Genomic DNA, 144,179 nt, shown 5'->3' with positions numbered 1-144,179 from the left:
AGAGATTTTTCTGAATATTTCTGCAGCTGAACAAGGACGGGATCAGCCTTACTCAAGCATTTCCTTTCTGTCTGCCTTTTGCTTGCAACTTGCAGTAATGATATAGTGAATTCGGTAGCAGAATACACTCCAGAAAACAGTATTTTCTGGTGGCTCACAGATGCAGACAGAAAATCCTTCCATTTCTCTTCCTAGGAAACATTTCCGCTGGCTGTAAGACACAAAGTCAGGTATGTGAAATTGCAACAAAAAAAGAAAAGCAATGTTTTGTAAAATTGTGCTTCTAAACATAGGGGTTATCTCACTTTTAAACTTGTATGATTTTCATATGTGGTGATGTGGTTACTATACAAGGATTTTAAATTATTTTTTCTAAAATGTTCTCGTATGCTTGTAGATGAAAGTTGTGAAGCATGAATCCTAAAGAATCCCCAAAAATGGAAGACAAAAAGAACACAATGCTTATTTTTTCGGAGTTCAGTCTTTTGGGTTTGGTTTATTTAAGTTTTACGACTTTGAGTAGTTGCGATTTGTCATTATTTGGACTTTTAATAATGGCAGACACTTTCCTGACAAGATCTTGCTGACACAAATTGGCTCCTTTTGTGATGAGGTTTCCTCTTCCATCCCGCTGTTTTTCATAGTCTCTGGGACTTCTGGCTCATGGCTCCCACCAGGCTTTTTAAAAATCACTGTTGAAAGCGAGCAAGTACTGACAGAGGGAGTGGGAGCTTGAATTTGAATATGGAAACAAAAATTGGATGGGTGACATCAGCTACTTTGGACCACTTTATAATACAAACTGTGTGATGCAGAAAATTCTTCAGTAATCACGAAATCAATCAGATGGGGTAGGGAGAGAAAGGGGAGTCGTTTTCACCAGATAATTTAGATTTGCTTGAGCATGTGGTTCTTTACAGCCATCAGCACTGATTGAAAGTCTAAAGCAAAGCAATAAGAGAAAACCTGTGATTTATGATAAAAAGATATAAATCCTTCTTCTGTTTCTAGCAGATGAAATGTGAGCATCTGTGTTTTCAGCAACCTTCTGTCTCGTTTCCTCATCTTTTCCTCCGAACAAAGTACTGACTGACACTGGGGATATGATGTTCTTCCTGTCTAGGAATCTCTCTGGCTGACTACTATGAATTCAGAGTATCTGTAGATAGGACCCTCAGAGGCTTCATCTTGCCAGGGCTAGATGAAATAGATTTTTAAATGCTAAAATAATGCTGAGAAAAGGTATGTGTCTCTGCAGCCATCGTTCAAGCAAACCCTGGTTCAGTTCACATGCTGTTTCCTTTATATTTATGTTCAAAAGGGATGAAAAGATCATTAAAGATTCCAAGAACTAAGTCCTGGAGATTCAGCACTGAGCACACAGCATTTGGAGTTTCCTCCAGATGTTTCAGTGAAAACCAGATATCTGATTTGCAGTCTATCACTGATCGTCAAGTTTATGAGGATACATACTTTCACAGCCTTATTTTAAAGTTCAGTGTATTGAATTACCCTCCAAAGAAGTCAGATGCCAGAATTCTTGCCTAAAGGGAACAGATACAGAAGGTGGGAGAATTGTGGATCCATTCTTCTGCATCTTCTGGAGGTCAGTCTGCCTTACAGGTGCACTTTGAAGGTACTTTGCAAAATGTAGAGCATTATCTTTATAATTCTGGATGGTTTTGGGGTGCATAGATATGCCTTTTGAGCAGCACTTGGAAAAGGCGAGTACATTATTTTTGCTCCTGTTTAAAACAACAGCTCAGGCAGCAATATTTAAGAATCTTAGTCCTTTAATCCTCCTTGAACACTACTGCACTGCTGCTTTACGCACAGTAGGTTCTGGGGCTTGTGTGGGTGTGGAAATGAAGAGTGGCAAAGAAAGTGTTCTGAATTGTAGCTATTAGAGAGTACTAAGCAATTGCCCTTGGTAAGAAGTGAAAGTAGCAAATAATAGCATATTCATTTTGTTATTGAAAACGGATCGTCTAAGCATATATCTGTAAATCCCAATTAAATTCAATCTTGATGCTCACAGCAGATAAATATAATGAAGGTTCTAAGAGATCTGCTTTCATACATATGAATAAAATCATTATTATGCAGCATATCTAAGTAGTTGACACCATCAAGAAGTCTACCCTTGAATAACAGGAAAGGAAGAAAATGTCCTTTCTTTTGTAGTCAGAAAGAAAGTATTGACTGTGTATGTGTCATATTTTGGACATCACTAGCTATAAGATATTTTTCTTTATAAACGTGACAGCTCTACTAAGCATGGTACAAAAATTCTCTACTCTTGTGCGAATACAGCTAAGCTTATCTCTTAGAGAATGTGCTGAATGTCATCTCTTTTAATGAAAACATTGTCTGCACCATTGGTCCCTGGTGCAACTATGACACTCATGTTCACCGTGCTTTGAAATTATGGAGCATGTTTATCCACCCACTGTATGTTCTTTTATACAGTTTTGTAGTGGAAGCTTTGTCTCTGATACTTAAATGACAAGATGTTGCAGTCGTATTTCATATTGTGAGGAAACATCACCAGTGCTTCTACAAGTGAAAAAGTGCTAGAGGTGTAGTGATGTGAATTAAAGTAGTTTAGGCAACTACAAATGTGAGCAACCACTGTTAATTAAATTAAATTGACTTGCGGTTCATTACTGGCAATGTAGGATAAAATTAGTAAACTTCCCCTTGTGTGTATCTCTCTAAGATTGCAGTGCAATAAAGTGAACTAGACTTAAGAGGCAAGGGTCCTGCCAGGATTACTTAAAGGATGGGATGAAGAAGTAAAAATATTTGCTTATTAATATACTTTAGACTGTTGAGAAATTAGATTTTTTACACCTAATGTTCTCCATCTTAAATCTGACATGAGCAATAGTATCTGGCAAATAATTCTAAGGTTCCAGTTCAGGAAACACATTTTGATTAGAGACTCAAAATTGCGTGAAGGCATAAACCTATCTTCTTTTTGTCTTGTGATTCTCATTATGAATCCAGTATCTTTCCAATATCAACTCTTATTTGCATTTCTTTTCCTCCCCCCATTTTGTTCCTCAGAGAAGATAATTTGAAAACAGTAGCTTGTTAAATTACCAGAATTATTTTACCTGAAAATATCTGATGATAATGTCATCAAAACTGCATGTCCCGAGTACGCTCTAGTTACAGGTAAACCCCCTGCTATTTCCTAGTGATATATAAATCAGTACTAGGTTTATAATGCTCATTCAGAGATATCTTGTAATAAATCTTCATATGTTCCAAATTCCTTATTCGTTTTGCTGGATATCTAGGTGGAGGAAACAGGAACAGATGACATACACGCTGATTGTGAACCTGTTACTGAAAAAATTACACTGCTCTTACGTTCCTTAAACGAGAGCAACTACAACACCTACCAAGTGCTCATAAACAGAAAGGGAGGGGTCGGGATAGGAGAGAAAGGGCAGAGGGGAGCAGATCAGATTCACTCTCCTCGTAGATTTGTCCATCTTCAAAGTTGTACAACTAATGAAGAATAATTATCACTTATTAATTGCTCATTATCTTAATGATTGCAACTCAATAGCACTGTGTATCACAAGGGTTTTCTTAGGCAAAAAGGAGAAAATTCTTTTGACTGCAGTGTCAGAGAAAACAGTTCTTATCAGCACCTGAGCATCAATCTCAAGGAGAAAAGTCTCTAAGACACGCATGTTGCTTGTGAGTGGAAAGGTGCAATAAGTTCCAGGGTATTTCTTGATGTCGTTAGCTGTACCTAGGACTAAACATTACACACATCTTCAGCAGCACCTCTGCAAAAACCTCTTTCAACAAAAACTGATCTTCATTTGTCTAATCTCTAAGAATTATCCCTTCTAATAAAGTGACCCTACACATTTTGCTCAAAACTAAAATGACAGATAAATCAAAGGGGAAATTTTTTTTTCTTCATTATGTAAAGACTTCCTATATGTTTCCCAATCGTTTACAATAACTAAGTAAACCCCAACTTTTAAACACAAATTGAGCCAGAAAATTAAAGACTGCTTTCATTAGTGCTCCTGTACAAGAGATCAATGGCTATTTAATATTGACATTTGACTGGACAGCAAGAAAAGAATCCCTGACTTTTGGCACTTCCATGTACTGCTCTTAAAAATTTAGCATGCATCGCCTTAAAGAGTTAAACGTGCCTGGAGCCCAAAATGGCAGTTATTCTCAAGGCAGGCAATTATTCTAAAGCCAGAGCCTTGTAAGTCACTGAGAAACCAGAGGAATGCAGCTTAATATTAGTCCCTAAATTAACAGAGCGAAATCTGCGTAGTCAAACTTGCTTTAAATGCTGCAGTTTCTTCCAGAGGCCTGCAATTATTGCCCAAACTCTAATTTTGCAAACACTTTCAAACTAGAGTAAAATCCCTCTTCTTATAAACCAAACTTTAAATTGTGCTTTCCCTTCCCGGTACGAATAGAAAGCTCCTACTGCAGAGTACAGAAACAACATTCAAATCTGAAGAAAACCACAGCTATGCTGTGATAAAGTACTGCTCATAAACATTTCTCTATAAAAAAGCATCTGCAATTTCAGACCACATTGAAGAATTTACCTCAAACTCGAAATTAGCCATTTCTGCTGAAGTCAAATAAAAGTGTTATTTGCCATCAAGGCACTCATTCACACAGTTGCAATCTACAATTTATCATTATCCAAAGGCACAGTCCCTGTAAATCCAGCATTGGAGGGATGGTACAGCAAACAGTTCGCAACCCAAGCATAGGAAATATTTAAGAAAGAGCACAGAAATGTATGCTGGTATTAAGTTATTAAGCACTATCTCTGTTTAAACACTGTCAGACGTGACTATAGGAAAAAAAGCTACAAACCTAACAGTCCTAGTTCAGCACAGGACCACACAGCAAGCACAGCCCTGCAATACACACACATCCACACAGTGCAAAATGATACAGTTAGTGTCACTGCACATCGGCTCAATTCCTTCGCTTGATTTAGAAACAACAACAACAACAAAAAATAATCATACAGCTCTGACACCGCTCCCGGACTGGAGGTTGTGTCTCTCCCAGCAAAAGCTGCAAGGCTTCGGCTCCTGATTAACCCAGGGAACCGGTGCCTGCTGCAATATCCAAGTCACTTACTGCATTGTTTTTTCAGCGGAGCGAAAGTGGCGGCTCTTCCCAAGCACACATGGCTCTCAGCCGGAGGGGTTCTCTATTCAGCACAATTCAGCTCCAAAGTCTCTGCATGTGGAGGGTAATTGCCTTTGCTCTGTACTGGGGTTTTCTGGCTGCAGTGACTGCTCACCCTATCCATTGCCTCTGGTGTATGCTAAGTAAGCAATCCCCTGGGTCTTCATAACGAAAGGATGAAGAGTCACAGCTCCCGAGAGCAGATAAGGTGTTCTGCTGAAAGCTTCTGTGCTTCCATGGCATTTTAAAGGCAAAGGGGCTGGGGATGCCTTCATCTTGCCTTACACTTCTTTATAGCACAAGTTGTATACTATAACTTGCAGTCGGATTCACAGCCAATTCACATTTTTAATGTTTCAGACAGGAGCTTGAGTTTACATTACAAATTCAAGCCAATGAATTTTTAAATGTCGAGCAACAAACTCTTTCAATTGAAATTAATCTTCTATTTTTCAGAAGTAGAAGTGAAGGGGAGGGGTTTCCTAGCTCTGAAACGGACTGTACCAGCCCTGCTTACATAAAGGGTACAGTCAAAAAGTAGCAGCCTAAAACTTCACGGATTAACATCCCAGATTTAACACACTCCCAGCACTGCTCTAGTCTTGAAGGAGGGACTGTCACCCTTGTCCATTTTCTGCAGAAGTGTCTGTCACTATGGTGGGGGGCTGGTCCTACAGCATGCTGATGGGGTAGAATTAATGAGCAGTGATAATTAAGAGGCAGAAAGAGCAAGAGCCACGTAAATAATTTCTGATTAGGAATCCTAATTTTTTCTCTACGGTGACATGTTTGACTCTGTGCCTTTGGGAAGCTGGGGGGGAATTGCACTTGCTCTCCCTGTAACCACCTCGAGTGGGGTGTATGGTCGAGCAGATTTGTGAAGCCAGACTGTCACCCACTCCAGCTGTGACCTTCAGAGGGACTCTCAAAGACCCGTTCTGGTGCTGTGCATTCCTGTCACCCAGGCCTCCTGTGACCTGCCAGTGCTAACTGTGCCTAATCACATGTGGTAAACTTGTGAAAACAAATACCTTGCAGACCTGCAGGTAAAAACGTGATGATTTCTCCACATAGGTGCCCCAATAGATAAAACAACAATAATTTAATTAAGACCTCTTGAGGTCAGGTGTTGTGTAAAGTGTTGATTCACTCATCCCCCCCAAGGCTTGTGGCCAGGGGAGATTTTGTTTGCCACTGACGGGAACATTAAGACGCTGTGAGAACAGCAGCAGCTTTGCGTTGGTGAGAGGAGGCTTTAACCCCCTTAGTAATGCCTTTGAGCACCCCCAGAGGCTGATTATCCTTTCTGATAGCATGAGGAGATCCCAGCCATGAAAAGAGTGTGGCTAATAAATTTTGTGGGAATATTAATTGGATCCTTTAGAAAAAGGGCAGTCAAGGACAGGGATCTAGAAAGAGCGTGTCACATTTTTCCTTTTGAAAGTGTTTTATTAGTTGGACTTCAGCTTTTTCTGGAATTTCTGTATCAATGCAGCTTTCTACAATATCCCTCAGCATCACTGGTACTGTACTTACTGTTTTCAGTGCTGTAATTTCTGCCTGTGAAAATGCCAAAGATGCTCAGTCTGCCTGGCTGACAGATGTTGCTGGAAAGGTGCTGGTTTGCACTTTCACAAAAATAACATCTTGGAGGAGAGGGGAAATCAGCACACAGTATATCAGTGTCAGTGGATTTCTGTGAAATGAGAAGACATTCTTGTAGTTGAAAAAACTGACCTTTTTTTCTCTCTCTCTTGGACTTACAGTTGTGTTTAGCACCACAAGGTAACAAATTTGTTGAGTCATAGAAAGTAAGAACCAACAAAGGTGCCTTGAATTTTAAGTTTGATGTATATAGTAATTGTGTATGAGGCACTCGTGTCTTAACTCTTAAAATGCAAAGACACAGTTCCTTTCTCAAGGAGTATCTAGTAAAAATCAGGCAAAATGATGCAGGTGTGTAGCAGCCAGGATTGGCAGGTGACAGCCTTGTTGTAAGAAGTGCAGGAAAATCCGGTCAGATTTAGGAGCTGCAGCATTGGGAGCAGAAATAATTAACTCACACTGAAGGATCTCAGCTTTTATAGGACCCTACAGAAAGGCACTCAAATTCTCCTCTTTATTCCTCTCTCACCCTTTTGGAGCATATCGATCCTTCCAATAAGTCCATTTACTTTCCTTGTTTGGGGGTTAAGCTATAATGGATTTCTTTGAAGTTTGAGTTGGACAAAAATAATTGAGTCAGCACAGTAATTAGGTGTGGACCTTTTTAACATTCCAGTAGACACCAGCCGTGGCCATGGGCAGATAAGTAATTATGTTAACAAGTATAATATGTTCTGGAGCTATGGTGAGGGCAGGGGGAAGGATTATAGATTTCAATGGATCATTTTCCTCTAGTTTTCTGGGCTCCTTGCCTCAGCTCAATAACAGAGCAGACTCTGCTATGCTAACCCATCGCTTTACTTTCTGCTAGTAACAGTATTTTAAACCCTGAAAACAAAAAGAGCCGAGCAACTGATTTACTGGGGAGAGGCACAAAGGATGACAGCATTGACTCAAAGCCTTTAGGAGACGTTTTAAATTTAAAAGCACAGTTGCGCCCCCACTCAAAAGAAAAAAAAACAAAACAAACAACCCAAACAAAAAACCACCCGAACTGTCTATGAAGTCATTTCAATAAAAAATAAATATGTTGTAAAATAACTATCACATTTAAGGAACAGACGCATAAATACCCTGAAAGTGTGGGGTTTTCAGTCTGCTGTTGTGTAGGGAGGTACCAGTGACTAAGAAGCAGTGTTGCACAAGATAATTTAACAGAAGAACTTTTCCAAGCCAGCTGGAGAGTATATTTGCAAACTGCAATAAAAGAGAATTGAATTTTAACCTTCCTGCTAGGGAAACATAAAGGTCTTATAATTGACTCTGGAGGTGTAATATTGAAGAGAGCCATATAGGGCAGAGTGCTTGTCCGTAAGAAAAGTAAACTAATTCACATATGAATTTATGTTTATTGTAAATTTATTTATTTGTTTGTCATAAATAAATAAAGATTTATATAATAGTAATATAGTTGTGTCAAGAACAGACTCTGAAAGAACTGGGAGCAGCCTTTATTGAATTACTTGGTGTTACAGTGCAGGACAGGTTTATTGTGGCTGCATTTAACAGCCCTAGCAGTAGCCTGGGATAACCCGTGGCAGCTGTTGCTCAGCCAGGTGAAGAGCATGGCCTGCACAGTGGGCATCTGAGCTGGAGACCAATGTTTTCAGGAAGATCACCTTGTCACTCCTATTTCAGATGGAGAATAGAAAAATGGGGAGGAAGAGTCCGGGCAAAGCCTCCTCAAGTCACTTGCAGAGAATTCAGAGAGCACAACTTCAGGTTACACAAAGTGAAGGATGTTCTGTGTCTCCTTCCAAAGAGTTAGGCAAAAGATCATCCTTTTTCCTTAGTAATTTAAATAAATTGCATAATTCATATTTGAAATAGTCTCTTGCTTCATTATCTTTCAGCTGGCTTTGGTCAGCTGCTCACCGTAACCCATAGAAATCAAGCACTGGAAAAAAGACTTGCTTAGTACACGTCATCTTATGATAGTAATTAGAGGAAAATCTGCCTGATATTGTGCTCTAGAAGAAAAGTGATTATAGAAGTTAGATATTTGCACATTGAGAGTTAGGACAATAATACTTGGTTTGATGTATGAGATTAGATTTGCATACAGACTGAAAGAAAGCACAGTTAAACTCTGCTTACTGTGTGAGATGGACACCTATTCATGGCTGTAGCACTGATTATCTGTATATTCCAGAGTAATTTAACCTAAATTGAGTGATTAACACCTTGATTTTTTAGCTTACAAACTAAACAGGAACACAATTTTTAAGAATCTGCATTAAATACACAACTTTACTTATTTCAGGTGAATTTTCCTGAATATGCTTACATAGGTAGACCCTGTAAAAGTGAATGTGCAGGAATACCCATCCCCTCTAGAGAGACATTCCCAAATCTTTCTTAAACTGATTTCATCCTATTCCATTTGAGATACTACAGCTGGTGGAGATGAGGAGCAAAAGGAACTGAGTATTTAGTCAACAAAGCATCTCATTTGAATTAGAGACACACTTTCTAATTTCAGGGGGCAATTAACTGGGGATCAGTATCTTAATTAGCTCATACTTTTGTCTTAAATTAGCAGATTGCATACTTTTCTATACTGTTACATCTTTTCTTCTTTTCTTACTCTTTTCTTGCTTGTTACTCCATGCTACAAATAAAATGTGGTTTTTAATCCACAACTTTTCATCCATAATGCCTTCCAGTTGAAGCCACTTTACTTTCCTCACCCTTCCTGTATGATTGTTCTTTATCAGGTCAAGAATGAGGGGAGATCCTGCTGTCATATGTGAAAATCCAGCTATGACCCCAGTAAAACTGAAAGTGGGAACATGGAACTTGAACTTGGCCTAACAGAATATTCAAGATCATTTTACAAAAATTGTAGTTCCTGTGCCCAAAAATGTATTAGGCCCTTAACAGGTGATGAAAAGGCAGGCCCAGACCTAAAAATTCTTCAGTTTGGCAAAGACATGTGCTGTGAGAGGATGTACTATGGAGCTGTGGGAAGCTATAGTTTTATATTTCAGCAGGAAGGAAAGAAGAGTAGAGTGTTACTGAGGAAAGCAGATGATGTGAACCAAAAGGTATGCAGACAGCCCCGATTGTCCATGAGATCAGAGAACGTCTTTTCTCCAAACACATCTTACATTTGGATCTTGCCACTGTTTTCTTGAGGGAACTGATGGATATTAAACTCTGAAGGTTCATGTGTTCATTTTGGAGGTGTTTTGACTAATCATAGGCCGAAGGATAGTTCAAGTGGTGCAGTTCTGATTTTGCCAAGATGAGGATGAGAACTTGAGGTGGTTGCGGCAAGAGACAGGAGAGCCCTGAACAGCAGCTGAGGCGAGTGCTGTGACATTTCAGAAGAGAGCAGTTTAGCTGCCTCTTGAATATGCTGAAGAAAACAGGAAAGTGAGACCTGGAGCTGTGAATGAACCACAGCCCCAGCTACCACATGCTGTGCCAGGACAGGGGCTGGGAGTTCGCAACCCCGATACAGGTCACGGGATCAAGCTAGAACAAACAACCAGTCTCTTACTGCTCTTCTGTGACAGTTACATATTGCGCAGCAGTGCGAGATAATAAAGTTCCTTTCCCATTTGAACAGAATTAATTTTACCTACCAAACTTCCTTTGGTATTGAAAATTCAAAGGAATAAAACAAATTATTTTTATGTAGCCCGTTCCCAAAAGCCACCAGAGATCAAAAATTGAATGAGCTCTTCCGAGAAATGTTTTTGTCTTTCTTCTGTATCTTTGGGAAAATGAATGATCTGATGAGCTCCTTGTCTGTGCATCTTTATTCTCCTCAGAGCTGAAGTCAAACACTCAAAAGGCTGGGTCAAAAGAAGTGCAATAGCAGAGAAAGCAATCTGGCTGCAAATGAAGCATTTAGGAAAATGGGTTTTTCATGCAGCCAGCTTCTACAAAGAGAAAGGTAAGTGCAGTCCCCATGCTGTCCCATCAGTGTTCCTCTGATTTAATCTAGAGAAGCTGGGGTTAGAGAAAAATCCAGGTCTGAGGGTCCATAATTCTCTCCGAGGCTGCCTGACATGGGTAACGGTGGTCTTGTGTAAGCAATGCTTCAAAGAATCTGCTATCCAATGTTAAAAAGTAACACCTGTACGTTATCTTCTCAGCTGAGCGTTTCTCTGGGTGAGAACTGGATTGCTTCCTGTCTTTACAGGTTTTGTATGAAGGGGCTGGGAGCACTGAGCAGAGAGCTAGTGAGCCCTCGTGAAAGCAGATAGATCTTGTTGCTTTGCAGAAACCGATGTGCTCAGTCTTTCAGCTGAACTGAGTCAAAATAACAGTGGTTCTGACTCTGGGAGCTTGGTGACCTGAGACTTGAAGTAACAGTGATGGGAATGATCTGTTCATTTCAGATGGCCTCTGAGGGCAGACCCTGACTATCAGAATTTGTTTCAACACATGAATTTCAGCGTATTAGCTAACGTCTAGTTGCATCAAGTGGTTAATTGTTGGGTGTAAATCTGCTTTTAATGCTTTGTATTAAGCAGCAGCTAAGAACTTGTGAATTAAGATGTGTAGGAAACAAAACTAAATCAAGAAATAATTATAGTAAGTTAGACCTTCTTAAGAGATGGAAACAATCTCCGATGAAAAATAGGTTATTACAGGAGGGATCATAAGACCTGTGGGTAATAGGGTCATACATTGCACCAGGCTCCCTTCAAATATTTGCCACTGCACATGGCATGGATCCCTTGGAACAGTATGCAGATTAAAAAAATGCATCATATGTGGAATGTGTAAGTCACAGAAGAGGAATAACAGCTATGAACAATCTCATTCCTCTGTGTATAATTTTCAGATTATGTTGTTGTTACTCAGTATCACAAGACATTTATGACTGGGAGAACCCAAATGAAAATATGGACTTGGAACAGAAAATGGTTCTTCATGCCAAATGGAAGTTTTTTTTTTTTTTCTAGAGAGCAAATCATGCCTTCCTGCCATGGATGCTTTGGGGTTTCTATGTAAGAAGCTGGCATCTTACTGTAGTTCAGAGAACTGCAGGAAAAATATCTTAAAAGAACATAAACTTTGCAGTGTGTCCCACTGCCAAAGGGAATCTATATGGGCATATTGGGTTGAAAAATGGTGTGAAGGCATTTCCAAAAAACCCTTAAAAGTGAGACTGTTGTCCTCTTTAGTTTAGCATGAAGCAAAGGAGAAAAAAATTATGTGCTAGGACATGGGTTAAGAAAAGGTTAGAAATCTCAGAGAGATGTTATGATTCTCTTCTGTACAAAGACAGCCTCATATTGCTTAAGCAGTGGTGAAAATATTAAATTAGTCATATAAATTGATGCATGTTGGAAAATGTTCTTCTGTCTCCATTCAGAATCACCTTCAAAAACGAACTGTGTTCGGTGGGAAAATGTCATGGCTTTTACACACCTGGTCTTTAGCACAAGGCAGAAGAAAGTCCCACCTGCACTCAGTTCCCTCCCGAGGTTTTGCTTTGTGCTTAGAAGCAAACCACTGTATAAATGATAACCAGCCCTCAGGCCCCCAGATTTCCTTTGCTGATGTAAAAAGCATACCTAGGATCCAAACAGGGAAATCATAAACCCCAAACTCACAGGTTGGTTTGCAATCCACTTCAGTGGAGCTGATGCTCCTCTGGAAGTGCAATTAAGCTGGGAACTGGCCTTTAATTAGTGAGCCGATAGGTGATGGCCTTTGGGTGGGACACATCTCTGTTTTGCTCTCACAGCCTTTTTCCTTCTGTAGAGCATTTTCTGACCATATGAAAGACAGCACTTACATGCTCTCTCTTTTTTTTTTTTTTTTTTTTTTCATTAGATAAAATAATTTTCCAGGCTTATCCTCTGTGATTTCTAAGGGGTGCTGTAAAACAGCATGCCAAGCCCAATTTAGACAAGAACTATTATCTCTGAGGTTTTTCTAGCTGATGTGCTTGGTAAGATGGTATTTAAATTGCACCTGTGGGCTTATTATCTAGCCACACCACAAACCTTGCTATGGTCCTGAGATGAAGCTTCATGAATAGGATTTTTATTTTGCTCTTGTACCTATTATATATTTGTCTGTTCTGTAAGTCAGTGCTTGATTTGGCACAAATGATCAGCTCTGATCAGAGCTGTAGATATAGAGGGGAGAGCAAAGATACCTCCATATCCTGATTTGCCTAGTACATGTAGCTCCTTATAAAACATTATAGCCTTAAAAATTAATAGGCAATGGAGGGAAAGCCTGCATCCAGATAATGAGTTTTCTGAGAGATACAGCTGCCGTGTTAGGATTTCATTCATTGCACTGTCATAGCAAAAGATGCAAGAAAAGTTTCAGTTACTAGTTCCAATAAAATCAGCTCAGCTTGGTGACAAAATAAATCAACCTCAGGCATCAGACATATGACGAACAACAGTTCCAGTTGAGACCTCTGTTTCCTTATGATGAAACTGTCAAACATTATTAAAAAATCATGAACACAATTTTTTCTGTAAACAAAGCACACTTCATTATAATATCTGCCATCCGATCCTCTATGCCCAGCATATATTAGCAATGAAAACTAAATGCCTTTCCTTGAAAATTTAAAATAACAGAATGTAATTTTTTTATACTCATAGAAGGACGTGGTTATATCACATGCACATTTATTCTACTGCAAGCATCTTTTAAAATCAGAATAAATCTCCATTTCTCAGCTGTTTAAGAAAAAAGCTCTACTCCAGTAAAGTTGAGCTCAATTATAACAGTTCATTACAGCAAACAAAAAGCTCAGTTCCCTAGAGAAGAATAACATTAAGAATGACGAGTTGTTTGTTGCTTTATGACCAAGTGTCTGTGAATGGTTCAGTGCTGAACTAATTTCTTTTAATTTTTGTTCATATTAGGATTATCTGTCCTTTACTAAAATAGTTTTTACATCTCTGCCACAAATTGAAAGACCAGAAAAAAATTCCCTCTAGACTTCAGCCTTGTATTCTAATATGGTTTTTAGGGTTTTTAGCTTTTTTTTTTTTTTTTAGTGACCTGCAACTTCTTCTCACATTTGAAAAAAATAAGCAAGGTTTGCTATTTTATATTTTAGTATAAAGAAAATGCAGACAAATATCTGAGTCCTATCTCGGTTGAGTGTGAGCCTGTTCGCACCAGTGAAACCATCCCAGTATGACTGATGGAAATCTTCATGGGAATCCCTTTGCAGACTTTCTCATTCATTAGTAAGCTATAAGGGATTCAGAGCTTGTTCTATCCTTTTCTGAGAAGCTTTACACATCGATAACAACAACTTTTACTTCTTTCTGCTACTCAAACCACACTGAGGAATTATTTTCATCATGTGCCAGGGAAAAGAGTATGAATTCTTCTCTATTGCGGGAGAGCTGAGCACGCACATGACCAATGTGATCAAGCAATGCCCGTTTATTACAACTAAGAAAGCCCTTTTATAATGTTCTCCTGCACACGTGAGTAACATGCAGTACAAGTCCTCAAGATTGGACAGTTAACTTAGCCCGTGCTTTAAACCTTCTTATGACTGGATAAAAAGTGCCCCATCAGCCTTGCCAGGCACCTGCCTTGTGTAACTTCCTCTTCCGTCCCAACCCCTTCCAGGGGTCGTTTGTCTCATCAAATTTCTCCCCCCTCATTCAGGGTCACATCCTTATCGCCTTCTTGCTCAGGCCGAGGCTCTTATCAGTCTTGTTCTCACGCAGGATTGCTCACATGGCCATTCTCTCACAGAAAGTCCTCTTGAATCCCAACACTCTTTGAGTTCCATTGTCTAGGAGACTCTGAAGACATGGGACAGACTTTTCCCCAAGGACATCCCAAAATCCGCTTCCACATCCTACCCAAGAATGGATGAACAGAGAGCCTTCAAAAGCTGGAAAAGACCTTTTCCCTACAATAGCATCAGTACACAAATATTGTCCTGAAGTTCCTTCCATGGGTTCTCATCTATATCCCTTTTGCATCAAGATAGTGCAGTTTATCAAATGCACAAGGCTTTCAGCTGCACCACTGCCCGGGGTTCGAGAGTCCAACTGCTGGACTTCTTGGGGGGCAGGTGGAGGGCAGGCCCTGGCAGCTGGCTGAGTGGGGGCCACACTTCACTCCTTCCTCTGCAGCCCCTGCCAGCCACACCGCACCACTGCGCTCCCCCCGCACACCGTCTCTCGCACGCACCCACTCACTCTTTAGTGGATTAACACTGACATTCTTCTCGGAAAGAATGTGCTCTTCAGAAACTCATGACTGTGATGTGTGGCTATTTATAAATACCATCATGTTGAATAGTTTGGTGTGGGTTTTTTTTTTTTTTTCATTGCAAAGGAACATTTCCTAATTCTGCAACGAAATACTACATTTATATAGCAGTCGGATGTTTTGTCTGGGTGGATTTTGCAGTGGCTCCAGCAGTTTCTGACAAACTACCACAAGGCTTCCACCTTGCTGCTGAATTAGAAGGAAACTGTTCAGCCTTGCACTAAGCGTGAGAAGAGCACTAGGTGTTATTAGTTTACTCCAGATGGTTGTAGGCTACTTCAGGAAGGCTTTCTCTCACTGCTCCTGTTGCAGTGTGTCACCTTGTTAGCAGTGACTGGGGACACAGGCATATTCAAGGTTTCAAAAGACCCAAAAGATTTTAACACAGTGTTGTGTGGATCTGAACAGGATAGAGTTAATGACAGCAGTTGTTGCAGCCCTATCTCCTCTTTTGTGCCCACTGCAGCTTTTTGTAGCATCATGGCAGAGTTGTTCACCATAGAACTTAGCTTGTCCATGTCAGCTGCTAAATCAGACATACAGACTGATCTAAGCTACGTTTCCCCAGAAAACTGGAAATGGATTTTCAAGTTATTTTTCCACTTCCAGGTATTTATGCTTGTCTCCTTAGGTTTTTAGTATATCTCATTTCAATTGTAAGTAGCAGAAGTGGGGAATTAGGCAAAGAAGTAGGATGCAATGTTTTCTGTTTTCAGCGCATTGCTCTACCCACAAATAGTATATTTTAAGAAGTCTTGAAAAATATTTTTTCCATTTTATGCTAGAAGTGTTCTCTTGTATTTGATTTCCCCCTACTTTTAAAGAGAAATCCAAAAAAATATGACACCTTTAGGCTATATTGGAAAAATATGCTTGGTTTAAAATGGTTTATAAAAAGAATCAGTATGAAAATATTGTAAGTTGGGGGGGGAGGAGGAAAGAAAAATAAGGAAATAGGAGTGTTGGAAAACTACAAAATGTTAAACAAAGGGAAAATTTCAGCAAGTGAGTTTACAAAGCATGAAGGCTCTGGTTGCTAGGATTTTTTGAAGGAAGATACCTACTTGTACAGTACCTCAGGTGATGACTTGCCTACACCCTCACTCCTCTACTCATGTGAATCGCAGGGAGCTCAGAAGACCTGCAAAGGAAAGCAAATTCAAGATTCAGAGACCCTGCAGCACAAAAGTCTTTTCCACCAATGATCTAACCTATAAATCTGGGAATTGTTAGTGTAATGTTCTAGATAGCTGATCTTAACTACTGTGGTTTGGAGAACCAGGGGAATTAAATATACTGCTTTCATGAAGAGTTTATATGCTTCAGCCTGTGGACGTGAAGATTATTTATAGAGTTAAATCCAAGAAATCTGTTTAGTCTGGGAGATGATGGAAGCCAATGGGCAACAAAACAGTGATCGAGACATGATACCTGGGGTAAACAGCATCAAGGGAGTTAAAATAACAACAACTCAGTAATCAGTTGGGAAAATGCTATTTTCCAGGCCCCGGGCAGTTACACAGCTGGCTTGCCAAGTTTGAGAGCCCAGAGATCAAAAAGAATATGAATCTTAAAAGGGCTTCGTTGGAACAAGAAAGGGAGTGGGTTGTAAGCAGATGCCTGGGGATGAGAGGAAGAGTCTGAAAAAGGAAGGGAATGCAGCCGAGCCCAAAGATGGAGATAACTGAACAGACTGGGAAAATGCAGGCTGAAACTCACTCCTGCACAGTGCTTAATTCAGCAGCAGGTGGAAGTAAATCCTAGTGCACCTGGGCATATGGTAACTAGAAATATCTGATTACCATAAGGATTTGCTCTGATATCCAGGCTTTTGATGGGGTTTGGTTTTCAGCGGACAAGGAAGAGGGCAAACACTAGGATTTTGGAGTTAAAATTCCCTTGTAGTTTGGAATTCAGCTTTTTTTTTTTTTTTTTTTTGTGTGTGTGATAGTATTTTCCCGAATTAGCTAGACCGTTCTTTCTAAACAGTGGAGAAATTTCTTATCAGCTTTACTTATAAAGATCTGTAAAGTGCTAATACCTTTGTTCATCCAGTAATGTTCATCAAGCTACTGCATGTTGGCTGAGTTGCAGTAATTGCTGGTGTTTCTGTCCATTATTGGCTTATGGAAAAAGAAAAGTCTTCAAGGTCTGCTTAAACTCTAAGTAAAAGGATATATTGCATAAAAATTGTCTGGAACGTAAGTCCCTTTAGGTTGAACTCACTGGAAAACAGACTGTATTTGAACATAATTGTGACGTATTTCCTTTTTCTTCTTTCCCTCCCTTTTTCCTCTTTTCCCTTCACTTTTTCCTCTTTTCCCTTCCCTTCCTCTTTTTCCTCTTTTTCCTTCTTTCTTTCCTTTAACACTGATCCTAAGCCATACAGGCTAAGACAAGCCATACTCAGCCCTTTGGTAAATTAATTGTGGTCTTCCACATGCGGCACTTCTCTGCAGTCAACATCACATTTGCTAACTCAACTCCCAGCAACTATATTCAGAAGCAAGAACATTTTCTACTGAAAACAAAAGCTCGTTGAGACAACAGCATGTAAGTACAAGCATTGTCTGTGTGGGATGAGAGTTTATGTTTGGAATGACTCCTTTATCTTTGAAGCCTTGAAAACCTTAATAAATATTTTGGAAGCCAATTGCCTGACTGGGGTTTGTTTGGGATTTTTTTGGAATCCCATCATGCCTGCCTCCCACCCCATCCCACATATTGTCTATCTGCTATGGCTCATCAGTTGAGCTGCAGGCTCCACGAAGCAAGGATTGCCATTATCTGCATGTCTCAATGAGTTGGCCACTACATGCTACAAAAATATTTGCTATAAAATAATAACAACATCTCATCCAAGTGGGATTCACTTAAGTATTGAATGATTGCTTTTCAATTTGGAATTTCTTGTTCAAATATTCAGGAAAATACTAAGTTTTCTGAGAGGAAATCCCTCTGCCATTAAAAAGCCATAGCCCACAGCAGAACAGAGATGATTCAATAGTGACTTCCATGTTGGAGTATGTGCAGTTGGAACACAAAGCCCTAAATGTGCTTCCAAGCTGTGGTGAACGTTCACCATTTTGGATTGAATCTTTGGCGTGTATTGGAATAAATATTGCATTTTTACGGGTGCTTAAAATTCTCCCAGTGGACCTTAACAATAATTCAGTTTGCTGAACAGTTGCTAACAGACCCTTATGGTGTAGCTGAGCCCATTCCCTCCCTCCTCAATAAAATGAATGTGTGCCAGTTGTGTTATAGGCACATATCTGCCCCAGTCTGTGTCAGTGTGGGCCCAGATGTCCAGGTCCACCCACAGATTAATGTTAGCATAGAGTATTGAGCAATGCAACACTTCATTTTTTTTCCCCATCTCTGTAGAGAACTAGCTTAATGTTTCCATTGAAGATAAAGCTATGCCACCTCATGTAGCAGAGGATTAGAAAGTCTATCAGAAATACTGTGCCACAGAGTTTTCAGAGTGACATATTATCCTTGTTCATCTGCTCTTCAAAATTAGCATCCACCTAAGCAACTCTCTGTATCTTGGCTAAGGGCCAACCACGTTTTCAGCCCACGGCAGGGAAAAGGAAGGCTCAGGACTGCTCCCAAGAAACTGCCATCACAAAGGAGGCATTGACAGCCTCGTGAAACCCATGGGAAGGCCACGTCTTAAATCATCACAGATTTACAGCTCCGATTCGTTACTCAATAGCATCCTCGCTGAAAGAAACATGTGGACTTGGAAAAATTGAGTCTTGAAGGGTGATTGAAAAAAAGGATGACATTAATGGTTCTGGCTCTGCACAGTACTCACAGAGAGCCTACTCTGACACCCTGCCAGGTATGTTCAGTGAGTGGGTAGGACTGGAAAGGCAGTTGTGACCATGGTATTTTAATACTCATATGCCCTGAACCAGCCATAATCCTCACTGACCTTTCCCCATGAAGGCTTCTGGGCCTGGCTAGAAAAACAAAAAAATTGTGTGGCATTCAGAGATGTTTGTGTAGGGGCTACAAACGTGGGAACAATGTCTTCTGCAGCACCAGCGGATGTCAGTCCAGGGGTGTGAGAACTAGGAGCAGCATGTCTGGTTTCAGGGAAGTTCATTGTGTTCCATCAATAGTGATTTTCAGGATTTCTGATGCATTTTTGCTTTGCCTCCATCTACGGCACTTGACCCTTTCCCATGAATTCTCTTGCTTTTTTTCTACTCTTACTCAGCATAACAGAACCGAGCATTGTGTTTGGTTTTCAGATGAAACAAATTGTTTGAATTCACCACCGACAAAACCTTTTTCCTTGGGAAAAAAATTATAAATAAATAATGAAACATTTTTAATGATCAAAAGCACTCAGCTTCTCTGACTGTTGGCATTTGGAGTCTTCCCACTGACACTGATGTCATTTGTAGCTGGATAAAGGACAGGAAGATATGCATAGGGTTTAAATATATATTCTTTTAAATCTGTGTCTTGTTGAAAAGTGACATAAAACATGGGAGACAGACATAAGGGCTAAAAAAATATCTGAATAGATAAATTAATGGTGATATGCTTAGATAGGTAGGACGGGTTATCAGGAACTTCATAACAGCTTGCTGGAGGTATTTAAGACTCTCAATCCACTTATAAATTTCATTTTCTATTTGACAACAAGAACAATATATTGTCTATTACCAGGAGACAGTACGTGAGTAGGATCAGGAGGGTCTACTTTTATGTTTCTTTCACAGTACCTCACCTTGATATGTACGAAACAAAAAAATCTTCGTTTTGATCTATAATTTTACTGCTGGATAGAGGGAAGGCTGTCCTAGCTCCAACAAAATTGTAAAATATATTTTTACACAGCTATCTAATACTACTCACACTCACAGAATATCAAGGTAAAAATGTATTTGCTCTGTCTTCTGACAGCCATTCTCAAAGAAGGTACTCCACAGAAAGAAATTATTTTCATCCACTTACACCATTTTGACAATCTGGTTCCCTGTTTTTTTTCCCAAATTGCTCTAATGTGAGCCATAGGATAGAAACACAGTGTGTCTGTTTCTGTCCATTTTATTCTTCCAGCAAGCATTCCAACTGTAATCTCATGTCATAAGTAAGTAAATAAAACCAACATATATTATTACTTCTTGCTATTCTGTGTCTGCTGTTCAACATTACTTCATAACCCACCAAGTTTATTAGGGGATTTTACAAAGGCATTTCTGGAAATTCTGGTCAGATGCAATTCCACTGGACTGAAAAATATTTTTTGACTTTGTGCTGTTCTGTGTCAAAGCCAAATTCATGTCTGAGTAGATATTATTTCTTATTTTTGCCAGATAAGACAGTGATACAGCAACACCACTGTGTCTGCATTCCTCATATTTAGGGATCATTGGTTTAGCAAGCTCTTACTAACACGCTGTTATTTGTCTCTAAAAAGCACATCAGAGATGACATAACCAATATGAGAATTTAGTTTTATGGATCCTAAACTCTTTTTCATTACAAATATGAATTAGTGATTAGTCAGAAATCTTTGCACTGGGACTGTATTTACCTTTACATCTTAGATCTTTTATTTACCTTGTATTCATCCTTTGCACGGGGGTGTATTTGCCTCAACATCTCATATTTTTTATTTCCATCCAAATGATGGTTTCCCTTGTATGAATTAGTTTTGAGCTCTTCTGTAGATTCAAAGTTAAAGTTCTTTATCTAGAGGGTAGTAAATAATGCTTTCTCCTCAGGGAAACTGGATTCATGGACCGAATCTACTGAAAATTTATTATTGCTAATAAATTAATCTATATCTTATTTCTGATCTTACATCAATCTTTTACTCATCAATGGAGCAGACTCAGAAAAAAGTTAATTACATTGTCCTAAGCACTGCGCCTACATTAACAGACATGCCATTCCTTTATTAATTTGCAGGTAAGATGGGCAGCTCGCCCCATTCCTCTCTGCTGCTTCCACCTCTACGATCTGGAGACTTTGTGAAACTAAGCGTTACTTGTATGAGTCAGACGTCCAGGCCCAAATGTCTTCCTAGCTCCAAGCAATGTCCTTAATGGAAATCAAGAATGCAAAACGTAAGTCTTGATAGAAAACCTCAATGCCACACAGACACCAGACAAATATACCATGTCTGTGTTAACAGTGTGGGAACAGAGATGCAAAATTACTGAAGTCAATAAGCAAGAGATCTTAAGAGTTAAGTAACATTGTGCTTTTTAAAAATGTTTTCTTCAGTTTTGGTGCTTTTTCTCTGTGGCTGCTATAGCACAAGTCTTGTACACTATCTAGAGTTGCTTTCTCGGTGATTTAAATATTATTCAGTACCTCAGTCTCATTTTACTGTTCATTAATACTCATTCCTCACACGGAGAAGGTCTTGCATCTGCACACGTCTTTAAACCACTCGCCCTAATGAGCACTTCCTCAGTATCCAAGAACTGCAGAATTTCATTTAATACTAACATGAGGTAGAGAAGATACTTTAAGAAATGCAATGTGAAATTCTCCTCATTGTAAACCTTTTTTTTAATGAAAGCAAGCTTGAATGGCATGGGTTTCCACATGGTGCATCGGTCCTATACCTTGCCTGTTCATCGCTTCCTCTTTTGGTTTAAATCTTTGCAAGTAATCGGGCATTGTGTTGACAGTAAGAAATTGTTGTCGTATTATTTGTGGGATATAATTTGGTTTTTCTCAGAACTCCCAGAGGTCCAAAGGAACTGATCCTGCAGAGCTACTCGTTCACATGAGTGAGGGACTTGGCACCTCGCGCTTCTGGCCGATAACTCTGTTTCCACCCTGGTGCTGTCCATGGGTGAGTGTGAACTTCAGGAGGGCCAAACCCCAATCCATAATGCTACAACTTGGCATGTCATCCTTACATTTTGTTTTTAACGAAAACATTTCATGGCCTGTGGTCCTGCAAGCACTTGCGTTAACCTGCTATAAAACTGGTCTGTGAAGTCTTCTTAGTTAGCCCCTTAAAATGGCAAATCCAAGAGATTTTCTGGGACCTGATTCTTCTACTTATGCAGCTAAACCTTGTGTTCAGAGTAATATCCTTGATTCCAATGGCTCAGCTCATAGATTAATATACAGTCTAACCTGCACAATGAAAGCAGAATCTGGGCATTCATTTACATCTGTATGACATTTGTAGAATTTAAATAACCTCCCATGACCCTTGTGTAAATGTTATTTTTCATATAATAACAGACAGAAATGATCTTGCCCATAAACCAGGTGAACTGTGTATAAAACCTTGATGTTAGGGAGTAGGATTTTGAAATGTAAGTCACATCCGGAAGGACTACAACATCCAGAAGGACTAAAACACCCAGAAGAAATTACTCTTGTGAGTAAAAAAGTTGATTCACTGAGTTCTATCTAGTTTTTAATTTATAACAAACTTGTCTAATATCAGTTCCTGTAGTTTGTGTTAAAATATTAAATAACATTTTATCAAATACATCCCCTGTGACATTAAAGGAAATGGAAAGCTTAGGCACACATTAATTGCCTTCCAAAATGTGACATATAGCTTAATAAACCTAATTTAAAGAATCTTAGAACAATGACATTTATGCTTTAATTAGAGCAGATGAACGCTGTGCTGCACACTTTTAGACAAACAATTTTTCTTGTGGGACTAGGCCTTTCTGACAAGGTGCACATTTCCCTGCAGTATGCCACATGTCAGTCTTGTTACACAGGGAAAAACGGCTTCCTGGAGATGGACAAAACAAAATACAAAACCAAATAAAAGAATAAAATCATGTGAGACCCAAGTAGACAGTATAAGCAGCTTTAAAGCAAGGCTGTCTCAAGAACAGATAGGACTTTCCCAGGAAAATGAAGTCATTTATTTCTCTTTAAGGAGAACGCATTAAAAGGACCAGAAATGTTCCAAAACCAACAATAACAGTTTAAGATGATAAATGTTATTTTAATGATCCCTATCTACTCTGGTATTCTAATCACAGCACATATGTTTAAAATAGAAAGCATCAAAATCTGCAAAGAAACAATTGAAATGATATAAAAAACCCCATCCAAAATCAGAGATAGATTAATAGACCTAATTTACTTTAAAGGTATTCACAAACTGTTATAAAAAACAGATTGGTCATAAGACTTAAAGTTGTTACCATATGCATCTCACAGATTCTGTGTTATGTTCCTTATGCTGGCAAACTGACTAATGATTTCAAGACTGTTCCTCAGACAAGAACATGACAATTTGTGTGTTGTGCATTAAAGCTCTTTGTGCTCTGCAGCAGAATGAAACATAAATTTTGCAGAAGAATTTAGATGTTCTTTCGCAATCTGGTCCAGTAAAAAGGAAATTGCATAGCAGCTTAATATATATTTAAAACTGAGACTCTTACTGAATGCAGATGAATGATGCAGTATGTATACTGCACTTGCATTCACTTTAATTTGACTTTTTTTTTTTTTTTTAAATGCTATGGCCACAATCTCAGTATTTTATTATCTTGCAGGTTTTTATATTGAGAACTTCTGCAGACCATTTGACTGCTGTCTTAGGTATGTCTGGGGTTTTTGCAGTTAGACAGAGTTTGGAGACATTTGGGACCATAGGATGAGCAGTGCAGCCAGGTGGACTTGTTGAAAATAACGTCAGTTGAATTGTTTACTCTGAAACCTAATGGCACTAATTAAAAATGTCAGTATTTTCAACAATCTAATAACATTAGCAATGCTAAGGGCAAGTAATTGGAAATATAGCCAAAATTTTAATTAAAAAGAGCTGAACATAAAATAAAATTGCAATTTCTTAGGGAATTCTAGCATCTCAAGTACTTTCTTAATCATCAGTTTAAATCCCTTAACTTTTAGAGGGGCTGATGTGGCAAAAATGCATTCATATCCAGAAAACTGTGATGACTTGCTTCATTTAACAGGACAGAAATATTTGATGCTGACTTTTGTAATTTATCCTATTTTGACTGTTATACTGAAGTATTATTAAAATACATTACAAAAGGCTGAGACAGATACATAAGGATGGTCGATAAAACTAAATGTGTTTCTCTCATTGAAATTAACCATTTCAATATGGCTGAAATAAAATTAGTAAGTAAATAATGCTTTCAGCTTTTTTTCAAAATATTTTTTTTTTTTTTAAAAAAAAGCACGTTCCTAAGGAACACTTTGATGAAACTTCAGATTCCGGAAAAAAATGTTGGATTCAAGAAATGTCAGCGACCTCTATCTTGGGGCTTGTAGGCAATTTAATGAATACAAAAGCTAACACTTTTCCCCACACGCCTCCCCTCATAATCAAGAAGGGCTAAAGATACATTTTTTAAAGGGAAATTAATTTTGGAAAAAAATAGAACTGTAGAACTGTAGGATGTTTGTGGCATCAGGCCAAGTATTTGATATTAGCTGTTAACTGGAACTCTTACTCCCTTTTGCGGGCATTTATGACTGAAAAGTGATAAACCCAGGGCAGTGCTATGCAGGGCTGTATGCTACAGAAGTCTCTTAAAATAATTCCTAGAAATGGTCACACTTTGCAAGCAAGAGGTGCATGTCTAACTTCCAGATCCTGGTAGAATAGAAACTTAAGTGTTCATTTACCTTAGACTTTAACAGCCCCAAATATTAACAGAAAGCCCAGGTGGGTAGAGAACATGTTCCCATGCTCCTCTGCACAAAAAAAGATGACGCTAATGAGCTATGCACTGGATGTCAGACAATCTGGGAGTAAAGCTCCAACCCCATGTGATCCCTTGGTGAGAGAAAGCCATGAATTTACTGAGTACTGTTTCTTCTGCCTGGCAGTGAAGATAGGAAAAACTAAGCAGTTTTACCACTGAGTTTTTCTCTTCTGTTTTAATCCTGAGACATGTCCTGCAGCATCACACTTAAGAATTTGAAAACACTGAATCACACCATTTAATTGTGGGTACTTAAGTCTTCATTTGACTGTGGCAGAGATTTGATTCTGAAGATGCAATGCAGAAAAGCAGAAAACTTCGAGTTAATCTGTACTTAAAATTATGAGGTAAATATAGTGTGAACCTCAAAAATCGTTGGTATTTTAAGAAATTTTCTTCCCTGTTACCACTATTCTCTCACAGCCCAGTGGAGTGGGCTTTGCATGTGTGGCTGTGTGCAGCCAAGTGATAGTTAGATGATTAGTAATTCAACATGACCTTGAATTCTATCACCCGCAAACTGGTAATCACACAGCTTATGTCTATTTTGCTATTGCTTTGAGCAGGAGAAGATGGAAGGATTCGCCGCCTTCGTGACTACTTTAGCAGCAGGGCTAATCTGATCCCATATGGTATTAATAGAAGTTCACTTTTTTAAAAAACAATTCGAATGATGTCTGAGAACAGCATTTGATATTAGTCATGATAGTATGAAAATATTGTGTCAATATTTTTTTTTTCCATGAAAAATATTGCAAGAAAAGATGTATTTTGCAGATGTTCGTCTTCAGGACACATTCCTACTATTCGGTCACCTGTGCTCCTGGCGTAAGGCAGTGAGAGGTACAACAAATACCCCAAACACATACCGAAGAATGTGTTCGTTGGGAATGAGAAGAGAATGTTCTTCATTGGGAAAATGCACTCAATCCGATTTTTAATGACCACCTTTCATTTCAGGATGAGATTCTCAAAGGCCTGGTTTCCTCAGGCCTTTTGAAGATCCTAAATGCAGTGAGGTAGCTGAGGGTAAATAGGGACATGCAGAACTTATCCAATCCTCATTCTGGTATTGGACACTGTCAAAACTGTGCACATTTCTCACGACCAGGCCTTGACCATTCAAGAGATGAATCTACCCATGTGCCTCTGTAACATTCAGCAGCTTTAAGGCAGCCTGGTCATGATTAGGTCTTACTGTTCTCTGTGGAAATCATCCGTTTCAGGCAACAAGAGCAGCAGAGGAAACATTAGACTGATGATGAGTATGACTAAAGGCAAATTTAGACAAGGATCAGCTGCATCCAGCACCATTCCAGGAAGCGCTGGAGGCATTACTTTCCTTGATCCCATATTATTACTTAGGCTCTGGCTAACCACATTTCACATAGCTCCCTCCCGTGCTTGCTCAGTGCTCTGGTCTGTCCCCATCAGGCAGTCACGGCCACAGATGCTGGCAATGGAATTGTAGGATGGGGGAAAACGCGTAGCCCTGTCCGGCCATTCAGCTGCGTAGCCTCAATATCCTCCCCACTGGGGTTTGGGAATTAGCATAACCTCTGTGCTCCTCTATAGCTCCAATGCACCAAGGGCATTTCTCGAAAATCCTGTTCTCTGATTTTGCCTTCCATCACCGTTCAATACTCTAATTGATAGATTGTAACTTTGAGGTGAAGCACAACGTGCTTAGAATGGGAAATCCCTGACAAAACCCATAAACACCACATTATGAAATGATGGCTCAGGCTCTGAAGAATCAGTCACTAATCACCATTCTTATTCTGGTCTCTCTGTCTTTATCTGTCCTTCTGCCTCACAACAATGGACAGGATAAAATACATCATGAAAGAGGCAGGATGAAAAACCAATGTCCTGCTTACATCCCACCAGCAAAGCTTTAAAGGTATTTCCTTTCCAAGTTTGTCGTGAGCATGCTGCCCTGGAGTGAATTCCGTGCACGCCCAGGGAAAACGTTGCTCTGGTGAGGCAGCAAGTGGCTCTTCCAGAAGAGTGAATTGGTCTGCTAGCCAAATAGGAAAAGCCAGAGTATCATCCCAGGCCTCATGGCAGTGTGTTTTGCAATACGGTGACTGAATTGTGAAACAGCTACCTACTTTTTCTTCTTTTTTCTTAGACAAAGATGAGTGGGAAAAGGAAGATGCTTGTTTTCCAGCTTCCAGTGCATTTGCCTAATATTGTTGAGGAGCCTTATCCTCAACAAAACTTTGTGAATGTGAAACACTCACCCATAGTGAATTCAGATGAGATGAACACAGTAAAATGCATTTCAATCTCTGAGTAGCCAGGATATTTTGTGACACATTTCCTTACTATTTCGTCCTGTTCAAAGCACACACCCTAGGCATTGCTATTCCACCGTCTTTTTTTAATAAGCATTCATCCCAGTGTGCCTTGCAGATTATTTGCACTGTACCACTATCTCCTACCCCAAAAGATGCAGCTACAAAGCAGGAATCTGTGTGTCAACTCTATCACTCCACTGTTTTTAAAATCCTGACACTTAGCCTCCTGTTTGAGGGGATCAATACATGATCCAGCCCAGCTGGATAGACATTAATTGATGTGACATTTTACAATTAATTCAGAACACCGGGCTAATGCTACAAGGGGTTATAATTATGCAGATGAAACCTCCTACTGCACAAATTCCCTTAGTCGCAGTTTGCTGGAAGCTGCAAGAGTACAGCAGAGGGAAGTATAACTCAGTATTTGCCTTGTCTTTACCCTCTTTTCTCAAGCGTTGCAGAGTTAGTGGACATTGTCAGAAACAAAACGCTTGGCCAGGTGGATCTTCAGTCTGATTAGTTGTTATATATTGGCAATTGTTTTTAACATAAGTATACTAATACAGTTTTATATGTTAGCAGATACAGTAAAAGAATTAGATTACATTTGAGCTGATCTGGATGGATGAGAAAGAAAAATTATCTGTGGCTATAGATCCAGCTATTAAAATATTCAAGATGGTTGTTCCTTCTTTGTTAATGCAAATGCAGGAACCATATGGTAAGGGATGCTCCATCACTTTTAAAGCACACTTTTGCTAATGTAGAAATGAATTACGCTGCATTCCATAACTCAGGGATTCGATTTTTGAGCATAATTAAGCATGTACTGGTCTTTGAGACACAGGTACACGTGTTCAGTTTGTCTATTTCAGAAATGAAACCAACTAGGAAGCTACCAAAAATACTTTGTGCAAGCTTCTAAATGAAAGGGTCTTCTGAGAATTTGCATAATATTTTACTTGTGAAATGTAAAACCTGTCATAAATCATAATTCAATTTAGAAGACAATTAAATGCATGTGTTTCTGTTCTCCTTTATGGTTCTTGGAAATTGTTATCTTGCATAGCTGGAGAAAGAGGGGCTAAAGAAAGCAGAGAAGGAGCATATTAGAATAGAAATATCAGACAGCTACTTCCTTCACATATTTGTTTTTTTTCCAGCTGTCCTGTGCTCAACTGAAATTGCACAGCATGCTTCAGATTCCTCATAATTTCTTATTTTCCTTAGGACACAGATTGCCTTCTATGTCTCATGGGACTCAGATGGTTTTGTTGCAATTAACTGTGAGAGATTTTCTGCCATTTTAGTCTTTTTGCAGCTTATGATCCTCGGTAAATCTCTCTGATGAGATAAAGAAAACTCTGTAAAGAGGATAGAATGTTGTTTATAAAACTTGCCAAAATACTTGTCATAAATTCTCATTTCAAACAAGGCAAAGTCCTTCACCAAGTTGGCAGCATTATTCTGATGTTCTTATACTGAAAAGTATACTTTTCAAATTGCATTTCCATAAATGTAAAAGTGTCTTGGTCCTACCGTTAGTTTTACTGTATGTCACGATGTATCAACCTTTTGTGGATTAGAGACATTCTAGAAATACTGTAAAACTAGAGATCATGAATCAAGAAAAGAAATACTTTTGTCAAGATGAATGGATGTTACATTACTTGTATGTTTACATTTTACTGCATGGACATAGAGCAGATGGGACAGCAGGAATTTGGGAAACTGGCAGTTTGGTCCCACCCTGAGGGAAAAAAAAAAGGTATTTTCCATCAGCTTTGGTTTTACTGCTCATTTTTATTAAACTGACTAATTTTTTTTTTTTACTCCAGCTTGTATTATAGGACTAGTGAGTTGGGGGGATGCCGCACAGTGGCAAAATTGTTAAAGAAAGCCTTCACCTCGCTGGAGCTAACGGTGATGTGCATGTTTGTTTCTGCAGAATTAGGCTCAGTCCCGTATTTCTGAAGGTGGAAAGGGATAAAGATGTTCAGGACTATCCACTGACTTGGAACTCCATTTCTATGGCTCCAACCCAACGGGTCTCACTCACTTCATGCTTTAAATCTTAATATCCTGATTAAAATATACCAGAGACACATCCCTTCAAATGAATTAGCTTTTATTTTATTTCAAAGTGAGAAACATGGCATTCGGGGAAAAAATGCTTGACTCACGTAATTCTGACTTCTGTGTCAGTTTGCTGATTCAGGTCCCAGTGCTATTTCTGGGATCTATCTTTTTGTTCATGTCTTGGGGTTTTGGTAAGTGGACCGGTATTGTTTATAGCTCTTTGTTTTTCACCCCGTTGCTTCCCAGAATGGTTTCAGGGATGTAATTAGGTATGCACTGTGAAAACTATATTCCTATATGCTGTGTGGTCAGTTCTGCCTGAGGTAACCACCAACAGCCTCTATCAGCTTAATGGTATCTCTTGTTGGCAGTGTTTCTGCCAGTGAGTGATGTTAGTATCAGGAAATAAAATAATGTCTGCTTAGTACACATTGTAAAGAAAACAAGTTATGGTTTAGTGTGTTTGTACCAGCTATTCCTCTCTTAGGTTTGATATTCCAGTTTCATTGTTTAAATTTTGTATGTTAATACATGGTTAAATTTATACAAACTTAGAAGCAGCTTGAAATGATAGAGCTGAAGTTAATAGATAAATAGCCATGTGTTTGGTTCCTAGTCCATACTTTTACTAGCATAGGAATACTTGTCTGATCTTGGTTACATTTCTTAGGTAAAAGGTTACATTTCTTAGGTAAGAGGAGTCCTGCCACAGACATTTCACCTAAAGGAGGGTTTCTCTAATACTCAATGTCATTTTCCCTAAAGGAAAACGACTGCAGAATTTAACAGCAATAACTATAGAGAACATCACAGAAATTACATTTCTATACCTCCAGGACTGAATAGAGATTAATATAACTTTCACATTCTTATCATGGTATTTTATTGCATTTTATAGGAAGAATACAATTTTCTCTTAAATTATATAGGATAGTTTAAAGAACAAGGTAGTAATTTCCTTAGCAAATGCTTTTAAGACCTTCCTATGATGGTTCACATTTTAAATTTCATCATTTTCTCTATAGCTTATTTAGGCAAGTATGGTCATCGACATGTGACGAAACAAATTAAAAAGGGCACGTAATGTTCCAGTTCCAAGTACTTGGGTGGATGGGCTTCCTTAATATACATATATCATACTCATTCCGAAGTATGAAACACTTTTGGATGAATTGGGTGCAATATATTAACTCAATTACAATGGAAATACAGATTAAAGAATGTAGCTAGGAGGTCTTATTAAAATATGAGACTTAAACGTCCCTGGTTTTGATTATATTGGATTAAAATGACTGAAACTTCACTTAGCTTCTTCATGTACCCAGAAAACAAAATTCTATTGGGGACCTATAGGTTCAAGGTTTCAGACCTCGGTTTTCAATTCTGTTAAAGTGGAATTGTTGTAAGTTGATAAGAAAAGCTGAAGACCTTTTTAATCCATTTTTGACACTGAACACATATTCTTATTGTCTTCAATTTATTACCATTTTTTTTGGTGTTTTTTGTTTCTGGACTTTACTGAGTCACACGGAGTAAACCATCTTGGAAAGACTTAAGTTTTTCAAAGCAAATAATACCACCCCCCCACCCCCCTTTCCTCTATTTGAAAGAAATAAAAATCTTTTAGAAATTATTAGTTCATGGCATGGGGTGAAAACACATAGCGGTACGAGTCCAGGTTTTCCAATTTGCAGGCCAGTGCTGAATTTTCAAAGGAGAGGCGTTAATGAAGAGCAGTTACAGTATTCTGCAGTGCTCAACTGATCTATTTCTAGCTCTAGCGCCAAGATGCAGAATACACACGTATGCCGAGCACTACTATCAGTGATAATAGCCCTCTAAATTGAAAACAATCATTGTAAAGACACCTAACAGGCATTCTCTGGTACATAATAACAAGGTTGAGATAAAAATCAGTTTTCTTAATTCGTTTACTTTCCTTTTGCTACACATCATGTCAACGCGTGTTTGTAATTACATTAATATGGTAAGTGAAGCACCCCCTGTTGTGCCACATGAACAGTAAAAATTTTGCATGTTGCTATCTTCCATATGCATTATATTTTGCACTTGGTGTTGATATAGCAAGAGCAAGGGTAGAGCTTCCATTCTGAGGAACCTCATTCCACAGGAATTAGGCTTTCAAGGTACACAGCTTGGCATGAACTCGGAGAAACAGGAATTGAGTAACTAGATTGATTCCATCCTTTACTGTGCATGTGTTCTTTGTATTGCAGTGAAAGCAAAACAGAGAGCATGCATTTCCACCATCACCAGAACATAATTTTAAGAGCAGTGATGGCTTCTCTCTTCAGTTACCAGCATTTTAGATTTCACCACAGATATGGAAAGGCTCAGGATCAGTTAGCAAGGAAGTAGTTTATTACAGATAAACAGAGAATAGTTCCATTCATTTATGAATTGTTTCAGGGATTCTGAAAGACTCGCTAATATTGCCTATTCAGATAGAGAAGGTGGGGATGAGAGAAAATCAATCTCATTTCTCAATCTATTTAAGCGAACAAAGAATTGCGTGTGGAACCAAATGGAGGAAGTCAACAAAGCTCACACCAAACAAAAAAGAAAAGCAGCTTTATTTGCATAATTATGTCTGAATCACAGTAGATTTGACAGAACATGTTCCATTCCAAGCCCTAAGGTCTTATTTAGGCGGAGCACAGTACCAAATATACTGGCTGTAATGTGCTCTTTCTGGGCTAATCTAATGTCTCACGGGATATTTCGCAAGGGGACAGCATCCACAGTTGAATAGTTTCATTGGTTTATATTCAGTCGTTGTATGGCTTATTCCATATGTCTGTCAAAAGCTCTGACAGCGCACTGTCAGATCTCTCTAGGTTTCTTTCTTCCAGGGTGGCTCCCTTATCTCTAAAATAGAAATGAAATAAGAAATATTAATGCTTTTCTGGTAAGAGAGAGATAAGGTTTAACCCATGAATACTTGTAAACATCTTCAGAGCACACTTCAGAAGTGCCTAATGCAATAAATGATGGTTTTATAGGGTATTTTACTAACATTATAGTATTAGGGGTTTGGCCCCTTAGCCTTTCTGCATGTGTGTAACTTGACATAATGGAGGCTCATGGAAAAGCTTTCACGAGCGGTAGTACTACCTGTGCAATTTGAACACAAAACTTCATAGAAACATAAAGGAATTGAGCTATGACCTGTTTTCCTGCAGCAGGACAAGCTACTCTGTATGCTGCTTTCCCCATTAAAGGTAAGAATCTAGAAATACTGTGACCAAGGTTCTCTCAAATCACAGCAACATTTTATCTGAATGGAAATAGGCTGTATTTACAAAATTGCTGATATTAACACAGTCTTCTAGTATTAGCAGGGTAAATGCCTTAAGATAAGAATTAAGATTGCCTGCTGAGCATCCAAAACTCCACAGCATCAGGAGGCACTAAAGCAGTAAGATGCTTAGGAAAACAGCTCAACATCTGATAGGCAAAAGCACAGTAAATCAAAGATAAAGTAAACTTTCTAGATAAGCGGGAGCATTTTGACGCTACTCTGATTAAACTCATCTGTGGGAAATGAGTAAACACAGCCTCCATGCTTTCTCCATCTTTTTGCCAATTTACATCTTAATGGCTAAACTGTTTCAGGTTACTTATTCAGCAAAGCAAGGGATTGATTTGCAAGTTTTCATTTTGAGTGCTTCCATTAAGTTCTGCAGGGCTGTTCAGGGCAACTGAGCACAGCCATGGGAGGCATTTAAAGATTAACAGGCCTTTGCAGCATTCCAGGGGTGTGAGAAAGCCATCAAAAAGTTTTTTGGTTTTTTTCAGTGCTACATAAATACCACACGTGACTGCTGCAGTTAATGCAGTGGTGGCTTTTCACAAATCTTCCAGTTTGTTAATTCTGTGATACCAGGGTTTTTTCCCTTTAAAGATTTGAGTTATGAGATTATGAGAAAAATGTCAGATTTAATTGAAAGTGTGTTTTTAGTCCTTGTGTTTGTAATGGAAAGCCTTAAAACGCGAGCTGAGCAAGTTACAAAGGATCGGTTGTTCAGCTGCACTCCGTAGCTTGTGAGCACAGTGTGAGGTAAGCCACGGTTTTCAGAGGCATATGGTACAATTCCTATACTCCACCCAGAGGAGAGCAGAATGACCCGTCTCTGAATTCCTGGTTATTTTTTTAAGGAACTCCAAGAGTTACTATATTTTCCGTGGTAATTCCAGGAAATTAGTATTATTAACAAAGGACTAAGATGTGCAGCACCAGCCGTGGGAAGCTCCGAGTCCTCCATTTACAGTCAGACACGAGCTTAGCGTATGTGTAGCGTTGCAGATGACACCACGGCTCCTCTTTTCCCCCCAGAAGCTCTAGAGCTCACCTCACGCTTCGCTGAGCTGAACGCCCGGCCCATGTCAGCGTGCGTGTTGGTCCCAGGGACCCACAGAAATGCCACTCCTGAACCCCAAAGCAGAGGAAGCAGCAGAAGTGTAGGGGCTCACGGGGCTCCATCCCACTTCCACCTCCCAGAGAACGTCCCCACCTCGGGGGAGAAGGGATGTCATCGTCTGGGGACAATGGGGACAGCGGTAACGTTGTCTAATGGCTCCCCTCCTGCACCCCCTCATCGGGCCTTCAGTTTCGGGTGGCACTAAGCTGCACCCCAACCCCACTCTCCCTGTTTCGGGGGCAGCAGGCGGTGCCCCAACCGCCCCTCCCGATTCAGGTGGCGGCGGGCAGCACCCAACTGCCCGCCCTCAGTTTGGGGGGCAGTGGGCAGCACCCCAACCTCCTGCCCTCAGTTTGGGGGGCAGTGGGCAGCAGCCCAAGTGCCTGCCCTCAGTCTGGGGGGCAGCGGGCAGCACCCCAACCTCCCGCCCTCAGTTTGGGGGGTGGTGGGCAGCACCCAACCTCCTGCCCTCAGTTTGGGGGGCGGCGGGCAGCACCCAACCTCCTGCCCTCAGTTTGGGGGGCGGCGGGCAGCACCCCAACCTCCCGCCCTCAGTTTGGGGGGCGGCGGGCAGCACCCAACCTCCTGCCCTCAGTTTGGGGGGCAGCGGGCAGCAGCCCAAGTGCCTGCCCTCAGTCTGGGGGGCAGCGGGCAGCACCCCAGCCTCCTGCCCTCAGTTTGGGGGGCGGCGGGCAGCACCCAACCTCCTGCCCTCAGTCTGGGGGGCAGCGGGCAGCACCCCAACCTCCCACCCTCAGTTTGGGGGGCGGCGGGCAGCACCCCAACCTCCCGCCCTCAGCCTGGGGGTTGGCGGGCAGCACCCAGCTCCCGCCCGCGGGCCTCCAGCAGAGGCCTCTCCCTCGGCGGAACCGGCGCCCTGGGAGGAGCCGCGCGCACCGGGGCCGCCGGTTCGAGCCCCCAGGGGGGCGGCTGGGTCGGGGCCGGGGCGGAGGGCGCGTTCGCCGCGGTCCTTGCGGGGCGAGGCGCGGGGGGGTCCCGCCCGGGCGCCGGCGGCCGCGGGCCCAGCGCACATGTGCGGCCGCCCGGCACATGCTCACTGAGCGCGGCGCATGAGCAGACGCGACGCGGGGGCCATCGGACATCTTGGGCCGCCCCGCACGGAGCGGGCAGCGGGGAGCGCCGCCGCCGCCGGGCCCCGGGGCGGGAGTAGCCCGCCGCCCCCGCGCCGCCCGGCCCGCCCGCCCTGGCGCCGGCCGCCTTCCCCTCCCCCGCCTCCCCCGGGCTGCTCAGAGCATCCCTCCTCCCCTCTTGCATTTGTCTTAATTCTTCTCAGAGACAAGATGGCAACGCCGGCGGCGGTAAACCCTCCCGGTGAGTAGCTGCTGCTGCCGTCGCCCCCTGCGCTGCAGGGAGTCCGTCTCGCCCCATGTGGCCCCGCCGCACAACACTCCCCGTGCCCCCGCCCCGCCGTAGGCACACACCCGGTCCCGCAGCCCTGAGGGCGGGCAGCCCCCGCCGCTCTCCCCTGCGCCCCCCGGGCTCGTCCCGCGGGCCGGCGGGGGTGACGCGGGCCGGAGGGGGCGCGGCGCCGGCGGCGGGGGGAGCCGGGCCGCCCCGGGCCAGGAGCCGTCCGCCCGCCCCGCGGCCAGCCGCAGAGCCGGGAGCCCGTGGCGGGTTTCTCCGGCCGCAGCCTCAGCCCTGCCGCCGCGGGGTGGAGGCGCCGCCGAAGTGAGCAGTTGTGCAGAAGCGCCCGCGGCCGTGCGGCTGCAGAGAGAGGGGACGCGCTCCCCGGGCGGGAAGGGCGGCGCTGGGGCGGCAGCAGGGTTCGGCCGCACCGCGCAGGCCGGTGTCTGCCCCCGGGAGTCGGTAGGAATGTTTGGTTTTCCTGCCGGTACACCGGCCAGTTTTATTGTCGTGAAGCAAAAACCGGCTTGCGAAGCGTGGCTTGGAACAAAACAGGGTGTTGCGAGTGACCCAGGGCACCTCAGCGTGTGGAGGGGCTTTGCCATGTGTTTATTTTCTTGCCAAAGGATGCAGTAAATATTTACAGCTCCTTACCTTTGTTAAGAGGAGAAACTTACAAAGATTTTCTCTGTAGTTTTTGTGAGGAAAGACGTTCCCTGAGGTTACATGTCCATGAGATGCAACATCTGTTTCGTTGGCTACGTGATAGAGTAAGATGGGTCTGGATGAAATGCCGTAGTACGTATTTTGGAGATGTACTTGGATCAACTTAGTGTTGGATCAACAAGTATCTGACACTAAAAATAAGTGGGACAACATATCTTGCAGTGGGCTCAATACTAGCGAAGAGTATTTCAATCAAAGGTGGATTCCAGTTTTAATATCTGGTCACATTTGGTAATTTTTTTCTAGAGTCGGGTTCAGTTTTGACAATTAAGGGCTTGCTTGAGTAAATGCCAAGTAACGTTTAAAGGTTTTTCTTAGATTAAATCCTGCTGTAGTTGGTTGTGTAGTTGTCATCCTGAAAGTAAATATTATGATATAAACAATTAATTTGGTTCAGTAAGTGTCAATAAAGTAAGCAGGAACAGATCTTTGCCAATCAGATTAAGTTTTTATGTTAGAATTCTACATATTAAATGAAAATCAATATTTAATGAAAGGTTATTCAATGAATATTATTTAGCTTCTGGGATACCACGTTGCGCATGATAACGGCGAGTTTCATTGCATGTGCACACAGCTAGAATCAGTGAGCTGTTTTGCAGACAAAGTGGGGTACAAACGGCCTTTTTTGACTTAGTTTTGGTTTGACGTTCTCCTACTGCTCCTCCAAGCTACGCACTGAAGGGACAGCCCTGACCACCTAAGAGGTCTGTGCTGAAACTGCTGAATTACAGCAGAGCCCCGTGGCCCTTTGGCACCAACCGTTTCAGCTTTTGGTTTCCACCTGCCTGCAGCTGAACCCACAAAAAGCTGTGGGTGCAGGAGGTATGGTATGCACACATCGCAGAGCAGCCTCAGGGTAGGGCTTCCAAGTTGTTCTCCCATGACCGCTCTGTGAATTTAGAGAGTGTCATGGGATTATTGAAGAAGCATTAAAAAAAAAAAAAAGGGAGAAATGAGAGCCAAGTTTGTTGGCTGTATGCATCGCTGTGCAACGATGTGACACGGTTAAAAGTTGATCGCGGTGGTCCTCAAACTCCTAAGCACAGATCGCAGGTCCACCGGAAGGATGAGGAAACGTGTTGGTTTGCTGAAGTGAACTAGTACCTACTTCTGCAAGGCTGAGGTTACAGAGCATCATTTCACTCCTTGTCTCGGCAGTTGGAACAGATCTGAGCCGAAAGACAAACTCACTGACTGTTAATGATCCTCCTACGTTTTCTGTGCGTGAGCGTTGCTGTCAGACAAATGTAGCTATGCATGGGTGAAGTCAAAATGAGGAGTTTTTGAGCTGTGAACAGGTGAGGAGAGGAGACCTTCCATCTGTAGTGTAGTACTGTGTTATCTCTACCACGGACAGCCGAAGGTAGAGCTGCATGGAATACCTTGATTTATGCTGTGGGGTTTTTGGAGTCCTAATCTATTGCTTTTGTTACTTTTTTTGGACTAACTGCAAAGCAGTGCAGAGAAACAATCAAAAGCTGTAGCGAGAGGATTCTAATACTGCTGTTTTCCCTTGGGGCCAGATCCTCAGCTGGAGTAATGTGAAAGGAGCCCTATTAGTATTGGTGAAGCTGTGCAACCTTACGCCAGTTGCCTTTCTGATCTGCAATGTTAGGGGAGCACAATAGAGAGATTAACTTGTTAAGTATCTTTAATGATGATTAGAAATTACAATATGATTAAATTTTTATTAAGCAATTGTCTGGGGTTCTAATAACAGTTGATAATTTAGGCAGGACATTAACTTGCAGCTACCACAATACAAATACAAGTGATTTTAGTCATATTCTAGATAGTGGAATGGGGATTAGCAGAGAAGGAAGAGCTGGGTGTTCTCTAATTCTGGATGTAAAGGTCTTTCAGCATGGGATCTCCTGGTACAGAACCATGCACTGCTTTGCAGCGTCATCTTCTCGTATCAGATGCAGATTTATCTATTTTTCCACTGTTCTGTTTTTAATGGAGAGTTTGAGTTGTGAAACTTCATGGGAGTGGGAGCAGTTTGCAACCTGTCCTGGTTAGGGGTCACTGGAATTGCAGTGTCAGGGACCGAACTGTGGTGGGGGTAAGGCCACCTCTGGGCTTCCTGGGCTGTGTTACATCTAAACCGATAGCTCTTTCTGGTGAGGGTGTTCGTCCATAGCTGCAACTGGACATCGCACTGACAGAAATGGGGGGCTCTGTGAGATAATCTTCTTTCTTCCTCATCCTGCATGCTCAGCCTTGGGAATGGGATCTGGTCAGAAGTACTTTTTTCGTTTGTCGTAATCTGGATGACTAACTGAAGTGTGAAACACAATACAGGTGTGTGGGAAGCTCATCTGCATTGGCACAAAGCTTCAGAGTTAATTTATTTCCTCCTGAAATAAGATTGGCATATTAAATGGGATTTAAGAACAAAAAAATTGTGGAGGTGTAACAAGCATTTCATAAATTACTGCTTGCAGCAAAGTAACTTAGTGCTATCTCTGTTTTAAATGTATATACTTCTGGAATGCAAACTCGTCCATAACTGTTGCTACTTTGGGGTCAAATTTTACTTGAGTGCAGTACATGATGTGGTGGTTCTTATGTTAGCCAAGTTGGGATGAAAACATAAAACCCTTAATGAATTCAACGTTTTCTTTTCCTGAGACATTACTTGGTTTTGGGTGATGAGTTCCCATCTGGCTTAGTCTGATGGGTTGTCCCAGAGCGGCAACTCTCTGCCTTGATCAGGTGATGTGAAATAACTGATTGTATCCTTTCAGCTCTTCCTGATGAATTATCCCTAGATGAAAGGGCCACCCTGCGTAGTATCTGTTCCATATTCTGAAAAGGAATTGGCTTTCTGAAGTTGTCAATCTTGCCATTTTCTTTAGTGTTCATACAGCTTTGAAATCGATGACTTAAAAAAAAAATTACTTCAGTGGTTTAGATTTCAAAATTTCTATTCAACTCAGAGCCCAAAAGTTGTTGTGTTTTATTGCTGCAGTAGTAACAGCTTTGCCCTTCATTAAGGTGTAAGACTATCCAGTCAACTCCAAAATCAATTTAACAGCATCCTGAGGAGTAAATGGAGTATTCTAGTGACGATGGTATTAATGGGCTCTGATGTTTCTGGGAGGCAAAAAAGTAGTCTTCTTTCTAAGATAATGTTAAAACAAAGGTCTCAAAAATGGAACACTCATTAGTTAATGGGAGTTTTAAATGGCAGATAATCTCCTCCTATTTTCATATCTTTCTTACTGCAGATTTGGTCCTTATTTCAGTCATACTGTGGTGTGAGATGACAGTGCCTCTTGAATTGTTCTGTGATAATATTTTGTCCTTCAGGACTGTGTACCAGACAGTAACTTGCATTGAAGAAATCACATTTTTGGATATTTCTAATATAGAGAGCATACAGAAGATTTCAGGATATCTCTTCTATCACAGAATATTTATTTAAAATTTGCATATGTAGCTTGTGGTTAGTTCCAAATATTTTTTCAAATAGAATAATGTTTCCCCATGCCTCTTAATAAAAATGCAAAACAAAACAGATAGTGCTGATTTCTGTAATACCAGATGGTATTGCTGATTTTTCTTTCCAGTAAGAAAAATTGCTATAGAGATTAGGTAGCAAAAGAAAAAAATAGCCTTTTCAAAACAGTCAAGGCAAAATAACACTGTTGATGTAGTGATTATTATTATTAAGAGGACAGAAATGGGACTGTCATTATGAAGATGTATTCAGAGATTATGCTTAAATGGCTTGTGAAGATCAGATATGTGTGTCGTTTAGGGTAATTTTTTGGGTCTTGCTGCTTCATAACTGACAAGTAAGAATGGAAAATGCATTAATTCAGTGCTGCCCGCAGAAAGTACAATGTTATTCAAATTTGCAATAGAAAAAGGAAAGAAGGTTCCTGAGTTTAAGACATGGGAATTTAGATCTCAGGTCTTGTAGATCTCTGGCAGATTTTCCAATTTATCTATAGCAAAGTGTCTTTGGGTGGCCAGCAGTATTTAGAGATAGATGAATCAGCTCTGGATGAGCTGTTCTGTCTAGCCAGCACTGTGGAGCTCAGAGGCGCTGCCTTGGCTGCAGAAGTGTGCAGATACCAACCCAACCATTCCTTTCTTGACTGTAAGAGTGTGCTCAATGCAGGTTATGTGGAAAGAAATTTGTAAAGATAGAGGTGCTCCTTCACCCATACTGTAAGATAATTTGTGCAAAAAAAATAGATTTGCTGGATGATCCGGGCAAAAAATTTGGAATTTCAGAAATCTTGCATGAGTGCTTGCTGTATAAACAATCGGTACAGTTTACTTCTTGCTAACAGTATTTCCTTTGTTCAGATGTAAAGCGTTTCCTGTCACCTCATCCGTATCAATCATTCTGTCAAATGAGGAAAAAAAAATTTGTAAGGCTGCATTTGTACGTTTTAGTTAGCTTCTGATTTTAATACAAATAAGATAGATGCACAGTGTTAGCAAACAAAAGCCTGCAAAAAATTAATCGTCTTCCATTGTTTAAAATAAAAATCCAAATTAATATTAGTTGATTGAATAAACCCACATGGACCAAATACCCACTTTTTGGCTACTTCAGAAGGAACTACTTTGTCAGAAAATGTTACAGGATTTCAGCAAAATCTGGCCTTTAAAGTGCATAAATTACATGGTTTGAAACTTCAGTACCAAACATAGAATGCCAGTTTTTTAACAAGAGCTGATTCAAACTTTAATTTGGGTAGTCAAAATTTCAAATGGATCTTGGTTTTATTGTTTACATGGATTAATGGCCGTAGTCATGAGATGGCTAATGAATTAGAAGCTGTTTTCAAGATAGATGTAATTTCCTTTTTTTGTACCCAAAGCACGCTAGTCTTCCTTGGGCAAAGCCATCTGCACAGGGAGAAAGAGAAATCCTTTGTTTTGGATACTCTACATATTGATGAATGTTTCTAAACTTTCTGCTTCCTCTCTTTTTATTTCCATTTTGCCTGTCTTTAGTATTTCTGTCCTACGGTTTCAGTCGTGCTTTCCACTTACACGCCTCTACCTTTCTGACCGTATTTTAGCTGTGGTGCTGTGCTGAGCTATGTATTGACTTCTCCGTTACCGTTGTTTAAATGTAAATGAATCCTGGCATTGTACCGGTGCTGCTCCCAAGTCTTTCAACAGCTTATAAATTCAGATTCCATTCTGTAGGTAGCATCTGAAGCCCTCCCCTTAGAGAAAAGTACTTTTTCTGTTTTAAGTAGCAACTGTGCTGCCTTCCACGTAACCCAGCAGGTACTGTAAGGTATAATCAGTTGGCTCAAATTAGGAGCCTGCATTAGCTTACATCTGTCCTAGATCTATATATGTTGCTGTTTTGTTCAAGGACAGCTCATAACATTCATTTTAAATGTTTAGATTTGGGCTGCTGCAGTTTTTCTCATCTAAATGTCAACCGTATGTGACAAATAGAGTAATATAAAATAATTATAATTTTTTCTCTAATCAAGCAAAAGGGGTGTTGAATTGTTTAATTACTGGCTTTGCCAGCATGCAGATGGGAAGGCTTTTCAGGTAAGTCGCTCATACAAAATGCCTGAAATGGATAGTAATTAACAACTGGCTCTTCATTGGTATGTTAATTACACTGCCATTTGTCCTGGTGCCTGTCCTTGTTTAAATGTTCAGTTACACTGAACTGAAGCGTTCACTTCCTGGCAAACACAGAATGTATCAGAACAGTTTGACTCTCAGATATATGCAAATATTTTATGGGAAGAGGCATGCCAGTAAATCACTGAGCTGCAAAGAACAAAAACACTGCATATTTGTATTCCTCAGAGGTAAAAGCGAAACCTGTTTCTGTGGAATATACAGGCTTGATTTTGAAAAATGGTCTCCAGTACTTTCCCAGTAATAATCCAGAACACAATTTCATGCAAGTAGATAATTTTAGGGACGTGTCGCTGCTGGCTCTCTCTGTTAGTCAAGGTAGGTGGACATCTGGGTGCTCTTAAATGTCCTTGCAATGCATGTATTTTTAAAACTTTGTTGCCTATTGTATCTGGATGAAAAAATCAAACCGAACTGGAAATGCTTTTAAAGCTCAGGATAAAACTGATTATTTTGAATGCAAGGAGAAAGTAACTCCTTATGGATAGATTACGTCGGTAGTCTCAGATCGTATTTAACTTGTGGTTTACTTATTTTGAGAATGCAGATTGTCTTCTGTTATTTGGATGGTGCTTTGCAGAGTGCATTCCCAGTCTCCGCATACTGCTGCAATAAGTAAGAACATACTGCATCTGTATTCACTTACTACGGTTTAACTGTAATGTCCTGAGGAGGGGCAGGCTGGTGAAGTTACGTGGCTGACCAGCATCTCAGTATGAGGCTAGTATTTTAACTTGCTAAGTTTATGTCACATGGAAAGTGGTTAATTTGCCCGACACACAGTGACCCTCAACACATGGCAGAAGTCAACCCCTGAAATTGCGTGCTGATTGTAACGGTAGCTGTGGGAAATGGATTACAGTCATAAAATTAGCTATGAAACGGCACTAGCTACTGTGTGTCATTGCCCTCTGAGTCATGTTTGATCTGTTTATTGACAAAAAAATTTATTGCTGTTGGTACAACAGAGCCAACATGGCCATGGATGAGCTGGATTTCCATTGTTTTGCATCCAACAGGCAAAGTGGCTAGCTCAATTTTGAGTCCGACTTTGAAGACTTAAAGTACTGTTACCTTGAAAACCTTGGTTTGAAATGCTGATTTCTTGTGTCCCCATGCACTGAGAGGCAGCTCATTTAACAGCAGTCTGTGGAGGCTGGCTGGCCCTGTGAGAGAATTTGGGAAAATAGAGGTTAGTCTGATGACTATTCCTGTGAGTCATGTTCATATCATAGTGTATGGGGACACCAATGGTTTCCTCAGATTTATTTTTTTTTTTAAAGCATCTTTAAGAGATTGCCTGCCCTTCTGTGTACAGTTCTGTCACCCTGACAATGCTCTGCACTTTCTGTAGTGAGTAGTGGTTTGACCAGTAGAAAACAAGGCTGTATAATGAAAACTTTATTTTTGTGAGATTTTTAGTAGCTTTAGGAATAAAGTGGCAAATTATTGGAGCTATGTAAAGGTTGCAGTGTTTCTGGGATAAACATTCCTCTGCTAAATCGTTTTGTTGAGGTTTTCACATAAACCAGACAATTTTTCTGGTTTATGTAAAAAAAAAAAAAAGTTTGACTGTGCAATTCGGTTTGTGGGAATAGCAATTGCATCTTAGCTGCATTGTATTTTTGCTTACCAGTGAAGGTTTGATTTTTCATTGTTGAAATTAAAATAAATGAATCATCGCTAAGAAAAACGCAGGAGAATTTTCAAACTCTTTTTGATGAGGATTGGAAAGTAAGAATTTCTGAATGCACTGGCAGTTTTAAAAGGTGGACTGAAGTCTTACTAATTATTCGTCAGCTTCTTTCCTGCAGGTATCTTATCAGAGCAGAGTTTCTGTGAAAATAACCGTGGGGGTGTTCAGACCTTGGCTGGCTGCGAGGCAGAGTTTGGGGGAAGAGGCACGGGGCCGCCCGGCCTTGGCCTTCCCATCCATGGTGCTGAAAGGGCGCGGGGCTCTGCTCTGGGTTTGAGGCTTTGAGCTCCATCTCTGAGCGATAACCAGTAGCGGTTGAGGTGTTGAGGACATGTTCTATTCTCCTGGCTCTCTTGTTGTGATGGTGATCTCCAGCAAAAAGGACAGCGGGCTGCTGGAATGAAGAATGTCTTAAATCAACGTAGCAGGCTTCCCCAAATGCCACATGTGCAGATTAAACAGTTCCTGCACAAGGCCTTAAAAAATGTGTAATGGCTCTGTAGATTCTCTACCAGCAGTTCTTTGCATTTGTGAGTTAAGGTTGGTCCAAACCATTTCTCTTTGTTACATGGGTGAGGCTGGATTGGATTCTCATTAAGAACAAAACCTGCTAGATCAGACTTGTGCTGCATGGAACCTCTATTCAAAAATACCCCATTACAGACATTTTAGAATAAAGTATAAAATTTTTATTCTGAATGCTTACAGAATAAGACAGCAATGGAGAATTTTCTTCCTTCGAATAAGACAGCAATGGAGAATTTTCTTCCTTCGAATAAGACAGCAATGGAGAATTTTCTTCCTTCGAATAAGACAGCAATGGAGAATTTTCTTCCTTCGAATAAGACAGCAATGGAGAATTTTCTTCCTTCGAATAAGACAGCAATGGAGAATTTTCTTCCTTCGAATAAGACAGCAATGGAGAATTTTCTTCCTTCGAATAAGACAGCAATGGAGAATTTTCTTCCTTCGAGTAAGACAGCAATGGAGAATTTTCTTCCTTCGAGTAAGACAGCAATGGAGAATTTTCTTCCTTCGAGTAAGACAGCAATGGAGAATTTTCTTCCTTCGAGTAAGACAGCAATAGAGAATTTTCTTCCTTCGAGTAAGACAGCAATAGAGAATTTTCTTCCTTCGAGTAAGACAGCAATAGAGAATTTTCTTCCTTCGAGTAAGACAGCAATAGAGAATTTTCTTCCTTCGAGTAAGACAGCAATAGAGAATTTTCTTCCTTCGAGTAAGACAGCAATAGAGAATTTTCTTCCTTCGAGTAAGACAGCAATAGAGAATTTTCTTCCTTCGAGTAAGACAGCAATAGAGAATTTTCTTCCTTCGAATAAGACAGCAATAGAGAATTTTCTTCCTTCGAATAAGACAGCAATAGAGAATTTTCTTCCTTCTTTGTTGTTGATAGGCATTGTGAGTACTTAGGTTTATGAGAGTCTTTGGGGCTCCTTGTAGTTTATTTAAGCTTGGGGTTTGGTTCTTGAATGATCACAGCTGTTGGTTTTGTTTCTTCTAAATTAAACCAAGTGTTTCTAGACTTGCTGTACTCTGTGATATCTTCCTGATACAACAAATGAACTTGTGCCTGTCTGAGATGTAGTAATCTTCTGGTTAAATATATCTTGATACTCCTTCACTCTTCAACCAGACTAACATAATATGTTTCCAAATCGTTTCCTTACTCAATCTTTTTTTTTAGTTGTGTCCTCCTTCTGCTTCTTAAGCCCTTTGATTCTGAACTGTTAATGAGACTGAGGCTTACAATGGTTTTCAACATTTTAGTAAAAGCTGCCAGTCTGAATAACTTTTGCTCTCCAAAGTTTTCCTTTTTGTTACTTGTGTTTCTCCCTCCAGGTTCTATGCGTGTTTTTAAAAAAGAGGCCATGTAAATATGTAAGTCATGTTTGAGATTAGGCAGCTGTAGAATGGTACTGTAAAACAAAATCTTAGTGCTGGGGTACAATAGCTGAATTAAAAGATGGGTGGTTTTACTTGTTGGCATTTTGGTTGAGTAGAATCAGTTGGATTGTGTGAGTGGGTGGAAAGAACATTAACATGAAGTTCATGCTGAATTATGTTTTGCTTGAGGAAAACTATTCATTAGTCTCATAGCTGGCACATGCCTTTTTATTCCTTCTCTAAAGTAGTATCTGACTACTTTGATGAAAAGGTTGATGTGACATTAAGGAATTGGTTCTGCCTCATCTACTGATGATGTGCAAAAGCCTTTCTGCCCTTGGCAGAACTGAATAAGACACAGGCAGCACGCCAGTCCTCACTTTGCTCTAGCAAGGGCATACATGTGGTAAATGTTTCGGGGCACGCAGAGTCATGGCTCCATCTCTTAGAGTGTTATGTCTGGAGGTTAATGTTGTATCTGACTTCAGCTCCAGAGCTCATTGTGGCTCCACCTAAAACCCTTACTGCTTTTTCAAGATGGTCTTAAGGACAAAATGTTCTTTCATCATTGCTAAATTTAAAATGACTGGTAATTATGAGTAAGAATTTCAGAAACCAATAAATTCTCACTGTGCAGGAAAATTCTTGGCTGTTACAAGCTGCCTACATTTTTCAGTTTTATCGCCGGCTGGCTATCTCATGTCTGAGAACTGACCAGGGAATGAAGACAGTCTTGTGGTCCAGGCACTGGACAGGGTTCACATTTACTACAGACTTTCTATTTAACCTCTCACAAGTAATATCCCTGTGCCACAGTTCAGTCATCTGATTTTTGTTTCCCTTTCTCTTACCTCCAGTTTGCATGTCCTGTTTGTGAGACTGTGTTTTCTGGGATGCTTTTTTTCATATGTGTCTTATAAAATGACATATTTGTAGGAGAGTGTGGAGTACCTATCCTGGAGCAAGCAGAGAATATTATTTTTTTTCATTGTGATATACTAATTGATAATGTTTTAATAACAGACTTTTATTGCAACCACATTTATGTTGGATTAGAAAAGATTTTTTTCTCCCATTGGGAAGAAGAGGAGATAAAAAAGCGGAACGTGTAGCTTCTTTCTTCTTGGAAACAGCAGATATTATTTATTCCAGGCACATGAATAACTGTTAATTTGTATTTTCTTTATACAGTAGGTATGATGTTGAGGTAATGTGCTTTTTAAGTGTCTTGGCAAAATATACACGAGCATAGATGGATAGCCATTTCAGTGCTGAACTACCAACAATCCACCTAGTTTTAAAGTCTTAATATAGGCTTTACAACTTATTTCTTGCGATCTACACTTATGGTTGCTTTTGTCACTTAATTTGCCTTTGAAAACACATTAGTTTGTTCTCAGCGAGTTATAGTTTGAAGTAAGATTGAGATCAAATATTCATTGCTTCATACACAAAAGAAATGATCAAAATTAAATGAAACAGAGTTTCACAGAGTGAAAATTATGAGATAGTTTTCAAGTGTTTGTGTGTTTGAGAGTTGAATTTTAAAAGTAGGAAAATGCAATATATGGGGGTATTTGGTTAGTGTGTTAACACAAACTGCTCTTTAAATCAAGTCAATGAGCTGTCATCGGATGTAAATACATTTTCAGAAATCAAATCGTGACTTTTTCTAATGTGGAAATGTAATGATAACATATTTGTAGTGATTTCCTGGTAAGTGCATTAGGCTGCCACCAGTTGTTTGCTTTGTGGCGTAGAGTCCCTGTAGTAGCTGGAACCTGATCGCAAAGTTTGGCATTCAGACTAATTTTATATGTCCTTTGTACTTATCTGTGCTGCTCTTCAGTCAGCAAATATCAAAGCAAAAAACTTAGTTTGGTCAATATTTACAGACAAATACTCAGCTTGTTTTTTGACAAACATCCAGCTTGTTTATAGTGAGGGTTTTTTTCAGTATCATTTTTCACTTCTGTATTTGATATATCCACAGAACTGTCTGTCTGTGTGCTTTTGGGTACAAGTGGCTTGTAATGGATGTCAAATCATGTTTAATATGAATATGGGGACATGGAAGAATAATGTTTTGTTGTTATATGCTTTAATTTGTTTAGTAGTTCACTGGTAGAACATCCAGTGAATTCTTGTCTTTTGTAATCCTGAAAAAGCAGTAAGAGCATGGCCATTATAGCTGAGCACTTGAAAGCCTAGCAGAGCTTACCTGGAAACATCATTTTCTCTCTTATTTTAAAACTGGTAATTTTAAAATGCAAAGTATGAGATTCAATATCATAAAAGCTGTTCGGGGAATAGCTGTGTGAAGAAGTTAAGCGGAAAAAAGTGTTCCAAAATTCATGACAAATTCTTGGGTGTGTAGTAAACCTAAAGTACCACTAAGGAGTCTTTTGTAGCAGAGCAAATCAGTATTTTGTATTTACTATATGCCTATGAAGGTTTCTATTATGCCATAATGTTGGGGTGTTTTATTTGGAGCATCTGTGGGAATGAAAAATTCTAGAAAGTAATGCAAAAAATGTAAATTGATGTAAACCTTTGAACTTCCAAGAGCCTGTGGGCTTTTTTTTTTTTTTTTGTTACTTGCAGACATGAAAGATATAACATGTGAAATGACATAAAAGGCAGAATGTTCTAAAAAATGTAATTGATGATCCTGGGGCAGTGAAAGGTAGAAAAATCACTAAGACCTTTATCTGTAACTATTTTTAGTTTGCAGAAAAATTCAGGTTTTGGGAAACTCATCTTCAAAGATGAGGGTGGCTGCTAATATGGGTTGGTATGTCAGAGCAGCTAAGACTTCAGATGTTCTGAAGGTTGTCCTCTGTGGGAGGTTAAACTGAACACATCCACATCTCTGATAGGTGCTAGCTGAATGTGGGAAGACTGGTATATACTCTTCAGGTGGCTTTTTAAGGTCCCGTTCAATTTGAATCTGGAATCTTCTTATCCACAGCCCTTTTCTGTGGTCTGAAGGCTAGACTATAGTGCTTCATAAACTGGGCCTGGAGTTTAGAAGAATAATGGTTTGGAGTAATAGCTTACACAAGCAGTCTATTCACTTGTACATCTTGTTTGAGTCTTACGAAGTTTTTAATCCTTGTTGCTGCTATGGAAAAGTGAGGCTAGCTGTTTTCTTCCATATACAGAGAAAAAAAAAATGAAAGAAATGTTAATCGGAAAATCTACTTTGACTTAATGGAAGTTTGGTAAGGAATAAATGAACAATATTTAACATGCAAGGCTCAGGCTGGGTTTTTGAAATGGAGTAAAATGTGGTATTTGCCCCCCCCCGCCCAGTTTTTAGACAGAGAACGTTGCATTAGAAATTGTGAGAAAAGGGAGAAGTACTAAACCACACCCTATTTTTAGAACATGTTTTATGATGCGCAGTGATAGTCTTTTTAGGGTGTTTCTCATAAATATTCTTATTCTTGGTAATAATGTGGGAACACCTGAAAGGCCAATTAATTATCGTAACATGAAATAAGCATCATTTGCTTGTTGATCAAGCAGAACCAAAGTCATTAGTGCTATCAATAAAATACTGTTTAATGAAAACAATAGCATTCTGATTACCCAACAGTGCCCAAGGACGCTGTAAATATACTGATAATTAAGTATTTGGTAATGCAAGTTGCTGTTCTGAATGAAATTTAGAATTAACATACCCTTCTGAGGCACACTCAAAAAAACCCCTTTGTCACAATAAAGGAATTTGAAGGACATGAGTAAGTAATTTTTAAGAAATAATTTCATTTAGAGTGGTCTAAATTTTACATCTTTGTAGTTGGACTGTGTTCCTGAGCTTTCTGCAGCTGAGGTGATGTCTCTGTATGTGTGGGTGCGTCACAAAGCCCTCAGGTCTTTGACCCCAGCTTGGTCAGTGGCTTGCAGTGTGGCTTGTGGGCCACCACCAGAGCAGTAGTGGTTGGTTTAGTCTGATGTAGTCTGACAGTCACCACTTCCTCAGAAATAGTATGTGCAGATCTTTCATGGTCTTCCTTACCAACCCCTCCATGACTTGACTCAATAAGATGACCACCAGAGATGATTTCTCCTGGTAATTAACCCATGCTCTGTCCTGGTCTGGCTCCTTGGATTTTCAAATTTTTAAATTTAGGATAAATTTTATAAATAATTGCACTGGTGAACTTAGACAATGCTTACTGTGCTTGTCCACCTCAGTGAAAATTAATTATAAGACTATTTATGTGAAACAATTGTAAGAGCGGAGCAGGAATGAATTTATTCACAAAACCAGCTCTGCTCATTATTTAAGACATATCTTGTCAAAGTTCTTCCAACTTGAACCGAAAGTTTTAGTCATAAATAGTGCCTTGCATGTTCATGAAATCTGATAGCTGCCTATTGTAGTTAACCGAAAATATGAACAGGAATCAAGTGATGGCTCTCAGATCACATAAAATGACTTCCATGTGAATTCTGTGCATTTCTGGGTAGAAGGGGAACGTCAAATAGTCGAGAGAAGGCTTTGGATTCCTAGGAAAGCTAGGCTACCCCTCATCTGCATTTGGTTAAGATCAGTTTTGGTCAATGTACGCAGATTTGTTAGCCCTTACCTTTATTTCATTGCATATTTGCAGCTATTCAGTACGTTCTGTGTAGTTGGTAGTTTAGAGCCCTGTCATCTTGTTATGCTGTAAACTCTGGAGAGCCACAGTATTGATCTCGGTGGGTTTTTCTTGTGTACACCATTGTAAGTATTTTAATAGCAGTTTCAAAACAATTTCTGCGAATTGACAGTTGAATTTGTACGTGAACAAAATAGATTTGTGATCAAGCATTGAGATTTGCTTTAAATCTAAACCAGCTTCTGTTGTTGGAAAAAAAAATTGCTGGATAGATAGTAAAAAGCCAGACTTCTTGATAAAAGATAATTAGAAATATTATTTTTAAATAAGTAATAGAAGATGAATGAATAAAAATGAAGGCTCAAGTGATGACATAGTAACAGCTCAGTAGTTTATCTGCACTCATTGCTATTATTTATTTATCATAAAACAATTGCATAGGAATTTATCAAAGGACATTAGCTTGTAAACATCTTTCCACAGTTATCTCGTAGAACAGGGAAATGAAACAAGATGAGGAGTTTGGGGAAGGACAGATAGCAGTGATGATATAAACCTAGTAGTTGGTGATCTAGAGCAAGGGCATACTATGGAAATGCTTGATTTGATCGTTAATGAAATGAATTAATAGTATTAGTTGACTAATTTCTTACCTTTGTAGAAGCAGCACACTTGAGAAATGTTGTGTCCCTTGCTCATGATCTAAAAATTGGCTGTCTTGTCCCAAAAGAAAGATTTTTTTCAAGCTCAGCATGCCTTTTCCAGCACTGGCCAAAAGCAGGTGCTTGAAAGAGTTTAAAATCAGAGCAAGCATGTATGGTGCTTCCCTTGGGTACCTTCCCACCCTCCGGCCATCTGTGACTCAGAGGCTTTTTGAGCGGGGCGTGACATTTCTATTTTGTAGCACTCAGTGTATTTCTTTTCCACAGTTTTGGACAGGCTCTACTAAAACCCATATAAACTTCTAACATCCACAGCTTCCCATTGCAGGGAATTTGGGACATCCAGAGATAGTTGTGACTGGTCAAGAAGGCTTGCCAAATGTAGTACGAGTGTGGGAAGATGAAAAAGGTGAAAAGGGGCAAGCTGTGGGACAAGTTGATGATAGCTGAAAGTTTCACATTGCCCTTGAAGAGTGGACAGGCTTGGGGTGGCTCCCAAGAGGGGACAAGCAATGCAATGGGAGAAGGAATCTAGGTTTAGCTGTTCTGTTTTATACATGTAGTCATGAGGATGGCCAGCAAGGGACATGATGTTGAGCAAGGCAGGAAAAGTGGAATGGTTGGATGGTTTTTCCTTCTGTGTAGGCAGAAGTCCAATCTCAGCAAGTCTTAGCAGTGCAGAGGCAGATGTGACAGAACTTGGCCATAGCTGGATCACAGTAAAGCTGATGGTGTGGTGTTGTGGGTTGTATTTTAACTTGCACTGGAACAAATTGAGAGTTACCCAGTTGGCTCTTTGCTTTTCTACTGAACAACAAATCTTACGAAGCCCTTTTAACAAATAATTAGTGATAAACTTTTGGGGCAGAGCCATGTGCAGGTGTTTTGCCTAATTCATTATTACTGTGCCTGACTTTAGTGTAGCTTTAGCTTGTCTTGCAGCTTCCACTTTACCTCCTGGTGTTTTTCTGGATGAAATATAGCAAGTGTTCTGTTTTAAAAAGGGGGAAAAAAAATGTCCTGTATGTGGATTTTTAATTGAACGCCAACCAAAACAAGCTAAATGAAACAGACTTGTTAAATGAAGAGTTAATGGACTGAGCATGATCTGTCTCTGAGAAACTTGGAGGAAAGTCATTACGCTTTATTATTTTTTCATCATGTTTGTTTGCCCAGGCTGGGTGTGTGCTTGTAGGGTTTTTGTGAGTTCATTAATGGGTTAGCTTTGGCCACTTCTGTATAACAGAACAGCCATATACATTATTTGCTAGTTCTGATGCTAAGTAAAATTTATGGAAAATAGCTTTGAATGTTACCTTCTGTTTCTTGCACACAACTTATAATTATGCAGTTATTTTTGGCAAATGCAAAATGTCAGAGGAGGAGGAAGGATCACCATTCATTTCAAATGGAAATGATGCATAGTTTGGGGAGCCTAATTTTTTGGCAGTTTATTTAGTACTTTTGCCACGTGTCACTAATATTAGATGAAATAATATCAATAAAGCCAGGGAAAATTAAGGCAGAAAACAATTAAGGGAAGAATTATCTTGTATCAGTGCGTGATCATGTATATAATAGCCTAAGAGCATGTGGAGTCACATTCAGACAGCATAAATGATCCTGCTGCTGTTGACTGCAGTTTCACTGTGACCCTTCATGTAAGCTAAGGACCTGCCTCTCTTCTTTTAATAAATCAATCCTGAAACAGCCTTTCAAAGCCAGATTTTCATCCTCTCTGCAACTGGCCTTTTACAGTAGCTGCCCTACTTCCCTGCCCGGTTTGCGTGTGTGCTTTCCCCACTTGTGACTATTTATACCTGAGACACTTGCCAAGTGTTGGAGACTCAGGTTGTGTTTTCAGTACAAGGCTAGTCCAGGTCCTTGGATGTGCTTCTAGCCCACTTTTTGGTTTACTTCCAGACTTTGGGTGTGAGAAGTGCTTTTCTTCTAATACGTCTGTTCATTGTAATCGTGGTGGAGACCTAGGCACTGTTCTGCTTGAGGTAAAGCTCCCACTTCGGCAGTGAAAATGATTTATCAAATTTTAGAGGCAGGCCAGGCACTCAGGTTCAGGTGACAGTCTTCAAGTTCATTCTGCAGGGCAGATACAAGCCCTGTTTGAATTCTGAGGGGGTTTATTATTTTCCAAGACTAGAGACGCACTTTGAGAACAAGAGCCATTAAGGCTTCTTTTTTTCATCTTTATTTTGAACTCCAGCAAGCTCTTTTTCTTGAGGGGAATGGTCATAGTTTTGCAGGACTTGTCAGCAGTTGGATGTATTGGCTTATTAGAGGAAGTACAAGAAACAGTTCATCTAAGCCAGAGGCTGAATAGATGGAGAAGGGATAACAAGGAATTATGAATGAGAAGTGGAAGAATAGCTAAGGAAAAATGCACGGGCATACGTGAGAAGGTGAATTGGTGCCATGCCACTTGTCAGGAAGATAGAAATGAAGAAGCAGCTACCCTTTCCCCTCTTCCCAACCTAACCTTATGTAGCAATGTGCATCTTCTGTCTGTGCCTCATGTTGAATTTTTAGTCTATAACAATCTGCAGTAGATGGATTGTGCTGAAGGCCATTCTGAGTTTATTCAGTGGTATGTGGGTTGTTGCTCATTCAGGCAGAGAAGGCATAGGCAGCGAGCAGGAATGCGCTCCACATCCTTTTCTTATGCCCTGATGTCTGTGGAAATTGTTGTTCCTCGACCACAGGGTAGATCTGGATGAATGGAATTACCAGACATGACTGGAATGAAGGTGATTAGCATAAAAATTGGAAATAAAAATAAGAACTATTGTCAAAGTAACGTTCAAAATCACTTAGGAGTACTGTGCAAAATCATTTTTGGTATTAGAAATTGTGAGATTGATGTTTCCACAGCTGGGTTTTTGGGTGTCATGCGTTCTGCATGCTTCAGAGGACCCTGATTTTCAGTGTCAGCTGCTCATCCTGCCGGGATCTGTCTTGCTTTGTCCCTCAAGCTGAGCACTTAGAGCAAGAATTCCCTTGAAGTAGACTAAAACTCTCTTTGTCAAGGTCTACTTCTAATTCTGTCTGCATCCCACCTTCTTCTGCACATCTCTGTGGTGGTGTTGAACTCCAGGGCACATAAAAAAGTATGGTTTGTACTGAGACTCCAGGGTTCCACAGACGGGTTGTGTGGACACAACAGTGAAGTGTGGGGGCACCATAGAGGATTTCACCTCTTTTTGGCTTCAAATCCTGCTCTCCCCAGTCAGCTGATGGCACATATGGTAGATATCTCTTAGATTTGTTACGTTGCATTGACTTTGGCATCTCCTCCAGTCACAGCAGAAAAGGCAATGAGCAAGTTAACTGGATTTGGCCTCTAGACCACCAGTTAGGCCACTCTCCTAAATGGTTGGTCACTGTCTCTGCTGACTAGCCAGTCCCCCCATTGATCAGCTTAATTGCATCATCTCCCCCTGCCCTTCATCTGTACTTAACATTCACCTGTGATGCAGATGGATGATAAAGCTCTGATTTTAATTTTAAAAAAGGGAACGTTTCGCTAGTAAGTACTCACCACATGTCCTAATTTTTCTTTAAGATTATGGGGGACACCCCACCCCCCCACCCCAAAGTACAGGGTATTGTGGTGGAGGGGAAATTTTTTACTGAAGTAGGATTTATATATTATTCATAAAAGCCCTTCCTATCTTAGTAGCTGTTTCCAGAACCTAAATGGTTAAAGTAGAAAATGTTAGTAATTTTGCTGCAAATAAATTGATCAGTATGCAAGACGGTTGTCACCGGCTGAATCATGGTCCACAGTTAAGGTAAACAGATCTGTGATGACATTTTCTGAGCAGAATACCAATGCTGCTACATTTCTTCCCAGAGGTTTCTGACACTTCTTATATGCGGATAAAATTTCTCTCCAAGAAGGTTTTGTTCACAGGAAAGAAATAGCATCTCTGTAAGTCTTCCTTAAAGGTGGGATTTATTATATTTTGTGATTTATTTGTTATCGTAATTCTGTTAAGAGCATGGAAAAGAATGTTTTTGCTTTTCTGCATATCCTGTCTGTACAGTAGATCTTTCTGATGTGAAGTCTATTTAAAGTATCTGGCAATGGAATGCAAGTAAAACAGTATGAACAGAGTTATCAGGAACAATGAAAATGTTTTATTTTTTGTATTCCCTGAGAGTGAGCTCTGTATTACAATCTCTGTAGTTAACATGTGAAAGCAATGACTGAATATACAGCTAGATTTTTAGCATAGGTGTTTCTATGAAATATTTTTGGCTACATGATGTCTTTATATTTTTATTGGCATATTCAAAAGTAAGAGACATGGTTTAGTTTATTCTTAAATGTCTATGTGCTAGGCAGAAAATCTCCTTTGCAATTGACTGCAATCAAAACCTTTTTGCTGAGACGCATCTAACTCCTGTGTGACTTCAGGGTATGGAAAAATACAGTTTCCAAAGAAGTTTTTGAAATCTGTTTTCTTAGAACATTTAAAATCTCTGTGTACAATGCTGTTCATCGGAGAGGGCATGTTCATAATTCTGTATTTAGCCTTAGATCCACATTTACTTGGAGGTGATTGACATCTCAGTCGTTCTATGGATTAGCGGTTGGAAAGCTGTCGCATTGGTATTGATAAAAGTAGAATCTCATTCGTTTAATCAGATGCTGGTATCTGACTTTAATCCTGTTTATTACAGTAGATACTGAAGGATCAAAGAGCCTTGTGGAGAGCATGCTCAGTGGTACATGACATGTAAAAGCAAACCTGGAACCGGTTGTTAAAGTTAATGTCAGGGATTCGAAGTCTGCTGAAGTCGGGAAAAACATTTCTTCAGTAGGCTTCAGATTTAAACCTGGACCTGTCTGTGTCTGGCGTGTGTAGGTGAGGGGATTAGAGCCCATGATGCCCGAGTGGCTGAAAATAGTGTGGTTAAATAGGACCTTTTGTAAAATGGATTTACAAAGTCTCGTCATGCACAGCGTCTGGTTGTATTTCAAAGCTTCCCATCAAGATGTATGGCTGTGGTTTCTGGAGAGGAGCAGAGCACGAAACGCCATCTCCAGAGCTGTGTGCTGCAGGCTGTGGGGGTACCTGGCCAAAGAGCCGCGCTGCTCTGGGGGTGGCTCAGCAAGTCACAGATTTTTGTCAGAGACAAGTTAGAGCTGCATTTTGTGTGGTGGATCTGGGGTGAGGCTCGAGATTTAGAGTTTGAGATTAAGACCTGTGGTTTAATAATTCTTTGCCTAAAAAGAGAAGTCCAGGTTCATCCTGGCGTGTTGCACTGTCCAGTAATGTTGCTGTGATTGTGGTTCATGTGCACCTTCAAGGTATCTTTGTGCAGCCTTTAGGGTTTTTTTCTCATGTTTTGCTTTGTGAACTGCACGGTAGCTATTACTTATATTGATCTCTCTAACAAAGTTAGAGATGAACGTGGAATTTATTGGAAATAAATCCCTGTGTTCTATCCCTATATTTTTAATGTACGTTTGCAGATTGTCTTTTATTTCAAAAAGATCCCTGAATCTTTTGGGGGCGACCTACACACGGTGTTGGAGGAAAGTGTAATATCCAAGCTTGGAGGGTTCAGCAGTGAAATTAATTCTGGACAGAAACGGAGGGACTAATTCTGCGGCTTTTACATTGAGCACTGAGATTGTCCTTGGATTAGTGTGGCTCCTCAGGGATCCCCAGGATGAACATTAGTGACAGGATCAGGCCTGCGTCCAGGCATGACAAGAGCTGTTAGGTGTCATATAACTGGGAGAATATCCGCTAAAGATTGTGACTGTTGTGCTGGGTTTTATTTTAATAGCATTTCTGTGTTCTTTGGCAGATCTCTAGGTAACTTTCTAACTTTGAAATGAAATACTGTGTGTATTTTTGCAGCAGCAAAGTGATTTCTGTTTGACACTAAGGAACTTCTAAATTAATTTTTTTCAGAACACTGCCTTGATGGTTATAGATGATTTTCATGAACATCCAGCCTGACCTTGCTTTACTTTCTGAACATTATACCCTTATGGTCATGTTTTAATTTTGAGTAAAGTAAGCAACACTTGTTTTATTTCTGTTGGCAGAAGGAAAGTCCACTCTCAGAAGGTCCAATCTCAGAAAGAGAACAGCTTGTTTCCTAATGTTCATTGCTGCTGAAACACTTCTGTGAACATCAGTGTTAACATGCGTCTGGACGTGGGTGTAGATGAGCCTGGAAATGTGATCTTTATGACTGTTGACCCAGCAATTCTTTTTTTAATTTTTTTTTTTTAAAATATATATAACTAATTTGACACCTGCTTCTGCAGTGCTGGGCTTTCATACTAGTTTATGCTACAACAGAATAGCTTCATTTACTTTCAGGGGGCTGCCCTAAATTTATGTTGATATAACTTCACACAATTGCAGGTTACCCTTCTGATTTTTTTTTTCTTTAGGTCTGTGTCCAATGCATGCTCCTTTTTTTTTTCTTTTATTTTTTTCTTTTTTTTTAAAGGGTAATAGGCTCCCTGGAGTACCTCTCTACCACAATATTTCTATCTGTGATTGCAGTTTATGGGTGTTTTTTTTCCACTGTCTCTCTTGTTTTCTTCCCTGAGAATGCACAGACAGGTAACTTCTCAGGTGCTTAGCCAGAGAAGCAGCTGATTGTTCCATCAGATTTTTCTTTTTTTTTTTTTTGGCTCTGCCTTCCCAGATTGACCCTCATTTTTTCAGATAACATGAGATAACTTCTCTGGCCAACCCTTTTTAAAATAAATGTAAAAATATCATCAAAGATCTGGTCCTTTTAGATGCTTACGGATTACTAGAAGTAATTTGTGAAACAACTCGGATCCATTCCATTGTCTCCCCAGATGATCTTGCAGCCTGCAAGCAGGGAGCTCTTAGTTTGTGAGTAGAGTTTTTACAGCCACAATCTAGTGCTTATATTTCTGCACAACCATCCAATTTCGGTAACAGCTTCCAACACCCAGTTGGCTGCAGCTGAGCAGTGGAGTCATTTTGTCAGCTCTGTCCCTGAAGTCCTCCTGTAGTGCTCTGGTGTCACTGGTTGTACACCGAGACCGTCTGTGAGATGCTTCACTGCTTCTCTAGCTGCCCTCGCTGAGGCAGGTCAGGTTCTGGGTGCTCCATGGTGATGTTGCCCTTGGAGTTGCTTTCTTTGCTGTATTTGCGATGTGGGACTTGAAAGAGATCCAACCCTCCTGGTTTCTCCATCTGCACAACTCTTAATTCTGTTGTGTCAGGAGGGAAATATTGGAAGGCTGGCTGCTTTTGTTAGCTGTGTATGTCCACCCTCGAGGGTTTTCTGAAAGCTGCAATAGGTCTCTTTGACATGGGAACCTGTGAAGTGGAAAGGTAAACTGATGTATGTGCAGGTCTGTCACACCTTCAGACTGTTGTATAATGGAAAGTCTTCTGATTTGAGGGGCCTGAAGTTTTCCTCCCTCTTAGTTGAGCTTTCCTATGGATCTGCTGATTTTTTTTTTCTTGTGCTTATAACTTGGAAATTTTTGAAAATATCCTTTTAGAGTGGTCAGCTCAGTGACCTTGGTTTTGTTCTTCCAGGACTGTGAAGACATATTTGAAGGCTCTTTTGTGTAAGAAGTTACATTATTCATTGCACTTGTTTTGATCTGCCATTCTAGAGATTCAAGATACCTACACAGTAATTTTTCAGTTTATACCCTGATAGACAGATGATCTATTTGTTGCAGAATTTTTTCTTTCAGGTGTTTTTGGACACTGATATAACTGAGCCTATGGTTTGGCCATTCCTCTAGCCTTTCTTTTTTTCTTATAAAAAATGCACAGTTTTTTGATTTCCTTACTACTTGAACCTTAGTAACTACCCTTGCCTCTCATGTCTTCATACATTAAAAGCTAAACATAAGAGCAGAAAAAAAACTCAGTCTGCCTAACCACAGCCACCTAAACTGGACATCTGATCAGGTCTGCCTGAGTTGTCAGTGGTGAGAGCAAGGCACCTACAGAAAGAGGTTTACTCAACCTATTTTCGATGTGCCTCTAAGTGTGGGATGCACAGTAGTGCAAGGATGGTGCTTTGTTTCCCTTCTAGTGATCTGTAAAGTTACCTTACATAATGAGCTTTGACTTTCAGACTTTTAAGAGTAGATGAATCCAACCCTTTGCCTATTACTATCTTTGTTTTAGATTGAGGAAAATGAGCTTACAAGAATTTCTCATCACAATTACAAATGCGGTATTGTTTTTACTCTTAAAATACAGCTCAGAGTTGATCTGAAATTGTTTCTCAATTACTACTTTAAAAAAATCTGATCCCCTTGATGATCTATACTGAAATGTGTGTCTGAGTGAGAGGGACACTTTGCAAGTAGATTTATTATGGTTTTTACCATCTGCTTTAATAAATGAGTGAGCAGAGCATTTCAGAATGACCTTCGGTTCTATCCATGAAATGTGAGCTTGGGTGTTCCAAGTGAATTATTGGCATTAGACTGCTAAGAGTACTTACTCTGGAAATAGTGATTTACCAGTTGTCTGGATGCCCATGCCTTTATTTGTATGGAGATATGCTAATGTTCATTAATGTAGTGTTTCCACCTAGCAGCAGCTTTAGACACAGTGGATCTTTCTGTGCTGTGGTGTTGCAAGCAGAGGTCTCATTGTTTGTCCTTGCACACTTCATTGAAAAATATTAGATGAGTACTTTGTTGCTTTTTAGTTGAAAAAGAGTTAATAAAGTAAATGTACTAGAAGAAATTCATGGAATCAGTGAATAGATAAAATGTTATTATTTGAAATGCATAATGTTGCATAATGTATTTATAAAAAGTGTGGCAGAGATGAAGTGCTCTCCAGACATAATGAAAGAACATGGATTCCTGTTTCCATAATTGAAGTTATTTTCTATTCACCTGTCGGGGGAAAAAATAGCTGGATTTTTTAACAGATTTGCTTTCCATCAGTAAATATACTTATCTGGAGCTCCAGATACTCCGCCAAGTTTTAAAAAAAAAAAAGTTGAAAGGAGGATGAATTTTCTTTCAAGATAATTAAATGTTGTGACTGTAGATTTTCATTTCAGAGTGAGTAAAGTATATCTGCATTAAAAAAGTTTTAATTGCTTACATAGTTTACAAGGGTTGCACAGAAGCAAAACATGCTTAACCCATGGGATAGAAGAAAAGGGTATAAATAAATTACATTCCACTTTTCTTTTTTGAAGTGTAAGGAACTGTTATTAACAGGTTGTAAAAGTACTTGCCATTAGCGGTCTGAAAAGTGTTGTGTAAGGTGTGCTCTTGCTTTTCCTCAGATCAAAGTTTTGAGGTTTGAAGCTCTCATTAACCTGTGGCTATACCCAGAGCACTGGCAGAGGAATGAGTATCAGCCTGGATTTCAGCCTTGGTTCTGCTCTGCAAGGCACCACACAAATACAGGAGGGCTTGGAGCTCTGCTGAGTTCAGAGTTCCTCTGAATGCCACCAGAATATAAATAATTAAAAAACAGGGTCACCTGATAATTCGTCCCTGCTCTAAACTCTTGACCTTACTGGAAAACCGAGAAGTTTTTGAAGTTTTATTTTTCTTGGTATGCTGGTACCACGATCCACAGGTCCCTTTGCCTTGGGAATTCAGCTTTGCTTTTCTCTATAGGGCAGTTCAACTATTGTGAAAGGTTGTTGGCCTTCATCTGACAGCCCCTGTGAGAAGTAAAATTAGAACCATTAGGTAAATTGAAATACAGAGGTGTTTCAGGTGTACAGGTATCACATACCTGTGATTCTCTTTGTCTCCCAAGGCACCTGTAATGGCTCTTCTAAGGGAGCTGTGAATCTGCTGGTCTTTGATAGGAGAGCTTTACTTTTCCTTAGAAATAAAAAGGAAAGCTTATTTTTTGAAATTTCTCGAATGTTGTCATCACAGTTTTCTGCTTGAAGGTAATGGATTAAAGAATTTTCCCCCTCCTGTCCCTTTCCCTACTTCTCCATTACAGAAATGGCATCAGATATTCCTGGCTCGGTGGCCTTGCCGGTGGCACCAATGGCAAGTGGACAAGTAAGAATGGCAGGATCCATGCCTTCCAGAGGAGGAAAGCGCCGCTCTGGGTAAGCCATTTCTTCTTTTTTTGTCTTAGGTCTGACACTGGAAATGACTGGTATTGAAAAACTGAAAATGTACCTGTATATGTGCGGGTTTATTATGTAACGTTTATGTAGGTAAAGGACATTTTGGTATTAGTCACTGATGGTTTGTTTTTCTCTTCGATGTATCTACTCTTCCTGCAAGATCAAACTTGCTGATAAGTGTATTGTTTGTTCTTTTGCATGCTTTAAAAGACTTTTAGGTTTGGCAAAGCATCCAGAAACGGAGTTTGGATCCTGTGGCTGTTGTACATGTAATGAATGCATATTGCCTGCATCTATTTAATCCCAAACGGATTTATCATGTGAATAAAGGCAGAGAGATGAGTTCTTACTTGCACATGCAGACTTATCCAACTTCATCTGAAGTTTGAACTTTGAATCTCTCATTTAGAAACCTTCTGTTAAAAATGTTTTCTTTATAATCCCAGGTACAGAAATAGCACAAGCAATCGTTCTTCAGAGATTGTGGTCTACGATATTCTAGGTCTCACTGGAAATGCAGCACAGTCTGCCTTTGGGAGAAAGAAGTCTCAATCAAGTTCAGCCCTTGCACTAGCTTGGGGGCTCTGCTAAAGATGTAAATTTGTTTTATCCAACTTCAGAAGTTCGTGTGGTATAGGGATAGTTTTTCCACATTAGATTGCTCGGTGGCAACTGATACTAATCCTCTATGTTAGAAGAAAACTGTAGCAAGAGCTGCAGAAGTGCAGAAAACTACTCTCCAGCATTGACAGAAAACTCCTGTTTTTATCAAAGGCTGATCACAAGTAATAGTCTTTAGGTGATGCTTCCTTAGAGATATCTGATCTGAGGTTGATTAGTCTTATATTTAGACCTAACTATGACAGGCTTAACAGGATTGATAGCGTAAAATCTTCACTGATGGACACTTAAGGAGAAGACACTATTCCTTGTGAGAGCTACTGTAGGATTGTTCACCAAGGTACAGTGCCAGTTTTAGGTGTCTGCTCAAGTAACGGTGTGGGAGTGTCAGTCCTGGAATGAATTGAGAAGGGAGAAGGCAGACCTTGCCTTGGACGTGGAGCTAAGTTGGTGTGATATGAACACTCAGGGTGGTTGTTCTGAGGGGAGGTCTTCGGACAGGGCAATCTGGAGACTTATCATTGCTGAATGTGCTTCATATGCTGAGCTAACTGCGTGAAACTGGTCTGAGAAGCTCCTGAAATCTGTCTTTGACAGGCATCACATTTTTATTTTGAAACTGTTCAATGAAAAAGCCTTTTCAAACTTGCACTCAAAAGAGAAAACAAAGCGTTAACGTTTCATTGCTATATAATGTATATCACTTTTTGTACTTTTGAATTGCAGGATAGTTGATCTCTTTTTTTTTTTTTTTTGATCGTAAACCATGTCAACTGTGAATACCAGTTTGCAAATTACTGTTACCAAAGCGTTGATGCTGCTGATTGTGAAATCTTCTGACTATATTAAATACTGACTTCATATTAATTGAATGCTATGCTTTAACTGTTGCATTTTAAGTATCATCATCTATTTGTGAGAAAGTGGAGTGGGGGGAGGGTGGGAGGAACATAAAATCAAATTATTTTAAATGTATTTAACATGCAAATCCAGTGAGTAAGTTAGTATAGATTTGCTGTTATACCCAGATGGTGGTATTTTATCTGTGCACCATAGCTCTGAACTAATAGCTCTTCTGCAAGCCTGAGCTGAGGGTGCTTTTTTTTGCCTTTTTTTTTTCTTTTTTTTTTTTGTTGTTCAGTATGTATGTGTTCAGACCTTGAGGGGAAGAATGCCTGCTGTGTCTAATTCCTCCTAGCTTCTCTTTGAACAAAGTTGCAACTAACACTTGGTCCTTTCATTACTGTCCTGGTGATACATCTTTGTACACCTAAATCCTTGGGCATTTTAGAAATGAATGCTTTGTGTCAAACATAAAGGAATGTAGCTAGTGAACACAGTCATCTTTTCCAGCTTCGGTTATCTCTGAAAATTGTTTCTTTTCTCATAATTGCTGAGGCAAGCTGGCAGAATAATTGCTGTATGGACTTGAATGTAGATCAGTTCAAACTCATTGGTTATCCAGAAGGTGTTTCTGCCGTGTAGGCATTCAGCTTCATTGACAGCCCAGAAAAATATTTTTCCTTTCTATAAATTACACCAAGTACTTTATAGAAAAAAGTGACAGCTTAAGATAATGTACTGCAGTGGTCGATGACTACCTTAGATTAATGTAATGTCAGTTCTTTATTTAATGTGGTTTTTCTTTAGGCTTTGCTGTATTAGGGGATATGGGTTTTTTTCACCTTCCGAACTTCTCTGTACTTGGGGAGGGAGTATTGGTAGGGTTTTTCGGTTGGTTGTTTTACAGTTGCATTCTTTTGTTTCAGTTAAGCATATACTCTTTTTTCTCTGACCCAGAACTGTGATCTGGGGAGGTATGGGGAGGAAGAGACCTCAGCCCATCAGCCTCTCTCCCTGGTTGTACCCCCCCCCCCCCCCCCGATATTGCACCAAACAAAAGGCTGTGGTACAGATCCCCATCTGCCTCACATCTGCATCGGCTTTTGATCATTCCTGCCTGCCTCCTTCCTACGCTGTATAATCATGGCAAGCCATCTTTTGACATTTCTTGGGAATTTTACATAGTAATTTTGTTGCAGTGTTCAAATCCTCTCCCATCTCAATTTTTTAACCTGTGCAGGACCACCTTATTGGAGGTTTTGTTGTGGGTTTTTTTGTATGAAAATGTTTCTAATTAAAAATAAATATTTTTTTAAAGTATTTTTGTCATTATGGTTATTTATGGTACCCACACATCTTTTGAGGAAAATATATTTTAATAAGTACCTCATACATTAGGCCGTTTCGTGATTGACATGAACAGTATAAAAGAGGAAAAAAAGATTTATGCTGTCTCTTCAAAACAAAAGAGCATAGTGCAGCTTTTTTTTAAAGTCTCTTTTTAATGGGAATTTTAAATGAAGATAAAAGATACTCTTTCTGAAACTTCTGGAATGATGTCATTTGTCTTCGAGGCTGCTTCTGCTGTTTTGCTAATGTGCAATACCGTCTATCTAAACAGGAGATCTTATCTGTCAGGGTATGAGGAGTTTGTTGGAATGTTGTGTTTTATGTGTTCTGCTAAAGGTTACAACTGATTCCCTATCTTTCACTGCACTTTGCTGTAAAGCAGGCATCGTGGTTCAGGCAGGACATTGGAATCAATAACTTCTATACCTGAGGATTTTTTTTTCATGTTTTGAAAGGGTTTTTTTCATTTTGCACAGTGAAATGTGAAATTAGGAATTGTGTTTATTAACAAAGATAGAATAGAGATACATTTGCTGTTGTATTTTTACAAGTATTGACATTTTTAGTGAACTTTATGTTCAATTTATTATTTTTTTATGATCCTGCATTTGGAATAAAGTCAAGGTTTTTAAGTAGTTTAATAAAGGAAAGATAATTCTTTAAAGATTTAGCCTGCTACGGTCTGGTATTGCACCCTAAGCACTCAGATTCTGCTGTGATGAGCCCACTATAAACGTGGTAGGTATTACCTATGGATATTAACCCATCAAGATCTTCTAAGATGAGAAGCTGATATCCAGCCATCTGGATAAATAGGTGTGTTAGTCCCACTTATTGCTTTGGAAGTAGATATACAGCGTGGGCAACAGGACAAAGCCTTAACTGTCATCAGCTTCTCTGTAATTGTCTGCATTATATTCCAGTAATAATAAACCAGACTAAATGTAGTAGAGCTAATGTTTGATGGTGGGGGGAAAATCCATCTCTTAGCACTCAGCTGAAGTATTTGGCTGGAAGCTAAGAAAATCTACCAGGGCACGGGATCTCAGTGTATTGGAGGGTAAGGAAAGGAGTTACAAAATTAATCCATCCCAAATTAAAGCAGCGTTCTATTAAATCCCTAAGAAAAGGCTTTTCCCCATGGACATATATATTTCCTGCATCCCTTTTCTCCCTGAGTTTGAAACTGGAGCATTCTCTCAGTTGTGTTTCAATCGCCACTGCAACTATAGAAGGATATGCCTGATGTGATGCTTTTGTGAGTGGTTTAAGGTGGAGCCAGCCCAGTGCTGGCCAGAGTGTGCCCTCTGCTTGTAAGCAAACAGCTCTCTAACTTCGACTTTCACATTTTCAGTGTAGGTAGAAACGTTGCAATTGAACTAACTCAGGAGTTTGGTCTGGAATGTCACCTACAGACACATTATTATATGTGGGAAGAAGAAGGTAGGTAAGAGGAGACCTTCGGCTAGGTGATAACGAGGAAATTTTAAATTGCTGGGAGTATCGTATGTGCAGCAGGTCTGGGGAAATGCAGGCTGCTGGTGCCAGGGCTGAGGGCCACCTTTGGCCAGCTGGGTCCTGGCTCAGGAGCCAGGGTGCTGGCCGCTGGATGTCGGTGGTGTTCCGCGCAAGGCAGCGGGGACGTCACTGACTTTGAAACGAGATTTGGTGATAATTAGGTGAGCGAAAAGATAATTTATAGTGAAAATGATGATTGCATCAAACTTAACCAAATTAAACGCACATCTTTTCTTAAGACTCTTTGGGGAAAATGGTTTTCTCTCTGCTTCCTCCAGAAATGAATAATCACTATTACCATCTGGAAAATATTACTGTGACTTTTCTAATACCATATCCAATTCCTGTGCTTATTTGCTGCCCTTGTTCTGATTGTACATAGATTGCTGTGACTCAGACACATCTTTTATAGACCAGTCTGTCTTGATTATCAGAATTAGGAAGCAAGGCAGTATTGCTGGACTGGCACTTGTACTTTTCTATGCTGATGCAGTTTTAGACAGTGTTTTTACATCGTTGTTCCCACATTCTGAACATACAAATCTGAATTTTTACTCGGTAGGAGTTTCTTTTAATACTGAGATAAATGTTATTGTCACTTTGCAGGGTTTATGCCTTTAGTATGACTTATATCTGTTGTTAATATGAAGAGTGTTAGAGATGTGGAATCTGTGATTGTATGAAGTTTTATTACACTGAAATGTTAGAAAGCTTAGTGTTAAAGAAACCCAACAAAATTGTTTGTAAAACAAAACTATGTTTTTGTATCTACACAGATTACATCTAAGTGACTGATCGAGGTCTGTATATCATACTAATGTTATCTTCTTATTAAAATAAATACACCAATGCAAAAATTGTATATGCTAATTTTATATCAGCTTGGTTCTTAGTCTACCTTAATGACAGAGTCACCCCATTATAATTGGGATATATATTTGTTCACCTCTTTAAAGGTATAAAAATGTATAAAATTCTGTGGAAATTATACTATTGCATCACTTTGTGACAACTGAATATCAATGAGGAGGAGACAGTCACACTGCCTAACATAAAAAAGTAATTCAGGTGGCTAATTTAGGAAGTCAATCTACCTAGTATGTCTGTGTAAGAGGTGAAGAAAGAAGTTCTTGCTTTTTGTGGCTCCCTGGAGGAGCCCAACTGGAGGGCTGGGATTCGGCTCAAGGAAGAGCTCATCTCTTCTGCTGACTTAAGAAGAAAGTCTGGGACATAAACCACGTAAGTGTAGGTGCACGGTAGATCCATAGGTCATTTTAGTAATGATCACAGGAATACCACAGAATAGTTGCTATCCGCAGACTGGTTGGTGATTTGTGTGAAATGATTGGTAATAGAGGGCAAGTCTAAAGAATGTACCACGGTTACAATCAATAGCAGTGACGTAGATAATCCTCTTAGCAGGGAGGCTGGCAGTTTATTCTGCTCTACCTCTAACATGCTTTCTTTAGGCTGGGGCAAAAATAGTGGCCTGGTGTTTATTATGCATACAGCTTTAGAGCTTTATTTTCTTTAGCCTTGATTTCAGTTCTCTAACATAGAGTCCCCACTGATTTCTGTAAACTTTTATCAGGCCTCAGAGATAACTACTTCTGACCTTCTCACAAGAACTGCATTTATTTAGTATTTCTTTTTATTTGTTAATTTTAACAGTGCAGATTGCTGTGGAGAAGAGCAATGATTTATTACTCTTATTTTTTTAAAACTTTGTATTCTTTGTATTCCTGGCAGCTGATGAGCTACTTTTAGGTGGTCTGGAGAATATGAGCAAGACTGGAATCTACAGTCGTAAACACCTCCAGTCAAAATATAAATCAAAAAAGGCTGAGAACCACTGGCTTGAATGTTCCTATCACCATTGCCAGCATCATGATTACTGATTTGGAAATCTTGCTTTTACAGAATGGACTTCGATGATGAAGATGGGGAGGGGCCCAGCAAATTTTCAAGGTGAGCATTTGCAAAGAGTTGACTAAATCGCGGACTTCTTTCAGTGCAGAAAGACAGCTGTCTTGCTATTGATGTTTTAAAGTCAATATAAATATGGCCAAAGAACTTGCCAACAACTTGACCTGAATTTTAGTTACTGTTTGTATCAGCATCCTCTGCAAATTAGGCATCCTGGCAGAAATCTGCCTAATGTAGTTATTGGCTTGTAGAGTTGACAGTGTGTGTGTGTCATAATTTTGCTCTGCAGTTATGTCAGATGAGACAATTTGTGATTTTTACCTTATTATTTCAACTGCTGTAGATGAACTTTGGTTCGATGTTGCTGAAGTTGTCTTTCTGCCACTGAAAATGAACTTTGTTTTGAATTTCCTTCAGATGTTAAGTGCTTGTTAAGACAATATGACAGATTATAGAGGTGTGGATTGTTTTCTTAAGATTAAAGCTCATTATGTACCATTAGGTGTAACTGAATAGTAAAAATCACCAAAATAAATGTTAATTAACATGAAATACTCTAGACTAGAAATAAAAACAAACATTAAAGCATCATTGCCATTTTTTCACTTTTCCGTTTTTTTTTTTTCTGGTCACACTGTTTGCATTTTTTCGTTAGAAACCAAGCAGCTACAGTGAGGGGTAGATACTTTGAGGCCCGCAGATAACTGCTAATTATCCAGATTGTAACTGCAGCTCTATAGCAGCAGCCATGTTGAAACACAGCTGTCACGTAGGATTTTAACAAGATCTTTCTAGTCAGTCTGAAAGATAAGTATGTTGAAGCTGTGTCGTAACAGCGTATCACAACCTGCTGGACAAGACCAGCAGCACCCCTGTTTAGCTGATGTCATTTACAGAAAGGATATTCCAGTCTCTGGTGTTACAGCTGGTGGTCTGAGGGATAGCCCTGGTGTTTGCTAGAAGATACATGTTAAGGGAACAAGGTTTGTGATGAATGTGACCTGATCTGTGCCTGCATAAGCGCCAGGATTTCCATGCACGCTGGTGCACGTGGGTTGGTCTCTCTCCATCCTGGCTTCAGCCTTTCAAAGTTTTGTGGTGGGGAGAGCCAATAGTTCCATTATTTTTATTGGAGAGGTATGCTGCGCTGTGCTTAGACTCAGTTGATTTCAGATGTCAGATCAAAATCGGATATTTAAATCTTAAATGCTCCAACCCCCTCCAGATTGTTCTGCTTATAGAGAGTACAGAAAAACAGTGCAGGGACACCTGGGGCCACGTTCAGACATCTTCTAGTTGTGCCTTCCTTTTAGGACTTTTTCTTTCTCCAAATTGCTTACGTGACTGACTCCTAGCTTGTCTCGGTCAAAATGATTTGGTTAGCAAAGCACTGCTGTTTAAATGTTCAAGCTAACCCAGCTGGCTCTGACTGAAGTGCCTGAGGAAACACGCACGCGGGGAGGTCAGCTCAGAGAGTGGAAGGGAGAAAACAGTGCTTGGAGGCAATACTACCCTCAGCCCAGCCAGGCGAGCAGACAAGCCCCAAGCTAGTGGCAGCCCAGGAGGTAGTGGTGTTAGTACGGTACTCCACGTGAGTTAACACACCTTGCTTCTCAGGGACTTCCAGGCCAGCTCAGGTACCTCTGCATGCCATCTCATCGTCCCGTGGAGGCGTATGCATGTACTTCTCACCTAACGGCATGTGGCCATTCCTCATTGAATCTCTTTTTGTTTCAAAATTTTTTGGGGCTTGGTCTGTTCTCTGGGCAGTCAAGTGGAATGAAGTGATGTTTTCACTTGAATGTTTTGAGGGTGCTGGCGTTAAACACAACAAAGAAATACAGCTCAAGTCTTGCTTAAGCTTTGTCTTCAGCGTTTGAATGAGTCTTAATGAGGAAGGAAAATATGAAACCTCATAGACGAACTTGCGCAGTTGGGGTACTTAAAATTAGTTTTAACTCATTTGAGGAGGAAAAAAAGTTCACTGTTAGTTTTTTAGAAGAGAAGATGCTTAACTGTGCTGCGTTACTTTGTTAGCTAATACATGGGACCTTCATAGGTTGTCTGTTGTAATAAATTACATCATTTTGAAAAGGCATTAATTCTAATACAAAATCTCCCTTGACTATTCTTGAGCAGTAAAACTCTTCAGTTCTAGAAAAGCTGTTAGCCTTATTTTTGTGTTTTCTAAACCTACAGTTTCTGTTTTGGAACAAACAATTTGATTTGTCCAAAAGTAAGATCTTTTTTAAACAAATGCATCTTTTGGTAACTATGCTAGCAAAATCTAATCTCAAATGATTAGTATGTTTTTAGGAAAGGGAAAGGAGGAGCAGCATGTCATTTTTTGGTGAAATGTCACCTTGCTGCCTGTCTCTGGGACTGTACTTCAGAAACAGTGAAACTTTAATCCCACGAGGCAGAAGTCCCATTGTTCTGGATTTCCTCCATAAAGTTGCTGCCAATACACTGCCAATACACACACTGCACATACCTGTTTGGGCATCTAACTTCTGTTGATTTGGGTAGGAATGAGATACCTCATTACTTCTAGGGATTTAAACCAGGTTTGATTTCACTTCTATCTATCCAGCAGTTTCATCTGCCTGACTGACTTTTGCCAGTCTTCCCAACAGACGGTAGAGTGTCTGTACCTACTAGAGCTTTTATCTGAACGCATCCTTATATAATGTCTTGCACTTAATCGCGTGTCTCTGCCCTCCCATGTTATCTGTAGACCATCAGTGCCCTCTGCTGAATGGAGTGAGTTGTGGTTGCAATCTGGAAAATGATAGAGCTCTTTCACTTCCAACACAGGATGAATACTTCATGGGCTGCTGTCTCTAAAAGCTCAGTGGTGTTTTCTGTAATGGTGCTGGTTGTTAAGTTTTCCAAGCAATGAGTGTACGTCAGAGTGTTTGCATAAATCCACTGAAATGTGTCTCCAACTTTTCTGAATATATAAATGAAGCTTTTGAATCGGCATGGCTTGGAAGTTTCATCTGACTCTACGTTTTCTTTGCTTTATTGTTCTCATGCCCTCATTTTTCTTCCTGTTGTATGTAATAGTTTGCAGTTGTGAACCTCTTTGTGCTGTGTTGACTGTCATGCAGTGCATAACCCTTGTAGATTTACTTACTATCTTTTGTTTCTAGGTATGATGGTGATCAAATCTCTGGTGATAAGGAAAAGTTTGCAAGGTAGGCGTGTTCTGTAGAGCTCTTCTGCTGAGAGAAAAGAGGGGGATGTTCGTGTCCAAAAAATCTCAGTACGTGTGCCTTAGCTTAGAGAGCTGGTTATTTTGTTTCTAGGTGGGACGATGATCAAAGTACTGCTGACACAGAAAGGATGGCCAGGTAGGAAAAAGGAAAATCAAATATGGTTTGCCCCCATTTTTATTTTATATAATGCTGTTCTGACTGATCAAAAGTCAGGAGGGCTGGCTGATCCAAATACTAACACTGGTCCTAAGTGGGTTTGGATCAGCTCCTGCAGTCTCCCAAAATCTAACATCCCTCCAAAATTTCCATATAAAAACTAAGTTAGAAGTGGCAGAAGTAGGACATGGTTCTGTATACATGTCTATGAATGCCAGGGTTCCTAGGGCAGACACATTTGGAAGAGGAGCACATCCCCTCTTTTTCTTTTAAGGGTTTAAATTTGAACAAGTTTCAGGAAAGTTTCAGGGTTTTGTTTGCTTGAGTGTTTTCATGGCCAGTTCATTAACATACTATTACTTTTTAGCTTTTATAATCATAAATGAAACAGACTGTTGGATATTCATTTCTTTCTTCTCAGAAAGTTTTGCAATCTCTTTGTTTACTCTTTATAATGGTTGTTATCAGTGTTCAGGAGTATTAAAATACTTTAGTGGCAGACAATGTAAAATGTATGTGGCAGACAGTGTAATAATGTATTTATAAATGTAAAATATATGTTGAATATGTGTGTTGTTTGTCTCTCTTTTCTTGATCACCATTTCTGTGAAAATGCTGAGCTCAGAGCAAGATTTCATCATGTGAAAATGCATTTTTCTTCCCCTTGTCCGTATTTATCTGCATGTATGTGCTGACATGTACACACGCGTGCTCTTATGTACATGTGCAGTCACACAGGCTGTTCTGCTTGTGTATGTGTATACGATCCAGCTCCCAGGGGCACTGTTCTACATCTGGGCAGACCCACGCAGAGGCTGTTTATCAGCTATTTGAAATGGAAAGGTTCACTATTACGGTGTAATAGATAGTTAAGTAGATAGTGACCTTAACCAAGGAACTGGCTGTAATTTAGTGAACAGCCGTGGGCTGTCACTGCAGGGACCCATAGCTGGATTTCCTGAATATCAGATAGTAAGAACAGACATCAGTAGGAATAATAACTCTGCACGTAGCTTTAACAAGTGGTATTTGTGGAGAGAGTGCCTCGTGCATATAACACCTATATGTGCAGGGGCAGGATCACATTGTCAAGCAGGGCAAGCCCCTGCGTTCCTCTGCTGCAGGAAGCAGCATACTACAGTTTGGATTTTTTCCTGTGTTTTAATAAAAGGCTCCGTTATTAAATCTGGCCAAAAAGTGTGCCAAAGCCCAGCGTCTGCTTTCATGATCAGTCTTCGTTAATGGTCAGCTTCAAAGAATGTTGCAGTTTCTTTTAATGTTGTGTTATCATACCGGTCAATGCTGGTGGACTCTCCGAGTGATCACCTTTCACATCTTGTTGGATCAGCCAGCGATCCCACAAGAAAATGCCATGCACAGCTCATTGAAATCAGTGGAAGATGCTGCTTTGACATCTGAAGCATCATGTACCTGTCGTGTACTTGTATTTAGCTGCCACCTGACAGGTACAGTATGGAATAAATAAGCGCTAGGCACTGAAGTATTCTAGGTCCATTTGGACCATTTCAGATCTATATATTGGTGTAATTCATTAATAGTGGTCAAGCAGTAGTGATTTATAGTATGGGAAAACTCAGATCTTCAGTTCTGAAAGATTTTGGTGACTATCCATTTTGAGAATTCTCAAATTTGACTTGCCACCTCAGTCATATGTTTGCTGTAAAGGATGAGAACATTGGAGCTCAGCTGAAGTGGGGCAGCATCAAGTACTGTCATTGTTATTTCCTTGCTGTGCTAGATTGTTCTTGAACATAAATTCTGATCTATGTCTGACAAGCCAGATGTTTACTTGCTGTCTTTCATACTCATTTTATTTGTTTTCTGGTTGGGTTTTTTATGTGTTCTTATACCATATATGGTCCCAGCCTGCAGCCTGATCCTGTAGGCATGTAGGGTCTCCCTACAGGGATGCGGGACGTTACACACACCATTACAGGACTGGAGATCTGTGTTGTCATTGAGTTGGGTTATTTGTAAGTCAGTGCTGATGCTTACTGCTGACCTGATCCAGCTGTTAGTGAGAGGTTTCCTCTAAAAGAGACGTTTCATAAGCAGATCCAACACCTTGAGGACTGGAAGCTGTGAGATGCATCACAGCAAATTAAGGAGTTTGGGTGGAGTTGGCAGTTCCTCACGTCTCTATTTCATTTTTTGTCCTTAAACCAAAGGAGATTAAACTGGTTAAGAGATGAAAGCCACAAGCCAATAGCTAGAAATATGGGTTCTTTTCACAGCTATGGGCAAATCATATTTATCCTTCTGTGGCCTGGATTTTCTGTCTATAAACTGAAAAAAACCTGTGGGATAATAGTGCTTAGCTTTGTAAAGCACTTTTCTCTCTTGGGGTGAAAACAGCAAAACAACTGTGAAGTATTATGATTTGTTACCTCCAATGGAAATTCTTACACTGATCATGTCTGCTTTTCTGTTGGTTTGGTGTTTCTTTAAATGTTCAGGGAGAATCATAGTGAAATTGAGAGACGCAGGAGAAATAAGATGACGCAATACATCACCGAACTCTCCGATATGGTACCCACTTGTAGCGCATTGGCTCGTAAGCCTGACAAGTTGACAATTCTTCGGATGGCCGTTTCACACATGAAATCAATGAGGGGCACTGGAAACAAATCTACTGATGGAGCTTACAAGCCTTCATTTCTTACAGAACAGGTAGATTTTTTTCAAATGTCTGTTTTCTCTGGTTTGTGGTCTTAAACAATGTGAGTGAATGCTGAGAGGGAATAGGGTCTCAGCTTGATCCTTCCCTGTTGTGTAGTAACTGGTACAAGCCACATATCCAAGGTGTGAATAGAGACAATTTTTTGTCAATGTTTGGTCTTGATTTTAACCTTATGACAAATCTTTCTCTTCAAAGCAGCAAAATGGACACTCTTATCATTGAGGTCTGTCCATCTGAAAAGCAAGTCACTTGCTGCCTTTCATCACTGGAAAGGAATTTTCACCTCCAGAACCGGCTTCTTCCCATCCTAACAAAGATTTGCTAAAATAGGTAAAAATTATTTTGGAAGGACCTGCCTCTCCCTCCTGGGTTTAGAGGAAGGTTAAAAACATTGTTTAGTCTTAATGCCTAAGTTGCCAGCAGCTGAACTAGGCAGAGATGAATCCCATCTGTACTGGCTGAGTTACTTCCTTGGTTCCATTTTCTGTGGAAGGAAGATGCATCCAGTGCTCAAAAGAAAACTGTGTTTAACTGAGTGCACTGAAAATTCCTACCACCTTCATTGTTTTTGAAGTCCTTTGGGTGTAATGTGCATTTTTGTGGTCTGAACGATTTAAGCACTTACACATGTAAGTTATGGCTAGAGGCGATACTTCTTTCTATTAGAGAAACAGCAGCTGCTGCTGACCTCTCAGTGTTCATGTCTTTACTTATTCTGGCTTTCCTGAAGTGTGTTTCTGGAGGGACTGTGCCATTCAGCTGGTTGTTGGTAGGGCACCCTAGTCACTTCTCATTGCAGCTTTTTCCGTTGTGTGAAGGTTGTTTGGGTTTTTTTAACCTTGCAGAATGACAAGAGTTTATCTTAATCTTTGTTAATAATGTGTGCAAAACAGGTCTCTTTATCCTCTGTATAGTGCAGCTAGCTATGCAATGAGGATTTTTAATTTAGTAAGTGGTTCAGAATTGATGTGCTTTCTCTACAATAAAGTGGCAGAAGTTGAGGGTCTGTTAAGTGTTTCTTCAGATGAGTTATCCATTTCTTTAGTAGAATTTTCCAGATAGTGATCCTCATTTTACCAGCTAATACCTGCCACTTGCACACCAGTCATGCTGAGCTGTCTAACCCAGAATGGGACTCAGATCATCCAGAGCTCTCTGTCTGGGTTCCAGATGCGGTATCTTAGCAAGTTCTGATGGTCACTGGAGCCATTAAGCAAAAGCTGCTTGAGCTTGTTTCCCAGGAACTGCAGTGATAGTTATCAGCCTTTCCCATGAGAGGTTTTCAAGCTCTGTTAAGCAAAAGTAGCATTTCAAACACCTGTTTGCATGTGCAATTCAAGGTACTGAGTGTCTAGACCCAGTGCCTGCAAGCAAGGGACAGAAATGCCTTGCTTTAAAGGCCTGTGGCCCCCCTTCCAATCCCCAGGTGGTGTGTGGGTGTCTCAGGACAGAAGTACCCAGGATGATGAGCAAGGTACTGTGTAAAGAAAAGGCCAAAGACAGAGGTGTTCCAGACCCTTTGGATCTCTGAAGCTTCATATTCACAGGCTGGAAAAGAAAAGCAAGAAGTGATACAACCTTGTTGTGTACTGGCTCAGGCCCCCTCATGGGAGGGGAGGCTGGGGATTCCCGTCCCTGTTCCCATTACACTTTCTGTCTTTTATCCATTGACACTTTCATTTACAAACAGAGCTCGTCCTGAGGGGAAGAAGGAAAAAACCAAACCAGAAAGACTTGTTGGTTTCTTTCCAGTTAAATTATTCAGGTCATTTAATTAAGGGATGAGTTTGCCATATGAGTTATAGCTGTTCGTTTCCTCTGTCTGTACTCTTAAATAACTTTTTTTTTTTTCCTAAATGTTAGATGCCTATCACACAATATACGGTTAGTTTTAGTTAATTTTCCTAAAGTGCATTGTGATCACCAGATGAAAGACAATAAAGGAAAACAAAGCGTTGTTTGTTATTAAGATCAGCAATTGATGGTTTGCTGCAAGTTTCGTTGTGGTATTATATCAATACTGCAGTGAAAATTTCTGCCTGGGTTGTGATCAGCTACTAAGATGGCGAGAAAACCATATTCTTTGGCAGTGACAGGTGTGTTATTTAATTCCTTTTTCTTGCTGGCATTCTAATCAAATCCTTTCTTTGGAAGGAGCTGAAGCATCTTATCCTGGAGGCTGCAGATGGGTTCCTGTTTGTAGTTGCAGCTGAGACAGGGAGAGTGATCTACGTATCAGATTCTGTGACTCCCGTGCTGAACCAGCCGCAGTCTGAATGGTTTGGCAGCACTTTGTATGAACAGGTTCATCCAGACGACGTGGAAAAGCTGCGAGAGCAACTATGTACATCTGAAAACTCTATGACAGGTCAGATATGTCCAATGTATGGTTCTGGGTGTTAGGGATCCCTGCAGAGTTTTCCTGACATTCAAAATGCCTGGTTTAAAAATCTCATAAAAATGAAATTCAGCAAGATTAAACTGCATTTTCTTGCAGGCAGTACAGCAATATAAATCTTCATTTGCATGATTAAATTTTGCTTCATATTTGTTTGACTTCAGTCAAACCACCTTCATGTAGCTCTGCATTCAAACTTCTGCCTTGGGAAGGTTTGGAATCTCGATTGTTTTCAGGTTTGGTCTGGAAATTGAGATTGTTTTCCTTTCATCCCCAATGAACTTCTGACTTCTTTACAAATATGTGTTTCTTTAGGGCAGTGTTTGTTTTGAAGGCAAAAATCATACTTCAGACTTTTCCATTTTCATAAAAGTTCCTTGTGGTTTGCTAACGGGAATCCTGGGGAAAAAAATCCAGTGTTTGGCAGCTGAAAACCTATTGCATTTTAAATGGGAGGCTTGCTCTTATAGCAGCGGTGTAAGTAACCTGTAAGTTGACTACCTATCATTTTGCGCATAAAACTAAACCATATTCATATATTCGGTAAAACTCTGGCTTTTACAGTTACTCATGCTCATGACTGCCGATAGGAAACTACCCATGTCTTTAACAGGATATGTGTATGTTAGAGCTATAAGAATTAGCTAAATCCTGTTTTAACTCAAACTTGGCAAGAAGGAAACCCAGCTTCTCTTTTTATTCTTCCACGTAGTATGTTTATAGCTGAAGGAAAAAAGCTAGGGAGGAATACTTATAACAAAATATTGATCCATGCAAAAATCACATAATTTCTCTTTGCTTTAGTAATTCAAAATTCTGACCTGGTTTGCTGGAAGTTTTGTTGTGTTTCATAACTCAAAGGACAGTGATCCAGTTTTGAGTGAACCTGCACACTGTTTACAGCTTCCATGTCAAAACAGTGCCAAATTCATGATTTCCTGTGGTTTGAATGTGATGTGGTTTTGGCAGAGCTTTCATGTATTCAAATTGGAAACTCAAAGCAAAATTCTGTGGTGAAAATCCAGATGGATCGAAACCAAGTGTACAGTTAGGGGAACCTGTGCAGAGCAAAACAGCTGAGTTTCGTACCATGAGACTTGCAAAAGAGGATAACCTCTGGTTTTATCATGTAGCATGTAATATGTTTTAACATACATGCCGTCTTCCTTCAAGAAGCAGTGATTGGAGAGCCTTAGTGAACAGTCGTGTTTTGACTTCCAAAAGTGCTCAGTTATGGGGCTTAACCTCCTCAAACTAGAGCAGGACTAGATAAACAGAGCTCTTCTGAAAACCCAACTATTTTTTCACGTTTTAACTATGTGCCTTTCTTTTACGCTGAATTCATCTGTAGCCAAGTGGAAAGAGAAGTTCAAATAATAGTATTTATAGGGCTAAATCTTTTCCCTGTCTGATTCTTTTGAAGTTGTTGGATTGACACAGAAGGCCTGTAAATCTGCTGTACATGGACAGCTGAATGTTTTCCCAGTGTGAGGAAGGCATCAGCCTGTTTAGAGCCAGGGTAGCCTGCTTAGCTACACTCCCTAAGGTGCAGAGGCAGGCTGGATGTAGAAAGGTGCTTTTTAGGGTCTGGAGAGCGTGTATAGCACTTGTTTGGAACCGTTACAATTAAGAACTGTATGTAATTGGTCCTGACGATATGGGGCACGTTGTGTGAGTTTTCCTTTACAAAGTTATTGTGGTTAGATGTACAGTGCGCTTTGGGGGCCAGCTGAACATCTCACAAGCCATAAACACAATCACCATTCTGCTTCTGAATCGAGCACAGATGTAAAGTTGCATGTACATCATCTCTCATAAGATCATCACAGAACAGATTTTTAAGGTGTCTGCTGCGTTCTTCTAGCTTTTTAATAAAATTGGTGTAAAGCAAGTGACATCATAATATAGTCATGCTGTTTGAGTAGTTTTCTTTTAGAGATGTGACCGGTGAAGTAGATTTAGTTAGTGTCCTAGTAGTTTTGACAGTCTGTGGAGCTTATAGATAAACAGGGAGCTGTAGATTTGTTATATTAAACGTGCATATCCTTGACCTTGTAAGGTACCGTTAAAGAAGAGAAGCAGTCTTCTATAAGGACTATCAGGCCAGCATCAATTTGCTTATAAGCAGCATGCAGCAGGACTTCAGCAGCATCACCCTCACTCCTTTGAGATACCTTTCTGGGAGCAAGGTGATTCTAGAGTCCCTGTAACACAATCCTACTGAGAGTAGCAGCTTTGTAACGGGTAGGAATAAAATGAAATATTGCAGTGAACAGAAATAATGGGTGCCTTAGTGACATCTTAAAAGAAGTAAAGTAGTCAAATGCCTACTTCAGGCGCTTAAGTCAGTGTTTATCAAACCATCTGGGCAGCCCCCAAGTCTCGCTTGGCTTTCCAGAGTTATGTTTCATGCAGAACAAAGGGCAATGCAGAGCTTGAAAGAGATGCAAACCACAAGCCAGCCAGCTGCGTTTGACATTTTTCCTGCTCAAAGTGAAGTTCACTGCAGACAGCAGGAAAATCCTCATCTTTTAGTGACCTCTGGCTGTTGAGCACAGGATCTGATTAGGGAAAAGAAGAGATTTGCAGGTGAAAGTGTAATGATATGTTATGGTTTTTAATTTTGCTCTCTTCCTCATCTTCTCAGGATCCATTTTCTTAACCCTGTAACCTCCTCTTTCAGCCCTTGAAGTGGGGAAGCAATGACAGTATCTTAACAAAGAAACTTCACTTGCCTTGCATCAGATCAGAGCAGTGTTCTTTGGTTGTATTTGTTTGTCCTGCTACAAGCGCTGAGCATTAGCTCTGCATTGCTGGGGTTTTCCCAGCACCTCTTAGCAATCCTGCTACCCAGAGACACTGCTCCAGACCCTGAGGACCTGGGAGGCTGCCACTGCCAAAGGGGAGCGACAGAGAACAAGCCGGTGGAGAAAGCAGGCTCCCTCTCACATTTCTGCCCCCAGGAATAAGACTGGGACTGGGCCTGTGGTTGCATGAGCAGTTTTTTGGCAGTCACAGCAGCTTATGCAATCTTCACCTCATCTCACCCTCTCCTCCTTTGGCATGTATGTGGTACTACAGTGAGTCACATCAAGGGGGCTGACCCAGCTGAAAGCTAGGCTAAGCAAAAAAAAACCCCTTGTTTTTGGTAGAGACAGCTCTTCCACCCACCTTACCATAAGGTTGCTTGAACTCTTGTGTTAACACCAAGGAGAAGTGGGAAGTGAAGAGTTAAGGGTAAGGAGACGACAGGACTTCAGGAGCAGTAAAAGCATATGCCAAATTGAAGTGGCTGTTTAACTGTGCCCTAAACCATGTAGTGTGTTTGGGGAGTTAATTGCTTGCTCTATTTTTAACTCTCAGGATATGGGGAAGGATGGATAGTTTCTATTCCTTTTTTTTTTTTTTTTTTTTTTATCCTTGGAGATTTTATTCCCTGGAAATGGAACAATTGTCTGCTTGTTTATTGTACATTAATTGCTAACACATTGTAGCAACAGGAAAGCTGAACTGTGAAGTATATGTAGAGTTTGAAATGCTCTAGAAAAGACAACAGCTGAGACTTCATGACAGCAACAAAATAGTGCTCCCAAGAAGTCTTTACATGCGTCATGGGCATACTTAATCACAATGGGGCAGATATTCAGACCAATAATTTATTTTCCCTCTTTGTTCTTGGAAATCTGCAGATGGGAAAACAAATCACTTCAAATATGGATGAAGATCAGATCCCACAGTAGGATCCATTAGTAAAGGCCTCTTTGCCCTTAGGATTCAGATCAAACTTGATGGATGTTGGGTTCAGATGCAGGTTCAGAGTTGGAAGTTGTGAAGGGCTGACTAACACACAGCACGGTGGAATCCTAATGCAAGCAAGAGCCTCTGAGCAGTCACAGACAACAAATTTCTGATGTTGCAGAGAACAGACAGAACTTAGGTTTAAGTGCAAAGAAAAACAGCTTTTGAAGAATACCTCTGCTACATTTACCCTTCAAAAAATGACTGAGCAAGTACTGTGGTAGACTGTCATTCTGTTAAAATGCAGTGTTCCAGAACACTTTGCCAGACTGATTTCTACCAGTCTAATTTTCCCTAAGTCTTGAAAGAGTAGAATGAGGAATATAGATACCTCTGCATGGTTGCCTGGAAATACTCCAAGTGATTCCGTGACGTGTCTGAGATACGCTTGTTAAGGCTGTGAGGTCCCTGTTCCTGCAGTCAGCATCTCCAAATGGGAAACACACAAGTTTATTATATTCAGTTCTGAGCTCCAAGCAGCACAGCACATAGTGATCCAGCTATAACGTTTTCTTAGCCTCCTCTCTATAGCTAAGGCAAGGCAGGGGGCTACATATGTAATCCCACCCATGGCACAAAGCCTTCTCAGCGCATTCAGGATCAAAAGTCCTTGCAAACTCTTTTAGCTGAGTAGTTAAGGGGTGCTGAAACTGTGGACTTGTGACTGCAAGAAAATGATGAGAACCAGAACCTCTATAGCTTTCCTTTTCAAGTGATTTTAAAATGACTAAGTCAATTTACTTGCTAGCTGAAAAAGATTAATTGAGGTTACTCCTGGACAGACCTAAGTATGCCAAGTTTAATCTTAGCATGATATTTTATTGCCATATTTTCTAAGTACAAAAAAGTAGAACGTTATGATGGAAATGGTGACTGACCACAGCAAAAGTTGAGCAGGTACCTTTTTAGAAGAAAAGACTGTTGTGTGACAATTCACGGTGGTTCATGAATATTATGGAAACACCACTCCATGATTTGGATTGGGGAACCTGTCTCACAGAACCTTCAAATAATATGTTGTCTTGCAGTGATGGTTTCAGCATACTCAGTTTTCTGTCCAACTACAAAGCTTTCTGTTACCAACAACAATTTGTAGACACAGCCACAAAATCCAGATGATGTATATAGAGTCAAATTGTCTGTAAACGTGAGAAAAAGAGTGTTAAAGTCAAAAGAGGGCAGTGCCAGAGACCAGTGGAGAAACAAAGTAAAGCTTTCCACAGCACTGAACAGATGGGAAGTGCTTAACAAATGGTAAATAACCACATGAAAGAGCAGATTAGGAATATATTCTCTCTACAACAGATACTCTCCTGGAAATCAGCACAGGAGTTTTTGCACAGTGAGCTGTGTTACCCTTCCATGTCAGTTTTTCAACTCTGATTTCTGCCTGATCTTTCTTAGAAGAAAGGGAATTCATAGAGCCAGCCAGTGAATGCGAATGTGCTGTTATTCATGATCACTGTTTTGAACTCTGACTTGAATTAATGATTTAGGAGAGACTCTAACTGATATGGAGAAAAGCTGGATGAGGCTCCTATTTGGCTTCATGTGCAAAATTTTCTGAAGAAATTCAAAGACTAACTTGAGGCATGACCAGAAACTCAGTTCTGGCAATTATAATTCTGTTATGCCTTAAATGTCATCGTCAGTAGCAGAAAAACTCATGTCTAATGACAAAGTAATACATTATCAAAACATATAATTAATGGGATGACTTCTTTACTATATTAGCAAACCATGGAGCTTCTCCTCATCCAGTTAAAAATTGGATCAGCCTATTTACTAAAAAAACCCCAAAGTTTAAAAGTCCATTTTAGTTTAGATATTGGTGCCCAAAAGTTTGTACCTGAAATACATGGATGCTTTTCTACCCAGAGCTGTTAACACTCCTTGAAAAAAAAAAAAAAAGAAAAATTAAAACTTCCCTTTTGTTCAGAGAACTGTGTCGTTGCTGAGACAGTCGACAAAATGAGGAGCTGTAGTAAAACTCCTTTGGGACTTTGTTCTCAAGCCTTTGGTTCTGAAGAGCACATTCATCAGAGGTTTATGCATTGGAAAGGTACTGTGAATGTAAAGGGCTGCTTCAACTGACAGCACTTGATTTCTTTATTTTTTTTTACTTCTGCCTGTGAACTCTTTTAAGTACATGAACCCTGAAGAACCATCTGTCTCTGAAACGTGTCCAGCCTAGCAGCTTAGGAAGTCAGAGTACAGAGAATTAAAACCAGATCTCAGTATTTTAGATTTTAAGATCTTAGCAGAGGATGACTGACCTAGTAAGACCGTTAGCCTCTGGGCAGGTAGGGAATGAGTTGTATAATTTTTTGTGGATAGAGTTAATAGCTACTTGTGCTTTTTATCCCAGGATAAAATCATCAGCTGTTTTCATTGAAGTCCATGAAATGTAGTACCTGTAGGGTAAAGTCAAGCAAGCATCCAGTAAACAATATAGAGCAAAGCAGGCAGGATGGGGAGGAGAGAAAGTTTCTTTATACATGAGATGTCCTGAAACCTTTTATGTCTCTGCAAGACTGTCTGAAACTTTACTCTTAATATTTTATGGCATTTTCCACCCACCCACATACCCCCACACCCCCCACTTTACTGCTTAGAAGGGTGGAGGCTGGAGGCAGCTGTGCCAGGATATTGCACCTGCAATGGAAGGGAGCAGAGAGATTTTTGAAAATAGAAACTTCAGCGCTGAGGTTGTCCCCTCTTTTTCAGGACATGAATTCTTGAAACATATTGCCATGTATAGAATATATATGAGTGGTTCATGCGAACAGACTATTTCAGGTTTCAGTCTGGTTTTACTTGTAGAAGCCGCCAATTTTGGCAAGGCATCTTTTCCTCTTTTAAGTGTGAAATCTTGGAAGAGATTTGGCTTGTTGTTGACAACTACCAAATCACCATGTGATACCTTTTTTTCAGCAAAGCTATGTGGTCCCACCGGCATTGCGGAGAGCGAAGAAGCTGTTTCAGATGTAAGACTTTCCATACACACCAGCCTGTTGCCGTGCCATTGTTCCAAAGAAAAAAATCTGCCCACATTTTTGTGAACTGTTTGTTCTCGTAGCAGGAAGGTCACAGTGCTAACCAGAGATGGCCTTTGAACTTGGGTAGTGCCAAGCATAGGAATTTGTGGATTTTCAGTTGTAGTCTGTTCAGCTGGTGGGTTTTTTTACATGTAGGATGGAGTAAATTAATGTTCCTCTTCCTTCATCCCCATTCTGTTTGCAAGCAAATGAATTAGTAGATCCTTAGGAGCAGGAAACAAGGAAGCTGTTCCTGTACGGCATCTACATCTTGGCTATCCCATTAGCGTGTGCTTAGAAGTGATGCCCAAAGCCTCCGTGTCTTCAGCTTCTCTTCTGTTGTCGTTTGGTTTGATCAAGCCGTTTGCCAACTCCATGTGACAAAACAGAAAAGCTTAGTGGGTGAGTGAGAGCCATCCAAGTCTGTGAATGTGCTGTTCTCTGCAGAAGGAAGCCAAGGAAAGTTTTAAATATTCTCGTATTAAATTACATGTATGGGACTTAATGCTTCTTTTGCAAGTGGGTCACCTTGTTTTTCAGTTAAAGTGAATGAAACAAATTCTTCATTCAGTTGTAACTGTGTGACCAGTGGCTGTGATCCCATGATCTTACCTGGGTAACACAGAGGGTGAAATTTGACTTTTTGTGTTGTTCATTTGAGAAAGAAGACTTTAAGGTCTTAGAGCACCATTCCTGCCTTTTGACACACTAGACAACACCACAGAAATGAAAAAAAAAACAACAACCAACCAACCAGTCTGCTCTCAAAAAATAGGTGCTTTCAAATGATCATATATTTAATGTATGGTACATTTAATCTCTCTAACTTATTCCAAGAGAATTTTGTTTTGCTTTGGTCTCTAGGGCTGTTTCTGGGGGAAGAGAAATCCCAAATGTTGGGAGAAGCCAGTTATGTATAAAACAGTTCATAAAGCAACTCCTACACAAACACAGTGACCCAGTGGTCTCCCTGCTGCTGAGACACTCGGTTTGGGTGGAGAGTACTGGAAAGAAAACTAGTGATAATGAGTTGCAATTTTTTAAATTACTTTGATTATGATGGTGGTTTGAAGAGGTCAGTACATGTTTTTACTAAAAGAAGGAAGCAACTTTGGCATAGTAGTCTGAGACAGACTTATTACACCTGATTAGCATTAGGGAATGCTTTTAGGGTGGATTTTCAGGTGTTTGGGCATGCATGTGCAGTGAGTTTTGTGGTTGTTATTTTTCTTCCGTCTTCACCTCGAGTTTCTCACTTGGAAACTGCCATGTACTTCGGTCTGTTATCACAGATGTTTGACTGGATCATTTTCAGTTGCTGGGTTTAAAGGGTGGTGGTTTTTTTTAATGTTCAATATTTATTCAAGCTGCTCTGTTTTGTTAAACATGATGAAATATATGAAGTTAGTGATTTTTTTCCCCCCATTAAAAAAATACTAGCATTTCACAAATGCCTAACTAACTTCTTTGGTTAACACACTGCCAGTAAAGTAGCCTGAGCATGCCTCTTGGAGCCTTTTGGCACTGGCCCTGCTTGCAACCCTCTGTATATCTCAGGTGCTTCACTGCTTTGTTGGGAACTCCACGGGTGCTAGGTAGGCGCAGTGTTAACCTTAACATCTGCCTGGTGGAGAACTAGCCTTTCCTTTAGCCTAATTTGAATGTTGTGCTGTCTCAATGGAGTTGATACAATGCACTAATAAAAATATTTTATTATTACATGATGAGTTGTAGAAACAAGCTAGAGAGGCAGAGGGAAAAGTTGTGCCTGGGAGTGATAGTTTTCTACCCGCCTGTTCGTTTGCTTTAAAGGGGGAATAATTGACTTACGCCATGCTGCTGTCATCTCTCTTTCCTTAACTGAAGATCTTCTGTTTCATAATACTGGGACAGCAGAGGCAGGAGTTCCATGCTCTTTGATCCTTCCCTGGCCTTCCACCAGCTGCCTGAGACCACGGCACCCACTTGCTCCTCACTGATGCCCTGCACAGAGCTGTGTGGAGGGAAAAGCCTTCCATATGGCAGCACATAACCAGAGTGGTAATGTGGCCCGCTGTCAGTTTTCTATGGTTTGATCTATTTTATTTTAGTACCTTAGATCTGAACTTATGTCATAAAACATTCTTCTTTCTATTTTCATAGTATGGAGACTTTTACATGTCATTTCTGTCTCGGATCTTTGAAATGAGAATTAAAACCTGTAATGATGTTTTGCCCTACACACTTTATTTTAATTGAACTAAAGGAGTAGCCTATAAAAAAACCCAGGCGGTGTCCTTGAGCCTTTTGTTCTCCTCCTTCTCTCTCCCTCAGGTGTTTAAATTTAATTCTGTCCCCAGCACAATATCTCACGAAGTCATCTTGCGTCATTATTTCCTCTAACGGACTATTCCATAGTGTGTCACTGGCTCATGTGGAACAGACCACAGCCAAATTTCAGAACCAGACAATACTAGTATTTACTAATAAAACATATATCCCAGATATTTGAGTTTGATAACGAAGTACAAGTAATACAGAATGGCAGGAGCTGAAGCTTTTTGGCAGAAGTATTTTTCAGTAAAGCTTCCTGCTGAGCATTAAAGTGAAAAAAAAATAGGTTAATTTAAAAGCTACTTACAATCTTTATGTATTGATTTATTATGCAGCTGTGAATGGTGAAAGAATAAATTGCATATTGCAGAATTATTTTGGATAGCTGTCCTGTCATGGGAGTCTTTGCTGGTGGTGCTTTGGAGTAACTGTTTCTGGGGTTTTCCATCCTTTTTCTAGTTACAGAAAGTCTGCTCTGTCTTTTGAGGAACTCTTTGTATCTTGGATCAGTGGCAGGCCTTAGTATGATAATTTTCTCCAGCCCAGGCTTTCCTTCAAATACATCTCATAGTTGTAACAGAAGTCCTGTCCCAACTGCCCTGCTTGTTGACCTGTGGACTTGGTGATATCTATTTGTTTAGTGACGGAGCCTGAAAGTACCTGTGGAGGTCAAAATGTGGCTGCGTCAGGACTTACACAAATCTATAGCAAAATAAAGCTTCTGCTGCTAAAGTTTAAATGGACAGTGCCAGGATGAAAAAAGAGAGGGTCATCATCCCACTTTACAGATGAGGAAATGGAAATGGAGATAGATCTGTTGTATTTATGTCTAGGGAGAGATTACATGTGTATGGCCTTCTATAAGCTATTTTATTTAGTAGGCTGAATGTTTCCCATACATAAGATACCCATTGTTGAGAGTTCAAAATAACATTTAGTCCTTGAAATGTTTTGGGGCTTTTTTTGTGTTACAATTTAACTTTCAACATGTGCTTTGAATTATTTGCTTGGGTTTTATGTCCAGTTTTTCCAGGTCCATCAGCGGAGAGACTTGCATGTGATCTGTAACACTATCCCTTCAGATAGTCCCTTAAAATTAACTGAATAACAAGGCTCAAAAGCCCACATAGTTTCCTTTTTAATTTAATTAAAATGATGCATATTTGCCCAACACTGTGGAGAATTACATGATGCAGACTGGTTAGTCAAACATGAAGACAGGCACAAGCAGAGACCTTTTGGCCTCATGAGCTTTTATAAGAACAAGTTGTATTAAGCAAACAGCTGTGTAACGTGAGGGGTTTCTTATTGAAAAACAGGAGGGGGTGAGGAAGCTTTTCAGTTCCCTCTGTGTTGGTCAGTGTCTCCAGTTGGTAAGTAGAGGACAGACAGATATTTAAAAATAGCTACATTTCAATTGCATTACTTCTTTTTTTATGTTTTTAACTTTGCTGTTGATTGGATCAACTCTTCATTCTATTGTAAGAATGTCATAACTTGACTCTAATGCTTATACAACGCCTTTTGCAATTAGATGATGTAAACCTTAACATATTTAGAGACATTCAAATAGTCCCCCTGAGAAGCTAGTCTAGTGAGGGGAGTGAGCTTTGATGGTTTATATTTATAAGTGGAACATTAGCCATCGTTACAGGATAGGTAGTTTAGGAATTTTTTCATGAGTGCGGAGGGAAAAATGAGCAATAGAGAACATGTCCTTGTTCTAAGTAGCATCATGAAAGTGGAGTATTAGATTCAATTTCAGAAAAAAGAAATTTTTCCTTATTTGGGCTAATTTGTTTCAGGTTCTGTACTGATACATCAAGAGGTTATCACTAGATATAAAGAAGTCAGCCTATAAAGAAATCAGCCACCCAGACTGTAGCCTTCTTTTGGAAGCATAATCATGTTTATTTCTCATTTAAACTGATTATGCCCTGATAAGCATATAGTTGTCATGAGATTTTTATGGACTTTCTGAGAATCCCTGTGGATTATATTATTGAGAATTTTTATCTATAGCTACAGTGTGTTGAGAACTCATATCGCTTATATGAGCTTGGACCCTGTTCCTATCTGCACCTCCACTCTGGCTGACTGCAGGCAAGAAAAATTGTTCCTTTGGGCTTCAGTGTCCTCATCTTTAAAATAGGAGTAAAGGTGTAGATCCCCTCTGAAGGTTGCTTTAATGCCTGCCAACAGGAAGTACACGCTTGGAGCCAGTTATTTATTACATTTGTTCATCAGTGTGTTAGTGATGCAGTGTAATGTAGGGGTATGTGTGGCGGGGTGGGGATGTGGTGTCCCTTCCTGCTGCACAACAGAACAAGCACGGGAGAGCAGTGAAGCCTGCGAGAGCTACAGCAGCCTCCTAACGTTTGGGTGAAGGCTTTGCCAGCTTTAGAGCAAGAGAGACTGCATTTAATCCCTGCCATCCTGCAAGCTTCTTGGTTGATATGTGTGCAGTATAATGACAGCTGGGAAGTCCTGTGTGGTCCCTGATTTTGTTCCAGGCTGTGTGAGGCTGGCTGATTTTACAGTTGTACTGTATTCTCAAGGGATGTTGGTGTACCAACGTCCCCATGATTTCATTCTTCTGGAGAAGTTGGGCCAGGGCACAAAATCCTGTACAGCAGAGGACAGAGGTATAAATGTTGGCTTGCTGTGCAGCCTTGCTGGAAGGGCGCAGTCTCCTGCGGGGAGGTCCCATCCTCTCTGTACCATCAGACCAGCTGGGAAGCAAGTGTGGGAAGTGTCCATGAGGGGACCTTGTTCCCACCCGCAGTGCTACCTCCCTCAAAGTCCCACTGACCTGCTCCTTCAAAGTTTTGATAGGATCGTGTTTTTAATATCAGGAAAGATTTAGATTGCATCAACCATTTCCACATGACCAGGAACATGTTCCCCACACCCCATGTCCTGAGCTTCCCGTAAGCCAAGGGATCGATGTGATTATGGTCCATAAAGGCAGTGATACCAGTAAGGGGTGACCTCTGCTACCAGACACCTTCCAGGAGCTCCTGCACTCACAGGGCAAGACACTCTGGAGAACAGACCCTTTCTACACATGAATTAAAACTCTATGTACACTGCTAACGATGCAGCTATGATATTTACTTTGCATTAATCCAGAGTAGGAAAGAGAAAAGCCTGATGCCTGTTACAAGCCCATCTGCTCTGCATCACTGTGAGCCCTGGCAGCAGTCCCACGTGGCGGTGCTGTGTCGGATGCAGGGGAAGGCAAGCCTTTAGGAGTGCCAGTGCCTGCACGCTGGGGTTGTTTGTGAATGAGCAGGGGTTTTTAGTGAATGAGTTAAGCATCACAAGTTAGCCAATTTGTTCTGTAAAAACAACCTCATCGAACTCTTGCTTTCTGGAACTGTGTATTGTTCATGGCCTCTTGATGTGTTTTAAATGTTATCAAGAATTGGTGGCTTTTTTGTCATAGGTCTAAAAGACCATTAACCACTCGGTGACTGAGGTAGTGGTGTTAAACAACAGGTTAGCTGGCGTTGCCTGTGAGAGCTGCACTGTAACCTCTGATGTGAATGAGAGAGGCATGCTGTGAAATCAGTGCTGGTTTGGGGTGCACAGTGTGCGCCCCACTGGTGCCAGTCACGTGGTTCTACCTTTAGTTTGTAATTTGAAGTTAAGGTGCTTTTAAGTCCACCTATGTTCTGAGTGTCCAGGCTATTCTTACTGCTCAGGTGTTTGCCTTTCCCTCAGTGAGGGGCCAGGGAGATGCATTTTTTGTGGGTACAGTTTTATTAGGATTGTATTGTTTGATGTGTTCACACAGTTCCTGTCTTTGGTGTTGTCAACCTGAAGGGATGCTCTTTTATTTTTTTTTAGAGGATACTTGGATGATCAGCAGCATATTTCTGTGCTGTGGCAGTTGCTCTCAGCCTCACCAGCCCTACAGGAGGTACCTTGTCATTTGTAGGGCAGGGACTTGGGCTTTCAGGACAGGAGCTGTGTACTCTGAGTATGTATGTGGTAGATATGTCTGTGCTTTTATGAACATTATGTAAATAATAAAATTCAGAATGCTGAGAGATGTGTGACCATGGGTTTTTAAATTTGTATATTGTTTTATTTGCATATTGTGAGCTGCTTCTGGTTTATGTAATTGTGAGTTCTTGGAAGGAGAACCTTCAAATACCATGTTTGCATTTCAGTTTTGATTCTAAATGTGTTCTTAGATCATCTGTAATTTTTTTTTTGTATTGGATCCACGGGGTGGATATGTATTTATTAAACTTAATAGAGCTTAAAGCACTTGCTGAGCTGCATTAAACATGAGATACAATTTTATCCCTTTACGATTGTAAGGGTATAAATTTTTAAAGGCTTTTATTTTCTTTTAATTGTTGAATTAATGCAGAATAATTGCTTCACTCTGGCATGAGATTATCAAGAGTAATTTAATATAAATTGATCAAATTTAGGCTTTTTAATCTTACCGAAGACATTTTGTTGATGTATTCGTAATGCATCCGTTGTTTTCAAGAGGAACTTTGCCAGCTGAATACCTCAGTTGGTGTAAAGCTGATTGTTCAGCTGTAGTCAGTGCATATGTGTGAACTGATAAATGAAAGATTTGTTTAAAAAAAAGTTTCACGTTTTTTGCAACTGTATTGTTTATCCCAAGCAGTGACTTGTATCTTATATCTCTACAAACTGTTGTGGAGTCTGTGTCCAACCACCATGGTCTTCATGCACATCTTTCATTTCCCCAGGTACAATAACACAGTTGGCTTTTGATGCTACACTCGTGAGTGATAAAGACTTTTCTGTGCTGCCTCCCTACAAACGATAAATAGTTCGTTCACAGTGTTGCAGTGCTGTGTGATGAGCCGGCAGCTAGTAGTTCTAGTTGAGAAAACACATCTTTAAACTGATCTCTGCCACTACTTTCTAAAGACTTAACATGCTAATAGAGAGCCACCACAGAAGTCATCCTTTGTTCTCTGACCCTCCAGTTTGAGGGTCAGCTTACATTTGGAGATGTGTCCAGAAACATCAGTACCTTGACCGTCACTTTGCTTTTATTTTTAATTATTTCCTCTTGTTTTCCTGCATCCCTGTCTTTTTTTTTTTTTTTTCCCATTTTTATTGTAGGATAAAGATGTTTCTAGTTTTCATAAGGATTTTTGGGTGCAGTATTCCTGTGTCCTGTTTGTCTTCCCTGAGTAGCCTGTGGAGTATTTTTGATGAGCACAAAGTCATCTTTTGTTATCTAGTCCAAACCAAACTTAGTTTATCCTTCATTTTATTTTGCCTGGAAAGAAATATGTAGGCAGTTGAGTGGTTGAGTATAATTATGAAATATCTAACTTGTTCTTTGTAAGGCAAGATACTGTCAACTACAGCATGAAGCTTTCTGGGTTGCTGAAGGTATTGAGGGCAAGGTGAGACTCCATGTATGAATTCGGACTGGTTCCTTATCAGGTCCAAGGTTCTGTACAAGACAGCAGTCCATCTACTGGTGAGTTAGAGGAAAATGGAAAATTGTATCATGTACTTTGCCAACAGTATTTTTGTGATCATGAAGCCAAAACACACTTCTTCTGATCTTTGTAAACGGGTAGTAGACTTTTGTTGCAAAAGAGGGGTATTTCCATGCCGCAAACTAGATGTGAATACTGCATGATTGGTTTTTTTTTTTTTTAGAGACAGCCTTTTCAACTTACACTGAAATTTTTGCAGAAGAATGCCCTCATGTAACAACCTTTTTTCCTAATTACAGACTGTAGGATTCTTGGGAATTGGAAATCCAGCAGAGAAGGCCTTGTTGTAGAATTAGGTGTTGAAACTTACGGAGTTTTGAATCCCCCAAAACAAAAAAGGAAAAGAACTAAAGAAAGTAATACAGAACAGACTGTGTTTGATTACCCAGCTATAAACCTTAACATGTAGTGTTTAAACATGGAGGAACAAATTTTCTAACAGGCTGGTATTAATGTGTAAGGATGGATTTGAGCCGAACTCCCAGATTTGAAACCTCATGAACTTCAGGAGGCCCAGACCAATCCTTGGCTGAGGTTCATCTCAAACAATACAAACATAGAAAAGGTATTTGAACATTTATGGTAGCAACTGGAGATCCAAAAGGAGAAGGTTCATGCATATCTGTTCACTGTTTGCACACATAAGGGGCATATCAGTGCCATTATGAGCATTTGTCCACTTGATCATGAGAACATTTTTAGAGCATCTTTGAAAACACGCTGCAGCATAACACAAAGGGGATGTTTCTGGCATGTATCCTTGGTACTAACTGGTCTCTTTAGTAGGAAGAGCTTTATATGGCTTCTCTAATTTTACCCAAATAATGAATCTCTTGCACATTGTCCTCACCTCTGATCCCCTCTGAACAGTCCTTTCCAGGCATCAAGTTCATGGGTCCCTTGATGGATTTCTGCTCAGAGGACAGCTGATTAATACAGGTTTAAGCAATACTGCCTTCCCAATGGGGACTGTAGTGGGTAGGTTTCAACAAATTATCAACTGTACCCAGACCAACCGGAGAGATTTATGTGCTGGTTTTAATAAGCATTATGCTCATCTATTTGCTTTCTCTTTTGCAGCAGAGTAAACTCTGGTTTCCTCTGAATTGTGCAGCTGCTGTAAGTGGTAATAAGACAGCAGTGTCAGTCGCAGTAGTGCTGTGATGGAGACACGCACCCTGCACTTGCTGTATCTGAGGGTTGTCTGGAGCTGGAGAGGGGAAAAGTTTAACATGAAAATGAACTACACGCTGTTACCAATTTATGGAGAAGCTCATAAGGAATCCAGCTGGTGGTGGAACTTTAAAACTGTTCTTCTGAAGAAACCAGAAGAAATTTTAAAAATGCACATGTACACTATTCAGCAGAAGCTGTCAGAGCATCCTAGATTATTTATAATTAGCAAGAATATAATCACCAACATTTACATCAAATGTATTTTGTGTGTTTAATGTGGAGAAACCTAAATGAGCATTTATCACCAAGGTAGCAGCACCACTGTAAAAGATGCAGGAACACATGGAGGTATAAACATTTTATGGTTCTGTGACAGAGCTATCATCAGAGCATGCAACCTCCTTAAACTGAGCTGTCTGTATGACATTGTTGCGATTTATGCCAGTTTGCTTGACTGCAGTGTGGGACCCACCAGGGTCCATCCCAGAGCAGCTGCAGTGAACTGTAGATGATATTAAAGCAGATAGAAGATGATTTTGCAGTTCCATGCTGGCAGAAGCAGAGCAGTGTGGGTCCATCCCCTTCTCGGAGTCAGGTGTAGAGTAATGAGGAGCTTGGAGAGAAACAGCTGTGAGTTTTGTCTTGAGACCAGGTGACATTGTATTGTCACGGCTGCAGATTGGCATAACAAGAAGTTACGAGAAATACAGGTACAACTCCAGCTTGTCCTGACTTCATTGTTTTCAGTCTCTTCACTTCTTTGGAATTCTCTGGTAAAAGCTAAATGCTGTAAGTCTAGGTCTAGGAATGAAGATGGCTTTTTGAGCAGTTAGCACAAAAATAAAAAGTAATACTCCATCCAGATTGCCATTATTAAACAGTAGAGCTCTCAAAACAGAAAAAACTTAGTGGTGTGTTTGCAAGCCTGCGGGCAGTCACAGGGAGTGGGAGTATTATTCCATTCCTTTTTCCAAAGCTAGCATTTACCTGTGCCACATGGCCACATCGGTTGCACACAGATCTCACAGCGGGTTGTTTCCCAGGTCAGTCTCCCAGGTACGCTCTGTGCACATCACGGCACAAATGTTATTAACTTAAAACCTCCAACAGAGATACCAGCCCTGGTATGCCATGTCTTAGGAGATCCCTCTTATCCCAGCGAATGCACTGACAGGCTTGTTTGAGCTAAATTGAATGCTTTGTCCCTAGTCTATTCAACTGTAATTCTTCTTCTTTTTGATATAATTTGATCATAAGCTTCTAATAATATAAGACACAAACTGCTTGTTCTTTATCAAAATCTACACTGTACTGTTAGAGCTCTAAAGTTAACACACACACAACGGACTATTGAAACAAGCTGCTAGGAGAGCTTTGTTCTAATATCGATGGACCTAACATTTCTCTGATTCATACCCCCACATACCCCCTGTGGTGATTTTGTAAGTCAGGGGAAAATTTAGACTACTATTTGTTATCTGATACATATTTCTAAGACATTGCCAAACAAAAAAAGCTAAATTTAAAAACTATGACTTTTGTTGTCGGTAGTTCCAGACATGCCAAAGGAATGTGTCAGCAATTTTAGGCTTAGTGGCCACGTAACTATGAAGTATGCTTGTTATTATAGATGCTCCTGGATGATAAAAACTGAGACATTTCTATTAGCTGTTTGAGTTACGTTTACTGTCACTGCTTTTTGATTATTAGTGTCACTTCAAGATTTTGTATTGGAATGGAAAGAACACAGAAACTCTTCTTTTGTTTATGTGTATGACAAAGTTATTGTGTCCAAAGAGGGAAAAAAATGCTTCTGATGCTTTGGTTTGGCTTGTATGCTCACATGGACAGCCATTGAGTCCTCCACATATATTCTGTCTTTGCTTCATCACGTATTGCCTTCGTTTGTGAGTCCGTTTGCCTCCTGCCTAATGATATTTTATTTCTCTAAATTGTTTGATTAGTTGAGGGAGTGGGGAAATAGACTGGGGTTTTGGCTATAGGAAATGAGACAGAGACACAGACTCTGGTGCAGGGAAGGGAAGTGTGTTTGAACCTCAGATCCATCATACATCATAGGGTCCGTGTAACTGAGCTGGGAAATACAGTGGTGTGGTTGTCCCCAGCTCACACATGAATCATGCATCTATATTAATATATAGCCCAGTGCTCTGAGTCGAAGCATCTTTAGAAATTGCTCCCAGGCTTGCTGACTTCTTAACCATCTGAGATATACCTTGGAGATGCACCAAATGACACAGTCTGACCTTCTGTCAACAAGGATGACTTTCCTCTAGAAGTCATTATCTTTAGTATACCTAGGCAGTAGCATTTTATAAGAATAAAATGCTACTGCCTAGTTTCTTATCGAAAATACTGATCTTTAAACTGTGTTTCAAAGTGATTTTATTCCTGTTCGTGGACGGAGGTAAGTATTTTCAGTTAAAATAATTCTGAAATTAATGTTTGGCAGTAGGATTATTTCAGAACTTAATTTTTGGACAGAGACTTTTGAGGAAATTTGATGAGGGGGATGTATTCTGCATGATTTCTTCAACCTAGCATAGAGTATGGTATCTTCTGCTGTAAACTTGGCTAGTTATATCATGGTGAAGGCTTAGGCTTGTGTGGTTTCAGTTATTGAAAGATGCTGTACCTACCTTAAGCACGTAGATTTGCTGATGGCCGTGTGTCATCAGCACTGTTGGCTGTGGTTTAATTGTCTAGCAGCTGTTCCACTGCCTTTCTCTTGCCCACTGTCGCTTCTGTGGCTGTATCCAGCCCTGAAGCATTGTGGATCTGGGCCAGTGATTCATTTCTAGTCTGTGTTACTAATGTGCAAGATTTTATAATCATCTGTTAGCAATTGAGCTGTAGATGCAGAAGTCCATTCAGTTAGTTCTTTGGTGATAAACAATAGGATTCCAGGTGATACCCTGTACCTTGCCATCACTGATCCAAACCTATCTGTAGTAGTAATCACTGCCTTCTGTTTTGTCTCAGGAGAATGGAAAGGTTAATCCATTACTACCTTGCTACCTTTGTTTTTTGATAAAGACCTCCCCCAACTTACTGTAGAAGGGTCTGCTCAGTGCTCCCTCCATCCTGTCCTCTCTTGAGATGACTTGGTTGCTGTCATCCCTTTTCAGAGCTGTGTCTGTGGGGTGTGAGATTCTGAGTTTGTAGTCAGCTTATGGTGATCAGCAGGGTCCAACCATGGTCCTTGCATAGACTCATGTCGCTGTGTAGTGGGTCAGACCATCTCACTGATCCGGCTGAAAATTAACTTTAAAAATATGCTGACATGTAGGTTTTTTGTCAACTCGGAAAGGGCCCCACCACAGGTGCTGCTGTGATCTATCCTGTATCTCATCATCAAGGAGGAAAGCTTGGTCTTATGCTTTCCTCACCATCCCTGGAGCCCTGAATATGTGAGATGGTGTTATGGTGTGAGTGTTCTGGGTAGACACAAGGGCACAGGGAAAAAGGAGCAGCCGCCAGGGGAATGACGCGTGTTGCTTTATCCACAGTTCTGGTAAAGAGTGGAGCGAGCAGATCAAGTCACAAAGCTGTGCTTGCTGGCATTGTCTTCTCTGCTTCCAGATATTTGACCCTGGCTTGGAAGTTGGTCTTGGGCCAACCAAGAAAAGAGCCATCACTGTTGTGACTCATAGTCAACTTTGCTGAAATCATTAGTTAAACCAACACATAACCCATGTGAGACCAGGATCAAGAATTTTTGTTGGCGTTTTTCCCCTTGACTGGGCTAATGGCATTTAGCTTATGAACTTACTGTCATATTAGTTTATAGTAAATGGAATTAAATTTATGTACTGAACATCAGTTGCTCTCTCTGGCTTTCCTTTAGGACGAATCCTGGACTTGAAGACTGGAACAGTAAAGAAAGAGGGTCAGCAGTCCTCAATGAGAATGTGCATGGGATCAAGGCGCTCTTTCATTTGCAGGATGAGGTATTGCATTTACCTTCTATTCCTGTGATGGTTCCAGTCCCATCTCAGATTAGATTTAAGAGATTTTGTTGCACTAATTTGACCTTGCTTAAAAAACAAAGCTGTAATGACACGCTCCCATTAAGCATTTCCAGAATGCTTGCTTTTGGAACTGGAGTAAAACTGAAACCTGTCTTCCGTTATGATTGATCACAAAACAGCACCTCGTTTATGTGTTGCAGTTATTTTTATCAGTGTGGGATGTAGGATTCTTTCCCCAGAGAACTTCATGACAATTTCACCCCTGGAATGTAAGCCATTGTCTCTTCTAGTCAAATTGTTCGAATCAGTGCTTCGGGAACAAAGCTTTTGCAAGTGTAATGAAAGCCCAGCTCTGTGTATTTTTTCAGCAAACCAATAATATTAAAAGAATCTTGAAGACAAACAGGAATTCAGTTGCAAACTTGCCAGCTATGTAGGAATTAACCTAAGCCTGGTATGAATTAACCAGATGTCAGCTGGTTGATTCTAGATAAATGAGTAATTGTTAGAGGATTTTTATTTTGCAATTTTCCAACTTCTCCTGTATAGCTTGGGCTTCTTTAAGGAGATCTGCCTGCCCAGTGCTTCTGACTGGGGCTTGTGGGCACTTCTCTTGTTGGAGTGCTAACAGGATAAAGTGCCTGTTGCTATTGCAATAAATTTCTCTGTGTGGTTAGGGGGGGAAAGTACATAATTGCATCTGCAGCCTATATCCAATGTATGTGTTGAAAACAGATGATGCAGAATTGATACGGAATGAAACATGCAAAGCAAAATATTTGCCACATTGCAACAGATGCCTGTACTTTGGTTATGTGGTGGATTTTCTTCCAGTCATATGAGGAAGCTGGATGTATGGCTCTTGGGTGCCTTTGTTAAGGGGTTTATATAGTTCATACCTGCATGATTAGACTTCAAAGCTATACCTCCTTCTCCATCCTCAACTGGGGGGAAAGAAATACAACGTGTCAGAGAGATGCTTGGAACATTGCTTTCTCTTCCTCCAAGCTGCACGTTGTGGTCTTGTGAGGCAGACTTTATTGTGCAGAGAAGACCAGGCCTAATCTCCTGTTTACAGTTGTTCCCCAGCTTTTAAAGACTGCAGTTATTTCCTAGCACCCTGATTCTGTAAACTCCAATGCATGAGAGTAGTTTTATACGTGCCTGTAGCCCCATTGTTTTTGTAGTTCTAAATCTTACTTTAATTGTTCATTCCTTCTCCTTGGCAGTGACCAGTATTAAAAAAAAAAAAAAAAAAAAAGGAGAATAATAATAATTAAAAAAAAAACAACTTGTGGAAAGAATGAGCCTCAAATAATGTGAACCTTCCCTGTGATTACTTCTTTCATTGTTATTGTTCTTTCTTCAATTGAAATTGAACTGGTTTTACCCTTCAAACTATTTACTTAGCTTCAGATGGATTGTTAAAATTATGCAGTTAGGCATAGTTAGAAGTATAACAAGATATACATGAACAAGTGTTAAAGTTACTTGACAATGAAAATAGTCTGTTCTTGCAATCACTAGATTAATATCTACTAACATTGTAGTGGGTGTATGGCAGTCAAAATGTTGTGTCCAAGGAAGCTACTGGAAAACTGAGATTATTTTGTGTGGATATTTGGGGGCCTGATGTACATTCTTCTCTAGTTCTCACCCTTGTTTCGTAGTATTTTGAAGTGTATTCTTTAGCCACTCTTGGAATATCTATTTCAAATAGTCTTTAGGTTTTGGGGGACAGGAGGAAATCTTTCTGTAGTCTCTTCTACTTTTCTTTGTAAAATAAATATTTGTATCACACCCATAAAGCTCAGCCTGTGGAAGCAGCCAGTTTTAAGAAAACATGAATATGCAACTTTCTGTCAGAAGTTAATATCCATTATTGACAACTTACATATACTAATAAAGATCTTAAAATGCATTTTCATCTTGAGTATTTATATTAATTTTTGAGCTCTTTCAAATATTAATTTAATTTTAGGTGTGGAAATGCTCCTCTGGATCATTTACCTCTGAACAGAATAACCACCATGCGAAAAAGATACAGGTACTGTTACTTAATTTACCATAACAGTTAGTTGCCGTAAGCACTCTCATTTTCCACTGGGCTAATGCTCAGTCAAGGAGTCTACAAACAACCTGGACAAACGTCTGCTTTTAGCACACAGTGTAAAATAGCACTTCTAAGAAGTATTACAGAAAGCAAAGAACGCTTGAATAGATTTGTAATGGAGCTGGCATTGTACACAACTCTAGGTTGACAGTTGGTTATTTCTAACTTACAAATATCAGCAAGTCATTAGTAGTAGTTTAAAAACATAAAACTATTCTGCTTTAATATCAACGTGATATTTTTGTGTTTCCTTTTCATTTAGGAATGGTCTTGGCCCAGTAAAAGAAGGCGAAGCACAGTATGCTGTTGTCCATTGCACTGGCTATATCAAGGCTTGGCCACCAGCAGGTGAGTATCTATCTCATTGAACTATCTGCAAGACAAATCCTTGAAACCTGGCTTAGGATCCCTTTGCTGGTACAAATCGAGGATGTATTTCAGTGGGGTAACCCATACAGTCTCATCTTGAGAAGCCTTTGGTATCAAGAAATCAGCTGTTGTTACTCACTCTGGGCATCCGTGTTTTTCCATGTGAAACCCTTCTCGATTTTGTTGGCACAGAGAGCTGTAGAAGCTGTCAGTAATGTGAGATTACAGCAGCAGCTGGAGCCAAAAATTTTCAATCTGATAGACATAAAAATGGCCTGTCTTTAAGAAGGTAAACACAAAGCATTTGTACCTCTAGAAAACGCCAACTAGTGCTTTTAGATTTAAGTACTGACTTGCAAGCACGTATGTATGAAAATACGTAATTTCAACGCATAGGTCTTCACAGGGGTGGTGTTAGTGGGGAACGTTCAGTGTTTGTGATAAGTTCTGTTTTGAGGCTGTTTTTCTGGGAAACAAGTCTTGGCAAACTGCTTTGAACTACAGAGAAAAACATTTACCTACTGCAACTCAGTATTACATATGGGAATATTCACCTTTGAAAAATTCAAAGAAGAGACAGTGGACCTCATCCAGACATCATCATGAACTGGGTTAGTTGACCTTGGCATTTGCAGCAGTTGAAGAGGCTGTTTGCAGTATGACAGCGCCTGCTGGCATAAATCAAACCGTGAGTTGTCCTGCCCTTTTGTGGTCGTATACCACAAGCATAAATCACTTTGTCCGGGGATTATGAATGCTAAGAGGTGGTTTGTGCCAAGCCTGTGCTATGGTGTGCGGACACTAGCATGCGGATGTGAACTTGTTGCTTTCCTGCTGAACTGCAGTTTCAGAAGAAGAGGAAAACCTCCCCTCTTGTTGCTAATAGGTTTTAATATACTTCAGTGTGCTGTAGGAATCAAAATGTTTTGATTTCATTTCTGTCTCAAAAGAGTGAGAGCACAGTGTATGTAAATTGCTCTATTTATAAAAAACCATAATATTGATAAATGTAATATTTATTATCTTGCTAAGGCTTGTTTGTTTGTTTGTTTTCTTCCACAAAAAGATTAATTTTTCTGTTGGTAATTCCAAACATAATTGAATTCAGCCTTGATATACAGGATGTCGCTTCAGGAAGGTGCAGGTCAAGTGAGATTTATTTATTTTAGCTCCTTGTGTAGCTTGAATGACAAGCTTGCTGCATGCTATGGGACACTGAAAGAGTTCTAACCCTTCAGGGGCGTATGTTGCTAATGCAGAGCTGCAAATGCATGGTCGTGTCAGCACTAGGTTACAATATCAGCACTATATGACTTCCAGCTGCCATTTCTGCAGGGGAGCAGGCACTCGAGTGCAGGAGCATGGGTTGAAAAGGATCTTCAAGTGCCCTGTTGCCACGTATCACACTCTAGGTTCCGGTTTATGTTAGTGAGGTGTTTTCCCCTTCCCCAGCTCTTCCAGAACCTCACTGCTCTCCCATGCTTAACGACCTCTTTAATTTCCAGTCCTCATTGGTTTATGGGAGGTTTATGCCAGTGTGTTCTTGGACTGTATTTAACTGAAGATCAAGTGGGAGTTTTCCTGCTTTGTGTCTGTCTCTCCAGAGTTCTGGTGCATTTCCAGGAGGAGGTCATATGCCGTCAGCCTTGACTTTGCACAGTTAAACCAGCTCACTTCTTCTAATCTCCATTCTCACAGTGCATTCTCTTCTTTATCCTTGTGTCTTTTCTCTGCACTTGTTCAAGTTTTCACTTAACGTTTCAAACTGTGGGTCACTGGCACTGTATGCTCTTGTTTCAGATGAGACTGTAGTGATGCACAATGAAAATAATATTTCCTATCTTGACTGGCAGTATACAATATAGCACACTTCTCTTTTGTATAGTGCATCCTGCTGGCATCCTAAATCCCCTGCCTTTGTCTCAGTTGTCAAGATCTTCCAGTTCACAGCAAAAATAGCTTTGAATTGTGTGAGCTTTCAATTAGCAATATGAAGTTTCATCCCGTTTCTGTTGCTGTAGTTTATGACTGTTATTAGTCCCTAAGTGCATGCTTATGCATTTAGTAATGTTGACTCGCATCCCATGTCTATTACTCCATTCCTCAGAATCACATGGTGCTCCCTTATGATACACCAGTGTTCCTCCACAATGTTAATGCCTCCAAAATATATAACAATCCCAAGGGATGTTTTAGATTTTGACAGCTTTGTGTGGAATTTCAGTGGTCTTTTATTTTACCGTTTAAATTGTTACTCGTAATAGTCATGCCTGAGTGCCTTTTTCAGGGCATGTAGTACTGAATCGGGGCCTCTTTCATGAGTGTTTATTTTCCCTCCTAGTCTCCCCCACTTTGTGTTGAGGATTGTCATGTATCCATTGACTTTCAGAGTTGAATGGGAATATCCATGAGCTGAATTGGTCCCCAGTATGTTTAGATAAATAAGTGGCAACATCACTGCATTTGTTCTCATTTCCAATGGTAATTCAACCATAATCTGCAAAGCAAATGAAATAACTGCAGCAGTAATTGAATTTGCTAAGGCTTTTCTACCCTGTAATAAAATTACTTTTGTTCAAATCAGCTAGAGAATAGCCAGCCCCTGGCCTTTGCATCAGGTCTGGATTCTTGGGAATAAATGGGTTTGTGCTAAATCACAGCTGTTTAAAACTTCAGCAATGGAAAAGATCATTTAAATTTATTTTTCAATTGCCAAGTGGACATTCTAATATAAACTCCATATCCTTTTGGAGCATGCAATGTGGCACAGACATTATACAACTAATATAAAACACATAAAACATAGTTTCATACATGAAATAAAAAATATTTAGCAAATGCACTTAATCTGTACTTAATCTGATTTGTTTAGCACCTGGAATTTTCTCATTCTGGGTTTTATTGCGTTGTCTGTGGACAAGTCAGGATTGATACAGAAATATCAAGACAAGAGCTGCTCTGTAATCATTATTGGTGTGACAGACTATCAGGTTTGACAGTGCTGCCGCTGCTGTGAGTAATCTCTACTAAATCTCTTAATTCATAAACTTTAAACAGGTGAAAACAAATGACAGCTGGCATAAGTGTGGTGGCGTATTTTAAGGACTGGGTTTTGATTTTTTTTTTTTCATAGAAGTAGAAAGCACATTCTGTTAGGGCTTGGGTCTGTGGTCAGTGTGAAATCACTTAGCACATCTAGTCTGAGTTTTTGGGGGTTTTTATCCCTTATCCTTAATGGAGCAGAAAGGCTCAGTTATTGGCAGCCTGTCCTTTTTCACTGAGAAACGAGAGAGCAAACACAAGACAGCATCATGCCTCATCCTCCACCCAGAGCACGCAGGACCCGCAGGCAGCACCTGCCTCTCCCGTGTTTCCGAACAGGGCAGACCCAGGAGTGCTGGAGCCTCTCTCTGTGTTCCCCTGGAAAAGGAGTTATTTGGCTGTTCCCTTCATGCAGCGGATTTGCCTCTGAGTGAGCGCGACACAGAGAGAAGATGGAGCTGCTTTGAGGAGCGTGTCCATTCACACTGGGTTCATTAATGCTCTGTTAATTTTCCTCCATTGTGCCTGCAAAAAAAAGGTAAAACTAAAGTACAAAACCCAGCATATGATACCTATATGCTTATATCCCCATAAATTACATGTTAGCCTCAAGTAATTTGGGTAAACTGTGTAGAAGTCAAAGGAAAAAGGAGTCAGATACGTTGTTCATCTCTTATATGGAGTGTATGCTAGATTAAATAATGATAGTGCAGTGTTGGATTATTTTGGAGGAGATAAAAAGACCCCTTTTTGGAAACTGGCTGAGCACCAAGTCCAGCCTTTGCCGCTCCTGCTCCTGGTGAAGCAGCTTGTGATCCTGAACCTAGACAAAACTTCAAGTTCATAACCACTCACGAAACTGAGAAATGCTGACCTTCTCCAGATCATTCAGTTTTCAATTTAAGCAAGCATTTACTTTTCTTCTATTTTTTTTTTTCTTCCCCCTCTGAGCATCTCGTTCCTGGACGGAAATTAATCTTATGTGGTCCATATGATATTTTCCTAATAGTTTTTTTCATGCCATAACAATTGATGGAAAATATTTGGTGGAGAGTCTGTCAGGATGTTGCTAGTTTTCTGTAAATCAAAGCCAGGACCTGCAGAAAAACACATAGTGAAGAAAAGGCTTAGATAGATACTTATTTTGAGAACTTCAAATAAGAAGTCCCAGAATAATGTTACACTCAAATAATGTTGAAATCTTTTTTTTTTCTTGTTAGTTTTTTTTATCTTAAAAAAGAAACATTTTAGTCTTCCAAGTCAGACTTACGGTAACGTCTTAACCACAGAATGCCAAAGCTGTTAGGTTATTTTAAAATTTTGGCCAGAATCTGGACGTTTGTGCAAAGTACTCCCTCTTCCAATTCAAAACAAAATAGTTGCTTGAATATTCTTTGCAGTGCTGTCATTTTTAAGGCGCTTTTTTTTTTTTTTTTTTTTAAGAATTTAATTTTTGTTGGAATTTTTCATGAGATTTTCCCTTGGTCTGCTGTTCTTTTTTTGGTGAAAGCTTTCTTCCATTGTTGTGTATGGGAGATAAAGTCGCGCTGCAGTTTCACGCACAGGCGTGTGGCTATCAGAAATGGTTCTGATGGAGGTAGGCAATAACAGGGGTTTGCTAGTGACGACTGGACACTTAAATTATGTCCTTCTAAAAGCTCATAAATAACTTATTTTTGAGTGTAGTGAAGTAAAGCCACAAATCCACTAACACCGTTCTGGGTCTCGCAGAAAATACAGGATAGAAGGATAGAGAAAGAAGGCAGAAAATGAAGCTGTTCTGTTGTTAGAGCCAACTGGAAGCTTATTGGGAAAACTAAAAAGTTCCTTATGTCCACACAAACACATGCCATTGCCTTGTGGGAAACTGTTTGCTGGCATAAAGGACACTTGGAAATTAAACATAACCTCTAACGGCACAGCGTTCTATTTGTGATGCTCAGTTGCAGGCTTAGCTTTGCAAATTGTTGATATTAACTTGAACAAGCATAACACTGTATTTATTATTCAAGAGGAGCATATATTTGGTGTTGAGAAATAAAGCCTTTCTCAGGGTTACACATAAAGAATGTGAATAACTAACGTATGTTTATTTTGTTGATGCTTCCTAAAGATCAGTTTCATGGCTGCTTTCTTGGAGGCTTTTGCAACTTTTTCTACTGATGGTATTTGGTGACGTTAAGGAGCAATATTACATTATGTGAAGAGCCAGACAACCCAATATTAAGTACACATATCTTTATTTACCTGTCCACAATGGAGTGTGTTCAATAGGAAGTATGTCAAAGCAAAAGTGAATCTGTCTACATCTCATCTATAAGCTCACCCACAGTTGAAACTTTTTAACTATCAGCAAGAGAGTAAAGAAACCCATTTCCCTCTATGGAATGCTGTCAGTAATAGCACTTACACTGCGGACAAGAAGACAATCATTCTGGCATATTTTTACTCTAGGCACTTTTAGGAAGGGTTAGCAATTCACTGGGTCACATATTGATTAATTCCAGGTAGATTGTTTTTTTTATTCGTAGGGTGTCTTGTGGGATAACCCAACTAATACATTTTCCAGTGTGTTATACAAACCAAATGTAATCCATCATGGCGGGGAAGAAGAAAAAAAAAAAAAAGGTGGCAATGCAATTGGAACAACAGCCTCCCTTGCCAACAGAGTGACATCAGAAATGGTGTTTCTCAGCTAGGTTTAATTTTGGAGATTGTTTATGTTGCTTTGAGTTTATTTGGGCAGTAGCAAGCATGGACCAAGTTCCTAAAAAGGAAAGCGTTGTTGGAAACTGCAAAGTGGAATCCGTCCAGCTGAGTATCTTTGCTGTCCTTTGCAATGCACTGTGCTGCTAAGGAAATGATTGAAAAAGCTTTTGAAGTCAAGGGAAAATGTTTTAAATTTGTCCTTCTCAAATGGAAACTCCATTTTAAAGGGACCTTTTGGTTAAGTTTATCCAACTAGAATGGCAAGAATTATTTCCTTAAAACATCATTTAGGCCCCTGTGTTTAAGTGGCCTAATTCTCAGCAGTACCAGTCATCCACCAGGAAAATCTAGTGAAGGTGGTAAGACCTAGAATCACTCATCATCTTTGGAATCAGACTACCTGTACTGAGCTGTCTCAATGTAACTGTCATTGTTTCAGGCACCAGCTTTTAAAATGTTTGTTCTTTCAGCTGGTGGTTGAACTTGAGGGTTTGTCCTGGTGTGGAGTTCAGGACTGAGGAGTGAGAGACTCCTCATCCATCTCCTGGAGGGATGCAGTCCCTGCTGCCAGCTTCCAGACAAAGTGTTAGGTCAACTCTTCTGTTGTTCTGGTGCTTTCTTTCCTTCTCTGGTTGTTTTAGTACACTGCTGCATTTCTTTTCCATCAGTCAGCATCCTCACAGTCTTAAATTGCTGCATCATTTAATTTGTCCTGCTCTCAGTTCATACCTCTAGTCACTGCTTTATAAGGGGAAACTGCTGGATTCCAGTTACCATCCCTTGCAAACTGCACACAATTCTCAGTTAACCATTTTCTACTTATTTAAAATTCAAATTGCTCATGTGGAGGAGTCTAGGTTCAGTTCTGGGAGCTCACTCTTCCAGGTACCCCACGTGTATGTGAGCAGATAGCAACCACGTGTCTGCCAGAATTATGTCTAAAGTGGACACAGTTTTGAGTAGATGTGTTTGCTGCTGCTTTTTTCAGGGTAATTTTCTCTCTTTTTCTCAAGAGGCAGCCAAATTCAGTTCCTTTGCCCATTGGAGCTGTCATTAGGTAATTACGAACTCTTGTATTGAAGAAATAACTGTGTGTGTAAACACAGAAGGAAGGGAAAACAAAATACTTCTGTAATATGAATCCCTTAACTGTAGTTTCATGTCAGTGGTTTATGCTCTCCGTGGTGTGCTGGTGTCTCAGAGCATGGGACTTATTTGTCTTTGGACTCTTGTTTGTAGTTTGCCTGATGTGTAACAGAAAAGAGACTGGAACAGTGGTGCGTGAAATACCAGAACAATGCTTTGTAATTTAACTGCTTGAAGGATAAACTGAAAAACTTGAGGCAGTGCAGAATGGCCCCACAGGGAGGGTAAGCTCAGGCTATCTTCATTTCAAGGATGTTCTAAATCAGGTGAAGGACCTCAAGTGAAAGTTTGGGTCCCTAGTAACCTCCAGAGGAACCTTTATTGGAAGCACAAAATAATGTTTAATTCAAAAATAGCATGTGTTGATTCCTTCCAATGTTATTCTTAACTTATGTGTTTAATGTTTGATTTCTTAAAATGTACTCATAAGGTCACATTGTGCCACCTTGATCTTCTCACACAGCTTCTGAGAAAACATTTCAGAGGAGTATCTCAGCATTTGGTGAGGGATATCACATCAGTTGAGAAGCTAAGGACTTATTTAGGGACAAATTTGTATCTCTGGATGGCAAGATCATTGTGTAGAAGACAAGGGGGTTTTGCCCAGCTCTTGTGGTGTGTGGTATGGAAATTTGTACTGCACCTCAATTTCCCAGTTGTTAGAAGGGGCAATAATTTTTCCTTCTTTGTAAAACTCTTGAGATCCCCTGAAAAAATCCTAGTTATCTGTTGGGGGCTGCAAATAAAGTTATACCTCCAAAACTATTAATTCCACTGCAAATAAAGTTTGAATATATGTACAAAAATACAGGGGTTTTTTCTTTCATTTTATTTTATTATATAGCTCAATGGGAACTGAAAAATATCTGTAGAGTGCTATTTAGAAACTGATTGTCAGATAAGGTTCAATTATTTTGATACAAAATAACTTCAGAGACTATGTCAGTTCATTCAGCAGCATTTATAGTTATTTTTCAGAGGCGTCATTTAAGAAAGTTGTATGCTGTCATCCTCTGCATGGTCCAAAGATTGACTTACATTGGGAATTAATAAATTTTGAGAATAAAGTGGCTGTTGTTTCATAATTGGTAGCTGCTTTGCAATTAGTTTCATTAATGCTTTAAAGTGCTTCTGAAGTGATTCACTGCCTGTTGTGACTGAATTCCTTAAAGTCTGTGGAAGAGTTTACAAATCACTTAAAATAAGTCAGCAGTGTCACTCTTGGAAGATGTTTTTTCAAGTACTTCATAGGAAATTGGTATCTCAAAACTGGAGTTGGGAAATAGCCTTACCTAAAAGCTTAGCCAACTACTAAACAGAGCTAATCTCAATGTTCCTATTTGTGAAACACTGAGATGGAAAACAGTGCACATGTATGTTTTGAAATTATTCCTGTGTTTATAATAGTTACTCCCGCTACACAGCTGAAACAAGCACTGTTAACAAAGCATCCACATTTTTTCAATCTTTCAACATAACGACCCAGATTTAGTCCATTATAGAAAAAAGTAAAACCGGCTGTTAAGTGTGAGCACGAAGTTAATGAATAATCTAGGCTATGCCTTGTTTTTAAGGCTCATTATAATATATTATTCACAAAGAAAGCTGAACATAGTGTGCATTCACTGACGATATTCAGTGACTACGTGGTTCCAGTGACATGCTGCGGAGCAGTACTCAAGGAAATGTTACTGTCTGTCTCAGCGTATGATGGAATTTTTGTATCTGCTTTATCTTCAGCAGCCAAGATTGCTGCATATGCATGTGAGGTATGTAAGATCAAGCACGACTAAGAAAGATCATCTGATCTGAACTCAGAGATAATGCTTGAAATGTAGAGAAGACAGTATGGTTATTCTGAATGATTTAGAGCATCTAGAATAATATAGAACGAGGCCAGCAGTGTATCTACTCATCCAAATTTCCTAACTATAACAGTATTTGTTATCTTCTACTTTAGGAATGACTATACCAGAAGAAGATGCTGATGTTGGACAAGGCAGTAAATATTGCCTCGTGGCAATAGGAAGGCTTCAGGTAATGCCAGTCTTTCCTTTATATAAACTACTTGTGAAAGCATAGTCAGTCTTGTGCTTTAGTTGTGCAGGATTTGCACAAAGTTCTGGTACTACACTGTAACTTTTAACATGCCTCCAAAAAAAGTGTCTCGATGTTGGTGTGCAGCCAGTGATTTATAGAATCATAGAGTGATTTGGGTTGGAAGGGACCTTAAAGATTATCTAGTTCCAACCCTTCTGGCATGGGCAAGACTTGTTTGGAACATGTCAACAGACCAAAATGAAAATGTGATTTTGGTGCATGTGTATTTAACCCAACAATAGCAGCAAAGACGCACCTGGAGCACGAGCATGTGCAGACCCACTACTCTCTAGGGCACAGGGCTGGGATATTCTAGACTGTGAGAAATATGGCAGTACAGGTGCTGCAGATGGTAGGTTAAAGTGGGTCCCAAAGCCAGTGACTTGCTGCCTCATATTCTTTCATTCATTCTCTCTGGCTAATCAACTGCTTGAAAAACTGTGATGACAGGAGTTATTCTGAAAATGAGGAAGATAAGGCAGTCAAGAGGCACTTCACAAATAACAGCTTTATTCTCCGTGTGTATTGTAGTGTGCATTCAGATGTGATGTCAGCAAAGGGAACTGTGAGAATAAAATTTTACTTCCTTTTTGTCCAGACAGTTGCAGCTGATGTATTACATTTTCTTCCTTTGTCTGTTGCTGATGAGAGTTCTGAACAGAATCTAGACCACTTGCAGTGAATCTCCTTCACTGCAGCAAGGAGGCTAATTTTTATCCTTCCAGTCTGGGAATTCTGCCATGGGTGAACATGTTTGAGCCTCCTGCAGGGTCTCCTGTTGGCCTGCGCTCGTTGCCATCTGCTAGGATGGCATCACTCCTTCTTACGAAGTAGAATGACCCTTTCGTTAGGGCACAGGTGCCAGACCCATCTTACTTGAGGTGAACAGCCTGCACGTTGCTGCAAGTGTTAGCACTTGTGCAGAGCGTGTCTCCGTTGTGATGGCAGAGATACAAAAGTATTGCATGATACGTTTATAGTCAAGGGTAATATATTCCACTGATGGAGCTAAGGAAGTTATGGGGATTCATATGTTACCGCTGCCAAAGAAAGATGATTTCCGAGATCACATTAGTAATGTGCAGTGTCAAAACATCTGTTATGTTAGAAGAGCCAGCAGGGTACATGAGGGAGGGCAAGAGGAGGCTCTGGGGATGGGTTTAATCACAAAGGAGTCAAGTGCACAAATTATAAACTCTGCTCTGTAACAGCAAATTGAAACCTTGCATGCAGTTAACTGGCTAATCTGCTTCAAGACAGCAACAAATGAGATTTTGCTGCTTTTGCATTGGGACCTTGTTAACAGAGATGGCTCTGAAAGTTGTAAGAAAAACAATAGTCTCATTTGTAGCCTGTAGGAATGAATGAATATGAAGTGGCCTGATTGCATGGGTTTCAGGCAGAGCAGCAAATTCTTTGTGATGAGCTTTGAGGAGCATTTACAGAAGAAGTGTGTTTTTATATTGTGAGCAGACACGTGCTGGGTCAGTATCATCACCTACCTCAATCTCTGGAGAACTTTGTTCAGGTTCTCTGGGTGTTTTCAGATGACCCTCACCTGAAAGCTGAGTGTTAGTCTGAGCTAGTCCTATGGGATATGTTTACTGATAATGACTTACAGAGATTGACCTTCCCATCCTAAAATGCATGGGCTGAATTGTCCTCTGGAAGTCTCTCATTCTTGGTTGACAAGAGGAGGAACCAAGGTGCCAAATTTTAATGTGGTCCTACAGAGTGAGATGAGTCCAGCCATAATTATATCCTTACTGTATTCCTCCGTGTTGGGAACTTCTGGGATATTTGTTTTCCTGCTGTGCTGTTAAGCCTGGATATGTGCCATGAGGTATTTGCACTGCAAACTAGACTAAAGGATGTTCCGTGTTATTTATTCATGCTATTATTTTATTTATGACTTCCTTCAGTAGTTAACACTCTACTAACAGATTTTATTCTTTAGCTATATAATTAGCTTTGACTTAAGGTGACTGTTCTGTGGACTAAATGCTGTGGAATTCATTGGTCCTAGGTAACCAGCTCTCCAGTGTGCATGGACATGAATGGTATGTCAGTCCCAACTGAGTTCTTGTCTAGGCACAATTCTGACGGAGTCATCACCTTTGTCGACCCAAGGTGCATCAGCGTCATTGGCTACCAGCCCCAGGTCAGTGAGTCCAGTAAATGAGGAGACTGATTAGAACTAAGGATGAAAATTCTGTTTTCACATGAAAAACAAAAGCAGCAAAACATGAAATATTTGTAGCTGATAATTCATAGGTCGTGCACTAAATGCCATTCATTTTTCTTTACTGTCCATGCCTCTGTAAAATGTATAATTTTCCCCTTTGTTATGTGGGATATCTTTTTATAGCTTTTAGATCCGAATAGAATTCTAACAGCAAGATGCTTGCACAGCCTCCCAGTGAACACATTTCTATGATAGAAAGTTAACAGTGCTTGGACAGAATTTTAGTCCTGTAGATCTTTACTTCTGCTGATCTGTTGAACAGTAAGCAAACATCGTTTGTAGCATCTATATTCCTTTAGGCTTACATCTGCTCCTCTGGGTAGGAGACTAGTCACAGAACAGAGTAAAACAGTAAACGAACTCCTGACTACCAGCACACTCCCTCAGCTGACTCTCAAGTTACAATTTACAGGCAAAAATAATTACTTGCTCATTAGATTTTCCCATCTATTTTGATTTTAGGTAGCTTTATAGTAACTGCTTTTACAAAAATTAGTGCCATAAAATGAGCTGTAGTAGAGGATGTCAATCTCTTCAAGACACCATTTCACAGATATTTAAAAAAATAATTTAAAATTTCTTTGACGTGTATCTGTGTATCAGTACAAATATAATGTTGGACATGATGCCTATAAACCTTGTTTGTATGATTCATCCCTGGTTAACTGAGTCCCATTAAGGGTGGTAGATCTACCATCTGCAAGGTTTACTTGCAGATCTGCACTTGGAATTGTGTTGTGGTGTGAGTTTTTTACACAGCTTTATGTTTTATTTTAGGATCTTCTGGGGAAAGATATTTTAGAATTCTGCCATCCTGAAGATCAAAGCCATTTGAGGGAGAGTTTCCAACAGGTGCTGCATCCTGCTTCGTTTCCTCTGCTATTTATTTATCATTTTTGTTATTATTTTGTTCAGAGAAGTAGCTTTTATTTTTCATTTCAAGGTATTTTTTCTGTTATGTGGGAGGAGTGACAAGATACAAAATAATTTGTTGATCAGTTACTAATCAGTTAAGCTACATAAATGGTAGTTTAAACTGCAGCATCTCTTTGCTGCGTTTGCAGAAATAAGTCACCTAATTATACATTTTGTTTTCTTTTTTACAAAAAATTAAATGAGTGTTCACTGCACAGTTAGAGCTGGTTTGGAGATGCCTGTGTAGATCCCACTGTGTTAAGTGGTCACCAAAAGTATTTACCTTCCAAGATGGGCTGTTGATTTGAAAGTAGTTACACCCTGCTGTAATGCTGGATTGTTTATGACCTAAATTCTCTGCTAGCATAGATGATGTGCTTCATAATCTAATGGAGTTACACCACTTTACATCAGTAGAGAATGTGGCCCTTCTCCCTATTAGGAATTGAAATGCAGACAGAAGTAACAACAGAAAAACAACATATGGAAAGAGTTACTGACCTGGATTTGTTTTTACAGTGGGCCACATTTACATCAGCTATATCAAAGGTATTTAATTCGTTGTAAAGCTTATTGTTTGAAGTTGATTTGGGGCGTACAGTGGGAGTGCTTTCCCCAAGCCTTCTGCTTGTTTCTGGTCTTTTCAGGGCCTTCCATGCTGCACTAGAAAGCACGGTGTAGTATGTTTAACCAATCACTGAGGTTCATATGGTCTCAGTGGCTTCAGATTTTCTGACAACAGACTATAGCTCAAGCAATTTTTGTTGATCTGTCTTGTGTTGGATGCTGAGATGTATTTTCAGCTGTGGAACATGGATATGAAGTGACTGCTAAAATAATTTGTATAGCCAACTATTTATTCAGGCATGGCATGCAAAAACAGAGCTTGAAAAGCCTCTCTGGGAAAAACAACTGGATGCTGTTTTGTGCCCATAGGATAGATTGTGAAACAGAGGTTATGATCTCTACAGAAGTGTTTGAGATAGCTCAAGAGTACCGATACCTTACACTATTTCTAACCACTCCCTCCCTCAAACAGAAACTACCAACCCCACTGCTGAGCTAGCAGAAAGGTCTGCGTGAGCACTCTGCATCCACTTCATGCCCCTTGAAGCGACCGAGTTCAAACAGCAGCTGTTTGAAATTTTAAATTTAAATTGCTTTTAAATTCCAGATGTTGATCCGCAGGCAGGAGCCTGTGACAGTTAAGTGCTTGAAACAGGTTGCCACACTCAGTCATCTCTGTCCCACCTTGGTTGGGGGTGTGATACAGCAGCCAAACCGACCTGATGGGAGTCAGGTCCTACTCCCACTTCTCTCCCCCCTGACTTTCTCCTCACCCTTCCTACTGTCCTGATACTAGCACAGATGGACTTGCCAGGTAGGCTAGCTGAGGGACTAACTGCTTTTGCATGGGACTAGCTTTCAGCTGGTTCAGCTCCCTGAACTTCATCACATCAGTGGCGCAGGAAGAACACATATGCTGTTTTCCAGTAATGCCCAAATGATTGATTCCACTGATTTATCCAAGACACAATGGCAGAGAGCTGCTGGATAATAACACGTCAAACATCCATCTCTGAAGTGATTGCCTGGGGCTTAGAAGGGCTGGCTAACTAACATTCAAGTTAATGACTTGGTCCTTACTGTGGTGTTCACTGAGAGTGAGATCAGGCCATGGGAGGCTGCTGGTGTGTCCCTGAACTCAGTTGCTGGGGACTTCACTGTCGCTACTTGCTGTTAGGCATGTGTATAAATGATTCACTGGATCAGGGACCTACATGATTTGCTTAAGGTCATACAAAAAGACAGCAGGAAAAAAACACAGATCAGAAGTGAAAGTTCCTGTTCACTTGACCTGTGTTCAATCTATGGAAATATTGTGCTGTTTCTTTAGTAGGCAATTCCTTTTTCGGTATATTTTTCTTCAGTACAGTAGCAGTGTGATTGGGGCTGTTATTTCAATCATGCAATAAAAGACTGAAGTAAACAGTTAAGCTATGCACCAGGTGGTTTTTATTTCCAAAGAATGTAAGACAGTAAAGGTTAAATATTAGCTTTGAAATTTTTCGTGCTATCTTGTTTGTGTGCACTGTTTAAAGACAGTTCAGGATTTTCCCACCAGCGATCTCTGTGCTTTATATATTATTACAGAATTAGTGTTTGCTTAATTCAGACTTCAGGACAATAGATCACTGCAGTTTATTTTATTATTGTTAGTTTGGCCTTAGGAATCTTTTCATTAGAAAGGTAATTGTGATTTCCAATACGCTCTTCTTTTTTTCTAAAACTGTGAAAACTCGACATTTCTAATTTGCTGACAGTATTAGAACCAGGTTGGTGCATAACGGAGGAGGGAGGGAGGGTTTTGCAGGTTTTGGTCAATTGCCAGTATCAGTCTCAGAGCTTTTACTTCCTTGGGAAGATAAATTCATTCATCAGGGTGGGAAAATCAGGCCAGAATAAGATAGTCTTAAGGCCAAGATCAACAAATAGAGTTTAGTATCAAAGGATCCAGAATACAGCTATTTGATATCCAGTAGGATGCTATTCAGATTGGACACTTTTACACAAGCTCTGTGTTTTTTACCCTGGGTGTGGTAGTAGAAAATTGCTGATAAAAGAATGTCGCTCACTGGACTCAAACTACAAAAGCTTTTTTTTAAAAAAAAAACCAAGAGACATTTACTTCAGTATTATTTTGAACTTTCCTGGGCATTGCTAAGGATTGGAGCATTTTTCCTAATTCAATTGCTTGTCGATAAAGACAGAGAATAATGGTTTTTCTACTTTTAGAGAATACAGGCTGCAGATAATAAAAAATAAATTCCAGTGGATAAGGATTAAGAATCCACAATGAGATGTGGCATTTGTTTGCAGTAGACCTTCCCTTTCCTTCCCTGAGGCACCCCTGAGATAGCTTAGTGGAAAAGCAATAAAAAAATAAACACAGATAGCCCAGGTAAGTGCCAGCTGAATGACTTGAAACCATATAAGTTTTCTTCTGACTTAGCCCAAGATTATTAGATAACACATAAAATGCAGTTACAGTGCCAGTGTGCAAGTATTGTTCTGAGTGTACTTCTTTAGCTGGCTGCTTTTTATGTCTGATTTGATGCCCAACTACTGGCTTCAACAAAACTTTAGCTACCGATGACAGAATTTGAACTGAGTATTGCCAGACATCTGAATTACTAGTCATGAACAAACAGGCTGTCCAAGCAAAGAATTTGCTCTCCCTTTTCATTAATGCTGCTAAAATGGACAGTGGCTTATTGGTGTTCTCTCCGTTCAAAGGTTAGCTCACTCTTTCTTGTTTTGAAAACCGGAAGCAAATGTCTCTTGTCAGCACTCTGCCATCATAGATGGTCTTGTGTTTGGAAAAAAAACCCCTAACCAACCATGTATAGTTTCTCAAAAAAGCCATCTTTATTAAGTATTATCCTAAATTTAGATGCAGATGTGTGGTTTGGTACATCACATGTATGAATTGTATAGCTAGATATTGAAGCAGAAAAGCAGATAGTCAACCTCAAAATGTTTTTTCTTGTGGGTTTTTGTTTCAGCCTCAATGTTTAATTTTATGGTTTACATATAAACATTCAAAAGATCCTCAGTTTGGTTTTTGTCAGTCTGTTGATAAGCATTAAAACCTTCTTAAAGCTTCCCTGTTGGGATAACAGCACAACCTGTTGGTTGTCCTGCATCTGTATTCTTATATGCAGGCTGGAAAATGGCATTTTATATGACAAAGCGTGAAGATTTCATTCTGAAGGAAAGAGCTGCAAACATGAATCGTATTTTTCTTATTTTCTTCAAATCAAGAATCTCCCCGCTGTGTCCATAGCTTTCTGCAATTCAAGTTTAAAACATACCAGTTACTGCTGTTCACTATTAATTTGCACAGGAGGTAGCAATCTCCTTCTGTTAACCTTTCCAAATGGTTTTGCAGGTTGTGAAACTGAAAGGTCAAGTCCTGTCTGTGATGTATCGTTTTCGTACCAAAAACCGGGAATGGATGCTGATCAGAACCAGCAGCTTCACATTTCAGAATCCTTATTCTGATGAGATTGAATACATCATCTGCACCAACACTAATGTAAAGTATGTGCCTTTCCAGATGCTCGCATACGTGGTTTTGAAAGAATTTAAGCATTGCTTTTTGCTGGAAAATACAATTCAGATTTTTTTGGTAGCCTGTTTCTAGCTACATTTGGTTTTTTATAACAGTACAGTCTGTAACAGGGTTTTTCTGCATCGTGAGATCTCACAGTGTAGTTGTTTCTCTGTCATTATCCTGCAGTGCTTCCAGGGCCTGGCTGCACTGGGGGAGGAATGTCACTTATCTGTTATGTCATTAGACAAGCCCATTGATCTCAGTCCAGGCTGCCTTAAACTAGCACAGAGCTTCCAGCAGCAGACCAGCTGTCCTGATACTGGAGGAAGGTTAGCCTGATTCCAAAGCCAAAGAGCAAATTGCATGTCCATATTCATTGTGATCATACCATTCCATAGTCCTGGACGTCTCCTGCTCGAGCTGTGTCTGCTCTTACAACCGATGAAAGCTGGCAAAATTATTTCTTAGTAGGCTTGAGTGGGAAGGGTTCTTGATACTCAGTTAAAATCTGGTGGAATATCCCCAAGTGTGAGGACAGATCCAACCCCTTATTTTGAGGGAAATTAAATCATCCTGTCTTTGAATTAATATTTTCAAAAATCTGTCACTGAACCTCTTAGGAGGAGGTCACCCTGGGAGTGTAGTGGAGGTTTGTCACTGTGTAACTGTGCAGAGATGCTTTTGGAGCCTCCCCAGTTCTGAGCCAGTAACGGCAGAAGCTAATCTGGCCTTGATAAAGCTGTTGCTTTATAGTTTGGTTTTTGGGGGTGTTTTTATAAATATTTCTTCTTTCCAATATAAACTTAATCTATTTCTAAACCAAATCTGCTTCTGGTCTGACCAAAGATTTTTTTTTTTTGCCAAGTTTTTAGCTCAGAGGAAATTACTGGTTTTAAGTTCTTGACCTGTTAGAGTATATAATAGAAATGCTGAATGAGCAGTTTACTAGTGGAGATGCATGCTGAGAGCTCCACTTGCAAAACCAAACCCCTGGAGCTTTGGCATTTGAGCTTTGAAAGGTAGTGTCTCTGGGTGTTCCTTGGCTTGTTCCTTGGAGCGTGACACATACCTGGATTAGAGGGGCTTTGCTTTCACTCTCTTGAAACCCAACATCACAACCATTTTACTTAGTTTTTTTCAGCATACCCAAAAAGGCCAGCTTAACTGAATAGCAACAAGCAAATGTGTCTTAAAATCAGACAGCTAAATATCTCCCTGTCTGCACTGTGCATCAAAATAGATATTTTCACATATTTCTTTTCCAAATAATTTGTATATGAAAAAACAGGCCTGCAAAATAAAAAGAGAGTTCTGAAATCTGTCCCAGGCTGCCTTAATTGTGCTTTGTTCCCAAGAGTCTGCAGATCAAAAAGTGGGGCTATAGACTGTTTTGACTCTGGGAATAGTTTTTTCCAAGCCTCCACTATATTGTTCAGCTTGGCATCGCAGCACTTTCTGTGATGAATAGGACTGGCCCAGCTTCTGGCTCTTGTTAGATCTGTCTTGCTAGGTTTGAATAACAACCCAGAAATACTGACCTAATATGGAAGTTGCTTGCTGCTACTTTGAGGGAGGATGTTCCCTCTTCCTTGTCATGCAGAAAATGTTCTAGTCCTACAGCAAGATACAAACCATTATATGTCTGCTTTTGCATAGTAGAAAGAATGCATTATTTTGAACTGTTTTTTGGTTTTGCCTCCTGTTCTCTCCCACTTCTCGGTCAGATTTCCAAAGAGGACTACTGTAATGTACTGCTGTCTTGCCTGTTTCTGGATTTTTATTTTTTTTTTTGCACGTTTGGGGTCATGCTTTGACTGATTTTCTAGATGCCTTGCAGAGTTGTACGTCATGGTAACTGTTTATTTCCGCCTCCTCATTCAGCTCCTGCTGGGGTTAGATGCTTGGCACCGGCACCAGCCCCAGTGTATGTGGCCATCTTTACATTTCAGTGGAAGTATCAGATGCTCTGGGTCCAGCAAAGTGCTTCACATGGCTACCAAGCAGGGATGCCTTCCACTGTGCAGCTGTAGGCAGTTCTGCACAGAGACAAATTTTAATTTTATTTTTTTTTCTATCGCTGTGATAACCTAGCCAGCTCCATAAAATGCAGGTTTGAGGCAGTTAAAAATTCATCATAAAATTGTAAAGACACGGTAGTCAAAAGTTCTACATTTAAATCAGTTTTTAACTTAAGATAGTTTCAAGCCACAGCACATAGGTCTGTGTGTCTGTTAACAGAATAGCTCTCATTCTGCGATGGTCAGTGAACAGCATTTTCCCAAAAGACTGTAGAGGGCAGTGGTGGTTCCAGTTGTGGAGGGATTAATTGAGGGGGTTTTGTTGTTGATTTGGTTTGTTTGTTTTCTTTTTTTTTACTTTTTTTTTTTTTTTTTTTTAATGATACTCCTTTGGATCTTCAAACAGTCAACTTTCCAAACTCGCTTTTGGTGCGGAAGGATAACGAAACATTAGGTTCAAATGTTCACTTAGTTCCTTGCAAAAAAAAGAAAATAAAACTCTGTTTCACTTGGGTGTAGTCATCCAAGAGAAACTTCCTGGAGAAATGAAGCATTTAGCATTTATCATTTGTGCTGGGTTCCGCTGAAGAGTTACCCCATTTGACCACATATTCCTGTGTAGTTGGGACTGTTTGATTTCCGAAAAGAAATCATTATTGTGCTCAACGTTTATTTAATATACTCATAGAGCAGTGTTTGAATAAAATAATCTGTCATGGTGATAGATAAAACTATATAAAGGTCTTTGTATATATAGAAGAAAGCTGGTTTTCTGACCTTTGTGGAAATTTTGATGTGTCATTTTTTTAAGCCGCAAAGTCCTACGTTGTCCTGCATGCATTTATGAATCCTACAGTTGCCCTGAGTCTCAAGATTCTTGTCTTGGAGTGAGCTGGCATAGGTCACTGCTGGAGGCAGCCTGTCCGATGAATCAGGCCATGCTGGTGGGAGAGATGCTTTTTGTTTCAGATTCTCATGGGCCAAAATACTAAAGAGATCAACTGTTCTGATAAAATTCCAGTCTGTGGTAGTGGTGCTAAAGACTTACTTTCTCATGATCCCTGTGTCATCTGTGGGCTATCTGATTCTCAAGGCTGGTATAAGACGGACCCTTTCACAGGGGTGACTTTGAAACTGTAGGCTAAAAGACGGAGATTTTGAGTTTCTGAAAGAGAACGGCAGCCCCAAGGCGCTGCTTACTCCTTTTTTTGTCCAAACGAGACCCAGGAAGCACGTGTGCCTGTATTACATAAAAAGAGCATGGTAGAGTTACAGTAGTATTGTTTCTCTCCCACCATAGAGACTGTTAATTTTAAAGTTCATATCCTTTCCTGGTAGTTCTGATGCTTGGAAAAGGAACAGGTGACTTCAGTGTTCACAGAGATTAATACAGCTGAAATACTCTCCAGGGTCAAAGGAACTTTCACAGAATCTTCCCTTTTCCTCCAGATACATTTACTGAAGTGAATTTGGATTAGCTATCAGAACCTTCAGATTTGCTGAACCGTTACTTGTTCAAGCCAAGGGCTTCCCCAGTTTCATACCGAACCTGAGTACACCAGGAGTTCCTGCAGTACAGGCAGCCCTCTGCTGACCCAGACAATACCTTACTTGCTACGTTGGGTGTCCTGCAGAGCCAGGGAATTTCTCTTTCATTTATTCCTTGGAGCTGTGAAACTGAAACTGAAACCAAGGGTAGTTTAGGTTTTGGTTTCAAAGTCAGAGGACAGTTTGAGTTTTGCCCAAATTGGTAATAAGCTCTTGTTCAGCATCATCTTTACAAAAACAGTGTGGGAATGGGGTGACTGAAGGGACCTGCCTGTGTGGACTGTTCAGTCAAAAGGATGGGTTAGATGGCAAAGTCTGAAGCAAAACCAGCAGCACTCAGCTCTCCCTGGGCGGCTGGTCCTTGAAATGCCGCAGTTACTTTCAGGTTTCAAGCATCATTTGAACTATTTATACAGTAGCAACAAACAGCAGAAGATGCTAACCTGGCTTTACGTTTCAGTCTTAACTGAGTGCATCACAGCTTGCACAGTTCAGTGAAGATACACTTAGGTATTTGGTTTTTATAGGAAATAGATTTTGTTCCCAAAGTTCAGTGCTGTTAACACGATGTGGTGTTTATATTGTACTGCAGCTTAATGAGTATTAGAGATGAAAGATAAAGAAGGGCGAAGGAGCACTAAGTTAGAAGTGCCTACAAAACAAATAACTAGTAAGTATGCTGTTTTGTTTGGCTCATTTGTATGTATATGGCTGAATCAAGAAAACATACTTTATACGGAACAGAAGAGACCTAATGTGCTGTTTATTGACACACACACCAAGTCGTTGGTAATAAAAACAAATGAAACAGTGTAATTAGCTTTCACGTTAACAACAGGATTTAATGGGTGTTTATTGTCCACAGGGTGGTATTTAGAAAAAATTCCCCATAGATTTGCCATGATTAAATTACCTCCTATAGTTCTGTTGGAAAAGTATGCATTTTATGCTTGCAAACAAAGAATTTCCTTGCATTCCAGAGGTAATTTATAGGAATTTTCTGTTGGCTAAAATAATGTGGAAAGTCCATGGCTCTCTAATGACCTGGAGGACTGATGGTTTTTGCATGTTACTCCTAGCACAAAAGTGATTCTGCGGATTACGTGTTCTTACACTGTAAGGCCAGCAAAAGGCTTTTGGCATTCTACTCCAATCTTCTGTTTGTTGCAGGGTCACAGATTTTTCTCCAATTTGCCATGGAGCCTAGTAACTGGTGTCTGAGCAAAGTCTTCTGGAAAAACATCAAGGGATGGAAAAATCTTTTACTTACTCAGTAGCTTGTTTGAGTGGTCCCTCACATTCCCATCAGTTTGTGCCTAATTTGTCATTTGGCTTCGTCTGCAAGTTTGTCCCTCTGTCCCTTGACATTTGAACCTAACTAGTTCAAAATTTAAAAGATTTGAATAAAAATCTAAAATTCTGTGGCCAAAAATGTATCCTAATTCTCTAGAGTTTCAAATCCATGATTTTGCTATTTTGCAAAATCTCATCTATTACTGTCTGTCATGTTATAGGATCTCCTTGGGGGAAAATTCATGTGGTGTCTGTTAGGTGATTTTTTTTTTTTTTTCCTGACAAGAAAGGGGCCAGAAGCATACAGAAACTATGACCACTGTCAAGTATCATTTGCAAGTATCAAGCTTAGTTTGTTGTCAGTCCAACTCCAATGTCACCTCAATTTCTGAGCTTTGGCATAATTTGGGGGGGTTTATATCTTCTGTACTAACTGAACAAAGAGCCTCACAGAGGTAGTACGTTACCTGCCCATCCTCAGGTCAGAAATAATCTTGATAATTGCAACCAAGTGACAGAAAGCAGCTGTTAGTGAAAGGTACAGAGCATTTAGATAATTTCACAGCTGCTGGGGGGGTTTTGTCATTACACAGGCAGTCTTCCTTGAGATGCCACCATGCCAGCAAGCTCCCAGCTTCACCCTAGAGGCTGGTTCAGTGCCCTTCACGGTATTGCCCCATGCCAGTGCAAAGGGCTCTGCCTTCTCCATGGCAGCAATGCTTCTTCAGACAAGGGCCATGGTGGAGCCTTTACTTTTTACAGGGAAATCTCACGTTATTGTGCTTGTGTATCAGCAGGCCTGTTGGTTGCAAGCTGCTTTCAACCCGAAGTTGTGAAGGTGATGCTGTGGCCATGCTGTTCAGGGCTTGATCAGGCTACAGCCCAAATTGTTGCTTTTGGGCACAGCCCAAACCCAGTGTTGTGCTGGCATGATGATGTGGTTCTCGTGCTCTGCCATCCCAGCTCGGTGTTGGGACAAAGCTGGGTTTGTCTGTCTGCAAACAATCACACAGACCTGTGCTCAGACAAGTGAGGTTCCTAATGACCCAGTGTGGGGATGGTGTAAGTCCAAACAAGAAAGAAGTTGTTCACATTTTTGTGGTAAAATTCTGGTCTTAATGCATCAGTAGCACTTTTGCCTTTCATTTCAAAGGGATTTGTGTTTATTTCTGATAAATTGTACTGCACAGTGGCTTTTTGTGTAGAAGTTGTTTTGTTACAGTAGCTAAAAATTTTTGGATAGCAACAATTAATATAACTGTCTCTGATTTTTTTTTTTTTTTTAAATAGGAATTTTTGTGTCCTTCCAGACTTCAAAAAAACCAAATAATCATATGGATTCGTAAGATCACTGTGCTAGATATATTACAACCCTATAAAAGATCTGTATATTTTTATCATAGGTGATATTCACATATGTAAAATGTGAATATGCCTGACTTATGCTGCCCCTACAGATCACCTGTCAGTTAATTCTAATGAATTGCAATTATTTTATCTGTTGATATTGGCTAATTGTCATAGTTAAGTAACAGTACCTGACACTAAACACAAATCAAGTGCATTTCAACAAAGTTTTCAGCACTAAAGTTCTTCGTTCTGGCACATGGCCCCTAACATTTATTATCTCTGCTTCTGCACTTTTAACTTTTCCTGAATTCATATAATTGGATTAAGGCTATTACTTCCAGTGATTTTTATCTCATGGATAAGGGATATTTATTTCTTGTTCAGTTCTGATTAGCATTCAAAAGGACACTTGTGTTTTCTGTAGCATTTGTAAACACAAAGTGATTTTGTGTGATGTCTTGATTTTATATAGTGGCACAATCAGTTTATTTCTGGACATTCACTGCCTTAAAAACTTTCAAAAATGTAATAGAATCTGGACTTGGATCCTGAGGAGAGTAGAACCAGAGCATGTTAAAGAGGCTTTATTACACAGAAGGATTTATATGCAGTTCTTTCTAGCTCAACAGGTTGTTCCGTTTGGTCTGACATGCTTCAGACAGAGCTTTGATCACTTACTGACTGGCATATTTCTGCATTAATGTTACTGGAGGTTTCATGTTTACTTCAGTAGGATCAGTGAAGGGGTCTGGTATATTCATCGTTAACATGAGGAAGACATTCTTGGTGTCCTAGTAATGAATTCTTAAATCCTTTATAAGGAGGTTGTATTCCGTCTTCCATTACTTACCCACCTAACATTTCTGTGCTCTTACAGCAAAACTCTTCATGTGCCCTGTTACATTCCTGTGGTGCCAGCTTTCTCGGTGAGAAAGCTTTAAAAGCACATGAATCTCACAGGATTTACTAAATCATCTGAGAGATGTTTTACTCAGAGTATGAAATAGGAGACCACGGCGGTTCCTTTGATTGGTTTTTGTAACAAAGTCATTTTGTCTCCTTTGCAGACAACTTCAGCAGCAGCAAGCAGAACTTGAAGTACATCAAAGAGATGGACTGTCATCCTATGACTTATCTCAGGTGAAATTTCTCAAGGTTTTATTTTCGTGCCTCTGATCTTTTAAAACATAAAGCAATGGCAGATTTCAGCAAAATTAAAAATACACTGTGACTGTCCCTGAACTCCTTTTCCTTAAATATGATAGAGGGAATTGCCTTCCTCTGTGTATCTCAACAGGTGCCTGTTCCAAGTATAACAGCTAACGTTCACGAGGGTGGAAAGTCGGTGGAAAAGCCTGATGCTATCTTCTCCCAAGAGAGAGATCCTAGATTTGCTGAGATGTTTGCTGGAATAACTGCTTGTAAGTGAATGTCTCTGATGCTTAATTTTCAGTACTATATTAAGCTTGGCTACATGATGTGGAACACAGCTTCAAGAGAATGAAGAGAAACTACAGTGTGGCAGGGAAATTTCCAAGAAATGTCAGTCTTCAGAACATTTCCTAGAATTTGCCTTTAGCTACTATTTCACCTAAAGATTAAAAATAAAGGAGTAAATTCAAGGAGGGAAGGACAGATTTTGTGTCACCAGAGCTACCCATTTTTGATTCTCTTTTCATTTCACAGGGGCACCTTAAGCAGTGTTCACTGATACGAAGCATACTGAGCAGAACTCTCTGTTTCTAAGTATATATTTCCTTTTTTAAACAGCTGATATGAGTTCATCTCTCTAAATAGACATGGATAAAGAAAGTTACTATGTAGTCTTAAGATAGGCCTGCGTTTTTTTAATCAAATCATTGGGCTTTGCATTGATGCTTTCAGAGGCATATGCTGCCTTGGAGTGTAATAATATATATATTTTCTGGTCAGTTGAGGCATTTCTAGTGATGTTACCTGTCGGTGAGTCCTTGCTTTTTTTTCGCCCAACTTTTGAACTTGTTGGAAAATTCCTACAAGAGTGATAGAAGTCTCAGAAATAGTATGTTGTTCTATATTTTGTGAAAAGTACGAGGCCAGAGTCCTTACTGAGTGCCCTCACCAAGGATTTCCCAGCCCTGTTGTAAGAGGTAGCACCCAACTTGTCAGCTGGACAGACGTAGCTGACTCAAACTAGCCCCAACCTGCTGCCCGTTGCCCTAACAGACAGAAGTCATTGAGAAGACTGGCAGCTGAAGGGGTCATCCGAAATATATCTGTAGGAAACCAGGCTCATTAATTCCACTGCTCATGGAAGAACTCGTTAATTGTTTATTGTTCTTAACTGTCCTCACTGAAAAAGAGAAGTTTTTACATTTGTTTTAAATAAATCAACGTGCAAATGTCACGCAGTGCATGAAGGAAACAACCCACAGGGTTTGACTCCAGGGGTGTCGGGAGATGACCTCACTGCATTGGTTTCTTATGTCTGGCTTGGCCTTTTCAAATCGAGAAGGCATTGTAACTGCAGGATAGGCTTGATATTCTGTCCTCCTGTTGCTAGGACTTCTCTGTTATTCCTGTTCACCCTTGTCTGTCTACTCTAACAGTGAAGTCAACAGCTGAGGCCATAAAAGGGGTCCATTAGAAGGTAGCAAGACTCCAACCCTAAACACCAGAATATGTTTTTCCAAGCAAGAACATCTTGCTTTTTGGCTGCCTTATTGGCTCTTTTTCAGGCAGCTCTCAACTGTTTGTGGGGAGAGGTTAGGGTTAAGAGTCTAGCAAGCTGTGAGGTAGCTGGGAGGTTATGTTCTTGGAAATGCCATTTCTCTTTTCATTCTTATCAATTTACAGGCTATGCTTTTTTTGGGACATTCACCCTGTCTGAATTTCTCATGGGAGCTGTGATCAAGGTCTTCTCTGAATGATAAAAAGAGATGGTTCGCAGTTAGAGAGGAGATATGCTGTCCAAAACCAATATTGACAAACCTGCATGCTGCCTGCAAGACATTTGCATTATGTTGATACCCAGTCTCCTTCTCTGCTACGTTCTGTAAAAATACAGGTTTGACGTAGGGAGATTGTTGCCATAATTGTACGCAGTGGCCACATGTAACTAAAAAACAAAAGTGGGGAGAGGAAGCCTGGCTTCACCGATTCATGCGAGTGCCTTAAAGCAGGGGATGATGTGGTTCTTGGAGATCCGTGTTCTACAGGCTGAATCACTGGTCCTGCTGGGAAAAGGGCCTATCATTGACCAGTACAGTGATGGGATTTAGAGAAAAACAGGTCCACAGATGCAGGGAAAACACCAAAACAAAATGAAGTTTCAGTGCTGTACCAAAGGTGAGAGCAGAGAAGTAGTGTGTAAAGTCTCGAGTGGGAATACAGCTGGGAGAGATGCGGTCCAGATTCAGAGGCTAAAGAGAATTCACTGTAACTCAGGAAAGAGATTTTTAAAGCTGATTTAGCCGTTTGTGATTAGTTTAGCTGTTCCCTTTGTCTTGACCTCATCCTGCAGCACAGACCCCGGTAGCTGCCATGGCAACTCTGCTCCACTTGAGGAATTCCAGTTCGTTTAGGGCACTCTCAGTTTTGCTGGTGAGTTGTTTTCAAATATCTAAAGTACCCACAGGATTTTGTCTCAGTCTCTTCTAACCCTGAGAGTTTGGTATCCCTGTAAAGGGTGGCCTTAGAAAACGGGACATCTGATGCAGGAATGACGGTACTGCAAAAAAAGGAAAAATCATCTGTTCTTCTCAGAGATATCCCAGCCCGTTCTCGATTCTTCCTACTGTATACACAACTTTCTCTAGAAAACAAAACTTCCTCACTTCTTCTTGGTGTTTTTTATATGACAGCATAGGTTTGCAGCCCAGACTCAGTGTCTGTGCTGGGCAATACGTAGCCAGTGAGGAATTTCTGTGAATTCCTACCTTACAGAGGGAAAGCAATGACAGCTTGCATCAGTGGCATACGCACTCCTCTCCTGTGAATTAATTTGAGGTGCCTTCTTTCTTTGGGAAGGTGAGCTTAGATTCTTGTTAGGAACATAATGTAAGAAGTACGAAGAACTTAGGTAACAGGGAATAGCTGGTGTGTGTTGGAGGCCTTTTGTGAGCCATACTCATGAGTATATATATGAGTATAAAATACTTCTATTAGTTGTGAGTTGAGTGAGCCTTTTGTGAAGGGAAAGCATCTTGTGAAATGAGTAGGAATCTGAAAAGAGCAAAGGGGTAAATGAGGAGGCAGACTTGATTTCTAGGTTTGTCAGAAGTGCACAGCAACAGCCAAAGCCATCAGTGAGTTGTGAGTATTTTGCACTTGGAGGTAGTAAGAGAAGATGAAGAAAGTGAATAAATGGTGGTGGAGCAGGCCTTTAAATTATTTTAAGAAAAGCAGTGGTAGTGAGGTTTCCCTTGGCTTTGGAATAATCCAGTGCCAGAGAATTAAATTAAGGGACCAGATGTCACTGTTCACCCAAACTCATTTCGTTCGGTTAGAGATTGATCTCCAGTTGCCACATTAAGAGTAGACTATAAAAGTTAATGGCATCTCCATGTGTGTGTTATTCACTATGCAAGTCTGTTTTACACCCCACTGAGATGCTTGCATCCTATTTCATGGCTCCCTCAAGCCACATATAGGACAGCAAAATCCATAAGAGACCAGTGTTTTGCCTTGCCGCAGCTCAGGTGAGCAGGTCTTGCAGACACTCAGAAGCAAAGTGCCTCCAGCTACCTGTGAGATTGAAATGCAGGTAGAGGCTGTAGGATCACCCACATTTTCAGGTTGTCACCCCAAGATCTGCAGGCATCCCTCCAGACTGCCTGGACGAGTCACGTACTCCCCTCCGCCTGTCCTGGAGGGAAGCAGGCTGTCAGCTGGTTAGGTCAGGGGCTCTTTGACACCGTTCCTTGGGATGTTTAACCCAGGGGGGTCTGGGCCCTCAACTGCTGCCTCAGTGCAAAGAGGCTGCAGTAACAGCAGCAGCCCTAGAGGGCTGCTTCTGGAGCCAGGAATGTACCCTCACCCGAGGCCATCCCTGGGTAGGCCAGAGGCGCACATCCATCATCAGCCTTTCTTCAGACCAGGCTTGTTTCTTGGGATGTTCTTCCATTCCCACAGGCCGATTCTCCCATCTTTCTTCCAGAAAACCTTTGTTCCCCTTCCCCGTCTGTAACTGGGACTCAAACACCCATCGCTCCCCACCTCAGCCAGAGCCACTCGCTGTCCCCCGTTCCCCCTCCTGCCTGCGTGGTCGGGAGCAGCTTCCAGCGGGCACAGCGGAGCTCTGGGCTGCGTGGCTGGAGGGCACGTACCAGTGTTATGTTCCGTGCAAACAATAGCATTAACGAGGTACATCCTGGGAAGAGGGTACGAAGGAGACACAAACCAGCTGTGCCTCTGGTTTCATACTGAATTGTCATAGAGCCCTTTTGTGTCGTTCTTAATGTGTTCCACAGGGCTTCTTCATAAAGCTTTAAGAAGGAAAGAAAAATCCCTGCTGCGGATATACATTGCAATGCTCGTTAAATAATTTTGCCTTCATTTTCTCATCCCCTAAACTTTTCTCTTTCTGTGATTTGTTTTTCTTTTGTAGCAGATAAAAAAATGATGGCCTCGGCATCCACAGCGGGAAACCAGCAGCTTTACTCACAGGGAAGCCCATTTCAGCCAGGACATTCAGGAAAGACTTTCAGGTACTGTAGTCCAGATCCTGAACCTTTCAGCTTTTATCTGATAGTGGGGGACTGTTCCCCTTCAATCTAGTGGAAACAACACCGATCTAAGATGCAAGGGCTCTCTTTCCATGAATGAGCTTTGCCTTGTGTAAACTTCACTCCTATGTAATGTCTCAGCACTTAAGCTAGGCTTACAAGCTGAGATGGTTTGGATATCTCTGTTAAAAATAGTGGCTGGTAAGTAGGTACTTGTTGCTGTGATGATGTAATTGGAAAAAAGCTAAGAAGTTTAAGAAAAATCTCTGAAGTTTAAGAGTTTGCCTTCATTTCCAGTCACTTTTTGAGAGTGTGGTAACAGTGATTCTGTTAACCTTAGTGCTTTTCGTATCACTGTTCTGGGACTGTCATACTGGAGTTTCTTTATCCTGTTTTAGACCAACCAAGGTTGTGAAAGTGAAGGAACAGCCATTCAGAGACTGTCAGTTCCAGGAATTAGAAAACATCTGCAAACAATAATTTTATTTAAACCAGTGTGTTCTTAAAGTTACAATTGCTGATAATCTCAGTGGGGAGAAATAAAATCCCCGTGCAATGTGTTTTGTCAAATTGAAACCAAGAATAACTTGGGGGGGATATGACAGTAAATTAAAATGCCTTTTAATTGGATATTGTATATTGCTGGATGGTTGACTTGCCATCTTGGGGTTTGGCGTGTGTTTTGTTTGTTTCCTTTGTTAATTCCTGATGTTTAACTATAGCTTTTTTCCTACTGATGTTCTATTACATCAAGTAATGACACATCTTCCAGCATTTCCACCCTCGAACTGTCCTCCTTGAATGCTCTCCAGGCTAGTCTGTTCAGTTGCTGAGACTAGGCAGCCTTTAGGTACTGTTTTGCAGACTCCTGGTTTCAAAGTATATATTCCAGATGCAGTCCAAGCCCCTTAGACAATGGGACTTGCCAGTCCAGCTGGGAAGGTGTCAGCAGTAGGGCCAGCCCTCCTCAGCAGCTGCTGTGTGCTTCCAAGTTCAGCCAGATTTAGATGGACTTTCTTGTCCACATTTCTCTCTTTGGAGACTCTGTGGCAGTAAAAATAAAAATAAAATTAAAAAAAAATAGAAAGCAAATTCTACAAAGAATTTCTAAACACACAATTTGCTTTTAGGCAGCTTAAGACAGAATAACAGCTCCCGTACTCAAATGCCTGCCACGTTTTGCTTACCACTCTGGGAGGGATTTTGTCAGTCTTAGAGGATTCAGTCCTGCATCCTCTCTGCTCAGCCTTGTTTACTTCTTTTCCCAATCTGCTCTCTTCTTACTCTGTAAAATGATTGTGAAAATAGACAATAGGAAAGGGATTAGAGAAAACAACAATCTGTTTCAGTCGATGCACAAAAGCATTTTTATATCTTGTGTCTTGGGTCTTTTAATGCATTAGATACTAAACTAGTATGGAGCCGAGTGTTTATGCACCGTATGTTAGACTGATTTTTTTTTTTTCCTTGCAAGCCTTTTCAAAGAGATTATAGAAGTCTAATTCAAAATAATTTTGCCCTTTGTGTCTATTTGAACTGGCATTTTAGAATGCCAGTATGTTTCATAGTTTTGTGATGGTTTTAAGTGATTTTTTTATTAAGATAGATTGAACAATTAATTTTAATTTGCTTATAAATATTTCCATATCTGGAATACTGTTTGTGCATCGAGAATATATCCCACAAATGAGGCGCTGTTTTTGTTCCTTTAGTTCATCTGTGGTACACGTGCCTGGTGTGAACGACATCCAGTCTTCTTCATCAACAGGCCAGAATCTGACACAGATATCTCGCCAGCTAAATCAGAGTCAGGTTGCCTGGACAGGAAATCGCCCACCATTTCCAGGACAGGTATTGATTAAAAATGTTTTATTTTCATGGTCATTAAAGATTTTCAATCTCTGTGCTAAATAGGAGTAAACCCTATTTATAACATGATTAAATGCACTTTGTCATTATTATTTGTGTTCGGAGAGGAATCGGTTCCCCCAGTTCTGTTCCTTGGTGGGTTATAACAATTTCAGACAGCTGCCCTATGCGTAGCTACGTTTAGTTTGTAGTAGTGTTCATAACAGTGACAGTTGCTACACTGACATAAATCCCAGTGGATGGTCTTGGTCCTGCACTTATTTTTATGTGTGTGCTGAATGAAATAAAAGAGGACAGCTGTTATGCTTTAGTATTAAGCCTGTGCATTAAATCTTTCTTGGACAAAGACCTTGCACCCAGCAATGTTACCCACAGTGAGCAAAGTTATCAGAAAAGGGCACACACCAATGCAGGCATGAATTCAGAGCAGAGGCTGCTTAGCCCATTGCCCCTCCGTTAGCACTGCCCAGTGTAGCACACATTTTGTCCCGTGCTGGAGGAAGCAGCATGTCACACTGTGAGATGCCCTGTGTTCGACAGTGTTAGCCCAGAAATTACTTCTTGTTCTGTGCAACATGAAAAAAAAAAATGCTTTGAATCTCTGTTAAAGACAAAGAATATGAAATAATCGTCTTTGATCTATCGTTACTGCTGCTCTTAATCACTCTTGACTTTCCATTGTTCAGTAGACTAGAACGGCATGTTGGGGTGGACACTAAATAATTTTTCAGTACCTGTGTGAATTCCACATTAATCACTGATTCTTTCCAGCCCTCAGTGTGCCATGGCTATTCTGTCACACCTGTGCAATGAAATCTAGTTGTAACACCTTTTTTTTTTTTTTTTGAATGATATGCAACATGCTAAAACTTACTAAAAAAAATTACTCATTCCTCTTTCTGTCCAATACTGTTCAAGTGAACAGAGTTTGTATGAGAGTGTAGGGAAATTGGAATTCATTCATCCATCATAAATAAAGTGAAATCAAGTTAAGCCTTGCAGAAGTGACACATCATGCTCTCACTGTCATTGTGAAAATCTTTTAGAAATGTATGATTTCTTAGCTTGGAACAGAGCTGAAAACTTAATAGCTGCTTCATCATGTTATATGCCTGTTGGGAATCTGTTTTCCTCCCCCAAGTTCCTTCCATTTGTCCCAAGAGAATAGTTTCACTTGAGTGCATTGATTGCCAATAACAGTGCACATCATTAGAAGTATCCAAAGATATAATCACCTTTAATTTCTATTTGTGGAGCTAGTCAGGCACTGAGGTTTTCTTGGAACTGCTGGATTTGTTCATGATGTGGGCAGTGGTTTGTAAGCAGATTCTATCTGTAGAGTTACAGTTTGCTGTAGCACATGACTTTGGATGAGATGCTTCACCTCCCTTAGTCTCAGTGTATATTTTGTCTCAAAGCGGTCTGCAGTGCTTATTCATTTGTGTAATGTTCTTGGAGATCCTATGACGAAGCCATTATGTGGATGAAAATGACAGCAAGTTGGTTTTTAATACTCTTGAATTAACTCAGCTGCCTGGTTAAAGCAAAATTAGACTATTTCTTCCCTCCTCCCAGGGCTGGTGATTCACACTCCCTCCCAGGCCTTTTTCAAGACAGAATAAGCTTGCTGCCCATACTACTTAGGCAGGGAGAGAAAGCAGTTCATTAGCTTTGAAACTTCTTTGGCCATTTTCCACCAAGCACTGAAAACTCTGGTCATCTGAGAATTGCGTATATTCTGCAAGACAATCAGATAAGCATGATTTTACTGTGATGCTGCAAAATCAAAACACCTGGCAGATAAATGTGAATGCTTTATACCTGTTCCGTTTTAGATTAATCCTTGTAATAGAGGTGAAGGAAATCCTGGTTTTTCATATATCTCTGGTACTGGGTGCATGTGAGTTAATCAGAAGGAGTGCTGTAAATGTTGGTGTACAGTTTGTTGTGTTCCTTATGCAGCAGTAAGTTGACTTTGACAGAAATGAAATGTGGCCGAGAGAGGAATAACGCATGTTCGCATCTGCAGAGTGTATTTAGTCTTTGCTTTACATTGTTAAAAAGCGAGTCTTCTGTGCTGTTCCTCAACAATAAAACTCATTCCTTCCTTCACCCCTTATTCTTCAGCAAATTCCATCTCAGTCTGGCAAGGCACAGTCATCTCCCTTTGGGATTGGAACAAGTCACACCTACCCAGCTGATCCGTCGTCATACAGCCCCCTTTCCAGCCCAGCCACCTCTTCTCCGAGTGGGAATGCCTACTCTAGCTTAGCAAACAGAAGTGCAGGGTTTGGTAAGTTTTAAATGATGTAACACAAAAACGCACATACAAATTAAATTCTCCAGTGTTTAAATTCATTAAAAATCCTCCAACCTGTTCTTTCGGTGGGTTGATGGGGAAGCCCAGGTGGTGCATGGGTTTTGCTTTCTCCTGTTGAGCACAGTGGACAGAGATGACCTGTTCCCTCCATGCTGCATCTCCTCCACGTCCAACACACTTCAGAATATTGTGGCATTTTATGATGTGAGAGGACTTTTATTTTCAGAAAATGGTGTCACGAAAAGTTAAAAAGTGGCTTACGTTACTAGTACACATCCTCCCAGATTGTGGTCAGCAGGTTTGATTTCTTTTTACGTCTCAGAAGAATGCTTAAATAGCACAAATTTACATTCTTTTCACTTTTCAACTTCCCCGACTGCATGGTGGTGTCCTCTTGCCCAGAGATGGTTTGTGGGAGTTTGTCTGGGGACAGGAGTAGCACCCCCACTGCTGCTATAACCTAATGGGAGTAGGTGCCGTGTTTTGAAACGGTTGTCTTTTCCTATTACATGCTAATTTAGTGGCTTTCAGACCTTGACTCAATGGGTGACCCCTTGGTAACTTTTCTGCACTCCACCAGCAGAATAATATTTAAGAGTAAAAAAAAAACCTACAGATCCATTAGTGAGAAACACACATGGAGTCCATGAAAAATTTTGCTGGCTGATAATAATGCACAATTCTAAAAAGCATAAGTAGCAGTGTGATAATATGTGTCATTTTTCTCTTGCCCCCTGAGAATAAAATTGGTGCAGATCTGTTGCAGATTACCCTCACTGAGTGCAGACCTTTGCTGCATTTCCTAGACAAAAGTGCATCGAAACGGCGCTCTTCCCACAGAGCTTATTCATGCTTCCATTTCCACCAGGCTTCGTGCATTTGTTTATGAGACAGCCTTGCATTTCAGGCCTAAGCTACTTGGCAAGAACCCTTTCACCTAATGAGAAACATTTCCTGACCTACATCAGTTGGGATACTATTAATAACACAGCCTTCACAGAGGCGAATGTCTTTAACCTCCGGCTGGCAGTACCATTTTGCTGAAAAGAAGCATCGTTTGCCTCACTTGAGTTAATTTCAGTGTATTGTTCTGGAAAAACAAAATCCAAAACCAAAACAAAAACCCAACCAAAAAAACAACACAAACTTGCAGCTTTTTTTTAAAGGGTAACTTAGATGAATTTTGTTTTGGCCCATAAAATGGCTGCAGGGTTTCTGAGTCAGCTGAATTATTGGTTGTGGTAATGTCAGTAAGGGAAGAGCTGTAATTATCTGCTTCAGATGTGATAGAAATACGTCACTACAGCCTGTTTACTTTCCTGTAAAACGTTCACTTTATCTGTTTTGCATGGTTTAGCTGGTAGCCAAAAGGATTGCTTTAAGCACGTGTTTCTCTATTTTCTGAAGCCATGACTATGAGTAGTGACTGATTTGACATGATGGAGTCTTGTTATCAGAGACCTGACATAACACAGGTGGAAGTTTGGCACAGGAAACTTGGCACCCTTGGCAGAGGGAACTGGTAATCAGGGAGAACCAGCTCTACCCAGCTTATATACCTCTGCAGTGAGGTGAAAATAGGAATAGCAGGAGTGGTTCTATAGAAAAAAGGGGGGGAAAGGAGAAAAGGTTTGGAGGAAAAGGATAAGCTTGGTCACAAGCTTTCTAAAATGCTGATTCTTAGGAGACATTGTAAATAATTGAAGGAAAATTATCCAAAAGAATTGTAAATTTAGGGCCAGTCTGTAGAAATACGGAGTAAAATGACTCCAGCTTAAGTGTGACCTGTGACTGTACTCATGAAAAGTGTATATGTAGTAGGTGACCAAATTAATGTGTCATCATGGTTTTTTCTGATAAGGCTATATAGAAGAAATCCATCTCTTGAAATCATCATTTTAGTGTATTTACCATAACACTATTCATGTTACTCTCTGAAATGTCCATGGCCTCAGACTTTTAAGAAACCATCACCATACAAACAGAATCATCATTTGCTATAAGCCGCATGTTAAATAAATCATTTTGCAGCTGTAATATTGGAGGACAAGATAGTCCAGCAGACAGCACTCCATTTAATACAGCAAGTCTGTTGTCTGTTGATACTGTTTTTACATCTGCTTACAGAATCTTACATCTGCATGCATGCTTCTTAGATGAGTAGGTAACTGGGCACCCACTGCTCTGCAAGAATTAGTCTTTTAAAGGGAAAGGGTGTTCAGATGATTCAGTTTCATTTTTAAGTAAAATGGCAAATATTCCTGATTAGTGATTAAGAAGCTGTGGGGGAACACTTAAAAATTGTCTTCCAGTGCCTGGTTCGTGGTGTCACTGTGTGTTTTGCTGTAAGCAGTTCACCTGCCATGAGTTTTGCTCTCGGGTTGGCCCCCACCCTGCAGTCAGGGCTGAAACTCCCTTTGGCTTCCACCCTGCAGGGGCAGGGTGTCACTTGGGGTGATTTTTCTAAGGCTCATTTGCAAATACGGGCGTTGATGGATGCAGCCTCAAAAGCAGGCAGGCATTTTGAAGGAGCTGCTTTCTGACTTCTGCCCTTTCTCCCTCGCCGGCCAGCTGAAGGTGGCCAGAGCAGCGGCCAGTTCCAGGGGAGACCTTCCGAAGTCTGGTCCCAGTGGCAGAGCCAACATCACAACCAGCAAAGCGGCGACCAGCATTCGCACCCGCAGCCCAGTCAGACCGAGGTGTTCCAGGTGAGGAGAGTTCAGTGAGCCCAAAGTCCCTCTGACAGCTGAGAGCTGAAGAACTGTGGCCCTCGATGGCCGTGGTGCCAGCAGGGCTTGGAGCCACCACCTCTTGCTGTGTGCTGCCCTGGGTTTGCACTGCTGTTAGGTGGCATTAGCTGCAGCTGAGATGGTTTTGTTTTCTGTCTAAGAACAGCATCTTTGCTGATTTAAAGTGCTGTTTTCCCTTCTCTTTACACCCCGTATTTCGGGCTTATGTGTTTTGCAGAGTAGCCATGAAATAGTCCCAAATAGTCTTATCCCAGTGCTGCCTCTAAAATCTCAGTAAAATCCAACTAGACATCAGTGTAATTCTCTTTGATAGTTCAAGCAGGAAAGGAGTCTGATACTGCAGAGAAGATAGTGGCCAAAAATTTCTGAAGGTTAAACCCAGTCAAATATCAATCCTCTTCAACTACCTCATTTTGTAATAATAAGTAGCATTTTGAACCTTCACTACAGATGGAGTGGGACTTCGTAAGTTAAACTAATAAAATCTCTGTCCTTGTAGAACTTGTTTTCAAATTAGATCAAGAAGACAGTTTACAGAAAAACAATGCAGATAAATGCAGAAAAGACAGCTCAAGCCCCAAGCAAGCTTTATGAGCGAGGCACCTCATTATCTTAGAAAGTAAATTCACCTGCAAGACAGGGCTCGTGCTCAGTTGCTCCCAGGAACGCTGCAGAAGAGACACTAGCCTGAAAATATTCCTGTGCGAACAAACCATTGCTTCACACAGGAATAAATAACGTCACTACATCTGGAATAACTACCTGTCTGCGTGCTTTTACCCCATGGCCCAGGCAGGATTAATCTGTTGCATATCTCTCTGTGTGCAAAGTTTAATCGCTTTGCATGTACTTTAACCTGAAAGCATATTCAGGTGGAGCTGATGGCTGCATGGTTTGATGCCCCCAGAGACACAGGGCTCCAAGCAGCATCTTGCTTGTGTCTCAGGCAGTGCTGTGTCCCAGCAAATGTTTTATGAAATTAGTGGGAAGGAGGGCCAAGGGAGAAAGGGAGAGCTGGGCTCTCAGAGCTCTTGGAGGTGATGATGCATTTGGAGGGGATTGGGATAATAGCTGGATGTGATGAGAAACTTGGATGAGCTCGGTTCAAAGGCCGAGAAGCTGCTTGGACTGTTTGTGCCTGAAGCCAGCCCTGTGTTAGCTGGGCATAAGGAGGGAGGCAGACTCGAGACCTGCCATGTCTCTGCCTGAGAGGAGACCTTGCCTCAGAGGCTGCAGCAGCAGAAATGCCTTCAAAGAGATGGAAATTTAAACAGGCGGCGGCAGCTACAGCTTCCCCTTGGCTGGGGAGGAATGTGGAAAAACATAAAATAAGTACAAGTTTTGGTCAGAAAATGAAGGCTGACCCTGGCAGCTGAGAAACTGCCAGTTGTGTTCACAGCCTCTCTCACCACCATCGACAGGGATGCTACAGAGACCTCGATGGATTTTAATCTGCCTTTGTTTTGGGATAACTTTTCAGTACACAGCAGCTCTCGGCAGTTATTCCTTCACATAGCAGATCCTGTGAGCTTTCATACTTGCTCTTTAGGTTTTGTTTTATTGTAAGGATAATGAGCCATCCCTGGTAAAACTTGGCTTTGCAGCAAGAGCTTGTTATTGTAAGGACTGACAGGAAAAGCAAGCGTAAACTCTGGTTTTCTCAGCAAGGGATATCTTTTCCCTGTGGTTTTGGTCTCTGGCTGAGAGGAAAGGTTGAGTATTTTTTGAAACCTCCTGCAGGGACCTTGCTCGGCTCAAGACACGTGGGAGCAATTACCATGAAATCCCGTTTCTCCTGAGAAGTTTCTGCTATTTCCTCTACCTCTGTACGTGTATGAAGGCTGCTTGGGCATCTTGTTAGCTGGAGTGGATGTCTAGTCTTTGGTGTTCCTCAGAAGACAAAGAGCAGTAATATGTTCACTTACAGAGTGCTGGTGAGGAGGTGAGACCCTCCCCAAACTCACGCTGACAGAGCAAGAGCTCCTTTCTGAAGGGTGCAAGTGTGAGATGTGTATAGTGAAACCAGAGAGTTTGCTTCTCTCCACGTGTAACTACCCATTCCAAAGGGAGCAGTTTCACCCTGGGAGGAGTGTGGGGCAGCTCAAATGTGCCTTATTCAGAGGAGCAATCCCAAACTTCTGCCCTGCTGAAGTCCCACCTCCCATTCAGAAACGCTCCAGCAAAACATAAGTAGTACGTAAACCTTAGCCCAGCCCCCCGCACAGGTCTGGTTTTCACCTTATTTATGTAACCTTTGGCCTTTTCTGGTTTTACACTGAAAAGATGAACAGGAAACAGTTTGTGTCTGGATAAAGTGTTAGCAAGTGACACTTCACTTTGATTTTTTTTTTTTTTTTTTTTCCTTATCATGCAGGACATGCTGCCAATGCCGGGGGATCCGACGCAGGGTACTGGCAATTACAACATTGAAGATTTTGCTGACCTGGGCATGTTTCCACCATTTTCTGAGTAGCTTGTGAAGCAGAAATGGAAGTTCTTCTCCAAGACCATTTCAGTGTAATTTTGGCTCTGCTTTTTCTGTGTTGCATTTCTGTAGAAGCTACTAAACCAGAAGATGCATTTCTCATGTTTCAGGTAGTGGTGTAGGGCTTGCTCTCTCCTTCTTGGGGTGTGCCAGTGCCAACAGAGGAGCTCCAGCACTTGTTAGTGTTCATTGACAGCTCCATTTTTAATTTTTTTTTTTTTTATTGTCATCTACCTCAGAGATGAAAAACTTTGCTTGATTTAAAAAAAAAAAAAATCTCTGAGTCTTAAACATTTGAATGTGAATGATACCTAATATTTCCTTTGAATGGTAATTTTTAAATAGATAACGAAGTAACAAAGACTAACAGAGAAAAGGTAAGGTAATGTCTTGTTACAGTGCCTACCACTCAATTTCGATGCCTTGCTTTAAGCTTAAGTTTCTGGAAGCAGACACAATATTCTGTTTTCTTTGATTCTTGTAGTTTTTAGGTCACTTTAAATGTGAGATTAAGCAACATAGTGTAGGCCTCTCTCACCAGAAGATTCAGTTCCGCCTTTTCTAACTTAAACTTGAATGTGTGTACATTTTGGTACTTTATGTATATCTTGTGCTGTATGAAGTGATTACCTGTACTGGTTTCTTTTGCCTTTACAAAGGGTCCATTCTGGAGTGTACTGAAAAGGTTGACGATGTATGTGGAGGATTTAGATATCGTGGGAGTCTCCATCACTTCACATAGGTGTTCTTACTTTTAATTCAGGTGGTTCTCTGTTCAGAACAAACTTTTACTTACATAAGCTATTAGTCTGTTTTTGCACTGAATTGAGGCCTATAACTCTATACATTTCTCACTGGCTGCTTTAATTTCTATTGTTCTTGCTCTCCCAAAAATATTGCCTCATAAAAAAATGACTGTAAACACATCAAGATTGCATTTTCTATATTAGCTGCATTTCCTTTCTGTGAAGTACTTTTTTATACTGTGAAACCTCACATTTTAACAGTGCAAGGTGGTGGCCTATTAAATCATTCAAGCTCATTTGCTGCAAGCAGTGAGATGGTTTTGTAGTGTATAATTTTTTAGAGTGAGTTGGTAATAGATATCAATTGGACTATTGTCCACACAGTGATAACTTGAATTTTTGCTTGGATTCCCAAGCAATCACTTCTGTTAAACCCTGTAAACCCTATTCTGTTACATATGGGATTTTCAGCTTACCAAGTATTTTGAGGACTCTTGACTATTCTGAATGCTATATGCTTTTCTGCAGGGGTATGTTTATCACCTTCCTCTTGGGTGAGTCACCTACCACACGTCTTCATCAGAAATCTGGTAGATAGTTTTTTATTCGGTATTTCATATGCATGATGAGTTACAGAGGTTGGGTTGTAAGGTCAGTATTTTTATCCAGATCATTTCTTCTGGGATGGGAGGAGAAGGAAGTGCTCATGAAGGACAAGGAGCCCAGAGTTCCCACGTGCAGGTTGTTCATAACCTTTGAGGTTGGATGGTGATAGGCAGCCTTTGCAGAGGAGAAAGGAGGCAGCTTCCCTCAGCCTTTGCATATTCAGGGGCCATCACGGACCTTGAAACATCAACCCCAGGGCATAGCCCCCATCTAGAAGATCTCAATGTCCACAGCAACTCTTAGACCTCGCAGCACTAAGGTCTGCCTTCTCATAGCTCCTCTTGAATTTGGGGGTGCCTGTGACAGGAGGCACTGTGCACATCACTGTAGTCGATCTTACCAGGATAATATCTTGAAAAGCAGGCAGGCCCCTGTCCTGCAGCCTGCTCTGACCACACAGGTTTCATGCTGACAGCTGGGCTGCAGCGAACATGACCAAGGAAGCATGAACTGCGACTTTAGCAGTTAGCCATGTAGTGGTGTTTTCCCATGTGAATTTGCTTTCCCAGCCTTCTCCGAGAACAGCATGTAGTTTTCAGTATCCAGAAAGAGTCCTTCCTACTGTTTCTTTCGCTAAATCTGGGACCAATCTCTTACCCTATTTGCAAGTGGGGCTAGGGACTCTTTTTTTAGGAAATTTTTTTATATGTCTAGATGCAGTACTGGAGAGGCCTCAGATCTCCTGGTCTACTTGCCTCACCAAAATCACACTGAGAACAAACAAAAAACCTCATATCTCTTCTCTCCCAGAGATTGGGAAAATACCTTCTTAGGTAAGCAAGCCATGCACTTACACAGTATTCTTTTAAATACATGGATGTTTATTATCTTGGAGCCTTCTCCCTTTCTGCTCACGCTGCTTGGATGAATGACTGCTCATTGAATTAGATAGGCAAAGCTCTAGAAATTCATTGATATCTGTAAAAGGTGCCTAGATGCTGTGCCAGCTGAGCGAGGTGGTCGGTGTCTGTACAGCAGGGCATGCTTTTAAAAGGGGCTAATCATGAGGGAGAGAGCAGTAGGTAAGTAGTTTATATCTCTGCACAGAAGATACTTGCCATGATAAATGTCAGTTCTTCTAAAACTTTTAAAAACCATCTCTGTGTAAACTGAAAAATGAATTGAAAAAAATGCTGTTCCTCCGTTTTATTTTACCCAACAAAGTGCTCGAACTATATTTATAATTTACTTTTGTTCCTGAATTCAATCTAAAAATAAGTTTTTTAAAGTAATTTTCTTTCTCCTAACATCACTGATGATAACTTCCTCAGCGTGCCACGATTTTTATACTACTGTAGAAGGTTTCTTGTGTACAGAATTTGGTTGTGCAGTTAGAATTGCACTGTTAGCAGAATTTCAAGCACATCTCTTTTTTTTTTTTTTTTTGTTATGTTTTTTTAAATACAGTATTATTTTTTTGAAGCCAGTATGCCTGAGGCATCAGAGCATTGGACTGCTTCTCCCCTTGTAGACCACTCCTGCCTTTCTGGCTCGGAAAGGGGATGGTTACTCTGTTACGGGGCAGTCTGGATAGTGCCAGGTTTGGGTTTTCCCTGTGAGCCGTTATCGTTCTCCATTTCTGTTCTGCCATCCCGAGCCAGTGTTTTCTTCTTGGCTTTTCCACCCCTCCTTACCTCCCCCCCTATTCCCGGCCATCCCATCTCTGCAGCGTTTTCCCACACCCAAGTGGGAGGCGTTGGGTTGGGTTCCCGAGCCAGCGAGGAGGGAGCGCTTCATGAGTTTAAAGTTTGGCAACTTTGTGCTTCTGACCGAGCAAACGAGCAAGTTCAGCATTTGCTACCGCCGCTGGGCATCCCGCGCCGCCCTCGCCGTGTGCTGCCGTCGTGTCAGTGGCTTGCTCCTCTGAAACAGCCTTCTTCCAGGTCTTGTGGCCGAAAAAGCTGTGTAGCGTTGGCTGTGCTGTATCTTTTTGTCATGTGTTCGGTTACTAAAGCAACTTACTTATCCTATAGCTGAAGTTATAAAGTGCATTTGGAATGCTAACGTTTTTATTCTGTGCTCTTGGTGTAGCTTTGCTGGCACTTTGGCTGCCGGTTTCCAGAATTTCACAGGTGGTGGATTTCTCGTTTCTTTTGTGGGTTGGTTTTTTTTTTTTTTTTAAGCTGGAAACAAAGCTGTGATTTCTGATCAAACTGTGTTGCAAACACAGTGTTTCTTGAAACTGAATCTTTTCGGTTTTTTAAACTGATGGAGGAAGAAACTGCAAATAGTAACGATCTGGGCGAGTTATTTCAATGAACGGGCATGTAGACTGAGAAGATTTTTAGATACTAAAATATTTACATTCATTTATTCAGACAAGCAATTCTGTTTAACAAGAGGGACTCCATCACATTGCTTGTTACAAGTGCTACTGGCAGTACCTAACGGTGATGCTTTTAACCAGATAGTTCCATTTGTAGCTTTGTTGCCTTTTTTTTTTCTTTTTAATTTTGAAGTACAGTATGAAACTGTAAATACTTCTTGCAGTACTGCCTTTTTAACTCTTAATTACTTTTGGCACAGTGTTAAATAGTGTTGGATCTACCCAATTGCTATGACATATATTTTTATACATAGGTGTACTCTTTTTTCGAGAATAATACAGCCATTTTGTCATTAATGCCTTATCAGTGTCATACTGCTGTTGCTCATTGTTTGCAAGGTATTGAGTGGACTAATTTCTAGTTCAGATATTTTGACTTTTCCTGGCAGTGCTCAAGTTTGGCTTCAGGTGATTTTTGCCAGAGTCCCATTTTTCACAGTTGTTAGCTGTGAGGAGAATGTGGGCTTGGTTTTGTTTCTATTAACAGAGCAAAGAAAAGGCGATGGCATTTAATTGTCTTTAAAAGGTCGGTCTTTTCCTACTCTAAACCAGAGTGCATTTCATGGAACTAATGACTGTGGGCACTGATTACTTTGTGTAGATTAATGGTCTTTAAAAAAAAAAAAAGAAAGAAAAAAAATAAATAAAACAACTCCAAAAATGGGCTTCTGTCATTGTTAGGCACTTGGTTATGTATCTGTTTAAACTCTTCATATTGATGTGAAATTGTGCTGTGGATAAAGTGTATTTTGTACTTCTGAATGTTCTATATTTATGACTAACAAGTACAGAATCAGTTGTGTGTATGTATAACTAATAACTGCCTTTTTAAATTTCATTAAAATAAAAATGTCATGAGCTGTTGTTAATTCCTGCCTTTCTGTAAATGAGTTGGGAATCATCAAGTAGGAAATAACCCTGAATTACAAGATTCTTGTCAAAAATCAGAAGATTAGGTATTGATCATTGTCTTTGAAATCTCTTCCCGTGCTGTGTGGGCAGGAAATTCCCCTTTTATCTGTCTCGTATAACGGCTGTCCAGAGGGACTGGGAGAGGATTGATAGTTGGAGATCCCAACTTTTAAAAGAAGTTCAGGAAAAACATTCATTAACAGCCCTCTTCTGCGGATAACGTTGAGGTGTGTGAATCGGTATCTGTATAGTAGAGTGTTTCATTAGAGCACAGTTGATTTAGAATTAATTCGTAGTCTGCAGCAATTTTTATTCGCTCCCTGGGGTGGTAACGCAGTGTATTCTATGTCCACCTTTTGGTCTCATTGTTCAAAGTTAAAAAATACTGGTTTCCTTCCCACAAACATTCTGGTGACTTTTTCAGACTTTTTCATGTAAAGTGCATTTGGCTTTCACTGCGGTTCTTCACTGTATTTATATTGTATTTCTTTGTCAACTTGATAGTTTGTGAGCAGGGTTTACCTTGCTAATAAATCCAGAAAGCTGATGACTGGACCACGGCAGGAGCTGCAGAGGCTGTGCTCTAGGGCATGCATTCCTGGTGCAGGGTAGGTGGTGTTTTCAAAACTCCTACTCCATTTTCAGGGCTCTGCCTGTGGAGAACAGACATGGGCTCTGCTGGGACCTGCTGGGAAACCCACAGGCAAAGCAGGGCGCTGGGATGGGCTTAATCATCCGCAGCCACCAGCCCCAACCGCTCCGTTGGGCTCTGCTCACTAGGAAGTGCTCACCCCAAAGAGACAGGTTGGCCAGTGAAAATGTTGTGTTTGCACTGTTTTGCTGTGAAAAGTGGGTTTTCAACAAAGTGATGTTCTTTTGGAATTTCCTCAGACGCTTGTGAAATTTTTTGATGAGTGGATACACCCCGGACTGTGAACATCATGTGGAAATGCACCACAGCTTCGTCCTGGCAGCTGTTTGGTGCTTTTTCGGTGCATTTTAATAGGCTCTTAGCTGCTTTTGAAGAATGTCATCCAAACAGAAAGGCTCACCCAGAGCGGGTGTTGCACGGATGCCAAGCAGGGTTTGGATTTTGATCAGGGTGTTTAGGATCCCCCGTAGCAGATTGATCACCATTAACCTGGGCTCTCGCGTGCTAAATCAAGTGTGCTTCTGGGCACCAGCGTGACAACTGAGTGTGAAAATGCTGGGAGCTGTTAATTTTGGTGTGGAATCCAGATTTAATGATACTGCACGTGAATTAGAGCCAAATGTTTGGTCGCTGCAGCTCGGCATGGCAGGACACCATGGTAGAAATCCACACACAAATGCTGGCACACAGGAAAGAAATGCAGTGGAGGCTGACTGTGTCCCTACATTTATCATCTTTGGCTCTATAAACTGGTGCTAATGACTAATAGCAACAGCTTAAGTCTTCATTATGATGATAGAAATATATTTTTCTTATTTTTTCCGTGGGAGCTAATTCTTACCCATATTTCCATCAATATACCATTATAGTTCAGGAAGTATTACTCATTTAATTTTCCCAGTTTCTCTCCAAGTTGGATGTAACGGGGACAGATACAGGATGAATTCTTGCATCCTTTTTCACCGAGTTTCAGCATATTCTTCATGGCAAATACTTGGCAGCATCTTTCTTCAAACTTCTTGGTCTGGCCCACATAAAATAAAACAGAATCACTTGAACTGTATTAATGGATTTGGGATCAGGTCCAGAGGTTGCTAGGGCATCTTTTCATTAGCTCTGGAAAAAATTATCTTCTAATTATAGACTGGCACTAAATACTAATATACAAAATGTGCCATTTGGGACCCAATTGAAAAAAAGGTCAACCCAAGTTTCACACATGGAAGATGCAGCAGTGCTTAAGTGCAGTTACCATGGTCTTGCAGACAAAAACGTAACGGTACACACATTGCTGTAATTACAAATATGCAGGCACAGCTCTGAAGGATAGAAGAAAGCCCCAACAACCACAGCTTGGAAAGGAAACCTGCCCCAGCACACGCACCCTGTTAGAGAGGGCTAAATTGCCCAATTCCTCGGCATGCTGCTGCATTATAAATAGCAATTCCTCTTAGCTAAGAAGGTGAGGTTTAAATACTTGAAAAAACACTACTTGAAGCATGGAAGGCACTGCCATGCTGAACTACTTTGGTGCACCCTACCATCCTAAACGTTTTGAATGGCTCATATGCCCCCCCCCCCCCCCAAGACACTGCCCATCCCTGGTTGCTGTGGCCAGTGACCCTTCCCTTGGAGCCAAAAGCAGTTCTGTGTGTGGCCCTGACAGGAGGTCTGCAAAATAAAATCACAGTATAGTTATTTTCTAAATGCTGGAATTGCTGGCCATTATCACTGAGGAGCAAAGATTTAGAAGGCAGAAGTTGCTGCTTTCTTTGTAGTTTTGAGACCTTCAGTTCGCTAAATAAACACAAGAGAAAATGCTGCCCTGGCACACATATACACAACCCACACTGTCTTCTCTTCAGTGCATGTAGCAGGAGGTGAAGACTGGATCGTAATACTTTCCACTTAAGGAATTTGTACTGTGGGATTTATCTCAAAAGCAGCCCTTCTCTCCCTTGATTTCCCTCCTTGCATCTAATTTCAATGTGTCCAGGGCCAAATAAGGCCCAGGACGAGGGATACCAAAACATGACTCACAGAGGAAACATAAATGCTGTGGGATTCCTTCCTTCACGTAAATCACCCTCTTTCAACCAAATGTCATGGCTTCGTTTCTGGTTCACTTAATTCTGAGCAAAAGACATCAGGAGGCAACACTGTGCAATGCTGGTTGCTGAAGAATTAATTTTTTATTTTTTTTTAAAGGATGGGTACGTCACATCCTCCCTCAGTTGCCTGATGCCGCCTTCTCCAGCCACCAAGAGAGCACAGAGCAGTCTGTGTGAAAATTTAGGGTTCTTTCAGGTAATCTGAGTTGGGAAAGATGCAGTCTGCTTGCCCCAGTGTGATCTGCTGTGGAAAGCATGAGTGCGCATGGAGCATCATAAAAGAGGTAGGTAGAAAAAACAGCCCCTGACCCCCCCTTCCAGTGTCTCCTTGGTACCAGCTTCCAGAGGTGAACTCGCATCCCTCTCCACACCTCCCTTTTCCCCTCAGTGCTCTCCAGTATCTGACTGCTCAACGCCCCAGAGCTCCTGCAGGCCTCCAGGACTGAACAAATCACACTATAGTAAAAGAAAATCTGGGTTTGGACATTGATTTTACACAGCCTCAACTAATCCTCTAATACCAAGCACATGTGTCATCGTGGTTGTCTTGTGTAGTCAGGAAAAGTTTTTGCCCGATGATTTATTCAGTGATGTGGGAAGAGGCCTTTGTCATTGTACCCATGAAGCTTGAAAATGGAATGTTTGCATCTGTCCTGATACGGTGTGGAAAAGTATTGAACGCTTTAACTGAAAAATGTCTCGATTTTATTCTATGCAACCCTGAAATGAGATGGTTACGGCTTTATGAAGAATTTGCAGAACTGATGCCTTGTGTAACTTGAAGTGCTTATCTTTTCCATTGTCTTTTAAAAAATGCATTTGGTTGTGAAAAAAAGATATGCATTGAAATTTGTAAAATTCCTATGAAAAGTTTCAATTATTGAGAAACTATAAAGTGTTGTGCACTTCCTTTAAGCCATATTGATGCCTCCACTGCACAGAGATGCTTATTCTAAAGGAGGTTCTGAATTGGCGTTTATTTAGATTCTTAACATTTTTTTTTGTGACCTCCATGATTTAAGGTCAGAGACCTCAGCAGGGAGTCAATGGAAGTTGTCACTTTAATCATTTTAGTTCTAAAGATTCATCAAAGTTATGCGAATTGACCTAAATTTCCAGCTCCTGCTGAGGGAGTGGGGTTCTGCACTAACCTACCAAGGTTGACCTGGATAGATCATCTGGTAATGAAATACTGGAGCAAACCCACTGAAGCCAGTGTCAATTATATAAATAAGGCTACTAAAAGACAAAAGCCTTAATTCAGTAAATGGTAATATTTGATATTTATAGATCACTACAGACATGCATGACACTTCATCACAGACTGTACACCCACTCTGAGCCCAGGCAACAGATCTCTGACAGGTTTGTAAAATCCCCGTTTTATCCCTTGCACTACCGTGTCAGTAAAGGGTGGGTGAGTAGATTTTTGTACCGATGTTAATAAGGTGTCAAGGCAATTTTTACAAGACTGTTTTAAAACCAACCAAGACTTCAGCATTGAAAAAAGAACTTTGTGAGTAGGGGTGGGAATATCAGATAACAGATTCCTGGTTTTCTCTTGGTTTTGTGCTCGTTCTCCCATCAGGAGTATGTTTTACAGCCATTTAAAACACTGGAGCTGAGCTTCCAGCAACAAGTCCATTAATAACTCCTAAAATTGGGTTAAAGATACCCTGAAGGCTCAAATTTCTTTGCTGTTAAAGTCTGCCATCCAGAAGAGAAAATATCTAACAAAAAAGAAAAATGGCT

The 144,179-nt window shown here is 40.4% G+C and overlaps 1 protein-coding gene across 1 annotated transcript; it reads left to right on the top strand.

Moving 5' to 3' along the window:
- Positions 1–34,880: 34,880 nt before the first annotated feature.
- On the top strand, positions 34,881–139,606 carry ARNT2 (aryl hydrocarbon receptor nuclear translocator 2). Its single transcript, XM_074917141.1, has 19 exons — positions 34,881–34,968; positions 60,227–60,338; positions 66,612–66,659; positions 72,472–72,685; positions 74,850–75,063; positions 94,797–94,899; positions 96,902–96,967; positions 97,296–97,381; positions 106,260–106,336; positions 108,426–108,560; positions 109,422–109,496; positions 113,512–113,663; positions 120,953–121,025; positions 121,183–121,306; positions 125,473–125,572; positions 127,303–127,441; positions 129,587–129,752; positions 132,351–132,487; positions 134,904–139,606. Exons 1-19 carry the CDS (start codon positions 34,938–34,940, stop codon positions 135,000–135,002), a joined length of 2,151 nt encoding a protein of 716 aa, XP_074773242.1. The 5' UTR covers positions 34,881–34,937; the 3' UTR covers positions 135,003–139,606.
- Positions 139,607–144,179: the final 4,573 nt, after the last annotated feature.

The sequence above is a fragment of the Athene noctua genome, chromosome 13, assembly GCF_965140245.1.
Source record: "Athene noctua chromosome 13, bAthNoc1.hap1.1, whole genome shotgun sequence".
Lineage (NCBI taxonomy): Eukaryota > Metazoa > Chordata > Aves > Strigiformes > Strigidae > Athene > Athene noctua.
The sequence above is the reverse complement of the archived record's forward strand: the minus strand, read 5'-3'. Positions and strand labels throughout refer to the sequence as shown.

Coding starts and splice junctions, on each gene's coding strand:
- ARNT2 (XM_074917141.1), top strand. CDS start 34,938: ATGGCAACGCCGGCGGCGGTAAACCCTCCCG. Junction 97,382..106,259: donor CAAGGCTTGGCCACCAGCAG/GTGAGTATCTAT, acceptor CTTCTACTTTAG/GAATGACTATACCAGAAGAA. Junction 129,753..132,350: donor AAACAGAAGTGCAGGGTTTG/GTAAGTTTTAAA, acceptor CTCGCCGGCCAG/CTGAAGGTGGCCAGAGCAGC.